Genomic DNA, 144,179 nt, shown 5'->3' on the forward strand with positions numbered 1-144,179 from the left:
ACTAAAAATTGATCACAGACCTAATTGTAACAGCTAAAACCATAAAGCATTCAGAAAAATATTAGAAAATCCTTAAGACCTTGTATTAGGCAAGGGGTTTTTCAATATGACACCAATGGCACGATTCACAAAAGCGAAAAAAAAAAAATTGATGAATTGACCCATCAAAACTTAAGACTTTTGTGCTTCAAAAACAACATAAAGCCAAAAGGCAAATCACAGACTAGGAAAAGTATTTCTAAATTACATATCTGTAAAGGACTTGTACTCAGAATAGATAAAGAACTTTCTAACTCAACTAGACAACCTAATTTAAAAAAAAAAAAAGTCGGCAAAAGAGTTGAAAAGACGTGTCACACAGAAGATAAGCACAAGAAAAATGTTCAACGTCATTATCCATTAACCTATAGGGGCCCTATAGGACAGAGCAGAACTGCCCCATAGGGTTTCCAAGGGGAGCCTGGTGGATTGGAACTGCCAGCCTTTCGGTTCGCAGCCGTAGCTCTTAACTATTGAAACCACAGTCCATGTCACACCCACTAAAATGGTTACGATAACGACAGACAAAGCGAGTGTTGGTGAGGATGTGGAGCGTCGGAACCACCCTCTGCTGGTGGAAATGGAAAGTCGTGCAGCCACTTTGGGAAATAGGTTAGCAGTTTCCTAAAAAGTGAAACATAAATTTACCATACGACCCAGCAAGTCCATCCTATTTTATGTCCATCCTTTAGGGTTACCATGAGTTGGAATCGACTGGACGGCAATGGTATAATATATTGTGACATATAGTCTAGCTTTTCTGGAAATCCAAGTCTAAATTACAGTTCTGCTTGGCGGGGTGGGGTGGGGTGGGGGCGGGGGGGGGGAGGGCAGAGATTAGATGCCCAAGCTAAAATAAAATGAAATTAGCTTTTTCTCTTTTTTTAATCAGATTTAATGATAATGTTATAATTATTAAACCTTTCATTAATTTTTTCTTGCTAACTGACTTGCAGTTTCCTGCAGATTTGGACCATATTTAACAAAGTATGGCAGTCCATTTTTAGAAGGGAATTTGAATGTAGAGGCATAGGACTTCACCTCTTATTCCTAAAAAATACTAAAAATGAGCAACAAGATGAATAGCTACAAGAAAAATGAAAACATGTCCCCACAAATATGTATAAGGATGTTTAGAGAAGCATTATGAATAATAGCAAAAAATTGGAAACGACCCATATGTCCATCAACTGGTGAATGACTAAAGAAAATGTATATCCGTGCAATAGAATATTATACAGCAATGAAAAGGGATAGACTACTAATACATGTTGTGAACTGGCTGAATCTCAAAAAAACATCTTGCTAAGTGGAAGAAGTCAGATGGCAAAAGACTACATTATTTTAAAACTTCATTTATGTGAAATACCTGGAACAGGCAGTACTACAGAGAGAAAGTAGGTAAATCATCTGATACTGGGGGGCGGGAACAAGAATTGACTGCAAGTAGGCAGGAGGGATATTTTTGGATTGATAGAAATGTTCTTAAATTAGATTGTGGTGATGGTTGCAGAACTCTGTAAATTTACTAAAAATCATTGAATTGTATACTTAAAACAATCAAATGTTCTGGTGTGTTAATGATTTCACAATAAAACTGTTAGAAGTTGTGGAGAAAACTTTAAAAACTGAGAACTAAAAAATTGAGTTATCTTTAAAGTGATGGATAGTAGTAGAGTTTTTTGGTTGAGAGAATGGGCTCTGGTATGTGATTTTGTCCATTGTTAACTATGTGACTTGTGGAAGTTACCTAACCTCTCCATGATTTATTTTCTTCCTCTGTAAAATAGGAATAATAACAGCATCTACCTAGTTGTAATGTTAAAAAAATTAAATGAGCTAAATAGCACTTAGCACAGCATTTAGCACGTTAGGAGCTTAATAAATGCCAACTCTTATTACTATGCTAATGATGATGTGGGGGAATTGACCGTAATTTAACTATTTTTTTTTTTTTGGCTGAAGATCTTGACCTTGAATGCATGTATTTGTTCCCACCATTCGGTGTTGAGTTGTGTAGCTCTTTTGTTGAAAGGGTCTGGAATAGTATGGTTTTCTAGTTCCTTATCTGACTTCTCATTTTACTCTATCTCCCTCTTGGCCATAGTGCCTTTATTAGTTCTCATCTGACTTTTCAAAGTGCTGTCTCTAGCAGCTTCCTGTTCCGCCTGGTCTGTTCCTTTGCAGCTTCCCGTGGTGCTGTTTAACAATCTTGTTACAACTGCCTGGAAAAAGAGGGCCCAAAATGGCTAAAAGAGGGTCTGAGGTCTTCCCCTGCAAAATAAAGTGCATGAGTTTGCAATATACTTATTTTGGGACAACTTTTTTAGACACTGGCACACTTATTTTTCTGGCTTCGGATAAGGTAATTTTGGATGAAATAAACTGAGAGTTAATCCTCAGCTAAGAAAGAGAAGGTATTTGTTCAACTTTGGGGAGGGGGAGGTACACAGAGAGGGTGAAAGTTAAATTTCTTATTTGTAGAAGTTGGGAGAATGCCAGTCATACAAACTTGAAGAGGCTGAATTTAAGACTATTTACAAATAAAAAGCCACTTTATTACTTTTCAATAACACTAACCATGTGAGCTAGCTGTTAACCAAGTGTTCTCATGAAGAGGTCCTGCTGGGACTTCTTTTAATTTGGTAATTAGCAGCGTCATTTACATACAAATAAAGAATGTGCTGAAGTCTTTAAAAACAGCCTCCCACCCCAATTAAGGTCAACACTAGGGAAAAAAAAGAAAATCTTGTTAAACTCATGAATTTGTTGAGCAAATATTTCCTTAGAACACTCCGGAAAGGTAACCTTGCTAAAAAAAAAAAAAAAAAAACCTTGCTACCAGCCCCAAAAGAGTGATAATCACAGAGTGAGAATTAGAAAGCTTTGAATCGATTAATCTAAACACGGCATCAAAAATGGTAGTCTTTTTCGTACTCATTGTCATCTGAAATTTTCCAGTGGCTCCAAAACATCCCAGTTCCAGCTGTTAAATGAAAGCTAGGTTAAAACAAGAGGTCAAAGAAATCTACCCTGATTCCTTCATTTTCCAGATAAAGAACTAAGGACATGGTTGTCCTGACCTCTCACAAGGTCACACCTCTTGTGGTCAGCCTCCCTGGACTGGGACTTGTCTTTCTGACTCCCAATTCCATTTTCTGTCCAATTAATGGTGATGAGTTTTATTTCTGTTCTGCCATGACCTGTTTCTGTTCTCAGCTCCATGGGTCAGAAATTCCTTCAAAGAGCGAACTTTCTGCCCTTGGTTTAGCTTTTACCAAAGTCAGTATTAGTCTTAGTCACCTTCGTCAATCACCTTTTATAGAGGATTTATAGAGGGTCTGCGTTTATAGAGGAAGCTGCATTTATAGAGGGTCCCAACAGGATGCAGAATGAGACAGTCCTGCTTATGTAATATGAGCTGAGTGGCAAATCAAAGTCCCTTTTGCTCTTAATTAGCAAATGGCATCACCTTCCCACCTGCCAACCTGTAATTCTTAGTATTATAGCCATGTCCTTAGGTCAAATCTTGCTAGTTGCAGCTGCCTGTAAGACCCAAGTAGGTAAAAATAGGTCAAGATGGCACCTGCCTGGTCTTTTGGGGCAGCCACTATTCAGCTCCAGCAAATTGTTACCAGCATTGCCAGATCTTTCCATTTTTTTTAAAGGAAAAGGTAAATCCAGGTTTTTATATAAAACCACCCAATTTGTGTATGCTGGAAGATAATTAAGGATTTTTGAGACACTGGGTAGTCCAAGCAAGTTATGAATATAGCCCATGAGCTTTCATTTTGTGACTTCTACTTTAGGTTCATTAATTACTTTATTCCAAATATATAGATTGAGATCCTGTTGTATGTCCAGCATCGTGCTACATTTATTCTATAGCCAATGCAAACTCCCCAAAAAACCAAACCAGTGTCGTTGATTCCGACTCATAGCGACCCTATAGCCAACGCAAAGCCAGTGAAAAATAATGATTACCCTCAGTTTAATGAACTTCCACTCATCTCTCTGCTCTCCAGAGCTGAGTTTACTAGAACTCACTACTACCCTCTCCTCTTTTCTTCCAGCCTCACATAAGTTCATCCCTGTCCCAGACACAGGAGTATATTTTGTATCTGATTAGATAAAAATGAAACATTTCTGTCTGTAATTTGGGTGAGCTACAGCCACCATGAGTTGGAGTTGACTCCGGGGCAACTGGTTTTGCCTCAACACAACTCACCTCTGGTCCTGTTGACCCTGTGCCCTGTAGTCTTGGTTATCTAGTGCTGCTATAACAGAAATACGGCAAGTAGATAGATTTACCAAAGAGAAATTTATTTTCTCACAGTTTAGGAGGCTAGAGGTCCAAATTCAAGGCGCCAGCTCCAGGGAAAGGCTTTCCCTCTATGTCAGCTCTGGGGGAAGGTCCTTGTCATCAGTCTTCCTCTATGTCGAAGCTTCTCAGCGCAGGGACCCTGGGTCCAAAGAATGTGCTCTGCTCCCAGCACTTTCTTGGTGGCACGAGGTTCCTTTTCCTCTGCTTGCTTCTCTCTCCTTTTATCTCTTGTAAGATAAAAGATGATGCAGGCCTATACCCCAGGGAAACCCCCCTTACATCAGATTAGGGTTGTGATCTGAGTAAGGGTGTTTCGTTCTACTCTAATCTGCTTTAATATAACCTAATCTTGCCTCACTAACCACAGCAGATATTTTTTTTTTTTTCAATCTTGCCTTACTAACCACAAGCAAATGTTAGGCTTTATAACACATAGGAAAATTACATCAGATCGCAAAATGGAGGATAACCACATCATACTGGGAATCATGGCCTAGCCACGTTGACACATGTTTTGGGGGGACATTAGTCCATCTATTACATTCTACCTTTTGGCCCCCCAAAATTCTTGTCCTTGTCACATGTAAAACACATTTATTCAATCATATCATCCCAAAAGTTTTAAGTCAACTCTAAGTCCAAATTCCATCCTGGGGCAAAATTCCTCTTCATCTGTAAAATCTAGAATACAAGTTATCTGCTTCCAAAGTACAATGGTGGAATAGACACAAGCTAGATATTTTCATTACAAATGGGAGAAGTTAGAGGGAAAGAAGGGATAACAAGGGACCAAGCATATCAGCAGAACACGTTACGTTAGCTCTCAAGGCTTGAAAATAATTCTGTTTTCCAAGACCATTTAGGCAGTTGCTCAGCTCTCCAGACTCTGGGTGTTGGCCATACTTCCCAGACACTGTGTGGAGGTCCCTTGGCCCTGAGCTTCAGCACTACCTTCCAGGCCCACTGGGACAGCTACTCTGCTCCCTCAAACTTGGGCGACCCCATTCTCTTTGAGCAGTGACCCTACCCCACAGCCCCAGCAGGCCCCATTCTTCTGCCCCTTTGGCATGGAATCCTCACCCCCTCAACTTTGTGCAACAGGTCCGGCCCCATCCGACTGGCACTCATGAAAGGCAGCCCCACACTCCAGAACTGAGTTGGTAAAGATCTGACTCTTTGAAACCTAGGAGGCCATGGCCGCACCCTTGGAGACCTAGCAGCCATGGTTTCACCATATGAGACCATGGCCCTACTCTTTGAGACTGAGGCAGCTCTTCTTCCTATGCTCTTTGTCTCTTTAGCTTCTGATTCCTGGTTCTTTGACCTCTTGGCCCTTCAGACCTCTTGGGCTGGCCTGGCCTCTGCCCTGCTCAGGCAAGTGTTACAAAGCTCTTTAGCTCTAATGATAAGTGCCCAGAGGCACCCCACTCTGCCAGTAAACCTCAGCTGAAAGGCACTGGGCTCTCTTGCTGCATGGGCAGGCAAGCCTAGCTCCTCCAGCAAGTGCACAGAGGCACCCCACTCTGCCAGGAAGCATCCTGCCTAAAAGCTCTTAGCTTTCTTATTCCATGAGTCAGCTCCTGCTCCATCTCACACCAGTCTCCTGGTTCTGCTGCTGCCATTTCTCTGCTGTTGCTTCTTGCAGTCTGAGCTCTTTACAAAGTTACAGCTCTCCTCACTTCCTTCAGAGCCCTCACCTGAATTGTCTTTGATGTCCATAATTCCACCAACAGTCTCTTCAGTGCAGTGTAGGCTTTTACTATTGGGTACTTTAAAACTCTTCCAGCATTTACCTATTACTCAATTCTAAAACCACTTCCATATTGTAGGTATCTGTTAGAGAAGCACCCCACTCCCAGTACCAAATTCTGTCTTAGTTATCTAGTGCTGCTATAACAGGAATACCACAAGTGGATGGCTTTAACAAAGAGACCTGTGTTTACCAATGAGCTTCCTGCCTTACTCACCAGATCAACCTTGGCTCCTCCCTCTTCCTTATCTCAATACCTAGTCAGTGAGGAAGTTTCCTCAGCTCTTCCTTTTAAATCTCAGGAGCCCCTCATTTCCTCTCTACCCCCTCCAGGATGGTGTAGTCCAGACCTCACCTCTGCCCCAAACTACGCTAGTGGTTTTGTTTTTAGTTGTGTCTCCGCCCTCAGTTTATCTCCTGTATATCACCACTCTGATCTCTCAAAGATACGCCATTGCTGTTAGTTGCCATCCAGTCACTTCCAACTCATGACGACCGTGTATGTGCAGAGTAAAAGTGTTCTATAGGATTTTCAAGGCTATGACCTTTTGGTAGCAGATTACCAAAACATGTCTTCAGATGCACCTCTGGGTGGATTCAAAGTGCCAGCCTTTCAGCTAGTAGTCAAGTGTTTAACCATTTATCCCACCCGGGGACCAGATAAACTACCACATCTATTTTTAAAAGGAATTTAGAGTGGGCTGTTGGGATTTATGAGTTTTATGTGAAGTAACCTTGCCTTTTCCAGATGTTGAAATGTATTAAAATGTCTGGAACTAGACCAGGAAGTAAAAATAGCAGGAATACAATTAATTTGTATAGAATAATCATGACAATTAGTGACCCAATGCAGCAATTCTTAGACGAAGCAACAATTCTAAGAAACAACACATTTCAGATGTCCTGATTCTGCTGTTGAGTGAGTTAAGCACTCATACATTTGCTGACTTGCAGATTCTCAGATTTGTTGCAGTCCTCTGTTGCCTCTCAACGTTACTGCCTTTTTTTTTCAAACTGATTTTGGCAGATAGCCCTGCCCTGTGGTGTTTATCCTGGGGTCAGGAGATGGTTGAATCCCTGGTCCTGCACACCGTGATCCTTTGAGCCAAGGCAAGTTAATGTCTCTAAGATAACTTTCCTTGTCTGTAAATGAGAAGACCACTACCTATCTCATACGGGGAACCATTTTGTCAAACAAAACACTTTGGCATAAAAGGTGAAAAATATAGACTCTAGGATTAAAATAAATCAACACAGAGTCGGTTCAAATCCTGGCTCTGCCACTGCCAGGTGTTTAAACATGGGTAAGCCTGTGAAATGTAGATAAAAATGGTTAAATGTGATAGTATTAAGTACTTAGCACAATACCTGGCCCAGAGAACTCTGTATTAGGGGAGGTGATGCTGATGATGTGGGTAGTGTTGGGTTCATTTCAGAGAACAGATAATAATGAAAGCTAAGGTATATCTGGGTCTGGGTAAGGTATCTGGAAACCCTGGTGGCGTAGTGGTTAAGTGCTATGGCTGCTAATCAAAGGGTCGGCAGTTCAGATCTGCCAGGCGCTCCTTGGAAACTCTATGGGGCAGTTCTACTCTGTCCTATAGGGTCGCTATGAGTCGGAATCGACTCGACGGCACTGGGTTTTTGGGTTATTTTTTTTAGCACTTATACTTTTCCCAGTATTGTGCTGAACACGTATTAAACCATTAAACTTCACAGTAGTAATATGCCGTAGGTATTTATACCAAAAAAAAAAAAAAAAAAAAAACCCTTTACTGTCAAGTTGATTCCATCTCATAGAGATTCCATAGGACAGGGTAGAACTGCCCCATGGGCTTTCCAAGGAGCAACTGGTGGGTTTGAACCGCCACCTTTTGGGTAGCAGCCAATCTCTTAGCCACTGCGCCACCAGGGCTCCGTAGGTATTTATACCAAAAAAAACCCCACTGCCATTGAGTCAATTCCGACTCATAGCGACCCAATAGGACAGAGTAGAACTGCCCCCTAGAGTTTCCAAGGAGTGCCTGGAAGATTAGAACTGTCGACCTTTTGCTTAGCAGCCGTAGCACTTAACCAGTACGTCACCAGGGTTTCCAGAGAGGTGTATATTAGCCCCATTTCACAGATGAAGAAACTGGGTTAATAGAAGTTAGGTAACTTGTCCAGATGTTACTCGAATAAGGTTCTTGCCTCTCACTGGTCAAGAATGAGCAGATAAGGCACGTCGTTCTCCACCCGAGCAAAGCTTTATTGAAGAGGCTTGCAAGCGGAGACAAGGAGGGCCCAGAGCAACGCTTACCCTCATCTGACAAAACAAAAGATGGGCCTGAGTTTTTAAAAGTTCTTGGGCGGGAAAGGATTCACGTTTATTCATAGGCACAGGTGGGGATATGTTAGATGGCACCTGTTCTGGAGGCCTCTGGGATTTGTAGCAGGACTTATTATGGGGTGTCGCGCCTGCGCAGTCTCTCGCTCCCCAGGCTCGATTCCCTAGCTGGGGCTGTAGCCCCTCACTGCCCCTGGTGGAAGGTCACAGGTGGATGTTCTGCACATGTACCTTGGGCTGATTTTCTCCAGCTGCTTCTGAAAGGCAACTTTAAAGAAGTTTGTGGGCTACTTTTAGATACCCTGCCCCATTGTTCTGGGGAATGGCTTTGTTTCTGCGCCCTGGCCCATTCCTTGTTACTTTGTTTGCAGGTTTGGGGGCCCCTCTGTTCCTTGTCTTAGTAAGTCCCTAGGTTCCACACCCAACCCCCTATTACCTCCCAGGTAGTATAGCCTATGTCTTTTACTTGCTTCTGCTCTAACCACACCAGTCTCTTCGCTGTTTCTCAAACAGGCACCCTCTGATCTCAGGGCCTTTGTTCCCTGCCTTACAAGGTCCCACACAGCTTGGGAGAGCTGAGATATACAACCAAGGAGTTGTCTGGCCTCCAAACCCAGTTTCTGAATCTGCAGGTTGTGCTGCCTCATGGATGGTGAAAAGAAGAGACATGTAGAAGGTGGGTTGGTACAGAGGATGATAAAGGGCAAGGAGGACTGTGGTAGGCAATTAAGAAATCTGAGCCTGAAATACAGAACCCTGCATTTCAGAATGCAAGACTATGTGCCCATGGCTTTAGCTGGCTTCTCCCGGCTCTGCTGGGTATCTGCTCCTGAAATGGGGGTGGGGTGTGACTCAGGGCGGTAGACCCTTAGGCCAACCTAGCCAGGGATAATCAGATTCTGGGACCATTGGAGACAGCTCATTTTATCAGAAAAATTGTTGAGTGATACAAATTAAAAAATTAACTGACAAAGAGACTACATTATTTCTTTGTTCTTGGATTCTTTGTTTATATCCCACCGACTTCCAAAATGATGACTTGGGGCAGGTTACAACAAAAGATACAAACAATGCAAATGTTCAGACAAGGGTAAAAGGTCATGGGCCTGGATATTTGAGCTGTTCATTTAGCACATTATTTTCCCAGCTGGGAAACCTCCTGAACAAGTGAACCGAGATCAGAAGGGCGCTTCATAAATATATAGGTTAATTCTAGCAACGTATTTGAAGTGCTTGGATAGCAAACCTCTCCGTATTTCACTATAATGGCCCAGCTTAATTTGCCACCTTTTTTTTCCCCCCTCCTTTTAAAGCATTGCTGAGACTTTAAGATACTCATTGTGAATTAATTTGGGATTCGGTATAATAACATTAATCATGCTAAAAGAATTCATTTGACAGTAATGTAGTATAATTAGTGATGTACTAAATCCATTGAGATCTACCAATAATTATAGAATCGTTATTTTAAAACCTTATATAGGCATGCCTTTTCTCTTTTTTCTCTTTCTATTTTGAGTCTGTAGCATGTAGAGGCAAAGTCTCAGCTTTGACAGTTGGCTTTTTGAGATATTGGACCAAGGTATCAAGAATAAACCCATTAGATAGACTTAACACTAACCGTAGAGGACTTTCGCTTAGGGCAAGGTGTAAGGATTGCCTTAAAGAAGGCTATTCAATCCTGAAGATAGCTGGCGAAGTTATGTGGAATTATTGGCAGGGCTTAAGAAAATAAACAAGATGGAACAGATCTAGAGTGTAGTAGTTTCTGCAGCTTAAAGACTGGTAAGGAGCCCTGGTGGTACAGTGGTTCAGTAGTCAGCTGCTAACAGGAAGGTCTGCAGTTTGAACCTACCAGCTGCTCTGTTGAATACGGAGGTGGCAGTCTGCTTCCATAGAGATTACAGGCTTAGAAACCCTATGGGGCAGTTCTACTCTGTCCTATAGAGTTACCATGAGTAGGAATCGACTCGATGGCCACAGATTAAAGACTGATAGAGAACGAGGGAGTACCTAGAAATTCCTATTTCTAGATTACAGTAACTGTTTAGTCTTTCTTGAAAGTACTAACATCAATTTGGGCAGAAGGAAGTGGGGCAGACGGTTTCTGTAGTTGTAGATTTTTAGAAATTTCAACAAAAAACGAAATTTTAGCAATTAATGGGTCCAGTTGTGTCATTTTACATAATAACGACTGAGCCCCACTGAGGTTGACTGACTTGTCCAAGTGCAAAATCTGGTGACTGGCCAGGTCTAGACTCCAGGTGTATGTATTCCAGTCAGCGTAGTCTTTTAGTCATTTGCACGTGCTTTCTGTCTCTCTTTTTAGGAGTTTAGAATCAGGACTTCTCAACATGGATTCCTAGAGACAATTAAGCCCCAATGTCCAAAGGCATCCCTTCCTTCTAGAATCGTAGTAACAAGGTACCATCTTTTAGAAAATAGTCACTGATTAATTTCTACATTCTGTGGCTCAGATGACGAACCACGTTGCCATGTAGAGAAAGGATTGTTTAAATCAACACAAGAGTTGTTTTGATTTTATGATGATTTATTATTCACAGTTAACTGTCTATTCATCTCTTTCACCTAAAATTAGGAAAACACATGGTGCTCACTGTAGCGTAAAGCACACAGTAGGTGATCTGAGAAACCTTCCTTACAAAGTGAGTTTATTGTTGGAAAACTCACAAGCCTTTGACATTTATAGAAAATAATAGTCTTCAGCATATTTTAAAAATCTCCTCTTTTGCAGACTTACCAGATACATAAGCCAGAAGGATAAGTTAGTGATGGCCTTGAGGTGTTTGAGCCTGAATGAGAAAGCGAGGGTGCCAAGAAGCAATAGGGGGACTAAGAGCTATTTCTGTAGGAAGAATAAGGAGTTTGGTTTGGATATATCAGGACTGAGATGACAACAGGATAGGCATATGTAAATGTATAATAAGTCTTAGAAACCAAAGCCCCTGGGTGCTATATTCTAGGCTGCTGTAAGAACAAATTATACTCTTCAAATAGTTGGATTGTTAGATCAGGATAAATTACCCAAATTAGCCTTAATATGATACTCCCATCACTGCCCTGTTCTGAGACCAAATTTATTAGGCTTCGTTTGCTTGGCTTAAGCAGTTAGATGGGAAGGCCAATCTGAATGTTTCCTTGCCGTAACTTAGCTGAACTTCCAGACGGCCATTGAGGGTTGGTTCCATTAATTCACAGAGTACACACAAGACTCTTAAAGATGGAGAAGAATGGACTCCTGTCATCCTCCCCTCGTTACTGTCCCAGCAGGGTAACTTGATCTCATAATGTTGTTACTCTCCCCTCCTCCATCCTCAGATTATTCTTTTCTTGCAGAACCATTCTTTGTTCCTATGGTACCAAATCAAATACTTCATCTAGTGTCTGTGATATTTAATTCGACTCTTGGATTTGCACACACACACAAAAACTAAAACCAGGAAATTTCCCTGGAGGAGTTTGATTTATCATTAAATTTATCTTTGTATAAGAATAACTTAATGATTCCGAATTTCTCAATTCTGAGTCCCTGAGTGAGTATTCCATTGTTGCTAAAAGGATAATTAAAACAAACGAACAAAACAGTAGTCACATGTAGTGGACCTATATACGAGGCGATCCTGCAAACTGCATGGTTTCTATACAACAATGGAGTGCAGTTATCATGATCCTTGTCTTTGATTAGGAATGTATTAGAGTTGAAAGCTCTGTGACTTTTGCTTATATATCAGGTCTCAAACACTTGGGTGTCTACATTAGTTCTGATAAGAACTAAAGATGTATGACCAGAGCCCCGATATGTGTAAAGGAACCTAAGGCTTTCCAAGTTTCTGTAGGCAGGACCCATTCACACCCTGAACACACACTAAGAAATACCGTTAACCACAGTTGCTCTGTACATTATGATATAGATTCAGCAATCTATATTATTTTTCTTAGCACACTGATCTTGTTATTTTTAAAACATGTATTCTTTATGCTGATTCTTAGTATACATTCAAGTTAGTGGGTGTGAGAAGCTGCTAGAAATTTTGTATATTTTCAATACTTGGTAATGCCAGCTGGCAGAGAATGCGATGAAATTTATTGTGCTCTGCAGTAAAAATGACAAACGTATACCAAAGGATTACTTTGTTTCCAGCAACGTAGGTGTATTCCCAAACCAGGTCCTCATCTGAGTACAAAGTGATTGTTTTATTGCTGGATCAAGTACAGAAAGGAGAGACTCGGGGGTACAAATATTTTTAAGCAAGAGCATTGTAAGTCACAGTTAATCGTCATTGAGAATAGAAAACTAATTTGCATAAAACAAAACATCTCATAGGGAAGTTTGAAGTCTAGGTGGGTTTATGCCATCGGGAGTCAGTGGATAGCAGTCAATGTCAATTGTTATTTCTGTTGCTTATAAACCGATAGCCACTGAGTCAGTTCTAACTCATGGTATGACCCCATGTGTGTCAAAATACAACTGTGCTCCATAGGGTTTTCAATGGCTAGTTTTACCAGAAGTAGATTGGCAGGCCTTTCTTCTCAGGTACCTTTGGGTGGACTAAAACTCCAAACTTTCAGGTAGCAGCTGAATGTGTTAACCATTTTTACCACCCAGGGACTCTTGCACTGCTTTTCCAGTGCCATAAATAAAGGGACTAATTAACCCCTTCTAGAAGTACTTCTCATGGATTAGATTTAAAAGAGAAAATGCTTTAAGCTTTCATACCCAGTGCTGTCGCGTCGACTCTTACATAGCCTGTACCAAAATATAATTTATTAAATAGCTACACCTTAAGAACTTCCAGTGTATTATCAAATATAAAGATAAAAAAATCTCAGCACAACAAATCTTTCATTCTTAATGGTTTTGTACTGTAAAGTCCTTTAAATTGAAAAAGAGTCTTTCACCCGAGAAATTGTTCCTTTTCTTCCTATAGTCTTAACCATTTTGGATTTGGACAATCTCTGGCAATTCTTATTTTGTGGTTGTGGTTTGCCAGCTCTAAGTTTTTTTCAGCAAAAAGTGTCCTTGTCTCCTTATGCTTTTCAAGGTCTTCTGGACAGTGGAGTAAGATCTACATGTCCTTCCACCGACAGATTGTTACTGTTAGCAGCCATTTGGGGCTGACTCATGACAACTCCAAACACTGCAGAACCCCGTGCCATCCCTGTGATCGCTTGGAGATAGGACCACTGTGATCCACAGGATTTTCACTGGCTGATTTTCAGAAGTAAATTTCCAGGCCTTTCTAGCTCATCCATTTTCATCTAGAAGCTCAGCTGAAACCTGTTCAGTATCACAGCAACACTCAGGCCTCCACTGACAGGTGGGTGCTGATCGTATATGACGTGCATTGGTTGGGAATCAAACTTGAGTCTACCGCACGGAAGGAGAGAATTCCACAAATAAACCACCACTGCACCCATCCGCTCATAGCGACCCTATAGGACTGGGTGGTGGGCACCCATCCACAGAGCCCTCGTGGGACAGTTGTTTAGAGTGACAGCTGCTAACCAAATGGTCAGTGGTTTGACTCTACCAGCGACTCCTTGGAAACTCTATGGGGCAGTTCTACCCTGTACTATAGGGTCACTATGAGTTGGAATTGATTTGATGGCAATGGGTTTGTTTTGTTTTTTTTTTTTTTTGCACCCATCTAAGGACAAAACTTATGGTTAGTTCACATCCTCAGACCCCAAATCCTCGCTCATATTCTCTCCAATTACAGGAACATTTTCCTTCCTTTTAGAATTCCTTTTATGTTTTGTTTCTGAGATCCGAGATAGTGATTCTCAATATCTAGTATAACCAATCATCTTCATTTTGCATGATTTAATACCTAGAAGTTGGGTTAGTTTTGAGTAACCAACTGTGTACTCAGGTATAGCAAATGTTGAAATAGAAGAGAAAAAGGAAAAACATTTTTTAAAATTAACTGCTTTGATCGAAGGGTACATTCTAAGAATTTTTCTAGACTTTTCCATTAGTTTCACTTCCATGATGGTCTTACTCTAAAACACTGCAAACTATATGGATGCTTTTGAAGCTGTTCTTTCTTTGTAGAAATGATTTTTGACAAATACAGGTTTTTAAAACTTATCAACCTTTTCCTATATCACTAACTTAAAATGTGCTTATTGTATAAATTTTGGAAAATACAGAAAGCCACAATGAAAACAAATTTATTGGAATCTTAGTAGGCAGGAATGATCACTGTTAGTATTTTGGTGTTGTTTTCTCTTAGTTTGTTGTATTGATTGAAATACACAATTTTTTTTTTTTAAAGGAAAGGAGCTTTAGAAAAGATATGATGTAAAAACCAAAAAACCCACTGCCATCAAGTTGATTCTGACTCATAGCGACCCTATAGGACAGAGTAGAACTGCCCCATAGAGTCTCCAGGGAGTGCCTGGTGGATTTGAACTGCTGACCTCTTGGTTAGCAGCCATAGCATTTAACCACTACGCCACCGGGGTTTCCATGGCGTAAAAGCAATGATATAAATATTCCTCCATGTACTTTGTCCTCCCAAATTTACAACACCCTTTGAAAATGAGGTATTTCATTTCATTAGCAAACAAATTTATAAAGAGAAAGTGTTTTCAAATATTTCAACAGGAAGAAGAGTAAGGACGGCGGGTTACTAATGGAACCCCCTAGCAGAGGAACCTGGGTCCTAGCCTTATTTAACATTTTAACTGATGGTTTAGAAGTCAAAGCGCATAGTGCAATCTCTGCATTTGCACATTATATACACTAGCTATTCTTATGGATAAATTATAGTAAGATATCGCCAGGCTCTGAGAATAAGCAGAAAAGTGACCGATGAGCTTCAATAAAAATGCGTTTTGGGGGAAAAATGTCTTGAGCTGCAGTTTATAATAGGATGGCTTTGCAAGTATCATTTATGAATGAGTAAAGAAGAGCAGTTTTATTCTTTTACCCAAAAGTGTGATTGTAGGCAAAGAAGTCAGCAAAACACTGGTCGTTCGTTCATTCCGCAAATGGTTGTCACATAATTAGCAATCACCATGCTCCAGTCTGAGAATGTAGGCGAAAAAATAAACCCTGGTAATTTATGGCTTATTCCTAGCAGCTGAATTGCTAAAATCTTACTCCCCTTTTTCTTCTGATCCCACCTATTAGAGCTGCTCCTTAGCACTTCTTGAGGGAACTGAACTTCCAGTTCAGTCTTTGGTTGGCCATATGGTCCATCTGTGATGACTGGCTAGTGCTGCTACCTTGGCCAACACTTCCTTTTTGGGTTGATTTCATACAATTTTTTTTCTTAATTATGAAGAATGATCTTTATGTATCTCATCCTAGCTATTTTAATATGCTGTTCTCCAGTCATTTATTTTTTTTTACTTGATTATCTTGAAAGATAATTTCTAGCTGGAAAAAATAACTTAGTGCTGTGTATGAAAGTGCGATACATTGCAAGTCTAGATATTTTTAAAAAGAGCGATTGACCACATTTTCTGGAACCTATATATTTTAATTTGGATGGAAAAATAATAGTGATGAGATTTTCTTTTTTCTTGGTCGTATTGTCAAAGAACATACAACACTGAAAATAGTAACAAGTCTATTAAAAAAGAATTACTGACAAGAGGAAGTATGAAATGAAATCATAACACAACAGCTGTCTGAATTTAGGTGGAGTGGGGAGTTCTCTGAAGGCTGTGTGGGAGGGGTTTTATCTTTTTACGATTCTGAATGAAAGGGAAACGTGTAAGAGGTGGGATGTATTTAGCCATGGAAGCTTTACTGCCATAAACTTTGTATCTGTGAGTCCTGCTGGGATTGTGAAATCTGGTTGTTCCTAAGGTCATGAAACTCTCAAGAAAAAAAAAAAAAAACCCTCGAGCCGAAGTAATTTTAATTCACAATCATTAAAGAAAACCAAATGAAAGCTGTTTGACAGGATCAGGAATGCTGCTTTTCTGTAAATGTCATTAGGCCAGGTAATTCCTTGCCTGTCTTGTTGATCGTTATAGCCCTAATTCCTGACACACCATAGGAGTTCAGTTCATACTTGTTCTCAATGGCACTGTGTTGGGTACTTAACAAACACTTAGTAGTGCCTGCAATGTGCCAGACACTGTTTTAGTGCTTTTCAAATATTAACTCTTTAATTTTTATAGCAAACCTATAAGATATGTACCCCCAATAAAAATGAGGAAACTTAAACATTGAGAAGTCATTTGATCAAGGTCACACAACTTGTAAGTAGTGGACCTGGGATTGAAGCCCAGGCAGTCTGGCTCCAGAGTCTGTGCTTTTTCACCACGTTGCTCGACCTTACTGAATTGAATATAATTTGCGGACAGTCACTGATTCATATAATTAACGTCTCCATTTTCCATGCATAATTTTAAAGCATGTACCCAATTATTTCTCTCTCCTGCCTGAAAATCACACCATCCTCCAATTCCATGAGGCAAAACTTGACACTTCTTAGCCTGGCATTTAAGACTGGGCATGGTATTTAGGAGAACTGGACCTTGTGTATTGCCCACCTTATTTCTCGGCACTTCCCATGGCTAGAATGCAAGATAAGTAGATGTAATACCACCAACTCCCTGCACAGACTGTTTTGTTTTCTACATCAAATGATCTGGACTTCCCTCTTTGCCCAATCTATTTTTATTTTAGCAAGGCTCTACTGACTCATCAAGACCAGATAAAATATCCCCTCTTCCTTGAAGTATTTTATTCATATTTATGATGCAGAGTCTAGTACAATGTCTAGCACATGAAACTGTTAGGTACAGTCACAAAAGTGTGTACTGAACGACTCTAGTAGACTTCACACGTGTCTTCTCAATCATCTTTGCCTGCATCATTGTGCACGTCTTCATACGTCTTTATGTGCATCTGTCTCCACAGGCTACGTGGACTACGTCCCCATAGACTACAGTATGAATTGTGCTCCCTGGACTTGAGCAGTGCAAACTTGCATGACAGTACAAGGCAGCCCTGTTGGCAAGTAAAACCGAAGAACCAAACCAAACTCATAGCGTCCAACTCATAGCGACTCTAAAGGACAGAGTAGAACTGCCCTATAGGGTTTCCAAGGAGTGGGTGGTGAATTCAAACTGCTGACCTGAGCTCTTAAGCACTGTGCTACCAGGGCTCCATCATTGCAACATGCAATCTTCCACCGACAGATGGGTGGGAGCTGGATGTGAGGTGCGTTGGCTGGGAATCTAACCCCAGTCTCCTGTGTGGAAGGTGAGAATTGTACAGTGAACCACCAGTGCCCTCATTGCTGGCAAGTAAGAAACCCAAACCAAATCCATTGTCGCTGAGTTGATTCTGACTCATAGTGACCCTATAAGACAAAGCAGAACTGCCTCATAGGGTTTTCAAGGAGCAGCTGGTGGATTCGAACTGCCAACGTATTGGTTAGCAGCCATAGCTCTTAACCACTGTACCACCGGGGCTCTGCTGGCAAGTGTTGTTGTTAGGTGCCATCAAGTTGGTTCTGACTCATAGCGACCCCATGTACGACAGAATGAAATAATGCCTGCTTCTGTGCCATCCTCACAATTGTTATGCTTGAGCTCATTGCTGGAGCCACTGTGTCAGTCCATATTGTTGAGGGTCTTCCTCTTCTTTGCTGACCCTCTACTTTACCAAGCATGATGTCCTTCTCCAGAGACTGATCACTCCTGATAACATGTCCAAAGTAGGTGAGACACAGTCTTGCCATCCTTGCTTCCAAGGAACATTTTGGTTGTGCTTCTACCAAGACAGATTTTTTTGTTCTTTTGGCAGTCCATGACCTGTTCAATATTCTTCACCAACACCACAATTCAAAGACATCGTTTCTTCTTACGTCTTCCTTATTCATTGTCCAGCTTTGGTATGCATATGAAGTGATTGAAAATACCATGGCTTGGGTCAGGCACACCTTAGTCTTCAAGGTGACATCTTTGTTTTCAACATTATAAAGAGGTCTTTTGCAGCTGACTTGCCCAATGCAATGCGTTCTTTGATTTCTTGACTGCTGCTTCCGTCGGTGTTGATTGTGGGTCCAAGTAAAATGAAATCCTTGACAACTTCAGCCTTTCTCCGTTTAGCATGATGTTGCTTATTGGTCCAGTTGTAAGGGTTTTTGTTTTCTTTATGTTGAAGTGTAATCCATACTGAAGGCTGTGATCTTTGATCTTCAGTGAGTGCTTCAAGTCCTCTTCACTTTCAGCGAGCAAGGTTGTGTCATCTGCATAACCCAGACTAATGTATCTTCCTTCAATCTTGATGTCCCCTTCTTCATAGAGTCCAGTTTCTTAGATTATTTCCTCAGCATACAGGTTGAATATGTATGGCAAAAGAATACAACCCTGATTTTAAACCACGCAGCATCTCTTTGGTCTGTTTGAACGACTGCCTCTTGATCCAAGTACAAGTTCCTCATGAGCACAATGAAGTGTGTCGGAATTCCCATTCTTTACAATGTTATCCATAATTTGTTATGATCCACACAGTCAAATGCCTTTGCATAGTCAATAAAACACAGGTAAACATCTTTTTGGTATTCTCTGCTTTCAGCCAAGATCCGTATCCGCTGGCAAGTAGTAGGGGTAAATAAAATTTTGTGGAGCGAGAGTTGGGCACTTATTTGCTGTCACAAGGCCAGAAAGTGTCAAATCTGGCTCTGTCTTGCTGTTAGTTGTTTGGAGGGTGTTGGCTATGCAGTTTCTAGACTTAGGTTTCTAAACATGGATATCCTTCCGGAAAACATTTTTGGCTAGAAAAATTGAGGGGAATTCACCTGAATGTCATGCCAAACCTTTGGATACTTTTAATTCCCTTGTTAAGCAGACTTCTTGGGTCAGCTCGGAAAAAAACCACACACACACACTGATCTTTTTACCTATTTCAGGCACCATATGCTCTGATGAGAAAGAAATGAAGGGCCTCCCATCCAGGATTGTTGTTATCACTTGCATAATCTACAGGACAAGTAGAGAGAAAGAGGAGGCAGGCAGTTAAGTCCTAGCAGTGTCTGCAAACCACAGTCCTAAAACCAGCCTGGGCCGCTCTCCCAGGTTCAACTCCCCAGCACCAAAACCAGGAGCATGGAAAGAACTAGCACTGCTAATAACAGTAGCTTTCCTTTGCATAATGACTTCTTCCTGCCAAAATCATTTCAAGTTGCTAATATATATGCCATCTCACATCATTTTAGTTAATATTACATTCACATTCTATAGAAATGCTAAAGAGCTCATAATGATTGAAATGTGTATTTTTAGTGTGTTCTATCTCACTTTCTGTCTCATATGCATACATTTATATACACATATCTATGTATTGACTCTGTTGTAAGTTTTCAGTGACTTCAAAGTCCTCTGTATGTTTACCCTGGGTTAAGTGGTTTAGATTTATTTAATTCGAGTTTTTTAATAAAAATTAAAAGTAATATGGGGACAGATAACATTGTATCTAAGTTCTTCAGGGAGAACTATTTGCTAATAGACAGGGGTTTTGATCAGTGGCCAGGAAAATCCTGTTTATTAATTAAGCCTGAAATATCCAATGGGAGATTGGATCATAATTAATTGTTACTTTGGTTGAGAAAACTGTGACTGTCAGAATTCATGGAAGTGCTAATCCCTCTTCCATTTTTATTTCTCTCCCTGCTCAGAGAAAGTAATTAACAATGATGGGGGCGGGGGGAGGGGAGAAGCCCCTACAATTTGTTTACCAATAAAATATCCTTAAATGAGTGAACTAGCTGATTCATTTGAGTGGAAGAAATCTATCATCTCCTAGGAAATTTAAGTAAAATGACTCATTTTGTGACATTTCAGTGTGTGACTATAATGTCATCAATAAGAAAAATATTTTCTAGGAATAAGGAAGAAACATAACTGGGTAGGAGAACAACTAAAGATGAGTTCCCTCTATATGAACCTATTTTAAAAAACACAGAGGTAAAATATGCAAGTCCTGCAACATATTCTTTCAAATAACTCTTTTTTCTGTGGCTTTTGATTTGAAGAAAAAGATGAATGCCAACAGTGTTTAACTATAAAGTTTTTTTATAGACCTTTAGAAAAGAAAAATGTTTGAAACATGAAAACATTAGGAAAAAATATTTTACATTGTTTTTCCTAAGCTCATTTGAAATGTTTTCCCTAAATGTAGTTCTTGAATGGGGGCCCTGGTGGCACAGTGGTTAAGAATTTGCCTGCCAGCAACAAGGTCGGCAGTTTGAATCCACCAGCCACTCCTTGGAAACCGTATGGAGCAGTTCTAATCTGTCCTGTAGGGTCACTATGAGCCGGAGTGGATGGCAACTGGTTTGTTTTGGTTAATTTTTGAATATTGATAAAGAATTCTTCAAGAAGCTGGTTCAGATAAAATCATTTCAGACTTGTTAGCTGTGTTCAGTTCTTTAGGAGATCTTGCTCTTTGCAGTCTGGTCCTTGAGCAGAGTTTTCCTTTTTTGAGTCATGATGTCAGCTGACCAGGAAAAGCAGTGTGGTCTGATAGAGCGAGTCAGGACTCTTTACACCTAACACATACACCAACAGCTGAGCTCTTCAAGAGAAGAAATTAATAGGACACTCTGAAAAACAAATATTTTAGAAGGCTAAAGACCACATTCTTTGTAAAATGGCCACTTTAACAATCTTTAAAACCATTTACTTGAGAAATAAAGCAAAATATCAATCAATAGATTTTTCAGGATCACTTTTTTTCTACAATCCCTTTATCTTTATGTTATAGTGTCTGATATAGGGAATAAGAAGGCATCAGATACAGCCTTGACAATGTATTAAAAAACAAATAGTAAAAGTCCATTGTATTGGCATTATAAACCCAAGGACACCTTAAAAAATACATATGCATTTATACTTCTTTGTATTTGCCAATAAGATAATAAACTACATGTATTCACTAATCAGAGAATAGAAACATTCTTATATCCTTGGAGTCTTTAGCGAACGTTTTTGTTGTGTTTTGTTAAGCGGGCTTCCCACAGCTCTTCAATGAAGTTCTCTTTGAAGAACATAATGATAAATAATGGAGCTTTCTCAATTGTTATTTTGCCAAAAGGTATTGTCTGAGTTTTTGTGTTCATCTTGACTTGTGAAATTCAGCTGTGTCCTTGGGTACTGGCTAGCCAGAGGAGAGAAAAGGCAAAGCCATTCCATTGTGGCTCTTTCTAGAGTGAAAAATCAAATGCCATGCTTTTAATACTTGTTAGTCTGATAACTGCTCGCCTTCCATTCCAGCTGAGGGGTGGAAAAGTTACAGGCACGTTTCTGACTGATTCAAAGTAGCCCAGAGATAACCTGGCAGGCCTTTCTGGTAAGAATAGCCCTTTTTGTTGTATTGTTTGGGTGACTTTGAAGATTTAAATTGCCTTTGTCTTACTTGGTTACGTATCTGCTGAGGGATCATATTATATGCTATGAATTTCCTTTATTAAGTTGGATTTGGTCTTGGTCTATAAATCGTATGTGAATAAGCCCCAAGACTGTTGATGGAAACTTCTGTCCTTCTATTGTCTTATGTGTGAAACAAATAATATCACACTGTTCATGCCATAGCTATATTTGGTTTTAGTAAGTGTTTTCATTGCTTTCATAATCAAAATACAAATAATTTTCTTGCCATAAACAGTCATATCAATTTTAATGTACAAGAAGAAAATGCCTGGCTTTATTCCTATATTATTATGTCCAAATATCATTTCATTTCCAAGTGTTTTTATTGAGGAATTTGCTGCATTGGAAAAAGTTTTCGAGTGAACTATCATAAAGCGTAAAATGAATTTAGAGTCTATGAATGACGAATAAGATTTATCAAGCAGCAAAAAGCAAATTGGTACATTTAAAAGTTAATGGTATTTTGGAGTACTGAATTACAGTGGGGATATGACAGAAATATTTTGCAATTCCAAAAAGCACCCTAAAGACTTGAAGTGTTTAACGAACCATATCATGTGGTATTATAATATTGGTTTACGTTCCTTTTAGACTATGATTGCATTAACTTCTGTTTTCCAGAGGTGGGTATTTTTGAAAGGCGGCTGTTTATTAATGTTTTGTCATTTTCTTCATAAAGCTTGGTAATGGGCTGTAGCTGGCTAATTTAATCCATAAGGTACTTCCATACTCTGTTGCAGGTTTTAAACAGAAGTCGAACTGCTTCGTTAAATTTAGGTGTAGAACAAAGGCATTATGTCATTCTGTGTGTATTTATCACACTGAGCTCTAGTTGTTAAAAAAAAAAAAAAAAAAGGTCCATAAGCCATGAGTATATGCTCTCCAAAGCAAACACACACCAACCGTCATGGCTTTAAAACCAACAAACAGTTTAGCTTAATTAGTAAAAAATATCTGCCTTGAGCATTGTAATCTTTTAAGATGTATCTATCTGGGATGGAACTGAGAACAGCAACTTGAAAGATTAGGTAGAAAACTTAGGGGGCAGTGAGTTTATGTTAATAGCAGAGGGACTGTCCCAAGAAGGGTGAGAATGGTTGCACAAATTGAATGTAATCAGTGTCACTGAACTGTACATTTAGACAACTACAAGATAATATAGATATAAACTTAGAAAGATGGATAACTTTCCTATTTAAGCTCTGTTACTTCAGTCCTACTCACCTTCTTGTCTCTTCAGCTCTTGCCCAGACAAGTAGTCTGTTAGGATTTCACAGCAGCTGTGACTTTAATTTTTAAAATCTGCCATTAAAGTTCTGAAACAGTCACACCCCTATTACTATAGGCAGATATTGGCAAACTAGATTTGTGCTGATTTTTCATTATCCCGGGGACTCGAATGCACTGCCATATGTTCGAGGAAGACGACTTAAGATGGGCAATCGGTGGAGTGTGTTTCAAGTAGGCTGGCAGAATGAGGGAATCTTGTCAAGATTCAGAACCTGGATGGTTTGTTTTCACTTTGTTACGTGATTACTCTAATACGGCATAATCCTAACTGGGTTGCAGCAACATGCTGGCTTCTTTTTATTGCAGCCCTGTTGGCAGAGAGCTCTGTCCCATTGTTTGCTGTTTCTCGTCAATTTCAATCTTTTCTTGTTTTAGCCACCGATGAATTGGCACGGAGGGGGTGGATTTTGTTTTGTGATATGTTAGGGAAGTATTTCAATGGAAGGATGAACCTGAGGGATTTGGATACATGCTGGAACTTAACTGAAGAAGGTATAGTTGCTGAAGAGCCAAAATAAACCTTTTTTAAAAAAACCTCTTAGGATCCTAGAATTATATTCTAGAGATTATATTCTAGAGATAGCTCATCTAAATTTGTTTTCATATTGTAAATTGAGTCACCCTGTCCATGTTAGTAGTAAGGAGCCCTGGTGGTACAGTGCTTAAGTACTCGGCTGCTAACCAGAAGGTCGTTGGTTCCAGCCCACCAGCTGCTCTGAGGGAAAGATGCGACAGTCTGCTTTCCTAGATATTAAAAAAAAAACTAGCCTTGGAAACCCCATGGGGCAGTTCTACCCTATCCTACAGGGTCAGAATCAACTCAAGAGCAATGGATGTAAAGGGTGTAAAGAAGCCTGGGTGACACAGTAGTGGTTACAGCTTAGCTGCTAATCAAAAGGTTGGCAGCTTGAATCCAACTGCTCCTTGGAAACCATGTGCGTCAGTTCTACTCTGTCCTGTAGGGTCTCTGTGAGTCGGAATACACTCGACGGCAACGGGTTTGGTTTTGTTGCTGTTTTTAGTATGAGATCCAGCGTGGGCGCAAGTGCTTTCTGGGTGTCATTGTACTTTTGAGATGCGTGATGCTTACTGGGCCACAGGATTATTCCTGGGTTCGATTTGTTTTATAAATGACAAATGAATAAGTTGGGCCAAGAGGTTTTTTGAATTTTAAGTGTTGGGACCTGAGGTTACAAAGTAAAATGAAAATGTCCTAAGATTACAACCTGTAACTGTAACCTTACCATATAACGTATAATCTGTAACCTTCACCGAATACCCAACTTCAGATAAATTTTGTTAAAAAGCCATGAAGTAGTACACAGACTGGAAATCCAGAAAAGCGCTTTTCACATTAGCTTCACCAGGAGTCTTAACGGAGGCAGCTAACAATCAGGCCAAATGACTAATTTGATTTTCTACTTCTCTTTCCTTTCTTAATCAGAATTCTGATAGAGGGATTAATTAGCAATAAAGCAACATGAGGAAAAAGGAAGGAAAATGAGGGCATACATAATCCACAAACTATATATAATCATTCCTGAGTAATCAAGAGTTAACTGTCATTAACATGACATTTGCTTTTAAAGCCAGGCAGAAAATTATGATTTTTGGCACTAGCCTAATCTTTAATTATAGCACAGTACCATTCTTTCTTTGGGTTAGTACAGATAGCTATAAATTATATTAGTCTAGGGCTTTTGTGTCATTTCCTTTCCTTTTCCATGATTTATATAGTCAGAATACTGACCTATAATTAAGTGTACTTGAGAGTGGTCTCTGGTTAATTAAATACTGTGGAGTGTGTGGGGTGTGCTTTGCCAAAATTCCAAAGGAAAAGGCCAGACCTGGGTTAAATATCTGTGAGGAGCCTGGATGAGTCTTCAGAGCTGGTCAGACATGACTGTTGAAGCTGTCATGAACAATAAAAATTAATCTTTGTTGACCGTCGTCTGTAAAAGAATATAAAATTCATCTTTTGTATAATTTAAGAATATCTCTTCAAAAAAGTGACTGACTCGTTTGAGGCATGCCCCAGTTTTGAGCAACTATTAAAAAAGATCTGTTGCTATATGGAAACAAAAATTAAACCCTTGTCTTCCTTCCTCTCATTATCCTGGTCCTTACATCTGTCACCATAACAAAACTCCATGCTGTGCCAGGCACTCACTCAGTCTGATTCAGTACATGTTTAACAAATCACTTGTATGTGTGGTACAGAGTAGCTGGAGAGGGAGTTTCTGTATAGCCAGTGTCTTTACCGAGAGAGCCTGCCCAGGTGCCAGAATCCTTTCTAACTCCAAGGGTAAGTTGAGGCTACGTCCTATTTTACCCCATTTTCTATCCTTACTGCCTTTCCCAGCAACTACTCTCCACTCAAATGCACGTATGTGCCAGATGACACGGGACTTGCTTCCATTCCAAGATCCCAAGGCAAATCCTAGGACCTCAACCAGCTGAAGAGAAAGGAAGGAAGGAAGCAATAGGGTGGAGGACAGGAAAGGCCCTCATTCTTCTCTGGTTGGACTTAGCAAAGGAAACACTAGAACTGTCTAGGGGCTGCATCAAAACATCTTCTCAGGCCATTGCTCATTGCCATTGGATCATCGGTATACAGCAGAGGACACACACTGGTAGCTGGGTGGAGGGAGTTGAGCCCACAGATGTTTTATTTGGCATGCAGGGTGTTTTTCTAAAAAAAAAAATTGAGCCAACATTTAAAAACAAGAGATTTAAATCCCAAATCCAACTTTTGGTTTCTTTTTTAAAAATCAGTAGGTTGACAAAACTGGGTCTGTATACTTCAAAGTAGGCCTGAATAGATTGGAGATGAGAAGGGTGGCCATATCTACTGATGGATCCGTTTGACTCATTAGGTTACTGCCTGCCACCACCGGTATGGATTGGTGTTGGCATCCTCCCCCATTCCCCTGCTCCCCTGCACACCCACACATACATACATACAAGTAGTGACTTGCATGTTAGGGGTGGTTATCAAGAGAGAGATGGAGAAGCTGAGAGAAGATGTAGGTCAACCTTGGTTGGGCCGAGATTAAAATGAGAATAGGGTGGGTAGCAAGGTAGCCTCCCAGGTATTAAGTTAAGCCATATGGGATTTACGTTTTTATAGGTAAAAAATGATCAAATATTGACAATTTTATACCTACAACTCCCCTTTTAAAAATTTCCACTACAGTCCTAGTGTTTTCCTTGCTTAATGAGGTTTGGTAGAAGGCTGTTTCCTTTTCAACCCCTAGGCTTTCAGTGTTTCTTGCCCACCTTTTAGGGAACAGCTTCCCCCTTTGTTCCCCCATAGATATATTTTGATTTTTAGCCTGGTACTGTTCCTCACTATTTAAAAAAATAAGTAAATAAAACAACCAACTATTTACAGGCAGATCCACTGCCTTGTAGTGCTTAGCTTCAATACTCCAAACCCAGAAAAATTAATATATAGAGATGTTGTTGTTAGGTGGTGTTGAGTCAATTTAGACTTTTAGCAGCCCCACGTGACAGAGTAGAACTGCCCCATATGGCGTCCTGATCTTTATAGGGGCAGATTTCCAGGTCTTTCTCCCACAGAGCAGTTGGTAGGTTTGAACCAGGGGCCGTTTACTTAGCAGCCAAGTGCTTAACCATTGCACCACCAGGGCTTCTTAGAGAGAAATAGAGAGATGACAAAAACGGCATTAAATGGTCCACATAAATTCAGAAACTTGTTCCCTTTTATTTTACAATTAAGACCCAGCTCTTCTTTTCTTTTGCCATAGAAAATATTTATTGGATTAGAGAAAAGGCAAGTCATTCTTAGATATTCTAATCAAAAAGTTTCATTGGGGCCAAACTTTGATCAACACTGTTGTTTCCATTTTTCAAGTCCATATGCAGAAGTTTTTAGTTCCAGATTAACTGTCCTGGTTTTGATTTATCATTTTAATTCCTCTGTGAAAACCTTCATAGCTGATAAGTCTGTTCTTTGTAAAACTAACAAAATTTTCTTCCTCGGACCTCTCCTTCTTCCAGTATTGGAAGTTAATTTGTTAGTTCGCTATAGCACATAGCCAACAAATGTCTTTACATAATCATACATGCACACACGTGTTTTAATTATGAAAATATGTACGTACATACACTGAGGAATAAGTTACACAATATAGTCTAACACACAAATGATAATTTTGTGTCATGCTTTTCATTATAAGCAAATTCCGATCATATTAGAGAAATCTTATGAGTTCTCATCAAAACAATGTTCTCACTCATTTAGGCATGCTTTAATTTTAATATGGAAATGAGCTTTGGGGTTGAGTGTGTAGAGTCAAAGTGAGTTCTGAGTGCCTTCACTGTTTCAATGGAAAGAAACATCGTTGTTGGCAATAATCAAAACCCTTCTGCTATAAATGGTTCCGATGGTCTGTGTCTGCAATCAAAGATGTGGCGCACCCTTTCACAGTACAAAAGGAGTTTCATTTGACAGTTTCATACCAAATAGTCTCTTTTATTCAGCCATGTAAATAATAGGAGCACCTCAGGGGGTGGGAATTTCTTCATTGGCTCAGAAAAGTCTCAGGACTAAGCTACAGGTCTGTGATGTTGGCCATGTGGAGAAGAGATTCAACGTGGTGAAAAGGAGTTTTTATTTAAAGATCTAAATTAACTCTATTCCCTCTTGCTTGTTACAACAGGGAAGGGGTTAAGACTGAGATTATTCTAGTTTTGAAAATAATTGTACCAGTGAACTCCCTGGCTAAGCAAAAACTCAGGTTTCCTCTCCATCCAATTCCTTTCCTCGGCTTTTTCCCTTTCTTGGATCTCAATGGAAGTACCCACCGGGCATCCTCCTTTAGCTGGGTCAGATTGAGTTCCTGTCCACGTGTCTTCTCCACATACCCAGCCAATCTAATCTACCACATGCTGGGGGAAAGGCAAGGACCATAGGCTTTCATTGTGCTGCTCGACAGTGTTGGGACATGGGGAAAGCTTGGGCTCTGGAGTTACAATGTTCTGGGCTTGTGGTCTGATTCTATCCCTCACTGACTTTGTGAACTTGGGTAAGTTATGTAATTCCTTAGAACATCGATTATCTTCATCTGGTATGTTCTTTATGAGGCATGTAGGAATTTAGAGAGAAATTGAGCACAAGTACCAAGGCTTGGTTGGAAAGCTGGAGATCCAGGGAGAGAACAAGGTCAGTGAGGAATTGTCAGGGATGGAGCTGCCCAAGGGACTTGTAAGAACAGGGCCAGTACCTGTTGAGTTGATTCTGATTCATGGGGACCCCACGTGTGTCAAAGTAGAACTGTGCTCCAGAGGGTTTTCAATGGCTGATTTTCAGAGGTAGATTGCCAGACCTTTCTTCTGAGGCACCTCTAGGTGGACATGAACCTCCAACCTTAAGATTAGCAGCTGAGTGCATTACCCTAAGAGCAAGGGCAGCCAACATTAAATACTCAGTTGTTCATCATCCCTTCCATTATTATCAACCAGTAGGGGAAAAAAAAAATTGATGATACTTTAGAATGGGGATGAGTTAAAGGAAAGAGAGTTCCACTTTGGAACTGATACCCTGTAGAGAAAAGAACAGACATGGGTCAAGGATATAAGGTGAACAGGGAATGTCATCAGAAACAGAAAACTAAAGTCAGTGATTTCGAAAGGAAATGGAGTCTCCTTCAGCATTCTTAGAGATTTTATTGTACCAACTTAATGTTGTTAACTTTATTATGTCAAGAATATTTTCAAAAAGGACCCTTCTTTCCTAAAACAGAAGATACTTTATACTTTAATGGTAAGAAATAATCATAGAATAAAGATTATGAAAAAACTACTCATCTTTGCTTCATTTTACCATGGACTGTAGAACACTCCAGTCACAGACTTCCAGTTGAGAATCTTGAATCCAGATTCCAACTCTTTCTTCCAAAACTAAAGAAACCAATATATCTGCATGGAGTAACTAAACCAATTTTAGTTGATTGGGAGGCCAAACACTTGGATCTAAACTCCAGGTTTTGAATGTACACTTCTCTTTCTGCCTCATCAGACAGCCTCCTGAGAACAAAGTGCAACTGATCAGGATGCCAAGCTGAGGAACTTTTTCCCCCCATAAAGGAAGAGGTGGGTTCCACAGCATAAGATGATTTGGCCATATTGGCATGAAAGGTTTATTAAATTTTTTTTTGTCTGTCCAATCTCCTTGTTTTATAGATATTTTCATTTTAGTCTAGAAGAGTTAAGTGATTTGTCCAAGGTCGCACGGCTATTTTTTGGCAAAAGTAGAATTGATTTAGGTTTCATTATTCCCAGTTCAACTAGATATTCATCTAAGCAATATTTGAACTCCTATTTTGTGCTAGCAAAGGTGTCACTTTGAAGACAAAGGTGCACCCTGACCCAAGCCATGGTGTTTTTAGTCACCTCATATACATGCAAAAGCTCAGCTGTGAATAAGGAAGACAGAAGAAAAATTGATGCCTTTGAATTATGGTGTTGGGGAAGAATATCGACATACCATAGACTGCCACAAGACCCAACAAATCTGCCTTAGAAGCAATACAACCAGAATGCTCCTTAGAAGCAAGATGATGAGACATGCTTCGGACATGTTATCGGGATGGACCAGTCTCTGGAGAAGGACACCATCCTTGGTAAAATAGAGGGTCAGCCAAAAAAGGAAGACGCTCAATGGGATGGCTTTGATAAAAAAGCCAACATAGTGGTTGCAAAAATGGGCTCAAGCATAACGATTGTGAGGATGGCACAGGACCGGTGTTTTGTTCTGTTGTACATGGGGTCGCTTTGAGTCTGAGGCAGCTCTATAACATCTAACAACTTTGTCCTGGTCATCACAGCTAGGTGCTTTTTGCTGTTAGGTTCCATCGAGTCAATTCCAACTCATAGCAACCCATGTGACCGAGTCACACTGCCCCATAGGGTTTTCTTGTCTGTAATCTTTTTAGAAGCTGGTCACCAGGTCTTTCTCCTGCAGGATCACTGGGTGGGTTCGAACCACCAGCCTTTCAGTAACCTAGCATCTAATCATTGTGCCACCAGGGCTGTTTGGATTAGGTACTAGGGATATAGTAATTAACCAAAAGTTTTGTAGCTTTCTGCATAATTGTTGGAAATGGGAAGATACCATCCAGAAAGTAATAATTTTAGATGTTTCAGACCTTTAAAAATGAAAGGGACCTTAAAACCAAAACCAAGCCCATTGCCGCGAGTGGATTCCAAATCACGGTGACCCTATAGGAAAGAGTAGAACTGCCCCACATGGTTTCCAAGGAGACACTGGTGCTTTCAAACTGCAGATCTTTTGATTAGCAGCTGAACTCCTAACCTCTGCACCACCTAGGGTTTATTTATTCTAATTCCTATTTGAGATGACGAGGCCCTAATCTAAAGAGGTGGTCCAGGATGAATAGACAGAAGTTAGTAATTCTAGTATTAAGAATCAACAAGATTTGATAGCGAAAATTAACCATGAAGGCTGAAAGAAGTCAAAGATACACAGATATACAAAGATATACAGAGCAGCATAGTGGTTAAAATCATGGACTTTTGGGGTTAAGCTCTAGCATAATGGCTAAAATCTTGGACTTTTGGAGTTAAGTTCTAATCCTGCCATTACTACTTGCATGACCTTAGTCAAATTATGCAAACTTCTCTGTGAAATCAAGATCATTTCAATTTTAGGGGCTTTGTGAGTATCAAATGGTATTCTATTTGTTAAATGTGTAGTGTATGGCCTGGCACATAGTAAGCTCTCAGTAGGTATTACTGTCAAGGGCATTAGTGGCATTGATTTAATGAGAAAAAAAGAGAGGTGTTGGCTTAAGGAATTCTTTGTCCATTAATTTAGGATTTGAATTTTGATCTCTTAAGCCTCTAGAACGTGGCTCCATCAATTAACCATTCTTTTTCTTGTATCCTTAGGCTAACTCGAAGTTTAATTATTATTTTTTTTTTTTAAAAAAAGGTTTTAAGAGAACTGGAGTAGATTTGGGCAATAAGAAGTTTTTAGACGCTCAACACTTGGAACAAGGATTCAATGAAAGATGAGTAGGAAGACCGTGTAGAGCAGTCTAAGGAAGGAAGTGGATCTACCGTTTAGATCATGCACTCTTAGTGAATGATGCCAGGGAGTTTATTGATTCCGATACCAAAGTTGAACCACGTAAGGAAGAATTATGTTGGGGTAATCTCAAGTTTGAGCACTACTTTGTAAAATACTTCTAATTTGGGGGGAGGTTGGGTAGTAACCAAAAGCGTCACATAAAACAAAACTTCTATTTCCTTTTATTGCACTTAGTAGAAGGTTATTAAGAATGTAATTCTTTCTGCTTGCTACGTGATTAGCAGCCAAACCTTTTGGGGGTAAATTTCCATTGCTCCGCTCTTGTTATCGTAAATGGAATTTGCATGCCTAATTCTCTTCCTTCCATATTGAATCCCTACCCCTTCAGGTCTAACGGCATGCTAAAAATGATTCCAAATCTCCAATGTTGATTGTGGGCCATATGTTAGCACTAATTATATAAATGAGACTTGGTGGAAATGTGACATGCTAAGCATTCCGGGCTTTCAGGAATTATCTAAATGAATTCTAGCTTGAGTTAGTGCTAGCAAAGGCAGGGAAATAGGAGCACAGGTTTTGAGCAGATGTTAACAGGTCTGCATAGTTCTTCATTGTCTTTATTTGTCTCACTATAAGGACTGCTGATGGAACATTGTGTCAAAAGATTTTAAGGTACCATTTTCTGGAAAATTGCATTTGCACCTACAGATGGATCCGTTTTCTGAATAAGCAGAATGGGGTGACAGAAAATCAAAGGTGAGAATCTACAGGATTGCTGTGCCTTTGAAAGGTTTGGATTCAGTGAGGTTGGTTGTCATGGTTGTTGTGATATGGAGGCTGGGGACTCCTGGAGGGATGTTTAATTTCAGTATCAAACATTCTTAAGTTTTAATTTTCAAATTAAAGAAGGGAAAAGAAGAATGGTTCTAATTCAAAGCAAAAGTGACAACGTCATGACTATTTGGCATTTTCTTTGTACGTATAATACTTCAGGAAAATAGTGCCTTGGTATATATTGAATGGAAACCCTGGTGGTGTAGTGGTTAAGTGCTATGGCTGCTAACCAAAGGGTCGACAGCTCAAACCTGCCAGGTGCTCCTTGGAGACTCTACGGGGCAGTCCTACTCTGTCCTATAGGGTCGCTATGACTCGGAAGCGACTCGACGGCACTGGGTTTGGGTTTTTTTGGTTTATGTATTGAATGAAGTGGCCAGGGAAGCTTTGAGACCCTAAATCATGTCAAGAGGGAACTCCAACTCACCGCCGGTACTTGGAAATCATTAATACTTGTATGTGTCAAGAATTGCCTGTTTCAGAGCCAATAGAAGACTGAACTTACATCTCAGTTTCTCTCACTTAATAGACTTATTGAGGTCGAATTATATTGTTTTAAAAAGTGCTGAGGAATCAGCTGATTGACAGACAATCCCCAATTCAGTAAGCATATTTTGAACATCTCCTCCAGCATGGCACTTACATCCCAGGAGGATGTAAACTCTACCTTGTATTTCTAGGTTCCCAACAGGGTCTTGTGTTTGACACAAAATAAATATTTGCTGAGTGAGTGTTGCTGAAATCATATAAATAGCTAACATTTATTGAGGGCTTACCAGTTTTTTTTTTTTTTTACCAGTTGTCATTGAGTCAGTTCCAACTCATGGCAACCCCGTGTGTGTCAGAGTAGAACTCTGCTCCATAGGGTTTTCAATGGCTGATTTCTCAAATGTAGATCCCTAGGCCTTTCTTCTGAGGCACCTCTATGTGGATTTGAACTGCTAACCTTTTGATTAGTAGCCAAACATTAACTGTTTGTGCTACCTAAGGACTTCACGTACTGAATACTTGACTAGCGGTGTCTCATTTAATCCTTACTGATGCCTTCTTAGATGAGAGCTACTCTTGTTGTTTTGCAGTTAGGAAAACCCAGAATAAGGAAGATTAAGCAACTGGCCTAAAATCGCACAAAAGGAAATCATAGAACTGGAATTTGGACCTAGGAACGTCTGACTGTATTCCTGTCACATGTCCATGTAGGATATGAATTCTGTACTAAGGTGACTGTCCTCAAACCTAGATCTCTGGGTATGTTCTCAAGGTTTGCGAGTTTCCTTGGTGAGTTTTTTTTTTTTTTAAATTGCAGTGATAACCTAAGTAGAATGGGTATGAGGATATTTTTGATCATCAGAATGACCATATTGTGGTGGTGTTTGCTATCATATTAGTGCCAACTAGTATTACTCTAATTGCTCAATATTATTCAGGGAAGGACAGAGGCTGACTAAATATGGAGATAATAATGGGTTCATACCCATGATGTGTGAGTAACGTTAAGGGTTTTGAAATTGTTTAAATAAAGAACCAGAGAAGACACAGTTTCCACAGGGCACACAGCAATGATGATTGACAACCTGTAGAAACTAAGCAAAAAAGACCTCTTTAAAGTGTTGAAAAGCAAAGATGTCACCTTGAGGACTAAGGTGCGCCTGATCCTTTCAATCACCTGATATGCATGTGAAAGCTGGACAATGAATGAGGAATACTGAAGAATTGATGCCTTTGAATTATGTGGTGGCGAGGAATATTAAATATTCCATGGACTGCCAGAACAAACAAATCTGTCTTGGAAGAAGCACAGCCAGAGGGCTCCTTGGAAGCGAGGATGGCAAGACTTCGTCTCGCATACTTTGGACATGTTATCAGGAGGGACCAGTCCTTAGAGAAAGGACATCATGCTTGTTAAGGTAGAGGGTCAGCAAAAAAGAGGAAGAACCTTGACGAGGTAAATTAACACAGTGGCAGCACCACTGGGCTCAAACATAGCAACAATTTTGAGGATGGCGCAGGACTGGGCAGAGTTTCATTCTGTTGTATGTGGGGTTGCTATGAGTCGGAACCCACTCGATGGTACCTAACAGCAACAAAAACAGAAACTCTGCCATTTCATTTGGGCCACATTCACATGGGAACAGTGACATAGTTTTAGTAAATGAATATTTTCCATTTTATTAAAGATAATGTAGTTAATTTTTTTTCTAGTCTTATGGACTTGTTTATTGTTCTTTGTAATCTTTCTTTAGCATTATGACAATAGAGCACTTCAGACATAAGGGGTTTACAATTTCCTGTTTGTGTATATTTATGTAATAATGAACTGAGTTTGTCAAGATTGGGAAGGGAGCCATAAGTTGTTTATTTTCCCTTTCAAAGGAATCAGTATACTCTTTGAAGTGACAGTGCCCACATCAGCCTTTGTAAATCATAGAATCCCCAGGGGTTGAACTGAAACTAGATTAGGATGACACTGTGTGTGTGTGTGTGTGTGTGTGTGTGTGTGTGTGTGCACGCACATGTACATATGTGCTTTAGCATGCCTGCTAATGTCTGATTCACAGTGTTGGTGATGGAGGGCATGTGGATGGCTGAGTAGCATCTCCTAGGACACACCTATTTAGGTATTGATTCGAGTAACAATTTATGAAGCAGCCTTCCTCTCCCATATGATTCTTGCTCTGGGTATCTTGTCTATTCAGTTCCTAATGTACCAAAGAAACATGGCTTCTTTGAACCAGTATATTTCCAGAATCTTATTCTCAGTGATCCTATCTTGCCAGGATTTAAAAGGGTCTTCGTTTGGTACACTTGATCACTAGAATATCTTTATATGCTGGTGTCTAGCCAACAGGCAGCAAACCTGAACGTAGATATGTTTCTTGTTCTCCTCAACACCTTATACAACTCCCTATGGCATTACTTCTCTCTGAAGTCAATGGGGCATCCACAAGGCTTAGGGAGGTGGACGACAAGAACAGTTCATAGTAGTTAATGTTTGGGTTTCAAGCAGACAAGAATTCTTCCTTTAAAGTTTTATCTGCTCCTTATTTTCCTTGGAACTCACAGAACTCTAATGCCTGAAGTATTCCTGAGAACCCCATAATACATTACTTAAGCATGATTCAAATTGAAGTGGTTATGTAATTAGTGGACAAAAACCCATTGAATATGTTTTCCAGAGTTAAGTATTAATTTTACTAAAACTGAGCTAGTTTAGAGTGATAATTATGTAACCAAATCTATTGCCTTTAAAAACTAGGAAGGGATGGGGGAGTTAGGGACAATTAACGCATAGTGAAGAGTGCTACCACTTCTTTGCAGTTTTGCAAATGTGGCTACCCAGCTAGATAGATCTAATACTGGTGTTTCTGCTATAAAGTAATATATGCATCCTTGGAAAAGCCTGGAATTCTGAAAAATGACACATTAATGCCAAGGCTCACGAAAAAAATAGAAGAGACCACTAAAAAGATATGCAACTTTGTAATTTCAAACAAATAGGCCTAAATTAAAAATTACAGTTCAAAATGTCTGCTAAATCCCTCATAAAGAAATACTTCATATATATGGGACATTACATTTGAAAAAAAATTAAAGTAACTTTATAGAAAGGTTGAGGCTGCTGAGTTATGGAGAGAAGACTAAATGGGGAGAAGCCTATCATAAGCCCTTCCAAGACAAGGAATGTGGCCAGACTGAGGCACGAGCAGGAACACAGGTGATTTTTCTATAGAGTTCATTTCTCCACAGCTTTCTAAATTAGTGTGTATCGTGTTCGACTGTTACCATTTACTGCAAAATATTAATATACTGGGAAAACTTATATACAAACCTACATAACTTGTTCGAGCTGACATCATTCTTCTGTTTACCAATTCCGTAGTGTTAACTTCTGTTACAGATACATATTTTGTAGCAAAACAGGATATTGGAACGATAATTCTCCTGATTAAATTTTTTTTTTTTTAACATTTTATTGTTTAGGTGAAAGTTTACAGAACAAATTAGTTTCCCATTCAACAATTAATGCACAGCTTGTTTCCTGACATTGGTTGCAACCCCGTGACTATATTAGCACTCTTTTGCCTTCCTCTCTGGGTTCCCCGTGTCCATTCACCCAGCTTTCCTGCCTGCAGTTTTGCTTTTGGGCAAATGCTGCTCTTTAGGTCTTGTATAGTTGATTGTTCTGAAGTGTACATTCCTCCTTGGTATTACTGTTCGTTTTTTAGCCTTATCTATTGTATGGCTATAATATGATCTCTGGAAATGATTTCAGTTCCAAGTTTGAAGGGTGTCTAAGGGCCATAGTCTCAAAGGTTCCACCAGTCCCTATCAAACCAGTAAGTCTGGTCTTACTTACTAGTTCGAATTCTGTTCTACATTTCTCTACCACCCCATCCATGACCTATTACTGTGGTTCCGGTCAGAGGGATCAGTAGTGGTAGCTGGGCACCATCTAGTTCTTTTGGTCTCAGGCTAGTGGAGACCATGGTTGCTGTGGTCCGTTAGTCCTTTGGACTAATTGTTTCCTTGAGTGTTTTTTTTTTTTCACTCTTGTTCGCTCTGAATGAGAGACCGATTGTATCTTAGATGGCCATTTGTAAGCTTTTAAGACCGCAGTTGCTACTCACCAGGGTAGGATGTAGAAAATTGTCTATATGGATTATGATATGCCAGTTGACCTAGATATTCCCCAAGACTGTGGTCTCTAGCCCTCAAACCCAGTACCTCAGTCCCGGGAGGTATATGGTTATGACTAAGAAGTTTGGATGGCTATGTCCTCTGTACTCACTATTGCATACATGCGTATATTTGCAACATCTACACACATATATACATACGCGTACTTCCATATGCCCTCCCACCCTGTCCAGCTTCTGTGTCTACCTATGTATTCACTCATACATTGTTGTTTATTACAGTTGTTGCAGGATTTTATATGTATTAGTATTTACCATTGTTGCCTTTTAATTTTGCATACGTTTCAGAGTCTTCCTTTACCTTGATTTTGTTGTCTTGACTTCCGCCATATTGTGTGTGTTGTCTCCCTTCACCAAAGTTAGTATATGTCTACTATCTAGTTAGCGGTTTTCCCTCCCTCGCTCCTCCCATCCCGGGTAACCATCAAAGAATATTTCTGTCTGTGTGAAAACCTTCTCTTGACATTTTGTAATAGTGGTCTCATACAACATTTGTCCTTTTGTGATTGACGTATTTCACTCGGCATAATGTCCTCCAGGTTCATCCATGTTGTGAGATGTTTCTTGGATTTGTTGTTATTCTTTAGCATTGTGTAGTATTCCATTGTGTGTATGTACCACAGTTTGTTTATCCATTCATCTGATGGACATTTAGGCTGTTTCCATCTTTTTTCTATTGTAAATAATGCTGTAATGAACATGAGTGTGCATGTGTCTATTCATGTGATGGCTCTTATTTCTCTAGGGTACCTGCCTAGGTGTGGGGTTGCTGGATCATATGGTATTTCAATTTCTAGCTTTTTGAGGAAGTACCATATCATTTTCCATTGTACCATTTTACATTCCCACCAGCAGTGTATGAGAGATCCAGTATCCCCCACTGCCTCTCCAGCATTTTTTTTTTTTGTCAATGCCATTATTACCAGTGTGAGATGGTATCTCATCATAGTTTTGATTTACGTCTCTCTAATGGCTAATGATTTCAAGCATCTCTTCATGTATTTGTTGGCTGCCTGAATGTCTTCTTTTGGTGAAGTGTCTGTTCATGTCATTTGCCCATTTTTTAATTTGGTCATTTGTCTTTTTGTTGTTGAGTTGAAGTTTCCTATAAATTTTAGGGATTAGCTATGCCATATCTGACAAGGGTCTAAAAATTTTTCTCAGGCTATAGGTTCTCTTTTTACTCTTTTTGAAAAGCCTTTTAATGAGCATAAATATTTGATTTTCAGGAGGTCCCAATCATTTGGTTAATCTTATGCTGTTTATACTTTCTTTAGTTAACCTTTGATAGCCTATTTATGCCATAAATTAGGATTCCTAGGTTTGCTCCTATTTTTTCCTTTATAATCTCTATTATTTTAGGTTTTACATTTAGGTCTTTGACTTGTCTTGAGTTAGTTTTTGTATATGGTGTGAAGTATGGATTCTGATTGTTTTCTGCAAATGGACATCCAGTTTTGCCAGCACCATTTGTTAAAGAGATTATCTTCCACATTTAATGGACCTCGACCCTTTGTCAAAGATCAGCTTTTCATAACTGGATGGATTTTCAATTCTGTTCCATTGGTCTGTATATATTGTTGTACCAGTGCTAGGCCGTTTTGACTTCTGCGGTCATCAGGTTCTAAGATATAGTATAAGGCCTCCTACTTTGTTCTTCTTCAATGCTTTGCTTTTCCGAGGCTTCTTTCCTTTCTATATAAAATTGGTGATTAGTTTTTCCATCTCATTAAAGAATGTTGTTGGAATTTGGATCAGGATTACATCATATCCGTAGATGGTTTTGGGTAGTATTGTCATTTTCAAAATGTGAAGTCTTCATATCCATGAGCATGGTATGTTTTTCCACTTATGCAGGTCTCTTTTGGTTTCTTGCAGTAGTGTTTTGTAGTATCCTTTGTATAAATCTTTTACGTCCCTAGTTAAGTTTATTTCCAAGTATTTTATCTTTTTGGAGGACTACTGTAAATAGTATTGTTTTCCTGATTTCCTTTTTGGAGTTCTCTTGGCTTGTGTAGAGGAATCCAACTGATTTTTTTATATTAATCTAGTATCCCACCACTTGGCTAAATCCTTCTATTAGTTCTGGAAACCCTGGTGGCATAGTGGTTAGGAGCTAAGGCTGCTAAACAAAAGGTCCACAGTTTGAATCCACCAGGCACTCCTTAGAAACTCTATGGGGCAGTTCTACTCTTCCCTGTAGCGTCACTATGAGTCGGTAACAACTCAACGGCAATGGGTTTGGTTCTTTGGGGGGGGTCTATTAGTTCTAGTAGCTTCCATGTAGAGTCTCTGGGGTTTTATATGTATAGCATCATGTCATCTGCAAATAGGAATAGTTTTACTTCTTCCTTACAAATTTGGGTACCTTTATTTTCTTATCTTGCCTTATTGCTCTGTCTAGGAGTTCCAGTACAATATTGAATAAAAGTGGTGATAAAGGGTATCCTTCTCTAGTTCCCATTCTCAAGAGGAATGCAGTCAGTCTCTCATCAGTGAGAATAATGTTGACTGCTGGTTTTGTATATATGACCTTAATTATGTTTAGGAATTCCCCTTCTGTTCCTGTTTTGCTGAGAGTTTTTATCAAGAAGGGGTGTTGGACTTTATCAAATGCCTTTACTGCACTGATTGAGATGATCATGTGATTCTTTTCCTTTGTTTTATTTATATAGTGAATTACACTGATTGATTTTCCTAATGTTAAACCATCCTTGCATCCCTGGTATGAATCTCACTTGGTTATGGTGTGTTATTTTTTTGATAATGCTGTTGAAATGTTAACTAAGATTTTGTTGAGAATTTTTGTGTCTATATTCATGCGAATATAGACACAAGAATGGGAATTCCAGAACACTTAATTGTGCTCATGAGGAACCTTTACATAGATCAAGAGGCAGTTGTTCAGACAGAAGAAGGGGATACTGATTGGTTTAAAGTCAAGAAAGATGTGCATCAGGGCTGTGTTCTTTCACCATACCTATTTAATCTGTATGCTGAACAAATAATACGAGAAGCTGAACTATATGAAGAAGAACAGGGCATCAGGATTGGAGGAAGACTCATTAACAGCCTGTGTTATGCAGATGACACAACCTTGCTTGCTGAAAGTGAAGAGGACTTGAAGCACTTACTAATGAAGATCAAAGACCACAGCCTTCAGTATGGACTGCACCTCAACATAAAACAAAAATCCTCACAAGAGGACCCATGAGCAACATCATGATAAACGGAGAAAAGATTGAAGTTGTCAAGGATTTAATTTTACTTGGATCCACAATCAACAGCCATGGAAGCAGCAGTCAAGAAATCAAAAGACTCATTGCACTGGGCAAATCTGCTGCAAAGGACCTCTTTAAAGTGTTGAAGAGCAAAGATGTCACCCTGAAGACTAAGGTGCGCCTGACCCAAGCCATGGTATTTTCAATCGCATCAGATGCATGTGAAAGCTGGGCAATGAATAAGGAAGACCAAAGAAGGGTTGATGCCTTTGAGTTGTGGTGTTGGTAAAGAATATTGAATATACCATGGACTGCCAAAAGAATGAAAAAATCTGTCTTGGAAGAAGTGCGGCCAGAATGCTTCTTAGAGGCAAGGATGGCGAGACTGTGTCTTACATACTTTGGACGTGTTGTCAGGAGGGATCAGTCCCTGGAGAAGGACATCATGCTTGGCAGAGTACAGGGTCAGCAGAAAAGAGGAAGACCCTCAACGAGGTGGATTGACACCGTGGCTGCAACAATGAGCTCAAGCATAACAAGGATGGCGCAGGACCAGGCAGTGTTTTGTTCTGTTGTGCATAGGGTCAGTATGAGTCGGAACCGACTCGACGGCACCTAACAACAACAACAACAATATTGATGAGGGATATTAGTCTATAATTTTTTTTTTTAGTGGTGTCTTTGCCTGGCTTTGTTATCAGGGTTATGCTGGCTTCATAGAATGAATTCCCTTCCTTTTGTATGTTCTGAAATAGTTTGAGTAGGATTGGTATCAGCTCTTCTCTGAATGTTTGGTATAATTATTCAGTGAAGCCGTCTGGGCCAGGGCTTTTTTGTTGCAATTTTTTTTTTTTTTTTTTTTATGATCTCTTTAATTTCTTCTTTTGTAACAGGTATGTTTAAATTTTCTATTTCAGTTTGTGTTAGTTTAGGTAGTTGGAGTGTTTCTAGAAATTTGTCCTTTTTTTCTAGATTTTCAAATTTTTTGGAGTACAGTTTTTCATAGTATTCTGTTTTGAACCTTTTTATCTCAGTTTGTTCTGTTATACTGTTGCCATCTAACTTGTTACTTGCACCTTCTCATTCTTTCCCTTGTCAGTTGGGCCAATGTTTTGTCAAAACTTACTGATTCTCTCAAAGAACCAACTTCTGGTCTTTTTTATTTTTTCTATTGTTTTCCTGTTTTCGATTTCATTTATTTCTGCTCTAATCTTTGTTATTTCCTTTTTTTTCTGGAGACTGTGGGTTTCTTTTGCTACTCTTTTTCTATTTGTTTAAGTTGTAGGGGTAAACTATTGATTTTTTGGCACTTTCTAATTTTAATTTTTCGATGTGTGTATTTATTGCTATGAATTCTCTTCTGAGCACTGCTTTTGCTGTGTTCCACAGGTGTCAATGTATTTTCATTCTCATTTTTTTAAATTTTGTTTTTAATTTCTTCTACTACCCAGTGGTTTTTCAGTGAGGTGTTATTCAGTTTCCATGTATTTGATTTTTTTCCCAATTATTCTTATTTTACAGCATTGTGGTCAAAGAAGATGCTTTGTATCATTTTGATGTTTTTGAATTTATCGAAGCTTGCTTTGTGACCTAAAATATGGTCTATTCTGGAGAAGAGTCCCCATACATTGGAGAGGAATGTGTAGTGTGCTGCTATTGGGTGGAATGTTCTGTATATGTCTGAAATCAAGTTGCTTAATTGTGTTATTTAAGTCTTCTGTGTCTTTATTTAGTTTCTATTTGTTCTGCTGTTCCTCGAAAGTGATATTTTAAAGCTTCTTACTATTATTGTCAACTGTCAGTTTCTCTTTTCAGTGCTGTTACAGTTTATTTTATGTATTTTGGAGCTCTGTTATTGGGTGTATAGATATTTATTATAGTTTTGTCTTCTTGGTGGATTTGTCCCTTTAATCATTAATTACACGATGCCGCTCCTTGTCTCTTACGATAGATTTTGATTTAAAGCCTATTTTATCGGAGATAAATATTGCCAGTCCTGCTCTTCTCTGGCTAATGTTTGCATGATGTATTTTTTTCTTACTGATTTTTAGCTTATTTATGTCTTTGCGTCTAAGATGTGTTTCTTGTCGGCAACATACTGATGGGCCATGTTTTTTGTTTGTTTTTTTTTAATCCGTTCTGCAGTTCTCTTTCTCTTGACTGGTCCATTTAAACCATTTACATTCAGTGTGATTATCGGTAGATATGAGTTTACAGTTGTCATTTTGTTACACTTGTGGAGTTGCTGTTTTCTTAGTTCCACTTAACTTTCTGTGCTAATTTTTTTAATGTACTTTTTTTCCTTTCCTTCATTGTCAATTTTGTGTTTACTGCATCTTTATGATTTTCTTCTCTATTTTGGTGAGTAGTTTTATTAACTTTCTTTGTGGTTACTCTGATCTTTATCTTTATTTTCCTAAGTTTAAAACAGTCTGTTATTTCTTGATATTGCCATGACTTCCTTTCCACATGAAGGCTCTGTATCTGCACCGTTTATTCCCTTTGTGTTTGGAAGTTCTCTTCGCTTACATATTGATGTCTCTGGTTCCCTGTTTTTGGTTCTGTAGCTTTATTTTGCTTTTGAGACTTCTCTAGTTGACTTGGCATCTTATCAAAGCCGTTATGTGACTTGCTTTTAGGCTGTTGTCTGATGTCACTGATTCTCTATCTGAAGGACTCCCTGTAATATTTTCTCGTAGGGATGGTCTGCTTTCTACAAATTCCCCTAATATCTGTTTATCTGAAAATGTCCTAATTTTACCATCATATTTGTGAGACAGTTTTGTTGGTTACGTGATTCTTAGCTGGAAATTCTTTTCTTTGGGAGTTTTATGTAGGTCATCTCATTGCCTTCTTGCCTGCATTGTTTTCTGCCAAGAAATCAGAACTTAGTCTTATTGGAGTCCCTTTGTGGGTGATAATTTCATTTTTTCCAAGCTCTTCTCAGAATTCTCTCTTTACTTTTGGACTTGGGAAGTTTGATTATGATATGTCTTGGGGACTTGCTTTTGGGGTCTATCTTATAGATAGGGGTTCATTGAGCTTCTTGGAAGGAAATCTCGTCTTTCATGATACTGGGAAAGTTTTCTTCCAGCAGATCTTCAAAACTTCTCTATGCCCCCCCTCACTTTTTTTTTTTTTTAATGTACTACTGTTATGAGATTCCAATCAAGCACAGATTATTCCTCTTCATAGTGTCTCACATAACTCTTAGGCTTTCTTCGTGTTTTTCATTCTTTTTCTGATTGTTCCTCAAACAAATCGATATCAAGGGATTTGTCCTCTATTTTGTCAATATTTTCTTCCTTTGTTTCAATTCTACTTCTGTGTCCTGTGATCAAATTATTTATTTCTGATATTTTATTGTTAATCTTCTGTATTTCTACTTGCTGCTTTTGTATGATTCTTAATTGTCTATTGAGTTTGTCATTCTGTTTTTGTGTAGTTTTCCTGAATTCTTCTAGGCTCTTGTCTGTGTTTTCATTGATACCTTTGAGGACCCTATATATAAGCCTTTTGAATTCCTTATTAGGAACTATTACCATCTTTCCCTCAGGAAGGTCTTCTTGGTTGAGCCATCTTCTCTTGTTTTTTTATATGATTTGATTTTGTCTGATGTCTCCAAGGCATTAAGGTGTTTTTTTTATGATTTTTTGTTTTGATATATCAAAGAGGGTACTCTCTCTGGTAGGGGCAGGGTGTGCAGCTGCAGGCCACGGAAGTGCTCTCTTCAGTGGGGGTGGGGCAGGGTGGGCAGCCAGGGGGCACAAAGGTGCTCTCTCTGGTGGGGAAGGGACACGGTGGGTGGCCAGGGGTGTGCAGGCACTCTCTGTAATGGGGGAAGGGTGGGGTGGTCAGCTGGGGGTGCATAGGTACTCTCTCCAGTGGGGGAGAGGCAGGGTGGACAGCCAGGGAAAGGGAGAGAGAAAAATAAAACAGAAAAGAAAACATGAAAAAAATTAAAGGAGGGGGGCTTATCTGTTGCCCCACATTCTCCACCCACCATGCCAGTCAGGTACTGTCACTGGAGAATCACCCTGCCTCTGGGTCTTAATTTCTTCTGTGCTCTGCGTATGTCAGGATCCCTGCAACTCTCATCCTCCTTCCTGTACGAAATTTCCCTCCTTAGCTCCAGTTCGCGTCTTGCTCACCTTGCTTCACTCTGGGTGTGTCTTCACAGTTTCTCTGCCTCCTTTTGGGAGTTCAGTGATAGTGTTTTCCTATGCTTTTCACCTAGGGTCGCTGCTGGCTTTGTCTCCGAATGGCCATGCTGTGCCAGACGCCTGGCAGGGCACCTCCACTCCATATCTCTCCCTGTTTACTGCCGTCATTCAGTTTCTTTTTCCAGTTGGTGTTTGATCTAATTCTATATCCTTTCATTTGATTCTCAGGATTCCAGGGTTGTCATCTGTATCTGTTACACTTTGTTTCTCGGGTCCTTGCCATAAAGGGATGATGTGTTGTGCCTGACCAGGCTGCCATCTAGAATCCTGTTTCCTGATTGAATCTTGGGCATTTTATGTGTGAAGAAGAGTGTTGCTTCACTTTGAGAATTAAAACACATGTATATCATGAAGTCAAGCTAGGAGTGTCTCAGGTTATGAGCTGATATTTTCTCTACTCCATGGAAACATGTCCACTTTTATTTATAGTGCTCTAGCGGATGTATTTTTATGGTTTCAGGGAAGGCACACATACACAGATGACCTTCAGTGCTGTGTGTGTGTGTGTGTGTGTGAGTGTGTGTGTCAATGATTCTCCATCCATTCCAGTAGGGTAGAGCAGCACGATTGGTTTCATTATTGTAATAAAGCAAGGTATCAGCCATAGCATGCAAAGGGGGAGAAAATCAGTAAAGACTCCTTGGGAGACCAGATTCTCAAGTCAAACAGACCTGGGAGCAAGTCTCAGCACTGCCATTTAATGATTCTATGTGGATCTGGCTTGATTGCTTAAAACTCTTATCCTCCTTTTCATAGCTATAAAATACATCTCTGTAAGATTATTATTAGGATTATATGAGACAAGGTTTGTAGTATGTGTTTAATAACATTAACTGCCCCCCCACACCCTTTTTTCTTCAAAAAGTGACTGTGTATAAAGAATATACATGTAAGGTTCCTTAGAGCTTCTCTTTGCTCCATCCAGAATAGCAAGTACCCACTTGATGATGTCTTTGTCATATTCTAAATAAAATAGATAAACCTCTTTCTGATCATGACCCAAGGCACATATTTCAGGCCAGCTGGCCTGGGGAGTTAGGCTTAGATTACTGAAGGCAATCAAAAGGCTCTTTGAGAAGGAAAGACTGGCATCTCAGGGGCTTGAAATCTCAATGTGTGACCACTGGAGTACAACCCAGGCATAAGAAGCAGATCTCTCTGCCCACAGTGACAGAAAGTCCAGACAGAGGGTATACAGAGGGACTTAGAGAAAAAGAAACACACAGATGTGACCAAGATTCTGGGTTCAAATCCTGGCTCCTCCATTTACTAGCTGGGTGACATTGATTCCTGTATCTGAAAGATGTAGAAAGTAAGACCACAAACAGTGTGGCTAAATAGAAACTGAAAAGATATTGTTTGTTTTCTACCCTTTCTATCAGCTCCTTTCTGCTTAGGCTAGGAAAGCCTTTGTGGCTTCTTTTCTAACTTAAAAAAGACTGAAAACGATGTAGGAGGAAAAATATTCTTACGCAGTGATTCAATATTATGTAATGCACCATCCCTGTACCACCTACAATCACCTCTGTACCAGTTTTCCTAGCGAGAAAGCTCTGCCTTAGTTGTCATCTTACATGCAGACCAAGATAAGCCCTAAAGATTTTGGTCTTAGCCAGCTCTGGTTATCGCTTGGCCATGTCACTGGCTACCTACCCACTTGGGAAACCTCACCTTACTACCTCCTTCTTGTGTCTTAGAACCATAGCTTTCCAATATTAAAGCAACAGTTATAATTCCTACTGTAGCACGGGAGTCTGGCTATTCCCTGCGGCAGCCTCAGGCAGCAGAGAGTTAACTTGCTGAGAGGAGACGGCATGATTCCCCTGCAATTGTGTTGCAGATGGCCCCACTGAAGAGAAGAGTCTCACAGAAATCCACTCTTCCTGGTCACAGCTGATGCGACTACCCCAAGAACCTCCTCTGAGATATGGAAAAAATAGAATTTTCTGTCTTTCCCAGAGTAGATGGACATACAAAAAGATGGACCTCCATTTCAACTAGTTGGAAGAAGGTACACATTGAAATTAAAGATCAAATTTTATGAACGGCAAATTGTCAAAGTAGCTAACATAGCAATTTAGAGTTTGTAAAGTGATTTCATGTTTATGTTTTAAGGATCTCGATGAGGACACATGATATATTCAAACCAAAAAAAAAAAAAAAAAAAACCACTGCCATCGAGTCAATTCTGACTTACAGCAACCCAATAAGACAGAGTAAAACTGCCCTATAGGGCTTCCAAAGAGTGCCTGGTGGATTCGAACTCTGACCTTTTGGTTAGGAGCCAAGTCTTAGCCACTGCCCCACCAGGGCTCCACATGTTACATTAGAAAATTAAAAACAAAATGGCACTACTAAGTAGTGAAGTGTATATACTTCTTGAATTCTTTGATTCAATCTAAAGTTTATTTAGCTCTTTGGTTGTAAGCTGTCCTGGGTTTTCCCTCTGTGCACAACGTTATATAAGATTGTCTGAGATAGATTAAAGAACTCTAGGATTCCAAAAGCTAGTTTATAAATTGGATGCTTTCTGAATGAACACAAGATGGATTTGATTTGTTCCTTTAATTTTTCCTATGACATCCAACAACTGGGTAGAAACATTAGCCTAGGTTGGCATCAGGTGTAGGAAACCCCCACAAGACTGACCAGCCATCCATATTTTTATACCTCTGGAAGGCACCCAAGATCAGAGAGAAGAGTGAAGGTGCGGGTTGTAGCAGTTGCAACAGTGTGTAACAAAAATATTGTGCCATTGAAATGCTAATGTGGGTGAACTTCAAGTTGTAAAATTCACATTGTTAGGAGGCAAGCCTAACCACTTGAATCACATCGACTGATTTTTATGGGAGACCTCTTATTTTATTCTTTGGGTATTTCATTTTCATTCTGTGTTTTCTTTGGAATTAATAGAGCCTCTTAAAAACTGTTGTCTATAAATTTTCTCTCCTACATATGTCTCAGAACAGTTTCATTTCTTCATTTAAAACATTACAGCCATTTCAAAAGGCCCTATTTTGTATTTAATTTCACCATCTCATATAAAATACATGTTCTTCACATAATTATGTAAAAATGGGTTTGCAAATGCCCTAGAGATCCATATGATGGGCACATTATAGGATTCTAAGTAATAATAATCTCCTGTTTACGTGAGACCTGATTTTCATGCCAGTTTTTATACTTTAATATATCCAGAACACAGCTTTGCTCAAATATGCTAGTTTATTCTAGTCCATGAAATGCATTTGAAATATCAGATTAGTTTGCCTGGCAGAATATGCAGTTACATCTGATGTTTTAGAGGTGAACATAATGGAGCCAGAGATGGGAAACATTGTCGTCCTGTTTGCTATGAACAGAGCTAAACAAAGCCCAGCAGGATTACTGGAAGACCTAAGGCAGAAGAAGTAGGAGAGAAGGAAGCAGGACAAGAAAAATAAAAATAGGGGGGGGGGGCGGGGAATGTAGGTGAATAGGTAAGAGGAAAAAGAAAAGGGATTATAAAAATGGGAACTTGTAAAATGAGTCCAAAGGACTAATGAGCCACAACTACCACAGCCTCCATGAGACTGAGTCTAGCACAACTAGGTGGTGCCCTGCTACCACTACTGACTACTCTGACAGGGATCACAGTAGAGGGTCCCAGACAGAGCAGGAGAAAAGTGTAGAACAAAATTCAAACTCACAAAAAAAGACCAGATGTACTGGCCTGACAGAGACTGAAGAAACCCAGAGAGTATGGCCCCGGGACACCCTTTTAGCTCAGTACTGAAGTCACTCCTGAGGTTCACTCCTCAGCCAAAGATTAGACAGACCCATAAAACAAAACGTGACTAAAGGGGCATACCCGCCCTGGAGCAAGGATGAGAAGGCAGGAGGGGACAGGAAAGCTGGTAATGGGGAACCCAAGGTCGAGAAGGGGAGAGTATACACATTTTGTGAGGTTGACAACCGATGTCACAAAACAGTATGTGTGTTAACTGTTTAATGAGAAACTAATTTGCTCTATAAATCTTCATAAAGCACAATAAAAAAAAAAGGCTGTGCATACTATAGGCAGTTAAAAAGGAAGCATAGTGTACAGCGGTGTTTCTCAAGGGGTGGTGCCTGGACCAGCAGCATCAGCACCACCTGGAAATTGGTTAGAAATGCAAGTGCTGGGACCCTGCCTCCCAGCTACTGAGTCAGATGCTCTGAGGGTAGGGCCCAGGAATCTGTGTGTCAGCAAGCCTTCCAGGTGAGTCTGGTGTGTGCTCAGGTATGAGAACTGCCAGTTTACTGGGGGATTTAGATAGCGTCAGTGCAGTGTTTTGAGTGCTCATAGATGCTTTGGGCATACATAGGAGGGACACTACACCCTATTTGGGGAATGGGGAGAGTCAGAGACCCAGAAGATGAGTAGGTACAGAGCAGAGCCCAGCTAACAGAGAAATACAAGAGGAGTTGTTTTCTGGGTTCAGATCAGATGTTTTGAAAGCAAGGGCCTTTTCCGTGACTCCTAAGGAAGCAGATGACACGACTGAGTTACGATAGTTGTTAAAGGCATTGTGTGAAAGGAATGGAGAGAAGCTTGTCCAAGAGTGGGATTTATGTGTTCATCCCCACTGCTCAGTGATGGGAGGTCCTATCTCCTGGTGTGTCCTTGTTGCCCAGGCTCAAGTCCACAACGTTAGAACTAGGCCAGAACTTAAGGAGGGGCAGAAAGGAGGTTCCAGGCAGTGGTATCACTGGGGGACGGGATGTAGGCAGTGTGAACTGCACTGGGTAACACCAACATGATTGTCTATAAAATGCCCCTGTAGTTAGTTATAACAACAACAACAACAACAAATTCTTGTAAGCTCAGCTTACATGTATCAATATACCCACAAGGCTAAATCTCTATGCTAATTTACTTTTTGAACCCTCTAATGCTCTGAGGTCAGAGCTGTCATTATTACCCAATTACAGTGATGCTTCAAATCACGTGGTTTTGTCTACACTTGCTACAAACACACGCTATTGTTTTCTAGTTGCTACCGGTGTTTTTATAATTGGCTGATTTTGTCAAATTTTTTGGAGTTTTACCTACAATATTGTGGTAATGAGTATATGTGAACCTATATCAAAAACTTTTGAGAATGGAGTAGCAATGAAAGGAAAAGGAGTGATCTAGGGGAATTAAGTGACTCCTGAAATAACACTGGTACAAAAAACATTACTAAGAATTCTGTATGGTCTGATATGGGAGGAGGTCCATGGGAAGAGGACACCATGAGTTACCACACTGGGTGATACCAACCCTAGTGAGGCCACTGGCTCCAGGCAGAAGACACGGGCTCTGCAGAGGCGGAAAAACACGTGGTCTGGGGAACTGGGTGTGAACAGTGCACCTGGAGCACAGACTGGTCACGGCACCCTGGCTGGGGACAAGGCTGTGTGTGCAATGCTAAGGAGACAGACTGTACCTTAGAGGTTTGCCATCCTGAGAGTGACATGAGCAGGATCTTGTGAGAATTAAATGAGCAAAAGAAGATGCTTGCTCAAGAAGTGTTGTGTGATTAGTGTTGCCAGTGACAAAGGTTTGGATGGTACGATTCATGGGTCACTAACTCCTATTGTAGAAACCCTGGTGGTGCAGTGGTTAAGTGCTATGGCTGCTAACTAAAGGGTTGGCATTTCGAATCTACCAGGTGCTCCTTGGAAACTCTATGGGGCAGTTCTACTCTGTCCTATAGGGGTGCTATGAGTAGGAATTGACTTGACGGCACTGGGTGTGGTTTTGGTTGGTAACTCCTGTTGTGGAGCTGTGGGGCCTACCTCTGATATACTCACTCTCCAACACCCGACTCTGATCTGATCCGAAAGGATTTGTTTAGACATTTGAGGCAGTGAAAAATCATCTATTCAAACTCATCTATTCAGTAGGAAACTGATGCTCATAACCCCCCTCCCTAAGAAGCAGAAGATAGAATGGGAGAGATGCTGCCCCTTAGCTTGTTAGATCTCCTCCTTCATGAGCACAAGAACACTCAGGATAAACCATTTATCCATTAACCTTATAAGTAAAGCAAAGAGGGATTTGAATCACCTTTGTTTTCTCTTGGAATTTGGATTATGGGGAACATGGTCATATGTTCTTGCTGTGTGCAATGCATATACAATTAATCCTGTATTGAGAAGTGATAATCAAAATATTTTAGGAGTCCCCGAGTGGCACACATGGTTGAGTACTCAACTGCTAACCACAAGGTTGTTGATTGGAAACCACTCAGAAGCGCTCTGGAAGAAAGGTTTGGCAATTTGCTTTCAAAAGGCCACAGCCTCCTGGCCTCTAGCACAGTGCCTGGCATAGTAGGTGCTCAATAAGCGTGCAATAGACCAACTAATCGCTACGGAATACTGCTCTGTGTATCTGCATTTTAGAAGTTCTTTTCGTTTCCCTCTCTCCTCCTTTCTCCCTGATGGAATCATTATGAAGACATTAAACCCAGTCCTCAATTTCTCTAAATTGTCTGAGACTCATTGAATTATGTTAAAAGTAACAAAGCCCCCCCGCCCGACACAAACCAATTAATTTTTTTGCATTATAATCTGAATAATTTAGGGATATAATATAGCTCCCAATACACATTAATTATGAAAGGATCTTTATATAGTGTATGCCATTAATGTGAACTTACCGTGGCATTTTCTTTCTTTTTTTCTTTATTTAGTTTCAAAAGAGCTCCATTTAGCCATAGCACCTTCCAGGGAGAGGCTAATAGAAAAGTGAGCTGGGGTTTGGGGGCATATAGACGCGTGCTGATGAAAGGGTTTATGGGCAAGGTTTCATGAAATTTGAATGTGAAGTGGTAGTCTGCATCTCTTTCATTTAAATAAGCTCAAATGAGTAATTCACTCCTTAGAACATTCGATAAAAATCCTTGGAAGTTTGCCAGCAGGCAGGGTGGGAGGGAGAAAAGCATATTCAAAAGGAGATGAGAGAAAAAAAAAAAAAAAAAGCAAATCCGGAAGCAAAAACCTGAAAAAGCAATCTATACCTGATTTGTTTTCTAAAATAAATTATGGTAACATCTGGGTTACAGTGCTTGAAAGGGCCAAGCCCTCACTTTGCCCCCCTAAGCCGTGCAGTTGTCTGGAAATGCTACCTTTTCAAACACCAGTGCATTTAAGAAGGGACCCGAGAACACTTTTCTTTGCATTGTGTTCACCTCAGGCGGCAGATCGCGTGAACTCAAAGCTTGGTTCTGGAGTGTCAAAACACCTCCTTGCTATGGTGATCGTTGCCATAGAGATCACTGGGTGATAGATAGCTAGATGATAGATAGACACTGAGCTGAATAGACTGTAGATAAATGATCTGATATGTCAGGATAGGCCTTTGTGCCTAGGAAATTACAGATTTTTTTTTTCAAAAAACAATTCTTCTGTCAAAATCAAAAATAGAACTCTTTGCTGTACACCTACTCTCTCTGCGTTCCTGTACTCTTCTCCCACTTAGGGTGTATTACGCCCATTCAGTTGATGCTTGACTTCTTGTCCAGATTAACTGTCTTCAAAGGCTTGGATGTACTTAGTAGTGCTAGGGGGCAAGAGGGTAGCCCAGATGACCATTGAGATTCCTGTATTTTATAACTTACTTTGTTTCTATTTTTTCCTTTTTAGTTGTCAGGCATACATTTTTCCCTTTTTATTTTTTACTTATTTCTCTCTTTCTTTATCCTAAGTTTCCCATCCCCCTGGCATTCTTATACCTGTCTCTGTTACTCTAACTTACTGCCTCACTTTTTTCTGTTCCTGTTCTCTTTATTTCCTTAATTCTGATACTCATGACAGAGCCCTGGTAGCACAGTGGTTAAGAACTACAGCATCTAACCAAAAGGTTGGCAGTTTGAATCCACCAGCCGCTCCTTGGAAACCCTGTGGGGCAGCTCTACTCTTTCCTGTAGGGTCGCTATGAGTCAGAATCGACTCAGTGGCAATGGCTTCGCTTTTTAACACTCCTGACAGATTGAGTCTGCTTGATTCTTAAAATGATGATGAACAATTTTAGCAGATACAGGTGTGTGCTTGCATGTATGTATGTGTATACATATGTGTGTGTATGTGAGCATATATGTGTGTATATGTGCATGTGTGTATATACACACACACGTTTTATAAATTGTTAGAGAAGAAACAGAGTCATTGCTGCTGATATAGTAGAATTCTGGGCCCTACACCAAGATGGAGGAAAGTGGAGAAAAGTATTTTTAAGAAAAAGAGGGACGCTCAAGTTTATTCTGAGATTCTGAGGAGGAAAGGGGAAAGATGAAGACAGTGAAGATAATTATAAACCTGCTTAGGTCTCAGTTTTCTCATTTGTTAAGTGTGAATAATAGTATCTACCATAAGACAATTGTCATGTTTAAGTGAGAAAAATTAAAGGAGGGTAATATACACCAAACAGTCAACAAATAGTAACTATGGTTGTTTTTGAAATGTGACTGAACTTTGTGTTAAAAACTCTCATATGAGGGATAGTTAACGTTTACCTATTAAAGGTCGGGGATTCCTGAGGCTGGTTTTAAGCATGTTGTTGAAGGTTGCTGAATTGCAAACTAATTCTCCCTGGCTCTGAGAGCAAACTCTGAATCCTGACTTCAAGCTGTTCACATCTTTTCATTGTAGTCCCCGCCATAATTTGTGAATTGCAACTGTAGCCTGGTAAGGTGACATACAGGTAAAATGAAGAGATTTTCCACATGAAGAAAATACCTGTAACTTGGTCTGAATTCTGATGAAGGCTGATGTATGGGATCTCCTTAACATTGTAGTGACTAGTTATTATTACAGGTCATATAGAAGCTTAGGAAATAGCCTTAAGTCAAGTTCTGCAGGAAATAGACTGTCAGGTGGATATTTACATTCAGGAAGGTTCTGGAGAATACCTTTCGTATCAATACCTGTAAGAGAATAAGCAAGGCTAGATTGGGCAGAAAGAAGAAGTCAATACAGTTGCGAAAGAGGTCTCAGCCAATCCCTCAGCAAGTGTCACGGCTGTGATGGTTCTTTTGAATTGTTCAGAATTGAGGCAAATTGTTTGAGTCTTTGCACTCCAAATCAGTTAGCCGTTAGAAGCTGGCTGCTCATGGAGAACGGGTGTCTTGAACAAGATGTCTGTCTTCTGTTGAGGGAAATTGTCAGAGGAGGCCTCAGCTGACAGCCATCAGCAGCCAACAATCCTGGTAGCAAGGGTAATGAGTTTCCCGTTTCTGAAATGGAATCTAGACAGAGCACCACAGAATCTATTACAGAAGCCCGAGCTATCTTCGGAATAGATCAGAGTAGATTAAAAGATGTTGGCTTGCTATTTTCCAGGCACCAAGACTTCTAGGAGAAAGACTACTAACTTTTGGAATCCAAAGAAAGTCTTGTTTATTCTTCCCTGTTGTTGTTGTTAGGTATTCATAGCGACCCTATCTACAACAGAACAAAACATTGCCCGGCACTGCGCCATGCCCACAATTGTTGTTGTTTGCTTAAAAGGAACCCTGGTAGAGCAATGAGTTAAGCACTTGGCTGCTAACTGAAAGATGGGCAGTTTTAACCCATCCAGTAGCTCCACGGGAGAAAGGATCTAGCAATTCGTTCCCCTAAAGATTACAGCCTAGGAAACCCATGGGGCAATTCTGCTCTGTCACTATTGGGTCATTATGATTTGGAAGGTACTTAGCAGCACAAAACAACAGGCCTAAAACCACAACAAGCCTAAAACCAGACCTGCTTGAAGTTTTAACAAAAATCGTTATTTTATAAATCTCTTTATCCAGAATCTTTTACTAACAATAGTCCCATCTTTCTATGCTGTGCAGAAAGAACAACCCTGACAAATTATCAAAATTCCCCATTTCATTGATTCTAGAGTTTAATGTAATTTGTTCATTTGCTCTCTGGTTTATTTGGTGAGATCTATTCCCCACCCCACCCCCAAATCTTTATAGTTACTGTGCCAGGTTTAATCTGGTTATATGAAAAAGAAAGCTTTTCAAGATATTTGAGATGGAGGTGTTTGTTGTAAGACTGTGTGTGGGCCAGTGGGAAGACAGAGCCCCAAGAACAGGAGCCAATGTGAATGCAGCCTCAGAAGTATGAAGCAGAGGACGGTTCTGGACCCAAGGCAGCTGTGGGAATTTTACTGTATGCCATTAACATGACTTGGTCAGTGACCTGCCAATGGATTGCCTGTTCCTTGGGCCAGGTGCCATCTAAAGTACAACTAGCTGTCAGTGGGAGGGTCCAGTCACTCAGTACAAATGCGATTGCATAGGCCACCCATGAGGGGCAGTGGTAATACAATAGTAGAACCCTTGCCTTCCATGTGGGAGACCTGGGTTCAATTCCCGGCCAGTGCACCTCATTCATGGGCACCGCCCATCTGTGTGTTGGGCTTGCGTGTTGCTATGATGCCGACAGGTTTCATTAGAGCTTCCATGCAAACACTGACTAGGAAGAAAAGCCTGCTGATTTACTTGCAAAAATTAGCTCATGAAAACCCTGTGAATGTACAACAGTCTGATGCATCGTGCACAGGGTCGCCATGAGTCAGGGGCTGACTTGATAGCAGCAAACAATAACAACAACAGGCTGCCTTGTTCTTAACAACCAGCCCACAAAATTTCCTGAAATTTTAACATATAACTCTCCTGAGCCAGGACATACCAGCTCTAGCATACTATTGATCAGGCTCCAGAACCTTCCAGTAGCTTTTGATAGTCGTACTTTTGAACTCAGGTGTTCACAATAAAAATACAAGGTGTACGGTAGGCTTTCTTTCAGTATTGGACTTGTAGGAATACAACAGAATGTGAGGAGCAGTACCTTCTCCAGCAAGTTGGAAGGTTTCTTTAGCCATCAAGGAACACTCAGTGAACTTCAGAGTTAACAGTTTACTCAAAACCCATTCTCATTACATGCCCTCTAATAAAGGAAAGTATAAAACTGCTCTTTCTGTTCTTAATTAGTCATTTGGTTCCCAGACGTCTGCCAAAGCAACCATAAAGGGAATTTAATTAAAGAAAAAAAAGAAGGAGTCATTAAAATTCTCACACTCTGATTTTTAGAAATACATGCTGCTCTCTTTAGGTTTTTCTTTTCATTGGTTGGAAATTTCTTTGTAGTTTCTTCTAGACTGATGGTAGGCAGTTCTGGCTTCTGTTACATGAAGAGAAGTAAACCTCAACAAGGTGACTGTTCTCTGAAAAGCAAAGATACCAAGCATGTGTCTGAGCAGAGTCGATAGAGTCATGGATTTCATAAGATTCTGGGGTTTGCTGATGTTTCTTGATGCCCAGTGGCGTGTGGGATCTTTTAGCCAGTCTTCCAACATGGATGCCACGTAGCCACGTCAGTTTTGAACTTGCACTGGGCTTTGCACTTGAGAGTTTTCATGTACTTCCAGGAGTGATTTAAGTCAAACAGGTAGCTTTTATGAAATAAAAAAAGGAAAAAAAAAGTTGGGGGGGAATAATTAGACAGTGAGATCTTTTCTTTATGCTCCCCTCTATGCTCCTTGTTAGAATCAAGGAATGAGGGACATGAGGCAAGGAGGAGAAAGTACTACTGCCTTCTAAGTCCTTTGTTTATATTTATCTTATTTAATCCCCACCAGGGCTCTATAAAATCAACATTGTTATCTTATTTTTACAGTTGAGGAAATGGGTTTTCAGAGGAGTTGTTATCAGCTGCTGTTGAATCGTCCTGACTTACGGCCACCCCATACACAATGGAATCGGACCATTGTGATCCATAGGGTTTTCACTGGCTGATATTTGGAAGTAGACCACCTGGCCTTTTCTCCTAGTTCTTTGTAGTCTAGAAGCTCCCCTGAAACCTATTCAGTATCACAGCAACACTCAAGCTTCCACTGAGAGGTGGTAGCTGTGCTTGAGGTCCGTTGGCCAGGATTGAACCTGTGTCTCCCCCAAGAAGGCAAGAACTCTACCACTGAACCATCACTCCCCACCTCAGAGAACTTAGGAGAATTATTGAAGGTCTCACAGGTGTAATTGGGTTTAGGACTTGGATCCTGGTGTATTCAAACCCATCAGGCTAATCTTTAATCCTCCTTGTGATTAATCCTCAAGAGATGTACACAAATCACAGCAACAGAAAAAGATAGAACTGAGCATGTAGAGATCTTCTTCTCATTTAATTCATCATCCAAGGTATTTCCCTTCCAGTTCTCCTGACCCTAAACACCTCCTGATAGTTAAAAGGGGATAATGGCTTCCTTAAAAGCTCATCTGTTACCTAAATTGTAGTTTTTAGTGCAGGTGTTTTTGAATGTCAGAAGATTGCCTTCAAAACGTTATGTAAGTGCAACTGATGAAATTGAGGTATTCCAGGCATGTAGCGGTGTTGCAGAATCTGCTAAGGTAAGCTATGCATCGCAATGACTTACAAATGTTCAGATGTGTTCCTGGGAAAAATATTTTGATTTCCAAAAAAACACAGTCTCCCTGAAAAGGTCTTCTCCTGACTCGTCACCAGCTCCATTCTTTTCAATTGACTTGCGGCCCTGCGAGTTCAGATGTTTGCATGTGTACCCACATGCTTTATATGTATTATATGCGTACTTGAACTGAGGGAGCAGAGCAAGGAAGAGGGGGTGTTGTCAGGAGAGTTATGCGAGAGATGGAAACTTGTGGAAGACTTCTGGGTGTTCTAAACTGAAATAGGCGAAGAAAACCAAAATAAAATGCTGTGGATGGAGTGGGCTACTTACTGCCTAACAGTGGAGCTACAGCAGTAGACTCTAAAAGAGTAGACAGTTGCAACTACTGATGGAGAATTAAGCCTATGAATTTTTTTTTACTTTGGTGTGTCATTTAATCTTCCTCTTTGGAGATTAATAGTATAAATGTATTATTAATCTGATTTTATTCTCTTTTTTAATAACATTTGGAATAAATATTATTACCTGTGATTTTAGGCAGAACACCTCTTGATGTAAACATAGAGAATGTTTGGTGGGATTAGAAATATGCAGAATAGGAAAGAGAGATGGTGATGAAATCAGAGGGTTTTGTTTCTAATCTTTTTTTAATTGTAAAAAAAAATAACAAAATTTGCCATTTTAACCAATTTTAAGAATACAACTGAATGGTATTAATTGTGTTCACAATGACGCACAACCATCTTCGCTATTTCGTTCCAAAGTTTCTTCATCGCCCTAAACAGAAATTCGGTATCCATTAAACAATAACTCCTCATTCCTTCTTCTTCCAGCTCATACCAAACCAAAACCAAACCCATTGCCACTGAGTCAGTTCTGACTCATAGCATCCCTATAGGACAGAGTAGAACTTCCCCACAGGATTTCCATAAAGCAGCTGGTGGATTCGAACAGCTGAGCTATTGGTTAGCAGCTGAGCTCTTAACCACTGTGCCACCAGGGCTCCCTTCTATCTCATGGTAACCACTAATCTACTTTTCTGTCTTGATACATTTGCATTTTCTAGCTATTTCCTATAAGTGACATAATACAATATTTGTCTTTTTGTGTCTGGCCTATTTCACTTAGTGTAATGTTTTCATGGTTCATCCATGTCATAGCATGTGTTAGAACTTTCCTTTTATGGCCGAATAATATCCTGTTGTATGGAATATCTGTATACATTGTGTGGATATACCACACTTGTTTATCCATTCGTCTGCTGATGGACATTTGGGTTGTATCCATCTTTTGGCCATTGTGAATAATGCTGCAATGTATGCTGAGGTACAAGTATCTGTTCGAATGCCTGACTTGAAATATTTTGGGTATATACCCAGGAGTGGAACTGCTGAGTCCGATGGTAATTCTATATTTAACTTTTAGAGGAACCTTCGAACCGTTTTCCATGTGGCTATACCATTTTCTATACCATTTTCAGCGGTTCAAATCCACCAGGCATTCCTTGGAAACTCTATGGGGCAGTTCTACTCTGTCCTGTAGGGTCGCTATGAGTCGGAATCGACTCGACGGCACTGGGTATACCATTTTTACATTCTCACCAGCAATGTCTGAGGGTTCCAGTTTCTCCACATCTTTGTAAACATTTATTTTCTGCTTTTTTTGATAATAGCCATCCTAGGTGGGTGTCAGAGTCCCTGGGTGGTGCAAAAGGTATGCACTCAAGTACTAACCTAAAGGTTGGCAGTTCCAGCACCATGGAAGAAGGGCCTGGAGATCTGCTTCCTTAAAGATTACAGCCAAGAAAACTCTATGAAACATTTCTATTCTGTAACACATGAGGTCATCCTGAGTTGGAATACACCCAATGCTAACGGACCTGTGTTTTTTTTCCCCTCAAGTGGGTACAAAGTAGTATCTCATTGTGGTTGTGATTTGCATTTCTCTAATGACTAATAATGCTGAGCATCGTCCTATGCGCTTATTGGCCATTCCTGTATCTTCTTCCGAAAAATGTGTATTCAAGTACTCTGCCCATTTTTTTTTTTTTTTTTTGATTGGGTTGTTTGTCTTTTTGTTGAGTTGTAGGAGTTCTTTATATATTCTGGATATTAAACCCTTATCAGATACGTAATTTCCAAATATCTTCTCCTGTTCTATGGCTTATCTTTTCACTTCCTTGATAAAGCCCTTTGATACACATTTTTAATTATGATAAAGTCTAATTTTTCTGTTTCACTGTTAACTGCTGATGCTTTAGTATCATATTTAAGAATCTATTGCCAAATACAAGGTACTAAAGCTGTGCCCCTATGTTTTCTTCTAAGGGTTTTATGGTTTTAGTTTTTTTATTTAAATCTTTGATCCATTTCTAGTTAATTTTCATATATTGTATGAGGTAAGGGTTCAACTTTATTCTTTTGCATGTGGAAATCTGGTTGTCTCAGCCCCATTTGTTGAAAAGACTATTCTTTCCACATTGAATGGACTTGACATCCTTGTCAAAAATGAATTGGCCGTAGATGTATGGGTTTACTTCAAGGCTCTCAATTTTATTCCATTGGTCTATATGCCTATTATTCTAGTACCATTATTATAGTTTTGTAGTATGTTTTGAAATCAGGGAGTTTATCTACTTTGTTCTCCTTTCAAGATTGTTTTGGCAGTTTGGGGTCCCTTGCAATTCCATGTGGATTTAGGGAACAGCTTTACCATTTCTGTAAAAAAAAAAAAAAAAAAAGGCTGTTGGAAATTTGTTAGGGATTGCATTGAATCTGTAAATTGCTTTGAGTAGTATCGATACCTTGGTTTTTAATCTTGGCAGTAACTAGTGGTGGAGCCTGGGACTGGAATGGAAGCAGAGAGGGGGCGGAATTTAAGCTCTCTTAAATCTTTTTTTTTTTAGTTTTCTTATTTGTCAACTGTAACTAATGATATCTGTCTAGTTAAAACTATTAAATGAGAAAGGACGTAAGAATGCATTATTGAAAACCGTAAAACATTGTGCTATCATTATTAGATACTTTGCTCTTATAATTATTATTTATACATAGGAACCTAGAATTTGATTGCAGGTCTTAATTGAGACACAAAAGAGTTTCTGTTAATTCACTTCAATAAATAAATATTTACTGAACATCTCCTGTGCCAGGCACCCTGCTAGGACAGTTACACAATAGCTCTAATTTCCCCCTCTGTTTCCAGACCAACAACGAATGTTGTGCAAATGTTTTGCAGTGAATAACTGGAAATCATATATTCTCATTCTCACTGAAATCTTCTTAACAGACTAACAGCTTCATCACTCAGCTTTGTGGGTATTAACTGATGATAAAATTGGTAAATCACTCTACAATTGGCCATTTTCTATATCTCAGAGTTTATGAAAGTGGAATTAATTTTTTCTTAGATCAAGTGATCCTCTGCTAATAATGGTAATAACTCTTGATTTCTGTGGGATGAGTCATTTGAGACTTTTCAGGTCGTTCAGAGAGATGAATTCCATGAACCTCGCCACGCTGTGAGAGGGAGGGTGGGGCATGGAGTTCTGATGCTGACTGAGGTGTCTTGGAGGGCTAAACACAAAGGACAGTCTCAAAAAAGACAATTACTGAGCTAACCAGGAAACAGGAGCCCCAAGAGGTCATTTGATCACCAGCAACGTATATGAATAAAAAGAGAATTTGGGTTAATCTGGGTTATCTACTTTTATATGTGTGTGTGTAAAACAGCTATAACAGCCTTTGTTCATGCTCCCTGTAGACTATGGAAACCCCGGTGGTGTAATGGTTAAGAGCTGTGGCTGCTAACCAAAAGGTAGACAGTTTGAATCCACCAGTTGCTCCTTGGAAATCCTATGAGGCAGTTCTATTCTGTCCTATAGGGTTGCTATCAGTCGAAATCGACTTGACGGCAACAGGTTTTGTTTGGTTTATAGACTATCTTTTTAAATGTATATCTGTAGATCAGGATTTCTCAATCTCAGCACTATTGGTATTTTGGGGCCAGATAATTCTTTGTTGTGGGGGCTTATCCTAAGCATTGTAGGATATTTCACAATATTTCTGATCTCCGTGCACTAGATGCTGATAGCAACTCCCAATCAAAAATGTCTCCAGACATTGCTAAATGTCTCCTGGTAACAGAGTCACCCCTGGTTGTAAACCACTGCCTTAGACCTAAGTAAGCTCACCGATATAGAAGAGTACTACAATATGCCAGGCACCCTTCTAAGGCCTTTATATGCGTTATCTCTTTTAATCCTCACAGCTATCTAATAAGGTAGATTCTATATTAACCCCATTTTACAGTTGAAGAACTGATACACAGAGAGTTTAAGTAACTTACTGACACTCAGCTATAGTTTAATCCCTTTCATTCTGGCTGTAAAGTCCTACCATCTTAACCACATGCACTTTTTGTTCTACATAGTTTCTGCCTATCACTTAAACATGCATTTTAACAACTCAACAACTTTCACTTCTAGATGCCTTAAAATTTGTTTTTTGATCTTGTCCCTATTTTTTTTTTTTTTCTCACTAAAGCAGTCATGCCTTGTTCCCCAGGGCATGGTGGATCTCACTGATACTTTGGCTGTTTAAGTTGGGGTAAGTGCTTAGGCAAGCCCCTTTGCAATACCAAGTAAAGAAGTATGTTAATACACACGCCAGTGAATTAAACAGAGGCTCTCACAGGAGCACGACACTGGGGACTCATCTATTTTCGTCCTTGGTCAGCTGCGCTGTATCCAAAGCATTAGGGCCTAATGGCTTCCCCTCCTTGTTGTCACGCTCATGGCTCCTTGATCTAGTTTTCCTTCACGTGCTTGCTTTGGCCTTACTTTAGCCTTCTCTGAGGATGAGATTATTTTCCATTACATTATGGTGATTATTTGCTTAATGGACCAAATTCAGGAAGTAGAATAATTTTCAGGACTAAACCCTCCAAATCTTGAAGAAACGTAGGAGCGCTGGAGAATTCAAGAAACCAGACGAAAGCTCACGAAAGTTTCTTGCTTCAGACAAGAGACATTTCCTGAACATTCAGTGGTGAGGAGCTAGTCAGCATGGGCAGAGTGTCTCATAAGGGTGCCTGTGAGAAAACGTCCAACAAAGATAGGAATGTGGGATAAATGACTCCCTTCTCTTTGGAAAACAACTTATTTCGGTCCAATCAATATTTAATTAGTCTTTAAAAGAAATTTCAGGGGTAAGTCTAACTGCAGTTTCAGAAATAAAACCTTTACCTTCCATTTGAAAAGTCCTTTTTCTGGAGTTCCTAGTGGATCATCTTGAATAAAATCTTAACCAGCAGAGGGCTGCCATAGCTGACAAATGAACCCCGGACAGAACAGAAAAAGAGGGACAGAGAAATTCCTCATATTTTATCGCTGTTTTCTTTCTCCTTTTTGTTTTGTTTTCCTCCTGTTTTGATGACCAATGTCCTTTTAAGCTGAGTTTTTACTACACTATAGAAGTGTTGGTTTTTTTTATTTTTGGTTTAATATGCTGTACAGGGTATAATCAGTCCTCTTTTACTTGAAAGAAGTCATGTCAGAATTGTGGGAATGTTTTCAGCCTATTTGGTTAGATAAAGGTTATACTTAGAACAGTTGCTATTTTATAGAAATTTACAAATCAGATAGATTCAAGGGAATCTGTTCATTGCCATACCCTGTTAAAAGAGAAATATCCTGTTTTTTCTACAAACATTGGGTTAGTTTTGGGATATCTTAGTTTTTGCCTCTAGCAACTGTTCTTGAATCGTCTTTTCAGTACCTGACCTGTTTAAAGAAAAGTTTTTATCAGACCCTTACTTCCCACTCCCCATTTCATATTCCAACCCTTTTTAACATATCAGAAAACTTTAAAGTCTGTAAGCACACACAGATGATAAGAGCACTTGATTATTCTGAGCATGGCAAAAGGCGGATGGCCTGAGGGTATGTTGTTGGCTCACGTGTGCCCTGCCCTGCCCACAAGTTATCTGTCCTGTGTTTTATTTCTTCAGAGGCAGCCACGCTGTTCAACTTGCAGATGACCGTTGGCTAATCTAATGAATTCTTCAGTGCAAACGTGTGAGTTGGAGATGGCTAGAGATGGATCTAGCCAGTTTCTTCGTATTAGGCTTCCTATACACTCTCGTTGAGTTCCTCTAAAGACAGGCCCCTTCCTTCCATGTTCTCCTTCAAGGGAGTTCTCTAATAGTGGGTGCTTTGGGTGTTCTCAGCATCATGGGGAAGCTACTTGTAGACAGGCTTCTTAGCTTATGTCTTATAGGCAACACTCATTTGTAGTGATCTCACTTATGAGCTTTTTAAACCCATTACTACTTGTACTGACCCTATAGAACAGGGTAGAACTGCCCCATAGGGTTTCCAAGGAGCAGCGGGTGGATTCGAACTGCTGACCTTTTGGTTAGCAGCTGAGCTCTTAATCACTACACCATCAGGGCTCCAAGAGCTGTTTATAGTATTGGAAATACTGGCAACTGAAGATGTGATGGTGAGTCACATTGATCCTAAAGACAGACTGGGGCTGAATTCTAGATTTACAGAGACCATGTCTCATGTAATCGATTATGCTTCTTTCTCTGTTGGCTGCTGGAAATGTCAGCCAAATGGACTAGGTTCACTTCCAGCAAGCAAAGGGGCCCTCATGACATCAATGTGTGTGCAAGCCTCATTTTTTTCCACTGATGTTCTTGTGTTAAATTGTCTGGTATTTTATATCCTTTTGAGTGCCCTGGAGCACATAAAAATAAATATTTTGAAACCCCAACTCCTAGAATAAAATGGTCGTGCCAAAACATAACAAAAAAGTCAAAATATTTGAAACAAGAAATATTTTTATTACAATCATTTTGAGTACGGTAATTATCCTCTGTCAATCTATGGAGAAAGTAGTAAGTAAAGTTTTATCTTTCAGGTTTGTGAATGAAACAACTTGGGCAGAGTTAAAGAACAGTAGAAAGAATTAGGAAACCAGTGTTTGCATCCTGGTGGGGCAATTAGTCTCCATGACCCAAAAAGCCAGACTCTTGATTTTGAATCCCAGCTCCACCCAAAATTGGATGACCAGGATCAAGTTACTTCTCTGTACCTCAGTTTCCTCACCTGTAAAATACAGAAAAAATTAATATTGTCTTCATAGAGTTAGAAGGATTAAATGAAATAATACACGTAAGATGTTTAGAAGGCGCCTGCTATGTAGTAAACCCTCAGTAAATCTCTTTATTACCATGACAGTTATCTGGTTCTGTCACTGTTACTGGCTTTTGACCCTGGAGTTGTTGCTTAAGCTGAGCCTCAGTTTCCTCACCCCCCCCAAATAAGAAATAAATAAAAATACCCACCTTATAAGATTCACGTGAAGGTTAAGGGAGATAATTGTGAAAGAATTTGTCATTGTGGAGCATTGAAGAAACATCACGTGGTAGTAGTATTCTATTTTTGTGCATGTCTTTTGTGTTAGAAAAATTCAGCTTAATATTTAAAGATGTTTAGGGCTTGGTTGGAGCACTGGTGGCACAGCGGGTAAGTGTCCAGCTGCTAACCAAAATGTCGGCAGTTCGAATCTACCAGTTGCTCCTTGGAAACCCTATGGGGCAGGTCTACTCCGTCCTGTAGGGTGACTATGAGTTGGAATTGACTTGACAGCACCCAACAACAACAGTAGGCCTGGTTAGCATCTTTTAAGCATAGGAGTTGGGTAACTTATCCAGAAGATTAGAAAATCAGCTAATATGACGCCTCGATCTTTGAATACTTTCTTTGTTTCATTGCTGTTAATTTTTTTTTGGAGCTGGCATTTAGCACTTTTAATACTAAACTGTAGAGGCATTCCAAAGCAGAGAATGGACAAAACCAAAAAAACCCAGTGCCGTCGAGTTGATTCCGACTCCTAGCGACCCTATAGGACAGAGTAGAACTGCCCCATAGAGTTTCCAAGGAGCGCCTGGTGGATTTGAACTGCCAACCCTTTGGTTCGAAGCTGTAGCACTTAACCACTAAAAAAAAAAAAAAAAAATTATTATTGGAATTTGGGGAAGTCTGAAGGAGGGAGAGAGGCTGTGTTAGGTCAGCCAGGAATAAGATTGAAGATGACTGGTGCGGGGTGTTGGGGGAGAGTGGTACCTAATCACTTAGGAGAAACAGTTTTGGAAAATGAAAGAAGAGGGGTGAATGTTGGTTTAAGATTTGAGTCCTTCTATTCATATTTGTCTCTTCCTATCTCCTGGGCAACTTCAGCAGGTGGCTTCCATTTCCAAGCAGGCCTTCTCTCTTATTTCCCTGGTGATATTTTATAGTTTCCACACCTCAGTGTGTATTTTTTTAACACACTCCTTGGCCTGATTAAGTACAGGAATGTCAAGGGTCACTTCTGCCATCATCTGTGTCTGACCTTGGTTTACACTCCACTTTTTCTCTGAAGTCCCTAACGAGAAGCAGAACAGAAAAGATATTAGGCAGATGTTTACCAGAACTAGAGGAGTCTAAAGACATGGTTTAACACTTCAAAGAACAACAACAAAATTCAGACTCACTTTTTACCTTTTTGGTTATCAGTGTGAACTGTTAAAGTACTCTCTAAAAAGCCCAAACCAAACCCACTGCTGTCAAGTTGAGTCCAACTCATGGCAACACTATCGGACAGAGTAGAACTGCCCCTAAGGTTGCCAAGGAGTGGCTGGTGAATTTGAACTGCTGACCTTTTGTTTTTTTTTTTTTTCCTAACCTTTTGGTTAGATAACCCTAATATGTTAATATTTCTCAGATGCTTGTTATGTGCATTAATTACTAACTCCTTGTACTCTCCAACTATAATGAACCACACACTCTTCCCTGAATTCATCGCTCACTTTCAAGCTTCTGTAATTTCTCTTCCTGGAATGCTTTTTTCAAGGGAGTCACAAACCAGCTGCCTATATCCAATTTTTTTTTTTTTTAAATTTGAGTTAGTTGCATATATATCAAAAGTATATTATTGACATCCAGATTATCTTGAAAAATCAAGAGACCTGGTGACTTGGGACCTATGTTCCCCCACGGCAATAGCCAGAGCTTCCTGACGGTTATCACCTTTGACAAGGTATAAGCTCTCTACTTGGTCATGGCTGCCACCGCTCCCGTTTGGTTACCTTTCCCTTGGCTGGGTCCATACCCTCAAAGTATCTGTCTTCTTACGTTTGAGTTTATGACCCTGGAATAGAAGCTGGTGGCACAGTGGTTAAGAGATTCACTGCTAACCAAACGGTCAGCAGTTCAAATCCACCAGCTACCTGTTGGAAACCCTATGGGGCAGTTCTACTCTGTCCTATAAGGTTGCTATGAGTAGAAATCAACTCAGCAATTTTTTTTTTTCCATCTCTCAAGGCTTCCTGGGTTTTCCCAATCCTTTGTTTCCCTTACCATGTTGTTACAGTAGCATTTTTTTTCCTATCTTCTTTAAATTGTAGGTAGTTGCTTTGTAAATTTGTCCCCTTAACTCAGATGGCTGGCTTTGAAGGACAGAACCCAGTCCTTTCCCACTTTTTCTCTGATGGTGTCCAATGTAGTGTTTCTCCCAGACACAGGAGTGCTTCAGCATATTTGCCTGGATAGAGAGTGAGCTGGTTGAGTGACAGTGAGAGCCTAGGAATGAGTTATTACCCTATCACTGGCCTTTATGGGCTCCTCTGCAGTCATGTAATTAAGAAGGCATTCACAGTTTGCTTTATAGCACTATCAAAGTTTCCAAAATGAATAAAATAGCTTCATCGTTAATAATTTGGATTCGTCATCTTTGACCCAAAGGCAGCCCACACTGGAGACTGCAAATATTATTTTAAGCAGTTTAATGGGTTACCAGGCCCATAACTAATGTTTTAACAGGTCAAATAAATTAATGGATAAATTGATGTGAACATGTGGTCGAATGATTTTCCCATTGTAATTGTAACTGTAAAAGGCAGACACCCTGAGGGGGAATTAAGCAGTAGCAACAAACACTATTATCATTAGAGTTTCCGGAAGCAAGTATAACAGACAGGATGTTTTCTAATGAAACTGTAAAACAACTATAATAGCTCTTTGGAGGTTTGGTGGGTTTTTGTTGTTGTTTGGTTTGGTTTCTTCCTGGTGTATCCAAAGGCAGAAGCTATGTGTGGAGTGTCAGTTAGTTAAAGCATCTCAATTATAAATAGCCATCTACCAGAGAGGCAATAAGATGGACAGCAAAGAAGATAATTAAACATGTGCTACCTTTTTTTTTTTACCTGGATATGCATTCAATCCAATACCATCTGCCACGTTGTCCAAATCTGACTAGTTGCGTTTATGTGCCTACCACATAAATCAGTTTAAAAGGGTTCCTTGAAGCATTGTCCCCTGTAATGACTGGGTGAAAGATCTTTACTGTTTTTGTTAAGACTATAATTGTCATGTTTCTCGTGACAAATAACATATTTCCTCTTAGGAAAAAAGAATCAGTTAACTATGCCATGTGATAAACCACCTTAGAACTTAGTGGCTTAAAACAACCACCTGATTCTGCTAGACAGTTGTTCTGGACTGAGTTGAGTTTGGCTGAATTTAGCTGGGCTACCTCATGCTTCCGTGGTCAGCTGACAGATCGGCTAGGGGCTGGCTAGCCACCAATGGCCTCACTCACATATTTGGTGTTTGGCTCTCTCCTGGCTGGGGCATCCAGAGTATGGGATACATGCCTCTCATCTACCAGGAGGCTAGCCCAGGCTTGCCCCAGGCAAGCCCCAAAAAAAACACATTTCAACACTCTGCCTCCTAATGGCTGTGGAACCAGTGGCTAAAGCAAGTCACATGACTAAGCCCAAAGTCAGGGCAGGAGTGGGCTGTCCAAGGGCATGGAGGCAGGAAGGCATGAGAGGCTATTACTCTGAGAAGCCCCCATAAGTATTCTCTTAGAGTCATATCAATGAACATTTATTGAATACCTCCTGTATGCTAAGCACTTTCCTGGGTAATTTTACGTATCTTTGCTCATTTTTTTTTATGTCTTCTGTAACCAGTGAATTACCTGCTTAGGACTAGAGATGGAAAAATTGTGATTTGTGTTCTGATTTGTAATTCTGATGTAGTGCAGAAACTCATTCTCATTGATTTACAAAATAATGTATAAATGGCAAATCTTTTGGAGTGATATAAATCTAGGCCTATACATAAAAAAAAATACATACTATACAAATATCAGAATATTTGTGCGTGTTATATTTTTATGCCTATGTCCTTCTTACCTTAAGTTTTCTCATCTGTAAAGAAAATGTAACAAAAGTACCTGTCCCTTAGAACTGTCGTGAAGACTGAAAAGCTTAGCACAGTCTTCAACGCATAGCAAGCACTCTCTAAAAGTTACCGAGAGGGGGACAGTGTGGTACAACCAGGGAACCTGCTGCTGCTGCTGTTGTTAGCGGTAACATCAGTGACAGCATCTTTCCAAGAAGTGAGATTTTGATCATTTTAGAGGCACAAACCCATCCAGCTAGGCCGGCCATTGTTCTTCTATAACTTGTCTACCTTTTGGAGGTTAGAATACATCCATGAATAGCTCTGTGTGAGGTTTCCCTGACCCTTTTATTGATGCACAGCTTCATTTCACCATACTGGAGCTCAGATACTCGTTACGTCTTTCTCAATACATCAGATTGTCAACTCGTTTTCAGAAGAAGGAGAGAGAGAGAAAGTAGGTTGAATTTCAACGACCACTATGTAATTGCCAATGACTGTGAAGAAGCACAGGGTTCTGCTTTAGAGCTTTGGATGTCAGGGGATGTGGAGAAGGTGTTTCTGCAGAAGGTGGCGTGTCCACTCAGAGCATTACATTTCCATTGTTAAATATAGTTTTAGCTACGTGTTTCCTTCCCAGCCAAGCCCTGTGTGTAGCTAAATATCACTATCCTCCACACAAAGCTTAAAGCTGTCAGTAAAATCTTACTTTGAACAGTGCATGATCTACTATGACCTAAGTTGAAAGCAGGGGGTGGGGGGGAGGGCATACCACCTAGACCAGAAGTTCAGTGAATTTTTCTGTAAAGAGCCAGAAACATATTTCAGGTTTTGCCAGGGTATAAGATCTTTGTTGCAACTACTCAACTCTGCTTGTGCTGGCAAAAGCATCCACAGACAAGAGGGAAATGAATGGGTATAGCTGTGTTCTAATAAAACTTTATTCAACAAACAGCAGCAAGCCAGATTTGGTCTGTGGCTGTGGTTTGCCTGCCTGTGACCTAGAATGAATTATAAATCTCTTAAACAACATCAGCGAGATGTTTCTTAAAAAAAACTTCAGATATAGGTAGAGTTCTTTGTGGTGGTAAGAATTGAACTATCCCCGGTGTCTGAGCTTCCTTCTTGTTTAAGATAACCAAACACGAAGACAATTCTGTTTTCTTTATACTGCTTTCATTTTGTGTGTGGTCTCTGTGTGTCCTTTATATTTGGAGATGGATATTGAGAATGCTGTATTTAATTAGACTTTAGAATTTCACAGACCAGTAAATTTTTTGTTGTTGTTGTGCTTTAAGTGAAAGTTTACAATTCAAGTCAGTTTCTCATACAAAAACTTACACACATTGTTATGTGATCCTAGTTGCTCTCCCTACGATGTGATAGCACACTCCTCCTCTCTACCTTGTATTTCCTGTGTCCATTAAACCAGCTCCCGTCCACCTCTGCCTTCTCATCTCACTTCCAGACGGGAGCTGCCCACATAATCTCATGCCAGATGGGTAAGTTTTTTTAAAAAGTATGTGGAACCAACATAGAATTTCCAATTAAAATAAATTCTATTCAAGTCTTTGCACATACACATACACAATTAAACACATATTCACCCTTTGTTACCTTCTCCTACAGCACCAAGAAGGAGGCGTTTCATTTTCCTATCCAGCGAAGAGATTTAAAGCATAGACCTTTGAATTGGATAAATTGTGTCAAGCATTGTCTGTATTCTCCTTATTCTTTGTGAATATTTGGTCATGGACTAATTTTAGTTCATAAAATCATATTTAGGAACTGTTTGAATAAAAGACAGCTGTTCTATCTACCGTGTTTCCAAAGTCATGAGAATAGGATGACTTCTCAGAGCTTTATGGCTTTAATGTCAAAATTGAAAGACTTTTTACTGGATGTCCAAACTGTTTCCTCCAAGAAGCTTGTGCTAACATGAATAAGACTTGGCATTCTCTTAACTAACTTCTAGTTGTTTTCTTTAGGATTCTGACTGAATAGTCTTAAAACTTCTGTGAGCTCTAGGTATTTATTAAGCCATATTGACATACGAGGAAACGGAGGCTTGGAGCATCTAAGTTTGCCTAACTTCATGTAACTAATCACAGTTTAAGCTGGGGTTTGAACCCTCATGTCTGAAGCCATGTGTGTTGCTGCTGCCCCTGTTACCCAGCAGCCCACAGCTGTGATGCAGCTGCTGATACTGTAACTCAGCTCAGAGCCGGCCACTTTCTACTGTCCACCCTGATGGCTAGCTCTTCACTTGGCGCTCTCAGCGTCTTTGATTGGCGCTCTCAGCGTCTTTGATCTAGTGCGCTTCTCTACTCTTATCTGCTTGTGCCCAGTCCAGCGGGCCTGAATATTTTTTCAAAGATGGCAACAATAGTCAAAACCTAATAGCTGAAATCAAATAAACAGCAGGACCGTTGACATTTATTGAGGTATATGATGTACTGGGTACCATGCCAACTGTCTTCAGGCATTATGTCACTTGTTTTTCACAACAAACCCATGAAGTAAAAAAAATGAAGTAGATAACAATAATTATTCTTATTTGGCAGATGAGGAAACTGAGGTTAAGAGGTTAGTCACTTAGTCCTCAGCTGTTGGCTTTCTTTCTTGGGCATATTATTTAGACTGTAGCTCGATGTTATCTGCAAAACAATACAAGAAAAATTAAATCTTGCACATGGTGTTTTGTGTGATAATCATCCTTAGAAGCTTGGGAACTGAGATATAGCCCTCCTAATGGATTTAGGTGACACTGATGCTTTAGTGGAGATATACCAATTCCAGTCATTACTTATGCATCTGTTATTACGGACTATTTCCTGTAAGTGCTGTTTTTTTTTTTTTTATAATTAAAGCTTTCTTTTTTATTGTGCTTTAGGCAAAAGTTTACAGCTCAAGTTAATTTCTCATTCAAAAATTTATATACATATGTTTGGTGACATTGGTTGCAACCCCTACAATGTGACAACATGCTCCCCCTTTCCACCCTAGGTTCCCTTTGCCCATTCATCCAGTTCCTGTCCCTTCCTGCCTTCTCATTTTGGACAGGAGTTGCCCATTTGGTCTTGTATATTTGATTGAACTAAAAAGCTTGTTCCTCACATGTGTTATTTTTGATATATAGGCCTGTCTAATCTTTGTCTGAAAAATGGGCTTCAGGAATTGTTTCAGTTCTGAGTTAGCGGAGTGTCCAGGGACCCATAGGCTTGAGATTCCTCTAATCTCTGTGAGGCCAGTAAGGTTGGTCTTTTTTTTCGTGAATTTGAATTCTGTTCTACATTTTTTCTCCCATTCTGTCTGAGACACACTGTTACAATCCCCGTCAGAGCGGTGTTTGGTGGTAGCCAGGCATTATCTAGTTCATCTGGGCTCAGGCTGATGGAAACTCTGGTTCATGTGGTCCATTAGTCTTTTGGGCTAATGTATTTCCCTTGTATCTTTGGTTTTCTCCATTCTCCTTTGCTCTGGATGGGATGGGACCAATAGATATATCTTGGTTGGCTGGTTGCAGGCTTTTAAGACCCCAGATGCTACTCAACCAAAGTGCGATGTGTAGTACATTTTCTTTATGAAATTAAAGCTTGTTTTTTAAGTGGCAAACCTTAAAAAAGTTAGTGTTCTTCTAGAAGCCTGACTTTCTAAAATGGGTAGTATCTACCTGCCTAGGTGGCTATTGATGGAGGTAACCACTCGAGCAGGGAAATGGCTTCAACTTCCTGGGGAAGTAAGGGTATTAATCTTCTGATGTTTAATCAATTTTTAAATTAGCATAACTTGGATTAGATAAGGGCTGACTATTTGGTGTACAAAATACATAATTTTACCCTATATATATCCAGAGGATCAGAAAAAATTGGTGAGTTCATGTCAAGCATTGAACTCTTCTTAATGTCATCAGTAAATATTAACTTTTAGAAGTCTTGCTTTTGAAAAGAAACCTACTGAGAGGGTAATAGTTTTGTAGAGTAGCTATTTCCATTCATTTATATTTTTGACATTTCTCCTCATTGGTCTTAGCTTTATGGATATCACAATATATGGTGGAAAGAACTGACCTGAGCCAGCATAGGCCTCTGAAAGCCAGGTGAAGAAAGTCTCCCTATTTTACCTACCATCACTCCAATCATCTGTTAAAGAATGGCGTTCTCTTCCAGTAAAGCCAACTACAGAGTTTCAGTGTCCTGGTCTAGGCAGGTTAATGAACATATATTTAAACAAGTGCACAACAACCTCAAGCTCTAATTGTAGAAAGAAATGCATAAATTACAAATGGATATAAACAAATATAAAATTGAAAATTAACCTAATCTCAGCCAATGAAACAGGTAAAAGGAAGACTTCTTCGTAACCATTAAATTTTGAAGAGAAGGAAAGCTTTGAAGAGGTCTTTAGAGATGGATGGAAGCTTTGTTTACATTCCAGTCAGTGTTATCCAGGGGAATTTTCTGCAATGATGGAAATGTTCTATAATGTGTGTGTGTTTAGCTTCTAGAATCACACTGCTCAATATGGTAGCCACAGTTCACACATAGCTATTGAAAAGTCACTTGAAATGTGGCTCATGTGACAGCGACTGAATTTTTAAAATTTTATTTTATTTTAAATAATGAATTGAAATGCATTCCCAAAGTGAATCAACTCAAAGGATGCCCTTGTACCCCCATAGCATACGGATTTTGTTAGAATCCATATTGTGACTATCAGTTAAACTATTGAACTTACACCTTGGCTTCCCTGGTGAGAGGTAGCATGAGTTGGTGGTTCCAATTCCATACCCTTAATGTTAGATGCTTCATAAATGATAGTTGCTATAAAAAAAACCAAAAACCAAACCCATTGCTGTCGAGTCGATTCCGACTCATAGCGACCCTATAGCTATAATTATTTGTAATATTGCTACAATTAATATTTTTATTTAAAGATATTTTTGAGTGCCTACTACATGCTAGGTACTATTTTTAGTGTTTGAAATGCAACAGTGAAGAAACAGAAATCAGACAAACCCCTGACTTCATGGAGTTTATAATCCAGGGGATTATTATTCAATTAAACTATAATTGATTTAACAGAGTTGGAAGCTTACTCTCGCTGCACTGAAATCTGCAAAGAGAATGGATGTGTTTATTTTATACATAATTATGTAACATTAAAAATAATTGAAAAGTTTAATTTTTTTTCTATAATTTGATCTTAAATCTCCCCCACCCCAGATCCTATAGAATAGGGGGAAGGAAAGACTGAAAACTTAATTTGGTTCCATCCAGTAATTTTGTTTGAGCTTAATGCAATAATTTAAACTTCTTTTGTTTGTTTTGTTTTTGTTTTCCCTCTGAGGAGAGGAGGTGACTGTAACTGAGCTTCTTTAGCCAAAATCCTTAGTCTCTCGTGTTTTTGCCCTCCTGCTCCTAACTTGGAAACCCTGGTGGCGTAGTGGTTAAGTGCTATGGCTGCTAACCAAAGGGTCAACAGTTCAAATCCAACAGAGGCTCCTTGGAAACCCTATGGGGCAGCTCTTCTCTGTCCTGTAGTGTCGACTATGAGTTGGAATCGACTCGATGGCAATGGGTTTGTTTTTTTGGCTTTGGCTCCTAACTTCTCTTCGATGGTACATGGGGATCTGGCTCATGCGAGGTTGAGATGATGGGGAGGGGAAGGGAACCATGGCTCTGTGTTCAGCTTTCTGTCCTCAGCAGCAGTGGTTTCTCATGTCTGCCTCGTCACTGCCACATCTGCCACAGCTGGGACTCATGTCCTGGGCTCTCTCAGCTTGGTCAGGGCCCAGGCACTCTTTCTAACAGAACTTGGCTACACCTCTGCCTTCCCTGTTCCACAACCTCCCTGACATCTGGCTATGGCTGGCCCAGGTGGGCTACATTGCAGCTCTCTGCCACAGGGCCACTTTTCCTCTTGGTGGTCACGTCTTCCAGCCTAATCCTTGGCCAGGATCTCAGCTAATTGCTACATCCCCTCTTGGAGCATGTGGTAGCTTCAGACTCCCCTCCAAACGACAGGTAAACCAAGGCTGGCTTAGGAAAGCTGGACTCTAGCTCTCCTTCTGCCTGACCACACTATACTGCCCCATTCACTTTGATATGGTCATTCTCCATGTGGGGCTTGGGTGGTGTAGCCTAGGAGGCCATCTCCTCTCAGAGTCCTAAATGAGAAGCTGGGTTTTTCTTTCCACCTATGTAATACTTCACTTCTGGGCAGAAAAGATGAGAAGAGAGATCAGGGCACAAATGTCAGAACTCTCTTTTCTCCTCTTCGCATAATTCCCTGGAGTGTGGGGAGTGTGTGTCTGTAACTCTCCCTCTCTGCCTACCTCCAAATTTTCTTCTGTCAGTGGCTCTTAATAATAATGACACGATCTCCAGGAAGATTTTATATATATATGGGAGAATTTGGGGGTTACGGTATTACAAGGATTGAAGGTCTCTATGAACATTTAGTCCACTGGTGCCAAACACCCTACAAAACGTGAGACAACCTGTCTAGCAGCATATATGTCCTGTGTCTTTCAAATGACTTTCAAACAACCTACAACAAGCTGGCATAAGAAGCCTGTTTAAAATGAATCTGAGTCTCTGTCGTAACTCCTTTTCACTTATAAACATAGAACATTTCTGTGTAGTTTCGATATATATGGAGTTTTCTGAGAATGTAACAAGCCAACACATAGAGAATTGTATTTATAAATTTGCACACATCACTGGTAGCAATGTCATTCTTGATGTTTAAGTTGCTGATAAAACACATAGGCACTAGTCAGCATTTGTAGCTGTCACCTTCCTGATGACATTGCATACAGGTGTGTGTACCTGTCATCGTTATGTCTTCTAGTGGAATTTTACCTGAGCACTTACATACCCAGATATGTAATTACATCTTTATTATTTACTGTCTTTTTTAAAATCTATTATTCCACTATTAGAGAACTATCAATTTTTTAAAAATTATGTTTAAATTTTTTAAAATGTGTTTTCTGTGAGTTTAATTTTAGGTTATTTTATAAATATTTAAAAAGGGGCTTTAGATAATGTCCTATTTCTCATCTATGACCTCAGCCTCATGGCTAAACCATAATGTGTGGGAAAAAGTGGTCAGCTTATCAAACGTGTGTGTTGGGAGGTGGGGAGGTCTCTACATTAAAACGACCAAATCAAATATGGCCTGAGTCTTACAGTAAGATACCAAAGAACACAATAATTCAAAGCAGCATAAATACAACTACAGAAAAAGATATGTAGAAATAGGCAATGCAATAAAATAAACCAAATTAAAAGAGCAAGCAATTTCCGATAAATCTCTATTTAGTTTTCATTTTTTATGATTCTCATTAATTCTAATTTAGGCTGTGACGAAACTGTTCCACCCCCCCCACCCCGTTGGTATCATTATGGATTAATAAGATTATTTGGGAAAGCAATTTAGCTATATAATCCAGAGTCATTACATGTGTGTTCCTATCGATCAGCTAATTCTTTCCTGAAAATTTAAGCTAAGCCAAGCAAAAAGGAAGAAATAAACCAAACAAATGAAGGACTTTATTGTGAGGGAAAAGTAACCTAAATGGCAAAGAACAGGTGGAAATGTTAACAAATATAAAGTAATAACAACATGCAAACAAACAAAACAATCGCATATACACTATAAAATATGTTTATGACTGTTCGTTCATTTGTTGGTTAACTCAACTTATTTAGCACATACATGTGACAAGCACTGTGTTAGGTGTTGGGAATATTAAAAGGAAAGGGTGGGAAAGGGAAAATAATATGTTCAGGAGGGTGTGTTTTTTGGAACTTAACATAGCATTAACATAACATTTGTAGCTCAGTGAAAATGTCAATTCAGAGAGTAATAACCTATATGCTGCTCCTAATTAAAACTCTGCTGCTAAGCTGAGTGTGTCAATGGGCAAGTCATTTCTCCCATCTGAGGCTCAGCTCTCTCATGGGAGCAGTGGGGACTTTGACTTGTAGATTTCAACCTCATCATCTCATTCAGCAATTCTGCCAGCGTTGAGTGCCTGATTACCTCTGTATCACATCTTAAACTGACCGTCACGTCTAGTTAGTTGTCAGTCCTGTTAGTGTGGAAATGGTGAGGGGTTGTTTTTGAAACATCAGCAGTTAATTATCTCTTCCATTTCATGCCCTTGTACATGTTCACATTCTAGCTTACTGGTTACCTTATGTCACGTGTTGTAATACAGCATAAAAATGTCCCTTCCTCGCCATGACACTTAACGAGGCATTGAGATTACATAGGAGCATCTCGAAACTTCAAGAGCAACAACTGGACTCATCCTGTGTCCATCATTGCTTTGGTATTTTGTCTGTGGTTGTTTTTGACAAGAATATTTCCCAGCTGAACAATACTGTTTTTGTGTTAAGCTAAAGAGAAAATTGATGTGGCTTTTTTTCAACTAACCCTATAGGGGCAAAACCAACCCACCAACCTTTGGTACAGTAAATTAGCTAATGCATAATTTTACAGAAAGCAACTTTACCTTTCAAGTTTTCCTTTTGGGGGGAAAAAAAAAAGGATCCTGATTCAAGAAATCCAAAATACATGCCAGGGGCCTTTAGGCTCGAGCTTCTAAGTTGGCAAAACATATAGAAATAGATGTTTGCTTTTTTGGAAAGGGGGAAATCCAGACCTTTTGTTTCCAAAAATTTTGTTCATTTTTTTTTTTCCTGATTTTATGAGCCATGCCTTTTCCAGAAGAGTTCGACTCTCGTACTTCACACAGTAGCTACAACAGCTGTGTTAATTAGATAGATATGTCACAGTGCTGAGGTCTGTGCCTGCTGCCACATTGGCAGCCAAGAGCCCCCACACGTGGCAGTGTCCTGCTGCTGTCACAGCCGCGGACTAACCAGAAGGACAGGGCGAAGCTGCAAGGAGAGAAATGATAAACTAGGAGCAGAGACTGAGTGCTCATCTGTGTCCATATTAAATATGCCATAAAATATTTATGGGATTAAATATGAACACACTTTTCTCCTCAGCCTTGGAATATTTGAATGTAATTCTAAGAGCAGTGGGTAAGATCACCTAGAGTGGTGACAAGCTGTTTTTAAGTGCTAAACGATAAATTGTTGGATTCTGAACACTAGTATACTGCATTGGCTCAAGAAACAATTATTGAATATCTGTGTGTTCTTGCCCTGTATCAGTGGCCAGAAATACCAAAGTGAGTAAGATTGAACTTGAAAATTATACAAAAAAAGAAAAAAAAAAAAAACTGCCATTGAATCAACTCTGATTCATGGCAACCCCATGTGTTACAGACGAGAACAGCTCCACAGTGTTTTCTTGGCTATGCTCTTAACAGAAGCAGATCACCAGGCCTTCTGCAGTACTGCTGGGTAAATTCAAACCACCAACCTTTAGGTTAGTAGTTGAACGCAGATTCCAATAAATATTTTCATTGTAAAAAAAAAATACATAAAGTACGTGTGCGCTTGTGTAATTATTCAATCTTACTAGCCAAATTTCTGACTTCTGTCTCTTCTACCTGCTCCCAGAGAAAATCTATGTATGGCAGATGTACTTTGGCAATCGTGAACATAAAAATTATTTTACGAATATAAAAAAGTCTTCAATTCTACACTGAATTCTTGCCAGAGTTTTACTTTTACCAAAATGAGTCTTGGCTCTTTGTTGACTTCTTTGGGATTAACGTCCAAATGTATTTTGTGGTTTTAGTTAAAGAAATATTAATAGTAGTTAATGTTGTGTCACTGAAATTTAATTTGTCTTCTCTGGATTCTGCTTGCATAATGCTATTTTTTTGTTCTAATTGATTCATAAAGATCATTAAACGAGAGAATAAAAACAATTTGTAGTTAATTTCTGGGAGATTGCAGCGTGTGTGTTTTACGGCTCAAATAACAGATGTTATTTCAGAGAAGCTAAGCAGTACTATAACTTCACTGGAAATCAGCCTAGTGACTCACATCGCAGCCCTCCTGTTGTCTTCTGATAGCTGTACAGTAAACTCCTGCCCTTTTGAGAACACGGAGGAAAAGCAAGCCAGCGTTACTTCTCTGTGGGGCTCTTTTTGGCTCAGCCCAGGAAACCAAGAGTAGCCTATCAAAACTGCACAGCCTTAAACCACTCAGCATTCAACTGTGGTCATCTTTCCATTTCCAGAAATCTGATACTCATTCAGAAAAATGCAGTTTTGACAACACAAAGACTCTTGCCCAAGAAAATTCTAATTTCATGACCCAGCTATTAGAGCTATAACCCTGATGAGGACGTTACTTGTCTAAATCCTGGGGCAGTGATTGGAATATTCATCTACAGCTCAAAGTTTGGAAGAACTTACTCATTGAGGAACATAAACCTTTGGCAATCTACTATTTCAGTTGTGCTGGAGCCTATATCTCAGAATCACTACTTGTTACTGTCCCTCCCCCTATTTTTTATTAAAATATGTCCAAGTTTAAACTCACCCCGACTAAAGCATACAGAAGGGTCAACAGAATAGAAACCTAACAGGAAAATAGTTCAGTGGTTGTAAAAAAGGAGACCAGCCAAGAAGATCTTAAGAAGGAGAAATGATACATTGAGAAAAACGATGACCCCAAAGGGGTAGATGGAATCTTTATCTTAAATACACTCTGCAAGGAGGGTCAGAGAAGGGAACAGAGTTCCTCAGATCTGAACCTTCTAGTATTTGCTTGTCTTGGGGCAAAGTAAGAAATATATTCCATTTTTAAGACAAGAGACTTATATCTTTCCTGAGGGAATGTACTATACAGCTAACAGCTAGGGTTGGAGAAAAACATGGAGAGATTATTTAGGTCTAAATCCTGGTGGAAAAGGGAAAAGAATTTCCAAATTTGACTTCACAGACTTTTAACTGGGGAAATCGAAAAATAAGGTAGTGGATTTGAGTTTTAGCCACACAGCTCCCTGTCTGAGGCCTCTTCCCCACAAAACAAGTACAGATACAAACGACTTACACACACACACACAGAGAAATAAAAGCAACAAGAAAATAGAGCTCTGGATTTCTCTCCGTTTAACATTAATTTTAAAAACTTTAGCTTCATTTTTTTCCCTAATTATCACCCTGATTTGTAATTAGGACATTCTGGTAATACTTAGAGACCTGGAGAAATTGCTTTCACTTTGAAAGGACCACGTGTTGAGATGCTAGGTATAATAGGCCTATGTGAAACTCGTGACAAAGACGTTTTAAACATGATCTGATCTTGATCACTCGTGGCTACTTGTTTACCATTTGTGATGTCTGATCTTCAAAGCCATTCTTTGAGCTAAATCCACTGCTGTCAAGTCCATTCCCACTCATAGTGACCCTATAGGACAGAGTAGAATGGCCCCATAGAGTTTCCAAGGAGTGCCTGGTGGATTTGAACTGCCAACCTTTTGGTTAGCAGCCATAGCACTTAACCACTATGCCGCTAGGGTTTTCTTCTTTGAGCTAAGAAAGTGTGAATAGACAAGGATATAGAGGCCCTCAACTAGATCTTTCTCTTTCAATCAGGGTCAAACATGCAAAGTTGTGAGTCACATTCATCTTTTGTCGTTATATCAGGCTTTTTAAATTATAAAATATTTCAAATATACTAAAAAATCAAGAAAAATTAAATCTCATGTTTTTACCTACCAGACATATTAAATGTTAATTAAAAATTTCAAATTAAGTGTTCCATAGGTAGTTAAAGATTTGTCCAACCCCATTTCCTTCCTTTGTCTCCCAGGTAGGTAATTACTACTCTCGAGTATATTCCTGGCTCATGCATTCCCATGTTTGTACTTTTACAATATATCTTTGTTTCCTTAAACAATATATAATTTTAGTTCTGCTGTTTAAAAAACTTACATAAATACTATCACACTGGACTATCATCTTACAACTTGATATTTTTATTTGGCATGTACAAGTTACTGTTAGATGTAGATATAATTCATCAGTTTAACTACTACGTAACGTTAGGTGCCGTCGGGTCGGTTCTGACTCGTAGCGACCCTATGCACAACAGCACAAAACACTGCCCGGTCCTGCACCATCCTTACAACCGTTGTTATGCTTGAGCTTATTGTTGTAGCCACTGTGTCAATGCACCTTGTTGAGGGTCTCTTCCTCTTCTCCACTGATTCTGTACTTTGCCAAACATGACCTCCTTCTCCAGGGACTGGTTCCTCCTGACAACATGTCCAAAGTATGTAAGATGCAGTCTCACCATCCTTGCTTCTAAGGAGCATTCTGGCCGCACTTCTTCCAAGACAGATTTGTTCGTTCTTTTGGCAGTCCATGGTATATTCAATATTCTTCACTAACACCACGATTCAAAGGCGTCAGTTCTTCTTCGGTCTTCGTTATTCATTGTCCAGCTTTCACATACATATGATCTGATTGAAAATACCATGGCTTGGGTCAGGTGCACCTTAGTCTTCAAGGGGACATCTTTGCTTTTTAACACTTTAAAGAAGTCCTTTGCAGCAGATTTACCCAGTGCAATGCATCATTTGGTTTCTTGACTACTGCTTCCATGGCTGTTGATTGTGGATCCAAGTAAAATGAAATCCTTGACAACTTCGATCTCCGTTTATCATGATGTTGCTCATGGGTCCAGTTGTGAGGATTTTTGTGTGGTCTTTGGTCTTCATTAGTAAGTGCTTCAAGTCCCCTTACTTTCAGCAATCAAGGTTGTGTCATCTGCATAATGCAGGTTGTTAATGAGTCTTCCTCCAATCCCGATGCCCCGTTCTTCTTCATATAGTTCAGCTTCTCGTATTATTTGCTCAGCATACAGATTGATTGGTATGGTTAAAGAGTACAACGCTGACACACACCTTTCCTGACCTTAAACCAATCAGTATCCCCTTGTTCTGTCTGAACAACTGCCTTTTGATCTATGTAAAGGTTCTTCGTGAGCACAATTAAGTGTTCTGGAATTCCCATTCTTCACAATGTTATCCATAATTTGTTATGATCCACACAGTTGAATGCCTTTGCATAGTCAATAAAACACAGGTAAACATCCTTCTGGTATTCTCTGCTTTTCAGCCAGGATCCATCTGACATCAGCAATGATATCCCCGGTTCCACATCCTCTTCTGAAACCAGCCTGAATTTCTGGTAGTTCCTGGTCAATGTACTGCTGCAGCCATTTTTGAATGATCTTCAGCAAAATTTTGCTTGCATGTGATATTAATGATACTGTTTTATAACTTCCACATTCAGTTGGATCACCTTTCTTGGGAATAGGCATAAATATGGATCTCTTCCAGTCAGTTGGCCAGGAAGCTGTCTTCCATATTTCTTGGCATAGACGAGTGAGCACCTCCAGTGCTGCATCTGTTTGTTGAAACATCTCAATGGATATTCCATCAATTCCTGAAGCCTCGTTTTTTGCCAATGCCTTCAGAGCAGCTTGGACTTCTTCCTTCAGTACCATGCATTCCTGATCATATGCTACCTCTTGAAATGTTTGAACGTCGACTAATTCTTTTTGGTATAACAACTCTGTATTCCTTCCATCTTCTTTTGATGCTTCCTGCGTCGTTCAGTATTTTCCCCATAGAATCCTTTGCTATTGCAACTAGAGGCTTGAATTTTTCTTCAGTTCTTTCAGCTTGAGAAATGCCAAGTGTGTTCTTCCCTTTTGGTTTTTCTATCTCCAGCTCGTTGCACGTGTCATTATAATACTTTACTTTGTCTTCTCAAGCCACCCTTTGAAATCTTCAGTTCTTTTACTTCATCATTTCTTCCTTTTGCTTTAGCTGCTTGATGTTCGACAGCGTTTCAAAATCTCCTCTGATATCCATCTTGGTCTTCTCTTTCTTTCCTGTCTTTTCAGTGACCTCTTGCTTTCTTCATGTGTGATGTCCTTGATGTCATTCCACAACTTGTCTGGTTCTCAGTCACTGTTGTTCAATTCGTCAAATCTATTCTTGAGATGGTCTCTAAATTCAGGTGGGATATACTCAAGGTCATATTTTGGCTCTGGTGGACTTGTTCTGATTTTCTTCAGTTTCAGCTTGAACTTGCATATGAGCAATGGGTGGTCTGTTCCATAGTCAGCCCCTGACCTTGTTCTGACTGATGATATTGAGCTTTTCCATCGTCTCTTTCCACAGATGTAGTCAGTTTGATTCCTGTGTGTTCCATCTGGTGAGGTCCACTATATAAAATAGTGACCTACAATTTATCCATACCCCTATTGATGGCCATTCATATTTTAATTGTCTTGATATTATAATTCTACAGTGCCTTTCCTTGTACTTATCTCTTGTACACATGTTATTGAAGTAATGAAATAAAATTAATGACGCATACAGCATGAGTGCCAGAACTCATCTGAATGGGCTGCTGACCAGCAGAAGTGAACTCTAGCCACCAACAATTGGCACAGCTGTATCAGAGTGTCCCAGTTGAATAATAGCTCTGTGTGATGGGGTTCTTCTCAGGCCAATCCTTGGAAGTAGGACTTATTGGATCACAGGAACACACTCAATTTGTATTTTATTAGAACTTTCTCTCCTGTATTATAGTACTAATGTTCACTACCACCAGCAATGCATGAGAGTTCCCACTTCCCTATATCCTCACCAACACTTGATAACAGTGTTCTGTTTTTACCCATATGGTTTTCATTGGCTTATTTTCAGGAGCAAATTACCAGGCCTTTCTTCCTACTCTTAGTCTGGAAGCTCCAGTGAAGCCTGTCCACTATGGATGACCCTGCTGGTATTTGAAATACCAGTGGCGTAACTTCCAGTTTCATAACAACATGAATACATAGGTCTATTCTGGCCCCTATATTCTCCGTTGGGTCCATTGTCTAGCTCTATGCCAGTACTGTGATGTCTTCGTTATTAATGCTTTTGTAGTCCATCTTGTTGTTGGGTTATTTTAGTCCCCACTTCATCATTGTTGTTGTTAGGTGCCCTCGGGTCAGTTCCAATTCATAACAACCCTGTGTACAACAGAGCGAAACATTGCCTGGTCCCGCGCCATCCTCACAATTGTTGTCATGCTTGAGCCCATTGTTGCAGCCACTGTGTCAATCCATCTCGTTGAGGGTCTTCTTCTTTTTTGATGACCCTCTACTTTACCAGGCATGATGTTCTTCTTCAGGAACTGGTCCCTCCTGATAACATGTCCAAAGTATGGGAGACGTAGTCTTGCCATCCTTGCTTCTAAACGAACTTTCTGGTTGTATTTCTTTCAAGACAGATTTGTTTGTTCTTTTGGTAGTCCGTGGTACATTCAGTATTTTCCACCAATGGCATAATTCAAAGGCATCAGTTCTCCCTATTCATCATCCTCACCATTATTCTTCAAAATTTCTCTCTTATTCTTGACCTTTCTGTATGAATTTAAAATTAATTTGACAAGCATCCAAACAATCCCTGATGGAATTTTGGTTTGGAATTACATTGAATTGTTGAATAATTTGAGGCAAATTGACATCTTTAAATACTGAATCCTGTTATCCATAAACATAACTCCCCTTTTAATTTAGGATTTTTTTTAAATGTCTTTAAGCAGTTTTATAATTTCTTTTATAAAAGTCTTAGACATTTTAGCTAACACCATTTCTAATAGTTTTTGGCTTTTGTAACTATTCAAATAGGGTTGTTTGAAAAATTACATTTTCGAAGTAAGGATGTTTTTGTTTGTATGTTGGTCTGGTAACCAGCAGCTTTGTTGAATTATCTTACTAATTCTCAGTCTTGGGTTATTTTGCAAATTTATTTGAATTTTCTAAGTAGATAATTACACCATCTGCAAATAATGTTTTGATCCTTTCTTTCTAATCCTTGTTCCATTTGTGTATTTTTTTTTGTACTATTGTATTGCAGAAAAGTACAATGTTGAATATAATTAACACCTTTCAGCATCCTTGTAGTTCTCTTGATTTTAAGGAAATTTTGATGTTTACCATTAAGTGTGATCTGTTCTACAGATTTAGGTAATTTTCTACTTCTAATGTGATGAAAACTTTAAATGCATATGTTGTTGTTGTTAGGTGCCGTTGAGTAGGTTCCGACTCATAGTGACCCTATGCATATAGATAATAAATTTTATCAAGATGATTTTCTGCATCTACCAAGTCAATGAAGTTTTCTTTCCTTCTGTTTTTTCTTTAATGTCCTTTAGTGCAGTCTTTGATACTCCATGCTCAGCCCTCTCCCTCTCATCCTTCTTGGGCTCCTCCACTCTGTATCATACCATCCTCACCCCGGGTGCCCTTCTTGGCTCTCACTCCTTACACCAGTTCACCCCTGTGTAGACGCCGTAAGACAACATCAGAGCTCAGACACCTGGTCTGAATGACCTTCTCTCCTTCTTTCACACCCCCATCGCTCTTCCCCCTGCCAGGGGGGCACATGCCTACCTTGTGCTGCCCCTCTTTAGGATTTTATTATTCAGAAGGGGCAGCGGAAGAGGTAGTAAAAGACTTTTGTTTTTTTATAGTGAATATCCTGGCATTTGGAGCTGAACAGTGGACTTGACTGTTTTGTAATATTTAGGATATTTGCATCCATGTTTATAAATAAGATTGATACATGTTTTTTTCCTTTCTTGTCCACCTGTCACCTGGTTTTGATAACAAGGTTATTACAGAATCTTTAAATGAGTTGTGGAGGTTTTTGTTCCAGTCTATCCTCTTGAACAGCTTTCAATAATATATGGGGTCTTACTAAGTAATGGATATATGTTAAGTAACAGAGAGCCTGGTACTCCTGACTCTAAAATGCAATAAAATCTGTGAATTTTTTTTTTTTTTTAGTGGCTGCAGAAACTACTGATCTGATTTATGGTTATAGATCTATTTGAGTTTTCCATTTTCTTTGCAGCCAATTTTTGGTAATTAGGAGGTTTCATCTCTGCGAATATTGGAATCAAGTTATTAATAATATCCACTTAGATAAAATTATTAAGAACTTTATCCCAATATTTGCAAATAGAGATGAGACTTCCTAAATAATTACCAAAAATTTACTGCAGAGATGAAATGGAAGACTCAGCTAGATCTGTAACCATAATTCCCTGGTGGGCCATTGGTTAAGAGCTCGGCTGCTAACCAAAAGGCTGACCGTTTGAAACCCACTGGAAACTTCTTGGAAACCCTATGGGGTAGTTCTACGCTGTCTTATAGGGTTGCTATGAGTTGGAATCTACTTGATGGCGACGGGTTCAGTTTTTGGTGTTTTTTGTTTTTTGGTTTATTATAGCTATAATTCTATTTCCTTTACTTTTCATCCCCAATACTCTTTATTGGTGTCCTTCCATTTTTCCATAAATTTATTCAGAGGTCTATTTCATTGGATTTTTTGAAGAATGATCGGAGTGGGGGTTATCGTTACTTTTCGTTTTGTTATTTTTTAAAGTTCATTAAATACTGCTTACATCTTTATTTCCTTTCATCTGTTTTCTTTGGGTTTATTCTGTTATTTCTTTCCTTTAAACTCCTGAGTTGAGGAATCATCGTATTGATTTTCAGCGATTCTTACTGCTGTTATACACATCTACAGCTGCAGATTGGCTTCTGAATAGCCCACAAATTATGACTTGTAGTATTTTCATTGTTATTCAAGCCTTAAATATTTCAAAATTTCCTGTATGATGGATTCTTTGGTTCATAAATTTTAACTATATTTTAAAATGCTTAAATACGAGCTTTTTTGCTCCCTTGTTGTTATTTCTAGTGGCATCGCATTTCCGACTTAATTGAATTGATTGTTAAATTTATCGGAGCATATGCTGTCTATTCATGGGTATTTGTGGGAACTTGATTTACAGCCTAGCCAGCATAAATTTGGAAAATATTCTGTGTATACGTGTAAAAATGTAATTTTTTTTTTATTGTTTATAATGTTCTGCGTATATACCTTATATCCAACTTTTTGACTGGATTATTAAAATCTTCCTTATTCTCACTTTAAGTCCATTAAGAAATGTATAGAAACTCTAAATTATTTTAATTTTACTGGTGAATTATTCCTTTTATCATCACATAATGATCTTCTATATCTTTAATAATGTATTTTGGCCAACATCAGTATGGTTACCTAAGCGTTCACTTGCTCTACGTTTGGCCTGTTAATTCTAGACGTTTTCCTTCCTTTGAAAACCTGCTTATTCTTTTTTCTTAGTTACTTGCTCTTTCAGTGTGATTTTAAGAGGCTCCTAGATACTACTTTAATCCATCAGGTGCTAATTCTCCCTTCGGTTGCCCTCAGCTGACTTTCCCTTTACCTTCTCTCTCTCTCTCAGGGTGGTTCATTGCCTTTCGAGTTGGAACTTTAGTTTTTTCTTGGAGTTCTTTGTGCCCTGGGGCCCTAGACATTTACATGAAAGGAGTTTTTTTTTAAAAAAAAAACTCATTTTGTTAATGTGGGATCTTATACCACCAAGTTCAAGCCCATGTGCGTGTGGCACAGGTATGGTGTTTGTATTTTTCATGAAAGCCTTTTTGGTTACCACTGAGACCCCCAACTGAAAGGAAGGGTCCTTTGCTGCTTTTACAAGCTGAGGCTTTTATGGTGTTCTTTTTTGTGTTTGAGACAACTACTTGAAGGCACAGGCTTTATGAGAGCACCTGTCTTAATGGGCCTGAGGCCACATGTTCTGTCCTTGCCTTTTACCCTAAGGACATATGTCTAGTCGAAACCCTTTATGTTTCTACAGCCTGCTGGAGATTACCACTTAAGCTTCACATTCCTTCTTTATTTCTGTCTACTAAGTGTCTCCCTTTTTTCCTTCTTAGAAGCTCAGCTAAGTACTGAAGTTATTTTGTGTTATAACCACAATTTTTATGTTCTAAATGACGGGAAATACTAACGTAATACATTATGTTCCTCAAATTTTTGTGACATTTCCTAACATTGTCTCAGAAAATCCAAATGTGTTCATATGTTGCCATAGTGTTTCTAAAAACCTGCCTAGCATCCATTTCATACCATATTTTTTTAAAAGAAATACTTACACACATACTGTGTGCTGGATACCCTGCTAGGAAATTCCACATATTTTGATTCTATTATATTGTAGAGGTCGCCTTTGAAGTCTTAATTGTTACTCTGCAAATGGAAAGACTTGGGTTCAAAGAGGTTAAATGACCTGTACTGGAAGCCAGAGCCATAACTGGCCCAGCTGGAATGGAACCTTGGTCAGCCTAACTCAAGCCAGCTATGCATTTTTCTGTGCGACATTCAACCTCCTTTGGATCCTCCTTTTCTGTCATATTGATAAATAAACAGATTCTAGTTTTATTTAGAATAATATAGTATGTTGAGGGGTTGAAGTATATACTTATATGTTGAATGTTTATCTCATGTTATCAAGTTAGAGATGTGTTATTGTGTAACGTGTAGCATATTGCTAGTCATGTTATAGAAACTTACCATAGGTGGCAGGCGTAAATGTCTCCACAAACCTTTCTGCCCTATAATTTTGTGTAAAGGTGAACTATTACCATGAGATATCAGACTTTCAGTGTGCATGCTAAATTTGAGGAGGATGCCTCAAGTTACCTTTGGGACAGCAATGAAGGCAGGTTCCCATTGCTTCTAGCCTGCATCCCATGGACTTCGTGCGACGGGGCAAGTTGAATTAAAGGAACAAAGCCTACAGATGCATCTTTTTTTTTTTTTTTTCCTTTTTTTACTTATTGTGATAAAATATAAGTACCACAAAATTTGCCATTTAACCATTTTTAAGTGTACAATTTAGTGTCATTAATTATATGCACAACATCGTGCAACCATCACCGCTATCTATTTCTTACATTTTTATAAACCCAAAGAGAATCTCTGAACCCAACAAGCAATAACTCCCTATCCCCTGGAGTCCTCTATTCTGATTTCTATCTCTATGAATTTACCTATTCTAGGTATTTCTGAAAAGTGGAATAGAATAGTTGTCCTTTTGTGTCTGGTTTATTTTACTGAGCGTAAGGTTTTCAAGGTTCACCCATGTTATAGCACGTATCAGGACTTCATTCTTTTTATGGCTGAGTAATATTCCATTGTATGTATATACCACCGGCTACATCCATTTGCATATGTAAGCTTAAACTTGTTTAAAGACAGCAGCTGATGATGATGACATCAAAGGTCGGGCACAGACAGAGAGAAGAGAAGCAGGGGTGTTTCTTGGGCTGCAGTGTTCCCATTCAGGGCCAGCATGAAGGTGGCAAAACGAGGATGCTCTTTATCACTCGGGACTCTATTGGCTGTATGCATGAGCAGTCCAGCTTGTTGTTTGCTGCCTAATCAGTTCTTACTCATGGCAGCCTCATGAGTTGGAGTGGAACCATATTCCATAGGGTTTTCAGTGGCTGATATTTTGGAAGTAGATCACCAATCCTTTCTTCCAAGGTGCCTCTGAGTGGCATCATAGACCTGCAGCCAAGATTTCTTGCAGCCAAGACTTCCAAGGGGGGTAGATTGGGCTTCAGGCATGGTACTATCCTGCTCTCATTTCATATCTTGGTTCTATTGTGTAAATTTGAATTTCAGGAACATTCTTCCTACATGTAGCAAAGATGGTCCTAGACAGCTCTGGAATTAACACTTTTTTATAGCCTTTTATCCCCCCCCAAAAAAAAGAGAGAGAGAGAGGCACCCCTTTCCCTCAAATAGCCACGTTAATCCAAGCAACTATTTTGCCTAGCTCTGCTCAGGTTGGAAACCCTGGTGGCATAGTGGTTAAGTGCTTCGGCTGCTATCCAAAAGGTTGGCAGCTTGAATCCACCAAGTACTCCTTGGAAACTCTATGGGGCAGTTCTACTCTGTCCTATAGGGTTGCTATGAGTCAGAATTGACTTGACGGCAATGGGTTTGCTCAGATCGTGAACTCTCCTGAGATTTGTGACTATGGGGAGGGAGGGGACATTTGGCTAGTGAGGGTCACACTTGCAGTTCTATGGTAACGGAGATCAGACTTCAGTCACTAGAATGAAAGACAGGTGATTTCCAAAATGAAAAAATGTGTTTCCAGAAGAGAGACAGGATGCTGAGCAGTCAAAACACCAGATGTCCACCACAAAACTTCGGCTTCCATATGGGTGTAATGATTTATAGATTCTTGAAGTTTCATAAACATGAGGCATAGGTGTTTTACTTATTTCTAGAGTGCAGATTTTAAGGCTAACTCCACATATCCCAACAGAAATTAATACAACTATTTCATACACCTTAGAAATACTGAAAAAAGAGAGGAAGATCCAAAACTACCTTGGCCGCTACCATGAAATTTTGATATGCCTAAGTAGTTATATGCCACAGTCATTTGGCTCATTTCTCTTATTTGCAGGGCAAAATCTTTTTCACATTAAAAAAAAAAAAATCTAGTTTTGCTCCCCCTTACCCCATAGAAGTCTTATGTTTTCCCTTGACCTCCAAGATTGGTATTTTAAAAATACATTACCCCTGGGTTTTCTTTCTTTTTACTTATTTTTTAAACTGGTGAATGTAATTTATTCTATATGCCTGGTCTGGAAAAAAAAATCCCTTAAGCATGTATGTGTGTTGCATATGTGTAGCCAAAATGTCATCATACATGTGCTTAAACGCTTCTCTTTTAATGAATCCTCAGAAACCTGAGTGTCTAAGAAATGCTGGGAGAATGTACCCTCTAAGAAAAGTTGGGAACGTAATTTCACTTTTAAAGTACCTCAGCAATCCTTCTATTCTTAAGTACAAATTCTAGAGTCTACACGTTTTACACTAGCGTACAAAAATATCAAAAGTGCTACAGATTTTACGTGTATTGATTTGTTCATTGGAAGTGTTTTGAAAGATTAATTTGTGACTTTGTCCAGCAGGGAGAGATTGTCCCAATTAACTGTAATTTTCACATCACAGTTGATACTTGCACAGAGCTACACTTGATTTGCAGTGAGGCCCCATCAAAACACAGGCTTGAACCAGTAAAAAATGGATATTTGCAAACAGTCCCTAAGTTCTCAGTGACCATGCTATTTAATGGTTTCTCTGATATTGAGAAATTCGTGAGAATGGGGAGGAGTGAGTAAGGGGCAAATTTATCATCTTAAGTAGATGAGACAGTTTTTCTACTAATGCTAAAATTAAATAAAGGCAAGTCTTAAACATGTTTTTCACCAAATTACATAGCGCAAAACCAGCTGTGGTTTTTATTTCTTAAAGAGAAGCATTTGCCAAGCCTTAGAAATTTTTAGCAATGGTCCTGCTTCAAAATTGTCAAGACATTGCATCTCTCGTTCTCATTTCAAAGGAACAAATGACTTTCATTTGATAAGAGGTTTTGATATGTCTACAGACCACTCAGTAGAACAGCAATGTGGTTAGTTTTGCTTTTATTCTTCTCAGCTTTCCCCTTCCCTGGGAGAAAAAAAAGGTGGGAACGAGGTGGAAAGAGATCTTACACATTTATGTTGGCAAGTTCCTCAGTGACTAAGGAGAGGTTCCTGCCTCCACCGAGTTAAGCAGAAAGATGAGCTATCAGCCACGTGGCACCGCTTGTTTGTTGTCCTGCCACTGTTCTACTGATAAGATAAAGGCATCAACTCAAAATAGTATGTCTGACTTGAGAAACATTGATAAATATTGCTCCATCTCATCTCTGCTAAACGGAACTGACTTGGACATGTTATTTTATCTCAAATTCTCATTATACCTCTTTCCTATTTTGGAAGCCTGTTCACTGGATCTTATCACTACCATACACGGAATTCACGGTGCAGTGAATTTAGGGAGGCAGGTTTGGTTTGGGAACCTGGGGCTTCTCAAGTTGAAAAGAAAACCTGCCTCACATGTAACAGCGTTCGCTCATCATTTACGAGTTACACTGTCTGTGACAGCTGTCATTCCGGCATCTGAAGACACAGAGGAGAAAGCACCATTCATTCCCACCTTCCAAAGGCCCCCGTCTGCTTTAGGAGACAGTCCATACCTCGCTGTTGCTATGAGTCGGAATTGACTAAGTGGCAATGCGTTTTTTTTGTCTGGTGAAACATAGAACCTTGCAGATACTGTGTCCCTGGCTTAGAGTAGTACCTGGCACAAAGAAGGCACCCCTGAAAGAATGAACAAGTCAACTGATCGTGTAACCATGCATTGGGCATCGTCCAGACCAAAACTTTGTAAAGTTTAATTCACTAGGTCTAAAATGGATCCAAATTTTCCATTTTTATATTAAAAATCAACTTAATTTTTTTCAGATTATAAAGCTCGTCATAGAAAATAAGGTACTTCAATAAGTATAAAGAAACAAAAAGTCACTTAATGTTTCCTCACATTTCATGCCAGTTTTTTCTGTGCTATAAATTTGTATATGTAAATGTAAAGTACATATATACATGTGTGCACATGTATAAAATATATGTATTTATACATATACACGTGTATACAGACTATATATCTATCTACACATGTGCCCGTATGTATGTATATATTTCTATGTATGTATATATGCATACAGTTTGTATCCTGCATTTTTATTTTGGGTCCTAGCTCCATAATTTACCAATTTATCACTGGACAAGTAACATCACCTTTCACTGCCTCGGTTTCATCATGTATAATATGGGTATTATTAAAACACCTGTCTCTTGGTTGTTGAGGAAATCAGTTGGTTAATGCTACATGTATATACTATGATTATACTTAGGATCTCTTCACAGAAGTAATAGATCCTTGAAAACATAAATTCTCTGTGTAATATCTTTGAACAGATGTAACATAATTTAACTGCTCCTCAATTGGTGGACACTCCAATCATTTCTGATTTTTTTTATTATATTTAAAGCTGTGACGACCATCCTTGATCTCCCTCCTCGTAAGCTATGCTCAGCTTTTGCTCTCTCTTTTAGAACCCTCTTGAATTGTTCTTCTAAGAACGAATGACCAGGATAAAAATAAGCATAATATTCAAATGAAATTCATTAGGAATAATTACAGACTCTTTCAGCTGAGAAGGAAAAACCAAACAGACATCAGATATAGTCAGGCCAGCTTGGCAGGAAAAGCTCAGCATGTCAGAGTAGACCTGAGAGCAAATGTATTATTCATATAGCTCTTAAATTACAAAAAGATTTGTATTATTAATAAAAACAATAACTGGTAATGACAAGATGGTCTTCCCTCTTTACTTTTGTCAGGTATATATTAACACTGTTTGATTCTTCTGCCAGTTTTGTGATAATTCACGTATAGTAACAAATATGGTCCAGCTGAATATTTTCTTATTGTGGTATCTGTATAGCAACAATTTGCAGTTGCACCATTTTTACATGTAAAATTCAATGCCATAAGTTATATTCATCATATTGTACAACTATCACCGCTATCCATGTCCCAATTTTTCTATCACCCTTAACAAAAGCTCAGTGCTCCCCAAGCAATGTCTCCCTCTTTCCTCCTCCCTTACACTCCTAGTAAACACCAATAGACTTTGGTCTCTATTCATTTGCCTGTTCTAGATATTTCCTGTAAATGAGATCATACAATATTTGTCTCTTTGTGACTGACTTATTTCCCACAGCATAACATTTTCAAAGTTCACTCATGCTGTAGCTTGTACCAGGACTGTATTTCTCTTTCTGGCTGAGTAATCTTCCACAGTATATATATATACCACATTTTGTCTATCCATTCTTCTTTTGGTGGACTGGTAGGTTGTTTGCACCTCTGGCTATTTACTAATAGTGCTACTACAGTCAACATTGGTGTACATGTATCTGTTTATATTTCTGTTTTCATTTCTTTTGGGCATATGTCTAGGAATGGAATTTCTGGATTGTCTGGCAATTCTATGTGTAACATTTTGAGGAACTGCCAATTGTTTTCCATGGTGGCTGTGTACCATTTTACATTCCCACCAGGAGTGGATAAGGGTTCTGATTTCTCTACATGCTCGCCAACATCTGTTGTTTTCCATTTTTTTAACCATGACCATCTTAGTGAGGGTAAAGTGATAGCTCATTGTGTTTTTATTTGCATTTCTTTAATGGCTAATAACATTGAGCATCTTTTCATGTGCTTGTTGGCCATCTGTATTTCTTCTTTGTTGAAATGTCTATTCAAGTCCTTTGCCCATTTTTTAAATTGGGTTGTCTTTTTTGTTGTTGTAGGAGTTCTTTATATATTTTGGGAATTAAACCCTTATCAGATATAAGGTTCCCCTCAGTTTTTTCCCATTCCGTAGGTTGTCTCTTCACTTTCTTGATAAAGTTCTTTGATGAAAAATTGTTTTTAATTTTGATGAAGTTCCATTTCTCTATCTTTTTTTGTTCCTGCTTTTGGCGTAATGTCTAAGAATCCACAGCTACCAGTGACATAAATATTTATTTGGTACCTTTTTAGTTAGGCACTCATAGAAGGAGAAGATGAAGAAAAAAGACCCTGCCTTCCAGAAACTCGGAATTCCTTACAATAAAAATATGATATGTGCCAGAATAAGGGTACTTACTGAACAAACTTTTATGAAACTAGAACTTAGGGAACCAGTCCTTGCCTGGGGGAGATGTGGAAGGATACACAGACAAAAAGACACAGGAATGTTTATTTCCATTTTGATAGATGGAATATTTACGCCCGGGACCCAGATAGTTTGTAGAGCAGTCTGGTTTGGCAGCAGAATTGGACTCCCTTCAGGCCATGTAATAAGCCTGAGAAAGTAGGTTGGCCTCATCGGAGCATGGAGATTGTTGATGACAGCGTAGAATGGGCTTTGTTGTGCTAACAAACAGATCCCAAATCTCAGCGGCTAAGCCCAGAAAAAGTTTACTTCTTTCTCACACAAAGAGCAATACAGCTTCTTCCATGTGGAGCTTCAGGGATTTAAGCTTTCTCCATCTTATGATGCCACCATTTCAACACTTCACTGCAGCCAGGGAAGAGAGCACATGAAGGTTGCATGGAATGTTTTTAGAGGCCAGACCCAGGATGCCTGCATCATTTATGACCACATCTCATTTGCTAGAATCCAGTCATTTGGCCCAAACCTAACAGCAAGCACCCCTAGGAAACAGATTCTTTCTGTGTGAACAAGAAGAGAAAAATAAAATGGGGTTAAGTAAACCCATAGTATTGTTGCCTATCTCCACAGTATGATACTCAGATACCCATGAAACTGTCCAACCTCCACTCAACTCCCAAATATTGAGATGTCAGTGGTAAGACAGCTGGTTAAAGTAGCAGTTTCATGGTTTCTATTTCCTCCGAAAATCAACTATCGAGTCATATTTTTCAGAGTGTTTGTAAAATATGAAATCTAACAATCATTGTGACAGTTTAAACCATGATATGGTGTTTCTGTATAGTTGGCTATTTTAAATTCTAATTCCCCACTCCTGATCCTTTCTGCAGCTTTCCCTACTTAGCTGATGGAAATTTCATTCTGCTCCTCATGCAGGCCAAAATCTTGGAGTTATCCTTGGTTCCTTTGTTCCTCTCATACCCCGCATCAAATCTATGAGCAAATTCTGTAGTCCCTACTTCCATGATATGTTCAGCATCCTGCCCTATCTCACTTCTACTTCTACCAATTGGGTCCAGTTCACCAGGTCTCCTGGATTACTGAAATAGCTGCCTAATTAATCTCATGCTTCCTTTCTTATCTCCTTTCTTCTAACCTTGTCTCCCCTGTTTCCACCTTTGCTTGTATTAGTTATCTATTTCTATGTAATAAATTACCTCAACACTTAGTGCTTTCCAGCAATAGACATTTATCATCTCACCATTTTTCTGTGGGTTAGAAATTCAGGAGCAACTTAGCTGGTAGGCTTCTGCCTCGGGGTGTCTCATGAGGTCATAGTCAAGCTGTCAGCCAGTGCTGAAGGTCTAACTAACATGGGATGATGGGCTTCCAAGGTGACTCAATTACAAGTTAGCAAGTTAGTGCTAGCTGTAGGCAGAACATTTCTTACTACGTCAGCCTCTCTGTAGGGATCTATAACTGCACGACATGGTGGCAGGCTTCCCCCAGAGCAAGTGATATCAAGAGAAAGCAAGATGGAAGCCAAAATGTCTTTTATGATCTAGCCTTGGAAGCCACACATGATCACACAGGTCAGCCCAGTATAGCTGGGACAACACAAGGCATGAATACCCAGAGATGAGAATCATTTAGGGGTCATTTTAGAAGCTGCTTACTACATCCCCTATGGTCTGTTCTTCACACAGCAGTGTATCATTTCTCTGCTAAAAACTTTGCAGTGGTTTCTCATTTTGGTCTGCATAAAAGTCAAAATTCCAGGAGGCCTGATGTTATTTTAGCCACCCCAGTACTACTACCCTGACCTCATCTCCCATGCTTTCCTTCTTTCTCATATATTACAGCCACACTGGCATCCTGGTTTCTGGAACAGACCAAGGGGAGTCTCTCCTCAGGGTCTTTGTACTCACTGTGATCTTCTACAAGACACCCACAGGGTTCCCTGCCTCGTTTCCTTCAGTCTTTTCTCAAATGTCATATTTCAGAAAGGTCTTCCCTATCCACCTTATGAGGTAGTCTCCCTTCAGTATACTCTCTCCCTTTATCTTCCTTCATTTATATTTACAACACTTGGCAAACACTGGTATTTTATATTTTTATATCTATCTCCTTAAACACAGCCAAACTTTATAAAAACAGACATTTTATCTGTTTTGTTCCTTCTGTATGTTAGTACTTGTAAGTATGGTTGGCATATTGTAGTTTGGATCTTAAGAAATTGACATATAATTCACTTTAGAGCCAAGTTAAGTTGCCTGGGTAGTGCAAATGATCTGCGCTTGACTACTACTAACCTAAGCGTTAGCAGTTTGAACCCACCCAGTGGTGCCACAGAAGAAAGGTGTGGCAATCTGTTTGTGTAAAGATGATAGACAAGAAAACCCTATGGAGCAGTTCTATTCCTAACACATGCAGTCACCATGAGTCAAAATCTACTTGATGAGCATAGCCGAGATAAATAAATAGGTATACAGCAGATGTATCTTGACTTCAAGTTCTTAAATAAGGAGATCCACACATTTTACAATGGAATGACTGAAACTCCAGCTTCTTTAAGGGTGTTGCTGTTCAAACAAACAAAAACACCTGTTTGGCATTCTCTTCTGGTGTCTAGCTTGGGAAGACTGGGCTGTATGTTGCACGAGACTTTGGAAATTACATCTTTGGAGGTAAATTTGATGCTTTGTTTCTGTCTTAAAAAAGTGATGAAACCAACAGTCAAAAAAAGATTCAGCATGTGGTTACTTCGGTTTTAATCAAGGCCTATCGCAAAAGGTCTTATAAATTAATCTTGGGCAATGATGTAAAAAATAATAGGTTTCGAACATGGATTTTCATTCACTCTGTTTCTCTAGTTGTAACCACTGTGACTTGCCCCAGTGGCAGACATTACACCTTGGAATCCTGATTTGAGTGTTGCTTTTTGAAATACTATCATGATATACAGAGACCTGGTGGTATCGCGGCAGTTCGAATCCACCAGGCAGTCCTTGCAAACCCTATAGGGCAGTTCTACTGTGTCCTATAGGGTTGCTATGAGTCAGAATTGACTCAACAGCAATAGTTTTTGTTTTTTTTAATTCATGATATATAAATTCAGTAAATGCTAGTGAACTTTGTTCAACAAAATCAAAATCAAATTCCCTAGATCGTGGAACTTCTTATGTGGAAGAAGAAGGACAGCGATTATATGTTCTCTGATGTAATATTTAGTCATAATCCTATATGATGATTTTTGAATCCTTTTGATTTTCAATGTCTTCTGGAAAACAATGAGTATGAATTTTGCAAAGACTCCTGCAAGGAACTGTGACTTTCAACCATGAGTGAGTTTGATTTATGCTTCAAACTTTTAGCATCCGCCAAGCCCAAAAGATGCAACAGAAAACCCGTGATACTTCAGAAACCTGCAATAAAGCAAAAGAATTTTCTGATTTCTACACTAGGAAGGCAAAGGAAATTGCCACCTTTGCCCTTTGATCTTGCCCAAGTCAGTGTAAGTCACTGAGGAGAACCTAATTAATAAAGAATGCTCTCCTAAATGTGGAAGTCAATGCTAGTTTCTAAAGCACACTGGTATTTTCCTGAAAGCAGTGTGTTTTCTAGAAAAAAAAAGAAAAAATTTAAAAGCTCCGCTGTGTACCGGCTTAGTGGCCCCAAGTGTTCACCATACAGTAAATGCGATTCTCAGAATTCACATTTCCTTTTGGGTTTAGAGCTCTAAGATACTTTATCTTTCTTTCTGATTCTAGCACTTAACCTTCTATGGTGCTCTGCAATCTACGTTGTGCCTTTGTGGTGAAGAACGTTCTAGACTTGGGTTTAGATGGCCATAGATTGATTCCATGCCCTGCCATACACTTACAGTGTCACCTTGAGCAAATTATGGAACCTGAGAGTCCCTTTCTACTTGATACCATGGTGACCATTCTATACCTGATTTACAAAGTTGTCATGGGTGTGTTAAAATAAGAAAATGTGTCTGTAAGGCCTTGGCACAGCTGTCTTGGTATATAAGATGTTCTATATGCTAGTGTCAATTGAATCTCTAAACCTCTCATATAGATGCTTGCATTTGTAGCTCTTATAATCTGTTGTCGTTACTATTAGGTGCCATCCAATTGCTTTTTTGACTTATAGTGACCCCATGTGACAGAGTAGAGCTTCCCCATAGGGTTTTCTAGGCTACAATCTTTATAGGAGCAGCTCACCAATTCTTTCTACCACAGAGCTGCTAGGTGGATTGGAGCCACCAATCTTTCAGTTAGCAACCGAGCACTTAACAGTTGTGACAGAAGGGCTCATGGATAATCTATATACAGATGCATTTGCCTGCAGGTGGAAATATGGCTCAAAGCTGTGTTTTGTTTGAGCAATACAGAGTTTATAAGAAAATATAAGCTTGAATGCCTTGGGGCAGAGCATACACATCTCAGCAGTTTGCAATAGACCGTGTCGCTCCCTGTAATTTTGTAATTTTTGGTTAGGAGCTCACTGGGCCTCCCCTACCCTACCCAATTCCTCCGACCCACAGGTAGCCACTACTCTGACTTACATCACCACAGATCTCTGTTGCCGCCTGTGCTGCAGGAGCTGGGCCTCTCAAGTCCTCGCTGTCTTAGAAGCTCTGAACTCCAGTTCAGTCTTGTGAGAGTGATGAAAGCTCTGCTCATCTTGTCTCCTACTAGTCACCTCCTTCACATCTATTCAGCCTCTCCAAGGGTGCTAAGGTGCCATGCTGGTGCAACGGTTACTGCTGCTAACCGAAAGGTCAGTGGTTCAAACTCACCAGCGGCTCCTTAGAAGAAAAGACCTGGTGATCTACTTCCATAAAGGTTACAGCCTAGAAAACCCTGTGGAGCAGTTCTACTCACTACATGGGGTCATTGTGAGCTGGAGTTGACTCAGTGGCACATGACAACAGCAACAAGGGCATTGCTGAAGCCTTTAAATGTGTTCAGGGGAAAATTGGTATAGAATGTGGGACTTGTCTCAGTGAGCTTCCTTCTTGGCCGCCCAAGTTCTAGCTACCAAGGTACTGCAGTGCCTTGAAACGGGTATATTGCCATAGTCATCATCATTGTCATAACTATTATTATCATTTAATCCAGCTTCTCTAGACCTTGCTGGCAAATGAATGGGTTTGCTCTAAATCAGTCCACTGTTTCCAGAAGAAGCCTTCCCTATCATTTTAACCCTGCCAGATTCACATTTATTGTCAGCCCTGACCCTCAAGGAATTTGATATGGGTACACCTCTCTCCCAGTTTAATGTGACCAACGGTAAATATTTTGGTCATGTGAACAATGGCCTTTCTCATTTATGTGCTTTACAAATTCTTACTTGTCAATTCCACTTACACTAGGAATGACTCATAGCAACCCTATAGGGCAGAGTAGAACTGCCCCATAGGATTTCCAGGGAGCGGCTGGCGGATTCGAACTTGCTGACCTTTTGGTTAGCAGCTGAGCTCTTAACCACTGTACCACCAGGGCTCCAGGAATTTACACTAGGAAGTAATAATATACAGCAGAATCCTGAATGTAGCAAGTGGAGTCCTGTTCACTGGTTTTCATGTCTCAAGATCTGATATTTCTAGGAATCTTGAATTTGCTTCAGAATTAAAAGCAATGAAGTAAAATCTATTTGCCCCAAGAAGCAATGTGATCTGTTGAGAAGTCCTGGTCTAAGGACTTCTTTCCTACAACTGGTTGCGTCCTTGAGCAAATTCCTTGTCTTTCTGCTATCTGACCGACTATAAAATGATTATCTCTAAAACCCTGTGACTGTAAGAGAGAGGCTATATGTGTGGCAGTGAGGAATAGAAACGCTGGCAGAAGTTACTTATCTGCTGGAATCCGTAATTTTGTGACTTAGTTAACGGGACAATTTCCCTTTAAAAATCATATGTTTCATTGTTTCACATTGATAATGTTCTAATAATTAACAGCATCCACGGTCCTAGTTAAAGCTGTCATGACAGTTAAGTTTCTCTCCTTTTTCCCTTCCGTCCTCCTTTCAAATAAAAACGGCCCACTGTTGAACTTTTTACAGGTGTACAACTTACAGGCAGCAATTACAATTGGCCGTGCAACCTTACCCTTAATCAGTGGGATTCTTCCATCACTGTAAACTGAAACTCAGTATTCCAGACGCAATAAACTCCCCTTCTCCCCTCCTGCCCTTGATAAAAATAATAATAATTTTTTTTTTTTAGCCACTATTAAACTTTGGTCTGTATACTTTTGCCTTTTCTTGTCTTTTTATATAAGTGAGATGATAACAATATGTGTCCTTTTGTGATTGACTTATTTCACAAAGCAAAATGCCTCAAGCTCCATCCTTATTGTAGGGTGTATCAAGACTTCATTGCTTTTACTGGCCAAGTAATATTCCATTGTATGTATGTGCCACATTTTGTTTACCCATTCATCCGTTGGTGGACATTTAGGTCATGTACAACTTTTGGCTGTTGTGAATAGCGCTGCAAACACTCAGATAATCTTTGAGCCTTAAGCCAAAAATGTCCTTTGAAGTCTTCTTAAATCAAACAGTAGTTTAGCTTAACTGGTAAAGGATGTCTGCCTTGAGCGTTATGCTCTTTTAAGAATCTATTCATATGGGATCAAACTGGCAACAACAACTCAAAAGATTAGACAGGAATCTTAGGAGGCAGTGAGTTTATGTTAATGGGGGAGGAACAACTCAGGAAAGAAGGATAAGAATGGTTGTACAAGTTGAAGAACGTGATGAATGTCACTGAATTGTTCATATAGAAACTCTTGGATCAGTGTGTGTTTTGCTGTGTATACTCTCAACAAAAACGAAAAAATAAATTATCTTAAAAAATAGCTGTCATCAGCATAAAAACTGAAATCCTGTGGTCTAGTAAGCTACAATGATATTAGACAGCTTTTCTAAGCTCTTTAGACCCCATGCACAATGGAATAAAATGCTGCCTGGTCCTGAGGCATTCCCATCATTGGTTGGGGATTGGATCCTTGTGATGCATAGAGTTTTCATTGGCTAATTCTCAGAAGTAGATTGCCAGGCCTTTCTACCTAGTCCATCTTAGTTCGGAAGCTCTGCTGAAACCTGTTCAGCATCATAGCAACACACAAGCCTCTGCTGACATACAGGTGGTGGCTGCACGTGAGGGCCTCTGGCTGGAATCAAACCCGGGTCTGTAGCAGGGAAGGTGAGAATTCTACCCCTGAACCAGCAGTGCCCCCTCTTTAGGAATTGCCAGTTACCAGTTGCTCTTGATTCCAACTCATGACCATCTCATGTGTTTCAGAGTAAAACTGGCCTTCGCAGGGTTTTCATGGCTGTGACCTTTTGGAAGTGGATTACCAGAATAGTCTTCTGAGGTACCTCTGGGTGGGTTTGAACAGCCAACCTTTCAGCTATTAGCTCAGCACTTAGTCATTTGGGCTGCTCAGGGACTCCTAAGGAATAGGAGTCTCTTCACTGGCAGGGGAAAAAAAAAAAATCTGGAAACTCATTGCTGTCAAGCCCATTCTGACTCACAGTGACCTTACAGAATAGAATAGAACTGCCCCATAGGGTTTCCAAGGCTGTAATCTTTACAGAAGCAGATCGCTATATCTTTTTCCCACGGAGTGGCTGGTGGATTTGAACCACTGACCTTTCGGTTAGCAGCCAAGTGCTTTAACACTGTTCCACCAGGGCTCCTTTCATTGGCAGGAGGGAGCCCCTATTCACTTCCCTTGTCAACACTCTAGAACTGCTTGGTATTGCACAGCTTGAGTGTCCAAGGAATCCTGCCCTAACCCCACCACAGCTGACCTTTCTTCACCAGATCTCTCTTCTGGGATTGTGATTTGGGAAGAACCGTGTTCCAGGAGGCTTAGAAGAAGTCTGGGAAATAAGTTTGTTTCCCTTGTTCTGTCTTGAAAGGGTCAGAGTGGAATGACTGTGGTGTCAGGGTTAGGGGAAACAGTGGAAGGGAGACAAGCAGGAAGGAAGGGATAATTTAACTGAACCCAATTTGAACCTTTAAGCAGTTCAGTTCAGGGACAGTGCTGACGTCAAAGCTGTTTCTTATTTTATAAAAGCCAGGCTGTCTCATTCAAGTAAGACCCTCTTACCTTCAGCCAGTCCCAAATACGGGGTCATGCCCTGTGACTTGATTGTTCTTTATAACCCTAGTTCAGGTAAAGGTTTCCTAGTGTGACTAACTCCTTTCTTTTTCTAAGAAGGTAGGGTCCAATATTTTTTATGTTAAGCACCAACGCACAGAAGAGCTAAAGAAATTCTTCAGGAATATGTCTGGTTAGTTTTACATTCTTACTCCATCAAATTCTATACCTTAAATAAGAGCCTCTTCAGTGATTCTATGCCTTCCTTCCTCAAACATGAGCTCCAATTTCCTTTCTCTGCCCTCTTTAAACTTACACAAGTAATGAGAATAAAAAAGAATTAATTAAATGAGATTCAAATAATTACTATGACAGTGAATTTTTTAACTGTGCATGCACAAGAAAAAACCAAACAAACCGTATCTGTAATTGTAATGTATGATGAACCCACTAAGTGTGTTAGACTTGATAAGTGTGATATTTTTCTTTGCGTGCAGAATTTAATTGAATTATACAGCATGATGTTTCCACCAATTTAAATTTATATCTGCCAGTATGTTTGGTACCTTTGTTTGGGAAGCAACAAATTATTGGCAGTGACTCAAATTCAACTAACATTTATTTGAACATCTTTCTGTCTGGTTCTCCCTGTAGTAGGCATCTTCACATCCGCTATTCAGTTCTCACGGCATCCCTATAATGGGCGTTTATAATGTTCTTCTAGAAGAACAAAGCCATGCTCAGGGAGGTTGTGTGGTTTGTCCAAGGTTGCCCAGCTCTACCAAGCAGTCGAGCTGGAACTTGAACCCATATAAGTTGTCGTAATGGTCCATGCACATGACATTGAAAATGCTCCTTTATGCAGAGGTAGGATGCTAGACACAGTGTTGCAGAAATGGGATGAGGCCATTTATTTAACAAATATTTATTGAGCATTTGGAACCAAGGTCTTCAAAGTCCTGGGGCTGTAGCAATAAACATATCAAAGTCCCTGCCTTCAAGACACTTACATACTAGCAGATTGGGCAGGACCTCAGTGTGATCCAGGACCGCATCTATGGAAAAGTTTGGGTAACCATTAGGGGTGGCCTTCGAAGTGACTTACGACTAAGAATCCTTAAGAAGTTCATTGAGTGCATTATAGCACCCCAACATTTATCTTTGGGGCAGTAATAATCATCGTTTTGTCTATCCATTGAAAAGAAAAAAAGCTTTATGTTGGAAACTATAGACTTCTTGAGTCAGCCTTCATACCTAAGAACTAGCTGGTTTATTTCATTTAACAAACAAAATGAGTAATCAAGTTCACATGAAATCTAGTGGACTTGGGAATTAATAAATTTTTGGTTTTTTGAAAATGACTTGCAAGATAAAACAAAGAGTGTTAGAGTGCTAAATTTGCATGCCGGGCTAAAGCCCTGGCAAACGAGTCTCTTTTTTTCCCCCTCAAATCTATGATGTCCCATATGAGAAATCAAGTTCACATGCTTGCTCTTGTGGCTGAAACCACACATGCTTGCTAAATTGATTAGATGAATCGCTTTCCCAAAGGTGCCCTGTATATTCATGCCGATAGGTCTTTATTCTGCCCAGAGCTGTTCAGAAAGTCCTTTCCCTATTGTTCACCTATCACAATTCTTCAAGACCTATCTCCCCTGACATCCCTGATCCTTCTCTGGTCAGTACTAACCACACCTTCCTTAACGTTCACACAAAATATTGCTTGTGGCTCTCCTTCATATTCATATAATCTCTGGTTAGATTATTGACTTTCTAGCCCTGTCTGTCTCTGCAGACTTCTCTAATTTTCTCAGTATGGCCATTTAGAGGAAGGCTTCGTGTCCTTTCTGTGTTCTCCTCAATGTGTTGCCTGTGTGACACCTGTTCATGATATTGGCTCTGTTCATGTTTCTTGAACTGAATCAAGTTAACCTATATCTGCTCCACCACTATTGGTTGAGTTCTTTATCCAACAAATATCTGTAAGTGCCTACTGTATGCCTGGCAGGAGCCTGTGGTATAGTGGTTAAAGTGCTTGGCTGATAACCAAAAGTTTGATGGTTCAAACCCACCAGCTGCTCGGTGGGAGAAAGATGTGGCGCAGTCTGCTTCCGTAAAGACTTGCAGCCTTGGAAATCCTTTGGGGTACTTCGGAGTCGCTATGCATCAGAACTGACTTGACGACAGTGGGTTTAGGTGCCTGGCACTGTTCTAGGAGCCAAGGATATAGAAGTGAATAAAACAGACAAAAACCCCTACCTTTATGAAACTTTACATTCTAGTGGAGGGAGACTAGCCATAAACAGAATAATAAACGAATTATGTAGTATCAGATGGTAATAGTGCTATGGGGGAAAAAAAGCAGGTCTGTGGAAAGTTGGGGAGAGGTTGTAGTTTTAGATCAAGTGGTCAGAGAAGGCCTCATTGAGAAGCTGACATTTGGAAAACAACCCGTGGGAGGTGAGGGAGTAACACATATGTGACATGTTTTTATTAATGCAAATTAATTTTTTAGCAGTAAAGACAAAGGTCAGCTATAGGTCATAGCTACATTTAGTTAATCTTAGACTAGAGATAACAAAGAATTATCTGGTCCTGCTTCAACTTCCTCCATTTTATAGGTGAGGAAACTGAGGCTCAAAGACATCACGTGCGCAACTTTCTTTACTGAGCCTTGAGTTGCCCAAGGAAATATTAGAAGGCTGCTGAAAATCTAATTGAACATTACGATCCAGGACATTCGTCCATCCAGCCACTTACTCAGAAGCTCAGATACCCGCTCTGGCAATAACTGCTTGAGGCTGGAAATAATGTCAAAGAGACCAGTGTCCTTAGAGGAATCTGTAATCCATGTAGGAGACCAACCCCACACCCAGGAATCAACTGTATCTAAGACAAAACATAAGTAGTTTTATAAATTGAAATTCAGACCAGGATCACTAAGACAAGGAATTAGTTGGAGCCTTCTATCTCTAACTAGACCTGAGAGTAAAGAAGCACCATTTTATTTGGGGATAGAGAAAGTCATTCTAAGCAAATGACATTCGGAGGCTAAGATGCTAATACAGCAGGCAGGACTGACATCCCCCAAGCTAGGCTGGAAATCCCACACTGAGAAATACCGACAAATACTTCCAATTCAACATGTTAATTTAATGCCATTAGGGAAAAGAGTAATTAAGCTTCATTTCATTTCAAACTTGGATAGGGTAAATATCTCCAAGCCTCTGTAAAGGAAAAAAAGAATTAAATTGGGCCAGTTCAACACTGAACAGGAAATCAAAGGGACTTCATAAGTGTCTTGTGATGCATATGTCAAATATTCCAAGCTGATAGTAAGATCCTAAAATATCACTAATATATAGAATACCTACTTTTAAAGTGTTTGGTTTCTTCTTGATAAGAAAGTATTCTGCAAATCTAGTTGATAGGCGCAATCACCTGAGAAGTGCTTAAAGATATTCCTGGTCCCACAGCCAGATGTTTTGATTCAGAAAGTCTTGAGTGGGGCAACAAGATCTATGTTTTTAACAGGCTCCACATGATCTCAGATATCAGCTGGGTTCAGAAGCTGTTCTGTTGGAGGACTTGGCATTTCACAGGACTGCTAGGCTCTCACTTGTAGATGTTGAAACCTTGAAGGATGTAACAACTTCAATCTTAACTGTCTTATCACACACACTAAAGGCCTGAAAAGAAAAATGTCCCATATCATTGCTTCCAAAGGTTGGCATATTTTGACTTTCTCATGAGTGAGCCTCTAAATGTGATTTGAGGTGATTTAGATTCCTCTTCCTTTAGGTAGTAGGAAAACCTCTGTTTTATTTCTAGGAGAAAGGCGATGGACACAAATAAAGAGATCGATGTCGTCTTAGTCATCTAGTGCTGCTATAACAGAAATACTGCAAGTGGATGGCTTCAACAAACAGAAGTTTATTCTCTCACAGTCCAGTAGGCTAGATGTCTGAATTCAGGGCATCAGCTCCAAGGGAAGAATTTCTCTGTCAGCTCTTGAGGAAGGTCCTTGTCATCTGTCTTCCCCCGGACTAGGAGGGACTCTGCGCAGGGACTCCAGGTTCAAAGGACATGCTCTTCTCCTGGCACTACTTACTTGGTGGTATGAAGTCCTTCTGTCTCTCTGCTCACATTTTTTTGTATCTCAAAAGAGATCTACATCCTAATCTTGTAGATTGGGTCTTGCCTCATTAACATAACCACCTCTAATCCCACCTCATTAACGTCAGAGGTAGGATTTACAACATGTAGGAAAATCTATTTTTTTTTTTTTTAGGAAAATCACATCAGATGACAAAATGGTGGACAGTCATGCAATACTGGGAATCATGGCCTAGCCAAGTCTACACACATTTTGGGGGGACACAATTCAATCCAGAACAGGTGTACAAAGCCTGTGCTTCTAAAATGGAATAATTTGATTAGCTTTATTGTGAATAAACAATATGGTGGGCACAACTGGAATCCATTGTATGGATTTACTACATTTTGTTTATCCATTTATAGGAATGACAATAGGAATAGGAATGATAAAAGTGATCATTCCATAGACCACATAAGAGTTTGACTGTTAGGTGTTTCGTAGAGTTTCCGGCACATAGTTAAGACTCTTAATAATAACGGCTGCTATTATTTGTCCAGGAAACTCCTTAATGTCACTTTCAGGTTGAGATCTGGTCAGGCCAGATACATAAAGTAATCGGTGTATATATAGGGTCGCTAAGAGTCAGAATTGACTCGAGGGCAATGGGTTTGGTTTTTGGTTATGGAGGAAGGGTATATGAAAGCGTAAATGGTCTCAGCAAATAGTTTCATCCGGCACAGACTGTCTCTAGTACTATAAAGCCTGATTAGTTCTGCTTTAGTCCTAAGGATTATACTTGAATCCACATTGACCTATGCAGGATATTGTAGATAGTATAGCCTGAGGAAAAGACTAAGTGCTTATTTTAGGTCTGGAGACACTTCTGGGGCTTAAGAACAAATTTGGGATAAAGACAGCTTAGAATCTCAGAACTACGACCTTTAGGTCAACCTAGGAACCACTCTTTGCTTCCTAAAATGGCTCAGATGAAAGATGCATTCAGTCTTATGTGGTTCCTTTAACATAGCCTAGACCGTGTCTGCTGATGTTCCATAGGTCTGTAGCACCCAATCTTTTTTAGTTTTTTTATTTGATTTTTTATTGTACTTTAGGTGAAAGTTCACAGAACAAACTAGTTTCTCATCAAACAGTACACATATTGTTCTATGACATTGGTTAACAACCCCATGACATGTCAGCACTCTCACTTCTTAACCCTGGGTTCCCTATTACCAGCTGTAGCACCCAAATATGGTTGCACTGTATTTGTGCTGAACTGTTGCCCTGACCTCTTTGTTGTTCTACTTTCCAGACTATTCCTGGCCATCTCAGCTTCTGACTTTGTGGTTAGTTTTCCTGTCTCTATCATGGTTCCATCTTTAAGACTACATACTTGGTCTTGCATTTCATGGGACTGGCCCATGACTTGGGCCTTAACCATTACATGCTTTCATCCTGTTGACAATATCAGTCAGTCATTTTAGGTTAAGAGACACTCATACACTTCTAGGCTAGGGCAATCAAGGACAATAGAACTTACAGCTTGAAGATTGTTAGGTGGCGTGGAGTTCGCTCCAATTCATAGCGACTTTATGTCTAACAACGAAATGTTGCCCTCTCCTGTACCATCCCCAGAGTTGTTGGTAACTCTGAGCCCATTGTTGCAGCCACTGTGTCAATCCATTTCATTGAGGGTCTCCCTCTTTTTCGATAACCCTCTACTCTACCAAGTCTTTTTCCAGACTTTTCCAGAGATTGGTCCCTCCTGATGACATATCCAAAGTAAATGTTGCGGACTGAATTGTGTCCCCCCAAAATATGTGTCAGCTTCACTAGTTCATGATTCCCAGTTTTGTGATTTTCCACCATTTCATCACCTGATGTGATTTTTCTGTGTTGTAAATCTTATGTCTATGATGTTGTTGATGTAGGATTAGTGGCAGTTATATTAATGAGACAGGATTAGGTTGTGTCTTAAGCCAATCTTCTTTTGAGATATAAAAGAGAGAAGCAAGCAGAGAGACATGGGGGACCTCATACCACCAAGAAAGTAGTGCCAGGAGCAGAGCATGTCCTTTGGACCCAGGGTGCCTGCCCTGAGAAGCTCCTAGCCTGGGGAAGATGGATGACAAGGACCTTCCCCCAGAGCCGACAGAATCAGAAATCCTTCTCTTGGAGCTGACACCCTGAATTTGGACTTCTGGCCTACTAGAGTGTGAGAGGATAAATTTCTGTCTGTTAGAGCCATCTGCTTGTGGTATTTCTGCTACGGCAGCACTAGATAACTAAGATAGTAATCAAGATGAAGTCTCACCATACTTACTTCTAAGGAACATTCTGGATGTACTTCTTCCAAGACAGTTTTGTTCATTCTTCTGGAAATTGATGGTATATCAATATTATTTGCCAATACCACCATTCAGGTGCATCAATTCTTTGGTCTTTTTTTTTATTGTCCAGCTTTCACATGCATATGGTGCAATTGAAAATACCATGGCTTGGGCCAGGCACACCTTAGTCATCAAAGTGACATATTTGTTTTTTAACACTTTAAAGAAGTCTTTTCCAGCAGATTTTCCCAGCACAATACATCATTTGATATCTTCATTGCTGCTTCCATGAGTGTTGACTGTTGATCCAAGTAAAATGAAATCCTTGACAACTTCAATATTTTCTCTGTCATGATATTGCTTATTGGTCCAATTGTGAGAATTTTTGTTTTCTTCATGTTGGGGTGTAATCTGTACTGAACAGACGGAATCAATTTCCCCTCTTCTCAAAACCAGGGGTGGTCTTTTGACCTGTTTGCGCCAATAGATTGTGGCTAGAGTGGTGTATTCCAGTTCTGGGACTGGACCCTCAGAGACTTGATAGCTTTTACTGTCATTCTTTTTCTACCCTGAACCTCCATGTAAGGAAATTCAGGTTATCCATTTGGAAAGATTGACCACCTGGAGACAGAGGCCCTGGAAGATGAAAGATCATGTGGAGTGAGAGCTTACATGGAGGAGAAAGGGGTTCCCCAGGTGGAAGCCAGTGCCAAGGCCTCACTCTTGCTAGAGAGGTTATTTTTGATTTGCTAACTGAGCCCAGGTGCCAGAATACAATTGGATGAGTGACCCCAGCTGACGTTACATGGAGTAGAGAAAGGTCCATCCCCAGGAGTCCTGCCTGAATTCTTGACCCACAGATTCATGAACAATAATGTGGTTATTGTTTTAAGTCACTAAGTTGTGGGATAATTTTTTACCCAGAAGCGTAGACCTGGAACAATATGGTATTCATTCCTGGAGGTAGAGGGTAAAATAACCCTACTAGAAACACATGGACTGAAAGTAGGGGCTGTATGGCCCCAAGAAGATTAGGCTATCGTCATTGGAGTAATTATGTAGACAGAACCCTCAGACTTCCACTTCTCCATCTACTTTGATTATATTTCCCTTTGTCTGTATTTCTGTTTCTCTTTGCCTTTATGGAGCCTCAAAAGAATAAGACCACACCTACTTCCTTTTTACGTTTCTTTGTAAGTATGCCATACTCAGGAAAAGGCCATTGTTCATCTGCAAACAGATTTGGAGTGCTCATAATCAAGGCCTTTCCATATTTTGTATCATGTCATCCTGAAAAATCTGAAGATGGCTTCATATCCATAGCATCCAGAAGAATTGAAGTTCTGCAGCCAGTAAATATATAATGATAATGACTTCACCTCAAAAATACCTATTAATGCTGACCACAGTAACTTAGATGAAATCAAAAAAGCATAGGAGGAAATGAAAAATTCCTATAGCTTGGGATCCAATAAATTCAAAGAAATTAGCATGCATGTTTTTGTTCCTTCTGAATTTCTTATTATAGTGTATTTCCTGGAGAGGTGTGAGAAATACTTGGTACTTCCAGAAATTGAATCTTTCATGGGGAGAGAATATCTTTATAACTTGTTAAAGCAACTGTGAGATACACTGTACCTTTTTGTCTTCAGAGTAGAAGGGCTAGTTGACACTCTCCCTCATTTATGTGTAAGAGTTTTGTTTTCTATCCTGAACCAGGCATACAGGGAAATTCCTTAACAGAAACTGTTAATAATTACAAACTGATATGCAGAATTCATCTTCTGTAATGTTTAGACATTCCCAACAAAATGAACCTGGTTCCCATAGCCTCCTTCTTGATACAGTCTAAATTTTCTAGAAGCCATTTATTGTTCTATATGCTTTAGTTATTTCAAGGAAGGAGGCTATTCTCTGTTTCTGGTCATAGATAAAATAGATTTAGTGCCTTTAGACTACAGGCACATGGATGTGAACTGCCAGGCATTTCAAGAAGTCAATGGACCAGCATATGGAGTGAGAACAAATGGCCGATTGTAACAACCAGAGCCTTTGGGTGACTTTTATTTCAAAATATTGACTAGCCCAAAGCGTTTTGTCTCCCCATAAGTAAATCAAGCCATATCGTGTTCACACATCTCTACATAGCCCAGCTGATCTCAGTGGATTATTTTCTTTGATTTTTCTTGAACTCTCCTTGCAGACTAAGCATTAAAAAAAAAAATTGGAAAGTATTAATTTCTTCTATGGTCTCCTTATAAGGTCTTCAGATTTTTGGGAGGAAAATAGGTGTGTAGTATTTGTTGGCTGAATGAGTAAACCAAGAAGTCTTTGGAATTGAGGAAGGGGAGATCCCAGTCTAGGAGAGACAGGAGTTAACTGACTGTAATTTATAATAATTTTTGGAAGTGCTAGAATTTTTTTTAGAATTGTTGGGCAATATATAGCATACAACTGTATGTACAATCTCGAATATGAAAGAGTGAGGCAAGAAGTTCAGAGAAAAACTATTGGCTGAGTAGTGTTAGAACAGGGTTTCTCACCCTCAATGTAATATTTTGGGGTATATAATTCTTTGTTGTGGGGAGCTGTCCCGTGGATTGTAAGATGTTTAGCAGCATCCCCAACCTCTACCCACTAAATAGCATTAGCGTCACCGCCCCCACAACTCCCCCCCTCAAAAAAATGTCAACATTGACAAATGTCTGCTGGCGTGGGTTGGGGGTGAGAGAAATTACCCGATTTCAGAACCACTGGGGTGAAATATTTACAGATCACACTTGTAGTTTTCAACTTTGTTTGATTAAACACTCAGGTGTGCCAGAAAATGTAACTTTACCTTTTGGTCTTTCTTAATTTCGATCTTGGTCTTCTTTCCAGTCTTGTTCTGTGAAGGTGGCAGAAATTCAATCATGGTCAATGTACTATTTTTCTCCCAGTATATGCCAATCTTTCAGGGCTCTAGGACCCAAGGATCAGGGCTGGGGATACAGCATCATATGCCTACATTCGTATGCTCTGAGATGTCCATCGTTGCATCTGGACCTCAGCCATTGGTCCACACTGGTCACTGCTAAATCATTTTTCTCCCCTATCCTCAAGTCTCTGAGATCAGGCTCCTCTCAGTCCTACTTCTGTGATATTCTTGAACACAAGGAAGTCATTCATCTGCTCCCACACCATTCTAGGAGGTGGGAAAGTCCATGAGGTAGACTAAATAATGGGAAAGCTGAAATAAAGGTGAATTTTATCTAAGATGTCCAGGAGCTATTTTCATCTTGCTGGAAACTTCTGGTTGAAGATGAACAGACAGCATACTCTGTGATTTTTGGGGGGTCACCATTGGGCTGTGGGTTGTTTGCACTTTGTAATCAAATACTTTTTCTATAGCAAGTGTTTTCAGTAAGTTACTGAATGGTGCCACCTTTAACTATCCCTAGATTGATTGACTGATCAGTCTCTTCTCTCTACCTTTTGAAAGTTTATGTCCTGAATAAACTCTGTTAGGACTCCCTATTCTGTGCCACCCCTACTCTTTTTGATAGAATTTAAAAGTAATTTAGTGTTAATAATAGCTAGCCATACATTAGCATTTTACGTACATTATCTTATTAGATCCCTGAAAACTCAGGATTCTAAGACAGGGCATTCTGACAGCAAACATTCTAAGAGACCGAGGAAGATGTTGCAAGGCTTCTGCCGGCCTACACTGGAAAGTCATACAGCATCACTTCTACCTGTTACTGTGGACAAATGAGTCACTAACTCAAGCCCAGGTTCAGGAGAGACAAGTAGCCTCTGCTCTTGATGGAGGAGTGGTAAGGTCACATGGCCCAGGAGCATGTGGAATGGGCAATACCGTTGCAGTCAATTTTGAAAAATACAATTTGCCGCATCCATGTTTGGATGCTGGCCTTGTCATGTACTGGTTGACTCTTCCTCCCCATTCAGCACCTAAGCCCCCAAGTTTCTAAAATGGGAGTTGAACTCAATTATGACTAATTTCTCTTCTGTCTGTCAATTAAAAAGTTCTGCCTGTTTCCACATAGACCCCACATAACCCAGTTCATGTCTTCCCAAAGTTTAAACAAGTCATTCATCATGTAAAAAAAAAAAGAAAGAGGATGAAAGGAAAGAAAAGTTTTGCCATCTTGATGTATCTGCCATGAATATTAACTCAGATATAAAATTTAAAAGGATTCTAAAGGTCAGGGTCCCCCTGGGGCATTGGCTCACCGGAGCATTTTTTTTTTTTTTTTTTAAAGTTCTAAGAAAGCAGTACACCTAATAACTATCTTGACTTTGGCTATTTGATTGATCCAATACCTTTGTGTTTAAAGATGAATATCTATATGACAGGAGATAAGGTAGAAACAGGAAGAGGGCTTGTAATACTGTCAGCTGTAATCCGTTTCTTTTAAGACAGAATAAAAGGCACTTTTAATAAGTACTTCTAAACTTAGTGCCTGAGAATTAGGGCCAATCATTTCTTTTTTAAATGGAAGATCACAAAGAATACTATCAACCCTTAGCATGTAGGTAGACTGGAAGTTTTAGAAGACCTGTTTTTCAATGCTTAATTGGGTGGATGGTATAATTACTACAAGCACAGATGTGTTGCAGTGGAACAAACATTGCACACAGAGCATAGCAGAGAGAGTCAAATCATAGTTTTTGAAACTATAGGCCCTCAGAGTACATTGGTATAAAAAAGTAGAAAGTATAATTACCCAATGACCCTTTCCCCCGGCCTCTCACAAACTAGAATTTCGGCTGTTGATACAGATATCAGAGGTTGGCATCAAATATGACAGCCAACAGGAAGAAAGACAAGTCCACTTAGAAGGGCTATTTAACAAGAATACCATTTAAAGGTACCATTTCAGTATCTTGACAATATGTCTCGAAGTCTTTATGCTTGCAGGGTGTCTTCTGTATCCCAAATGTTTTCTTTCTTTGAATGCTGTCGCTACTATCAGGCAATTGTTGAAAGACATCTTCCTGTACCTTGAAACCTAGCATATTTGAGCAAATCACATTCATTTATGATGTTAAAGTGGTGATATTTCATGGAGTTGGAAAAGCTATTGTATGTGAGTCAGAAAACTGGGGAAATCTTCAAAGCTTTATGTCTATGACTTAGTCACCTCGGGTAAGTGCCTATCCTGCCCGGGTTGAAGTTTGTTAATATGTAAAACTCCGTACTTCTTTCCAGCTCTTGAGTTCTGCCCTATGATACTGTCTTAGAATAGCAAGCTTTCTTGGTGATTGATGTTACAAGAGACTTTGGCAAGCACTAGCATGGGAACACATTTTAAAACTACTTCATTTCAGCCATTTTTCCCTTTAATATACTAGCTGGAGTTTATACTACAGATCTAAAAAACTCTAAATTTAATACGTTCACCTGTGTGATTGCCCTCAAAGTACAGCATATTTAAACCATGAATAGAAGGAAAAACTGAACTTGTTCAAATATTGAACTAGTTTTAAAGTTAAATGGCTTCAACTGAGAGGTGACTCTTGGGAAATCACCTTTTCATTATAGCCACGGAGCTCCCACATCATACCTCATTTGAACATTTCACTGGAGCATCCATGGAGCCACACTTGGCGGAGAGAATTTTATGTCTGGAATTGTTGAATATCCTTGTTTTCTGGTTTTTTTTTTTTTTTGTTCCTTAATGCTCTGAAAATGTGGAATCAAATTTAGAGCTATGCTTGTGTATAACAGAAATTCAAGAAATAAGAATAAGGCAGAAAACATTGGCAGGGTTGTTAGAGAAGCCTGAAAGAAACAAAGAAACGTAGGCTATGATACAGCACGCGAAGGGCAGAGCAGAGGGAAATGAGCCACACGATTGTGGATGGGGGCCGAGTAGGGACTGGCAGGTGAAATCTAGTTTGTATATGAGGGTACCAGTGATGCCCGGTTCCCTTTGTTTTTTCTTCATAGGTTTATAACCTTCTCAAAGTAATTCTTTGTAGCTCGAGGTTCAGAAAGCCCTAATTTGCATTAAGACATGATGTGCTGTGAATGCGAATATCAGAGCTTTTTATCTGTGCATCTGAGAGAGAAGGATAGACAATAACCAAACCTTGTTTAACTCCCTCAGCAGACAGACAGGTGGGGCGTTCATCTTCATCCCCTTTTGCTGCAAGGGGAGGGCGGAGGTGGCTGAGGCACAGCAGGGTTATTCCCTTGCTTCTCAGGAAGATACCCAGCAAGGTGCCCAAGGACAATGGCAGGGCATTGTAGATATCAGTTGGATCCAGCTCCGGCTGACCCACGTGGAACTGTCTGAGCTTCCATCCACTCCGAGTTTTGTGAGGTCTGCCTCCAGAGGCATTAGGGCAGAACTCAGACTTAAGACTTGTTAGATGTGAGAGACTCGGGTCATGGTAGTCTCTAAAAAGCTGCTTCAGAGGCGCTGTCTGCCCAGCTTTCAGCCCAACACTCACCTTGGGAAGCAGATTACGTTGTTCCTGTGTATGTCTCACTGGTGGCCAGAAAGCAGGTGACCTTTCATATATGACTAAATATAAGCTGGAGCTTTTACCCCAAACAAGCCATCTAGGTAAAACGTACAGATTTATACTTGAGTCTTTATAAAGCATCTCACATGTGGAACAGTCTCACAGTTACTTTATTTTGAACAACCAACAAAGCTTACACTGATACGTCCCCCTGTAATGCTTGTTTTGAATACCTGTAGGGGTCACAGGAAAAGAATTGCTCTTTCAAACAAAGTAAAGAATTTAATCATTGAATACGAAGCCTTTGAAGATCATTTTTGGAAGCAATGCTAATGCTGTGGAGATCACATATAAATACCTATAGGATGAATAGAGTCACAAAACCTAAGGTTTTACAAATGAGTGCTTGGAGCTTGACTTAATATTTTCCAGTGACATTATTTCACATAGGTGAAAAAAACGTGCAGCATCTCAAATGGAAGTAGAATGAAGAACTGGTAAAGTCTAAGATGATGTACGCATGGTTCTCTTGATGGTGAAGACACTGATGTGCAAGACACATGTGAAAAGTTTCAATGTAGTTTGAAATTGAGGGAGGAGTAGTATAGTATATTACTTGTACAACATAATTTTATATCCTGGTATAGCTAAAGTAAGAAATGAAATAGCCTAAATCTATATTTAATCATTTGATTTCCATCCCTACGCTTTCCTATGTTCAAGTCAGTCAAGAATTTTTTTCTGGTATTATGTCATTGGGGAGGTAGAAGATTGCCTTGTATATATTTGGTCACACATGGTCTTGTCATTTGAAAGTCATAGTTAATTGTCTATTTCTCCAATTAGATAAAAAAAAAAAATTCCCCAAATTGAAAGTGAGCAAAGGACCTACCATGCTATGTATGGTCAGTACCCAGTGGTGTCACATTGTAGTTTTAATTGCATTTCTAAAGAGGAGGAGCAGGAAGGGCTCTCCTGAAGAACTGACGCTTGAGCTGAGGCTTGAAATCATGACAGGTAGTTAACTAGGAGAGGAGGAAAGCAAAGAGCATTCCCGAAAGATATAACAGTACTGTATTGGGACCTGGTGGCAGGAGGCAGCATGATGAGGAAGGAGCTGATGAAGGAAGCTGGTGAGGCTGGAGCAAGAAGGAGTGGGCAATAAGTGTGATCTGAGATGAAGTGGCTGCGTTAGGAGTGGTCTGACAGAGCAGAACCTTGGAGGCCCAGCTAAGGAGTTTTGTCTTTATATGCAGGGCAGTGGGAAACCTTCCTAAAACTCTTGCAGAGGAGATGAGGTGATCAGACTTGTGTTTTGACAAGATCACTCCAGCTGCTGTTGAATGGGTGAAGGGAGAGAGATGACTAGGTGGCCACTGCAGTAATTTAGGAAGATGGCCCCAGTTCTTGAGTAAAAAGGCTTCTCTTTGAGTTCTGTGGACTGCCTGGACCTAGAAGTCTATAGCAGGCCTGACTTCAGAACCTGATGTCACCACAACCCTAGGACCTTTTGGGGACAAAACCATACTCCCCAGTAACATGAGAAAACTAAGTATTAACACATCCTTGGCATTGGTCTGATTAATCAAGGAACTTTAAAATTTCCAAGCACTTCAGTAGGAGATTAACGAATTGACTAATGCAGTTAAAATGATAGGCTTCCTTGTCTTCTCTTCATTTACTGATGCTGAGATGCAACTAAGACATTGGCCTGGCCTTTTTGTTGATGAAATGAAAGCGTGGGACCAATAGCTGAGGCTGTGTTTATGCACTGTCACGGAACTCCTAGGATGCAGTGATGCAGCCGAGGTTGGGTTCAACCTAAGGGAAATGTAGGCAGTATGGCTTTCTGACAAAGGAAGTCATCCTTCCTGGATGCCAATCAAACTAGAGTCATTGTAAAAAAAAAAAAAAAAAAATCTGTAGTCTCTGGGTCGCTACTGTTAGGGCCTTGGATGAGTCTATGCTACCGCAGTCAGTCATGAGAGAGTATGAAATGCATAAACGTGGTGTATTGATGTTTGTAGAAGACACGGCTATGAAAGGATAGAATGGATGTTCTTTATGTGAGATTATCTACTGAAACCTCAATAGATCAGAATAGCTGTCTAAGCAGTCATTAAAATGACAGCATAATGATCTGGAGAAATTAATTTAGAGTAAATTACAAAGTAATATATGCAGAAATCTCCCCTGGTGTGGATGCTTTGGGGGATGGGTAGAAGACATACAGCAGTGTAAGTGTGTGTGTTTTGTTATCTTGGCCTGAAGTTTATTTATTAACTGTGTGTTCCGGGGACAGTTTGCTGCCTCTCTCCAGACGTGGGTTTCTGCATCTTCAATATGAAGGGATTGGCCTTAGATAATCTCTAAGGACTATCACACTACTGTCTGAGCCTTCTATTATTAAGCAGCCATAATAACACACCCTTCACTGAACCCTCCATAACAGCCTGATCGCTGAGTTCAAACTGGAAAAATTAGGATGAATATGTAGAAAGTACATAAGAAGATATCTTTCAGATATATATATATATATATATATATATATATAATTTGCAACTCTGGGAAAACCTAGATCTATCTTTCCTAGTTAATTTTTACAATGATTGTGTGATTGGGTGGATATAGCCAAAGTGCAATGATTTAGTTGATATTATTTATTGACTCTTGTTGTTGCTGTTAGTTGCTGTCCAGTCAATTCTGACTCATGGTGACCCCGTTGTGCAGAGTAGAACTGCTCATAGGGTGTTTAAGGCTGTGGCCTTTTGGAAGCAGATTGCCAGGCCTGTTTTCTGAAGCATCTCTGGATGGGGTTGAACTGACAGCCTATTGGCTAGTACCCTTTGCCATCAAGTCGATTCCAACTCCTAGCAACACTATAGGACAGGGTAGAACTGCCTCATAGTGTTTCCAAGGCTGTAAATCTTTAGGGAAGTAGACTGTCACATCTTTCTCCCCCAGAGCAGCTAGTGGGCTCAGACCACCTTTTTTGGTTAGCTGCTGAGAGCTTAACCACTGCTCCACCAGGGCTCCTTTTTTGGCTCTATTTGTGCTACCCATTAGTCAATAAAACTATCAGAGAATACTTGGAAACACTGGAGTGTGAATTGCCCTAACTTTGAGTCTGTGAAGATGCAGTTGTGTTGTGCTTTTTAATCCACATAAACTGATATGATTAGAATAACATTTGAGAGTAATTAGAGATCACACGAACATTAATTAAGCAACGAATTTCATCTTTGAGATCAATTTCTATTTACCCTCTTTGCAGATAAGAAGAGACCTAGGATAAGTTTCTTATCAATAAAGCAACCAAAAATAGTCTCTAAATATTAGAAGAGACCTCGTTAATAGCTAGGTAGCCATTAGACAATGATTTCAGCTGCAGCAAGGTAAGAAATTAAATGAACTCTTGAAATAAACATATAGGCTAGAGAGAGCCACGTGTGCCAAGAAAAGTTTTAAGCATTCGTATGAATAAAGACTTGGTATTCTTTCTTTGATGTTGTCCTTCTGAAATACAGTAATTATGGCATTTTCATCTACAGAGCACTTCCAAGATGAACTTAAAGTGCAATTTAATTGCATTCAGATGATAGCAGATGCTGGTGAGAATTGTCAACAAATCATTTCATTAATAACTTTGATACCAGTTGATTTGGTGCTAGGAGACTTAATTCTCTTCTTTGCGAATATGTCTATATCATGTCAGGTTTAACCTTATCGGGTGTGCTGAGCTCTGGGGAACCTACCTTTCTAGACTTGTTTTGACCCTAGAAGTTTCTTTATCTCTATTTGTATAAATTTGACCAGTCGATGAGATGTGGGGCCTGCCAAGGAAGTAGAAAGTCAGAGCTAGAACCAAGCACACAGGTAGACCTGGGGCCAGGCAGGCATTGCAAGTGAGTAAACTGTTCTGGGAGGAGGAGGGGACAGAGGCACCCTGGAGAGTGGGCTTGATCAGGAGGAAGCAGCTGGGGGTGCGGGGGGTGGGGGGCGGGAGACGTGTGTCCAGTCTCATTTTTCAAGAAATCCCAGAAGTCTCCAAGTTCTTAGGGCAATTGCTCAATTTTTAAATATTGATAACAAATTCAAATTGCAAATAAACACTTTGTGGAACAAATAGAATTGGTCTATGGATCATGTACATCCCATGAGCCTCAGTTTGCAAACCCCATTATGAAAATAAGAAATCTGAAGGAGAATCCTAAGTAAAAACTGCAGGGTCAAATTCCATCCCATGGAACCATAGGAAATTACCGTTTTCATAGGTCAAAAAAAAAGGTCAAATGCCAGCAGTTTCCTGTTTCAGTCTAATAGTTGGCAATTCCAAAATATTGATACTAAAAATCTGCATTGTCAGAACTGATGTGCAAGTTAGATGAGCGAGAAGAAAGGCACAAAGTGAGTTTTAAGTTGTAAGTATCCCTTCTCCTTACATTTGTTAAAAGCTTCAGATCCTCTCCTTAGATATCTGCAATTTTGTATAGAGTTGCAGGATTCGGGAAGGAAGGCTTACAAATTTAGGAGCCAAGAATATTAAATTTAGAATCGATATGCAAGGAGAGCCACATGCAGTGGTATGCTGGGAAATATTTAACAAAAAGCTGTCCAGAGAGAAAAATCCGGATTCGTAGCATCTGCCAATTTCTGTGGTGTAAATACTCCCATCATGGCTAATTTCCAGCTACCGACATGACGTCACTAAACACAAAATTGGGAGGGGATTCATAGTAGCACACTGTTACATAGCATTTTCATGATGCAGATAAAGTAGGTGTAAATACCCTTAAGGGCATAGATTATAATAAAAAAAAAATGTAGTGAAATAATTTTTAAAAAGGTGAACTTTCAGACTTTGTTATCTTTGTAATATAATCTTTGTAATATAAATTTGTTATAAGTTTATAGAATTTATTTTTTAGTAATGGCTGTGTGTAATAACCACCTGGAAAAATTTGACAGTGCAGATACAATCTGGCTCCAACATGCCACGGAGTCCCATAGCCTTAAGTAGAATTCTGGTATTAGGAATGGAGAAATAGGACAACTTACTCTGAAATTATAGGGGGAAAAGCTCCTGGATGTGATGACTGATGAGATATGGGAGAAAATAAACAGGAAGAATCCAAAATGAATGAATGAGAAAAGGACTGGGGGAAAGGTAGCTAGTTTTGGTGGGGGAGGGAATTAGTGGGTCATGATGGAAAAAGCGTTCTGGAGTCAGGGGACCTGAATTCCCATCCTAGTTCTACCCAAACAAGACAGAGCTTCTCTGAGGCCCCCCTGGAATAACTTCAACTCTGAAGCTCTGCAATTTTATAATTTACTATATATTTGCTAAACTCTTTTCATTTTTTTTCTCTCTCTGTAAGCTATTTTAAAAACAAAAATCCATGAATTGAGTTACCTGTCTGTCCTTTATATACACTATGGTCAGTCACCCCAGAAGATACTCTGTGGAAGGAAAAAAACTGAATTCTGTTCTTTCTAGTAGAAAGAGCGTAAGAGAAGTTTATCAAAACACTTTTTTTTTTTTTTGGCTTTATGACCCATGGGGGCAATTACACGTAACCCATTTCAATGTGCATCTGGCTCAGAAGAACAGGTATGTGAAATATACCAGAAATGTGGGCAATCCCAGAGGGACTTCACTTTCAGCTCAGTAGCTAAGCCTCAGTGTATGCTTTCTGATTTGACTACATCCCAGCAGGGTGCTTCATTGCTCTTGTCTCAAAAAGGTCGTTTAAAAGAAAAACGGGACTTTTGGCATACTTAAGACCCTCTGAAAAAAACAGAGGTCTTCATTGGCTCATGGATTTTTCAAACTGTTCTGCAAATATGCCTTCATAATCTTTTCAAAACTATTTTGTAAAAATATACTAACTACAACCAAAATCAGCAGCTTATTATATATACTGGTTACCCTCATGTACTCCATTTTGTGACTTGAATCCTTACCACAGAGTTTCTCTCAAAATGTGATCTCTGGACCAGCAACATCAGCATGACCTAGGAACTTGTTAGAAATGCAGTTTATCAGGCCCTCCTCCAGACCTACTGAGTGAGAGTCTCTGAGGATGGGGCCCAGCAACATGTGTTTTAACAAGCCCTCCAGGTGACTCTGATGCAGGCTAAATGGTGGGAACCCCTGCTGTAGAAAACCAAAGGGAATCAAGCCTTCTCTCATTTTTTTAAATCTCTTTAAATTAAGCCAGTGTTTCTTATAACAGGGTCCCAGGACCATCAGTATCATCATCACTTGGGAATTTGCTAGAAACGCAAATTCCTGAACCACGACCTAGATCTATTCTATCAAAAACACTGCAGGTGGGGCACGGACAAGAGGGAGAGTAATTGCCAAAATGTAATGGGAAGTAATAGACTTGGGTAGCACCATCGGGAATGGGAAGAGAAAAATATTAAGACGGTAAAAAAAAAAGAGAGAGAAATCAGTTTGGGGACAGAGTAGACTTAGTAGGGGAAGAAAGAGGTGAGAAAGAATGAGCCTATGATGTCAAGTGTGGCAGGAGAAAGGGCAACCAAGGGAAAGGAAAGCTGGTTTAAGAGGAAAGCCATGTATGTGGAAGTAAGAGGTGTGGGCTGCCCTGCTTCTTCTAGACCCTTCCATAGCCCCACTCCACCCTGCCCCTTCCCTTTCTCTTCCAGCCCTAGTCCACCTGCCCAGGTAGGTCTGGAGGCAGGTGGAGGGGTAGACACTCCTTTCCCATCACTAGCACTAGAGAGTACAGGCATGTCCTTGTGATGGTCCTAGGGACAGAGATGTCTCCTGTTCTCCAAAGTAAAGGATCAACAGGGCACATACTTGGACAGGTCTTTTGGCAAAATCCCAGCTGCCATGGAGAGTAACTTCACATCAGGGTCATCTGTGATCAGATAGAGCTGGTTTGGGCACTGACAGTCTCCGTACTTACAAACAGGGCATTATACAGAAGAATAAACGATCTTGGAGAAGGCCTGTCCACAATCTCAAAGCTGGAACTAGAATCCAAACTTCTGATCCCCAGGGCTTTCCCACTAACATCCTTCCGCCATATATCAGTGTGGAGGAACCCAAGAGTAAAAGGACTGATAAGCTTCCTCTTTCTAGAAAACAGAAGGCCCTAGTAAAAAAGACAAACTCCAGGGATAAAAAGAAATAAATTAGATGACTCGGCCTTCAGTTTGCCCCAACTCTGATATACATAACCGCTCAAACTAGTGACCTGGGAATAAGTTCCACGCGGAAAGTATTTCCAAGTTCAGTCTGTGGCTAAATGGCCCATGGGAGTCTCTGCCTGGGTCTTCACTGATGAGCCTTCTTAGCTTTTTAAAATGTGTCGCCAGGGGGGAGTTTCTTTTTCTCCGAGGGATTCTGACCCATTTCTCAGCCACTTCACAGACACCCTAAAGCACCATTTAGCACTCCGTGATACCTCGTGTATTAAAGGCAATCCTTTGAGAGATCTGGGCCCATAAACCAGTGAATAAGTCACGTGCATTACAGCAATGCTGCTTTCCATGTCAAGGATGGCCAACGGGGGCCACGTTACTATTTCATCCAAGTGGGAAAAGGAAATTAACGTGGGGACAGAATAGAGGTCAGAAATCCTTTAGTTACATTTAGCTGCCACAGAACACTGGGTTCGAGAAACCATACCAGAGTGGCAATATCCACTTGATAATGTATGAGGCAGGGCCCCTGAATTTGGGGACTCGTGGAATATGATGTCAGGCCAGACAAATCACCGCCTTCAGTTGTAGCGCAGTTAGAAAGCCCTTTATTCCTCTGAGAGGCAGATATCTCATACCATCAAATTGAGCTTTCAGGGCTGAGAATGGAGTCATGCTGGGTGATCAAGTAGATTGTATTGCTGGTCAATACCTTTTCTATTATTATGTTACTGGAAAATAATTATTATCCTCTGCTCGGAGCCTGTGTAAAATTGAGAAAGATTAGGGGAGAGGAAATATGTTGCATTGTTCCACTTGTATTTTATATTCTGCCCCTACCCATGTTAAAACCAGGAATGCTAGCCTGAAGATGACTTTGTATTATTTTTAAAATCATTACCTCTATCTGCCTTTGTTATAGTCATTCAGCTAGGTTGGGAATGTGATTCTGGAATTTATAATCAAAGCAAGTGCATTGAGCATATCAATGTTTAATTCCATATTCTTCTATAGGTTAGGTTTTGGTTAAAAACTTCACGTTCATGACCTTTCAATCACAGCGATGTCAAAGAAATTTAAGATTATTTTTGAGTGAGAAAAAGAGTCTTGAGGTTTAATTTAGAAAGAGTTTGTAATTTTTTTTTTTATCTCATTCCTCATCCTGGCAAATTTGGGGCCTAGAAAAGTTCAGCTTTTTGAAGAGTTGAAGTATTAAAGGAACATTCAGTGTTCTGCCATATAACTTTTGAGGAAGTCCACAGCTGTGGAGCTGGCTTTTTTGTAACATGGTCTGGGGGTCGCATGAATTTATCAACTGTGTCTGTCTGGTTCTTACAACCCTAATTGTAAGTTCCTCAGATGCAAGGGCCCTGGGGTGTTGTAAAAACAGCACAGGAGCAGTGTCTGACCTCCTCCAACCCCACAAGGGGGAAGGAGAACCAAGATCAACAGCACAAGGCTGACTCCCATAAGGTGGATGGAGGCCAGACAAGCGTCTTTTCTCTACCACCTTTACTAATTCTGACACCAACCGTTTCTCCCATAGCACTCTCTACTTTTCTGCTGGGTTCAATAATTCATTGCTATGGCCACACAGAACTCAAAAACAACACTCACAACTATGGGGTTTTTTAGGGACATAACAGGTTACAATTCAGGCTCAGGAACGCTCAAGAATACAGCTCTTCCATCAGGACAGCCTCTTCCCAGTCGTGCTCTCAGACATGCCTCTCCACGGCCCTAGGCCTCTCCCGTGAGGTACTCAGCTTTCTCTCTCCATCTGTGGGGCCGGAAAGCCCACTGCACCATCTCCTGCTGCTGGGTCTCCGCTGCCACTGCTTCTCACCGTCTTCAGGGTTACAGCTTGCTCTCCCTCTCTCCCTCTCCTGCTTCCGGGAGCTTCTCAGCACAGAAATCCCAGGTCCGAAGGACGTGTTATTCACTTCTGGCTGTTCTTTCTTGGTGGTGGTAGGATCTTCCTCTCTGCTCTGGAACTGGCTCTCTTTTAAGGCAAAACCGACCAGTCCCCTTGGTGGCCCCAATGACCCTATCACATAGTCCTGCTCAGTCACCTGGGTAGAAGTCACAAGACCATGGCTAGAAAGACCACGCACAAAAGTAATTAATTGCGCCTCAGATATTTTTTTCAGACTTGCCCTCAGTGCACTTTAAAACTAGAAAAGCAGTTGCCATCAAGTTGACTGACTCATGGTGACCCCATGTGTGTCAGAGTAGAGCTGTGCTCCAGAGGGTTTTCAAATGCTGATTTTTTGGACATAGATCACCAGGCCTTTCTTCCAAGTTACCTTGGGATGGACTCAAACCACCAACCCTTAGGTTAGCAGCCAAGTGTTTTAACCATTCTCACCATCCAGGGATTCCACAGAGCCCTTTAGATACTCAAATGTATGTTTGTTCGCTGAATGAAAGCTACTCTTCCCCCTCTGACAGAAAATCAGTCTCTGAATTTTCTTATTTTATTCTGGAGGCTTTCTACCAGTTCCTTTCTATCGTAGGAATATGTACATGTTGTTTTGATGGGCTAGAGCAAGGTTTCTTAACCTTTGCACTACTGACATTTTGGACATGGTAGTTTTTTTTGTTGTTGTGGAACGTTGGTCTGCGCATCATTGAATACTTAATAGCATCCTTGGCCTCTATTCACTAGGTCCTAGTAGTGCACCAGCTTCCCATTGTGACAACCGGAATGTGTCCAGGTATTACCAAAAATCCCCTGCAGGTCCAAATATCTTCCCTTCCACCCCATCCCATTGAGAACCACAGAGCTTGCACAACGCCATGTAGCACACAGAGCTCAGTTCTCATACTATGAAACTGTTAGGAAACAAATACCAGGCCCCTCACCATATAAGCTTTTCCTACGAATTCCCAAGGGAAGACAACTGGTTGTTTTAATAAGATACTATAAGCACCCCCTCAACACACAAACACATTAAACTATGGACATTTTGCTGCTACCTGGGTAGAGAATTCGAGGTGTAGGGGTAGAGAAAAGATATGATAGCCCAGGGAATGCAGTGAAAACTAAATAGTTTCATTTTTGTTCACCTACACTGTTGACCTCCAACTTTCCCTGACCAACTGGACTCTCTCCCACCTTCCCTCACTATGTAGCTAGCATTTAGGGTAGTGACCAGGGAAGGCGACTGGCCAACGGCCAGGCGTGTATCCATTAGTCACACTTGAAAACATCAGATATTTTGTCTTACCATCTGATGAAATAAGAACAACTGGAAAGGGCAGTTATAGATAATGCCATCTCTTCATATATTTGCCCTAAACTTTCACTTCAGAGCTAAAAGGCTAAAAATAAACAAACAACAACAAAAACCAACTGAGTCTGGCCTGAATAGAATATGAATCAGGAAAAATACAATAAGAAAATAAATTTGGCTTTTCTTAACATTATTGTTATAGCTAATAATTTATCCCTAGGAGATTTTGTCTTGATTAAAGCTATTCATTAGAACGATTTTTTCCCCCTAAACATCCACGCCCATATACTAATCCCTTAATCAAGACAGAGAGTATCTGTTAAGCTAACAAATTATTTTCTTTCCCAAAAAGAACTATTAATAGGGCCATAATTCATAAAAGTACTAATTCTTTTTCTTTTTTTTTTTACTAACACGATCCAATGATGGTAACAATAGTCACCATTGAAATAACATTGTAAAAGACAACTGCAATCAGTGAACAATCTTATTTATCTTAATTAACCCGTAGTCTACATAATGGAGCCTGCCTTTCCCAAATTTCCACTTACCTAGGACAAAAACGATAAAACAAAGACAGTAAAAGCTAATGTCCCTATGGGCTACGAAAATCTGCAGCAGCACATTTTTTTTTTTTTTTTTTTACCCCAAGTCAGTTCCAGTCATTAGTTGAAGTGCTATATAAATGCTAAGTATTCCTTGTTGGTTTATAAAGTTAATCCCATCTCAGGATGAGACTGGCTTATTGATTGATCATGTGGATATGAAGTGAGTTGAATTGAGAACTTCAGGCGCTATTGCATATTCAAAAGCAACGTTCACTTTAAACAACCCTGATCAATCCCGTTATTTCTCCTATCAGATTGGCAGAGGTCAAGAAGTTTGGCGATATACAGCATTGGTCAGAGTATGCGGAAAACACTTAGTATGTTGTTGGTGGGGGTGTCAACTGGTAGAATGTATGTGGAGGGCATTTCAGCAGGGGACAGGGAGGTGCAGGATGTGGGGTAGGAACTAAAACTGAAGCCACCCTTTGTTCTAGCAACTCGACTTTTGAGAATCTACCCCCAGAGCCCATAAGCTGCAGTGACTGCAACAACCAAGAGTGGCTATACATTCAGTAACCAAATAATGAATTTCATGGAGGGTAATGGACGTCCTTCATAATCCTACATATAGCAGTTTGAAACACAGCTTCGAACTGGTTCTTCCCGGTTCAATCATGGCCAAGAAAGTAACACCAGAACCGACCCAAATTTTTAAAATTTGAGTGAACCAGAATAAACAGAACAGGAAAAATTATAGGTTGAAGCCCTGCTAGAAAAATAATCTCCATCTTAGGAAACAAGGGCAGTGTATGTGTTGCATAGCAACTGAGTCTCTTGCCTGTTGGATCTTGCAGAGTCAGAAAAAGTGGTGCCCTGCCCAAAGATGGCAGCTGACTGTGCCACTTGGCATGTGTGTTGCTTTCCTGAGTCCTGCCAATAACTAATCTCATACGCCAGGCTCCTGAAAGGGCTTACTACGCCTCTTGCGAGTCTGGCATTCCAGGCTTTGATTCATAGATTTTCCCATTCCAGTTATAGTTCCAGATCACCTAAATTTTAAAACGTGGGTCTTTTCTGGTTCCTCTCATCAGCCATGACTCAACCCACTGGAACTGTTTCGAAGCTCCGGTTTGAACCTATGAAAATTGCTGTTTGCAAATATTGGAAATTTCATATGGTTCAACCTACATGGTATGGATTAAAGTTGAATGGTGGCTATTTGTGAATTCTTGGGGCAGTGGTAAATCAGTAGTAGAATTCTTGCCTTCCATGCAGGGGACCCATAGGTCTCTTGATGGCACAAACTGTTTATATTTGACTACTAATCTAAAGGTTGGTGGTTTGAACCCACCCAGCAGTGCCACAGAAGAAAGGCCTGGTGATTTTCTTTAAATATTACAGTCAAGGAAACCCTGTGGAATAGTTCTACTCTGTAACACACGGGGGCACCATGAGTCTGAACTGACTGGACAGCAACAGGTATGTGGGAGAGCTGGGTTTGAGTCCCAGGCAACGCACCTAGCACACCACCCATCTCTCAGTGGAGGCTTGCGTGTTGCTAAGATGCTGAACAGGTTTCAGTTTCCAGACTAAGACAGACTAGGAAGAAAGGCCTGGGGATCTGCTTCTGAAAATCGGCCCGTGAAAACCCTATGGATCACAATGGTCCAATCCACAACCAATCATGGGATGATACAGGATCAGGCAGCATTTTGTTCCATTGTAAAAGAGGTCACCCTGAGTTGGGAGCCCACTTGACAGCAGCTATCAGAAACTCTGTGCCAGCCACTGGGAATGTGATGCTGAATGAGGAAGAAACACAGACCCTCATGGAGATTACATTCCAGTGCAAAGAGAAAGGCAAGGAAGGTCTCCAATGATGAAACCCAACAGCCGGCCTTCTGGATCTCAAGCTCAGTGCCCACACAGGCACCCGAGTGTGTTGCCAAAAACATGAATTGTCTTTGGGTGAAGGGCTGCTTGGGAGAGCAGTAGAATTGCTAAGAGGTTGAAAAGGCATCACTACAATTCCATGCAGCCAGCTAACTCCCGAGTGTGTCTGTTTGTGTTCAGGGTGGGGAGTGATGATCTGGCCAGATTCTTGTCCAAGAGCTACATTCTTCTGTCTTACAAAGCTGAGTTTTGTCTTCCAACCTGTGGCAGTTTCAAGGTCATGTATGAGAGGTGTCAGGTGTGCTTGGTGAGGATGGGATTTACAAAAGTTTGTGTGTGTCATGGGTTTTTATTCCTCCCTTTCAAAATTACGGCTGGCTCTAAAAGAGTCAAAAATTCAAACTTGCGTGAACTCTTCAACACCTCTCCAAATTCAACAAAAGTGACATTTATAGCTTCGTTGAAGCGGAGACATGGCATTTGGCTTCAGATTGTTTGGACTGTAGAGTGTCAGTATAAATAGCTTTGATTGACTTTTGTATTGTGCACATCTGGAAGCAATTTATGGCATTCCAGCTAGATTAAAGCGCGCTTTAAAGGAATTTCGCCAGCTCCTTTTTTTTTTTTTTTCCTTCTTTTTTGCTGGCCATGGTGAATAAAGTTTCAAAGAAGGTTTAGCTGCTGTTCTTCTTAGTGTAGACTGTGGTGAAGTCAAATTCAGGGCAAATGTGGGGTGGGGAGAGAGGGGAGGAGGGAGGTTTTGCCAAAAGAGCTAAACACAGAAGTGACTTTTCCTCGGCTGTTTTGTTCACGCTGAAAGAAGAAATAAAACCTCAGACACCAGGAAGCTGCTATCCCTACACAGAAACCATGAACTAAGTTGTTTTTAAAGAGATGATTGGATTGACCTCAAACCAAAAAAAAAAAACCAAACCCAGTGCGATCCAGTCAATCCTGACTCATAGCAACCCCACAGGACAGTGTAGAACTGCCCCATAGTATTTCCAAGGCTGTAATCTTCATGGAAGCAGATCGCAAGATCTTTCTCTGCTAGAACAGTAGGTGGATTTGAACCACCAACTGTTCAGTTAGCAGCCTATTGCTTTAACCACTGCACCACCAGGACTCCTTTTTGGATTGACCTAGGGAAGGTGAAAAGAGCTAAGTACGTGTCACAACCAGAAGGGCTGGGGAGAAGAATGAATGTCAGCTTTCATTTTTTTAAATATATACCGGGGTGTTCATTTCATTTTATTATTTTTTGATTATTGTACTTTAGGTGAAGATTTATAGAGCAAATTAGTTTCTCATTAAGCAATTAATACACATATTGTTTTGTGACATTGGTTGTCAAACCCACAACATGTCAGCACTCCGCGCTTCTGCACCTTGGGTTCCCCATTACCAGCTTTCCCATCACCCCCACCCCCAACCACTTTCTCATCCTTGCCCCTAGGCTGGTGTGCCCATTTAGTCTCGTTTTTATTTTGTGGGTCCGTCTAACCTTTGGCTGAAGGGTGAACCTCAGGAGTGACTTCGGTACTGAGTTAAAATGGTGTCCAGGGTCACAGTGTGCATTTTAGCAAGTATTCGTTGAGCACCTACTGTGGTCTAGGCAAGGGAGAGAAGAGTGCAAGAGAGCGGAGATGAAGACAGAACCCTGCCCTCATGGAGCTTATGCTCTTAAGAAGAAGAAAGACAGGATCGCATAGCTAATTGCCTTACACATCACTTACCATTGGAAGTCAAGTCACATGTAAGCTCAGCCCGTCCTGAGTGCAGTAGACCTGACTTAGTGGGAAGGATCTGAGGAAGCTTCCTGGAAGATAGGAAATTGCACATGAGACTGGGGTAAGAGTAGTACCTAACTTTGAAAAGTGATTCAGAAGAGAGAAAAGGAGTGCTGTTCCAGGCAACGGGAAATTTTCATTTTCAAACCCCTGGAGATGGTAAGGAGCAATGCTGCAAAGTAGATATCATCCCATTTAGGCATGGGGAAAATGAGGCTCAAAGAGGTTATAAGCCTCTCCAATTTCACTCAGCTATCAACTGGAATCTCCACTTTCAGGCATAACCTACCTTAATAGCCATTTCATCCTTTAGTACCGATAGCCTGCATAGCTGAGAGTAAGTGGCATTCTATCTCTGGGCCTCAGTTTCCCCATTTTTGTGGTGAAGACATTTTGTAGTGAAATTGAAAGAGAATCTGTGAGTGGAACGTCCTAGAAGTCTAAGAATCTACGGAAAAATGAAGTTGTTTACAGTATATACACCATAATATATAAGGAACGTGATGGAAACACTGCTGTTGAAGACATTTAAAGAGGAACGTTCTCTGATGGACAAACTGGGAGGAACAGCAAAGTCCTTGGGGAGAAAGAATGCATCCTCGAGTTTCTCTAACTTAGATAAGAAAATGAAATATCTATTATTAAATGTGACTCATATACACAGAGAGACTGACCCCCACACATTGTTAGAGCCGTAACATATAGGTCGTTGCAGCCCTTCTTTTTCATTTTGTTGCTGAAAAAAAGTGATGAAGTGGTGCCAAGAAAGTGGCAAATTGCCCTAAAAATCACATAAAAGTGCAATTTAGCGCACACAGTTCTGCTGAAGAAAACCACCTTTGTTTCATTATTAGCTTCCCAGGGATTTGTTTCCTGGGTTGGCATTTAAGTGTGGAAACTTGTCCTTTTTTTTTCTTAACATAATGAGACAGTTCTTGTGTTTTAAGAACAATAGAAAAAAGCATGAAGAGCGATCGATACATTACTTGAATTTATTAACCACCCGCTGAAGCCTTATGGCCAACCTCTGGGTATGATTTGGAAAGACAAGTAGGCATAAACCTCTGTTGTTTTAGGTAAGGATAGAAAGAAGTCTAATCTCTGAGACCATAGGATGAAATATGTTCTGTTAGAGAGCTGCTTTGCCTCCCCCCCCCCCCCCCCCCCCCGCGCCTAGTTCAGGTTCAGGCTTTGGCCTGTAGACAAAGGAGCCAGCTACTTTGCTTAAAAGGTTTAGAACTAATGGGAGGGTAAACTCAAGTTATTTGTTGACATAATTCCTGGCAGTATTTTCCCAGCTTCTGTTTCAGTTCTCTTTCCACTTGTCTGTACAGGCCTGACAAAAATACATCCAAATAAAGCTGTACTAATGGGACCACGTATCATATTTCATGCACTCTGCATTTGATTAGAGGGATACAAAGGAGACAAAGTGGGAGGGTGGTGGGAAGAAGCAAGAAGCTAAGAATGCTACGTCTCCTTGTCATGGCAGGAAACGGTGGAAGCTGAGACCAAACCTCAATGGAAAATGGGTTATGAATTAAATAAAAGAGTGGTGGGGCAGGGCATTGTAAAGCCACATTATTCTGATGATGAAAAATATGTTTTGTGTAGACCTGGCCAGAAGGAATTTGTGGTTCAAATCATCCATCCATCCATTCATCCCATCCATTCATTTATTTTTCCAACAAATACTTAACTACCTTCAATGTGCCAACCATTATATCAGGTAATGGGGACACAGTAGTGAAGGACTCAGACATGATTTTGGAGCTTCCATTCTGCGAGGATATGGATGGTGAGTAATCATACGGTGGATTTTATTCTTATAATTGTGTTAAGTAATCATTAAAAATTATAGGAAGCTAAGAAATCATGTGGATCTGAGAACTGGTAGGTAACATTTCTCATATGAAATAGTAAATGAAGAACTAAAGAATAAAAAGCTGTTTGCTTCCTTCATTGTGGTTAATTTGGACGTGAAACTTTGGGTTCTTTAGATAATTCTGGGTTCCTGAGCCTGGTCACTATTAGAAGTTCCCTGGCCTTGAGAAGTGTCAAGTTTGGACACTAGAATGTCTTTGGAGAGAGATGCAGAAAATGGAGAATCATTGTAGGCTCTTATTTGGCAGAAAATGAAGCGTAGCCCAATGGCAATTAATTAGACTTCATCCTTAGCTGGTTGAAAGACAAAATGATCTTGTAGCTTGGGATAGAAAGTGAAGGAGAGGCAACTGTGCTCACAAGAGAGTTTTCCTTGGCTCAAAAATGAGAAGGAGATGTTAACTGGACAAAGTCAACTTTGACATTCTCCTGACGTCCTGAAGGTGAGTCCTGCTGGCCAGGCCAGGGACATTTATGGTAAAAGGAGTTGCATGTATATTTTATTTTCTGGCCTGAAAGGGCTGTTGTGGAAGAAGTGAAAAAAGCACTGTGTCAGCAGAGACAGAGTAGAAAGGGACACTCTTTGGGGAGAAATTATACAGTATGGATGTTTCTATAATGATGGAATTGAGACATGATACTCACTTCACTGCTTGGCCTTTTTTTTTAAAAAAAATAGTCGGTGGAATTCCCATTCTCTCGATAGACTGGAATTGGAAATGGGTTAAGGTGAAGCCAATGGAAATAGTGTGTGGTTCATGGGAGGATGGAATCTATTATTATGGTTTCTTTTACATCAAGTCTGACCAAATCAGTTCAACTGACTACTGACATGTTAGAATTTGCAACCAACCTTTGTAAGACCCTTTGAGATTAAAAGCATTTTTCCTTAGCTGTTGTCTCACTTGGTTATCACAGCAGTCCTAGGAGGTGGATAAGATGCCCTGCCTAAGGTCTGGATAGTGCCCCATAAGCCTGGACTGGGATCCAAGAGAGCTCATTGTTAGAATGCGAGCTCCTTGAGGACAGGAATTTGGGACCGTTTTATCACCAGAGCCACAACAGTGCCTGGCATGTGAAAGGACTCGATAGATACTGTTGAATTTCTTGAATGATTGAATTTCTCTCATGGGTTTTTATTGCCCCTTAGAAGTTAAAAAGGGATGGGGTGGTGAGATTAAATGGTCTGTATTGCCATCCAGTATTTAAAAAGAAAATTACGAGGATATTTAAACCTGGGATCGACTTCTGGCTGTTACTAATTTATCTCCAAGGCCTGAGAGATGTCACTTCCCCAGGCTTAAGTGCCCCACCTGTAAAGGAAAAAGGTCCAATTGGTTGAGTCTAAGTCTTTTCCAGCTCTAACACTGTGCGCTCAATTTTTTCACCTGATAAATTTTCTCCGTGAACTTTCATTTGGAAAGTTTGTGAAGCAAGGTCTCTGGAACTGGCTCTCAAATTTATATTTTGTTCTTTGCTCTGTAGCCCAAGTAACTTGTTACACATCCTTAAAGGGAAGGAAAGGACACTAGAAAGCATAGTTGAGAGGGAGAACAGACGAAAAGATAGTATCTCACTCTTTCCCTCCTACAGAATGTGGAAGATCACAATTTATGGACTGCACATAGCTCTCGAGTGAAAGACTTATTTTAAATCCCCGTGACTCCCCTCAACTCTAAATTACTCTTTTAGATTATAGAGCTCTTGGGGACAGAGATTGTGCCTTATGCATCTGTGATCTCCCCGCCCCACCTCCAATCCGTATAAAATAATAACAGGTACATACCTGTTGAGTGACTAAATGCATGAATAAGACAGGGTGGAGTTGGAACTGCTGCAGAAACCCAGGAATTAGCGAATAAAGGTGTTCAGTCAGAGTAACGCAGCATCATCCACAGCTCAGGGGAGTGCAAAATACCGAAAACAAGGCACCGTCCGAAATGCCGATGCAACTGAGTGTTGTAACTGATAAACCAGCTGCACCCAAGGGCTGAGCACTGAAAGCTAATGAGTGAAGCCCCCTGGGTGTAATAGCTTGAGGTGGGAAAAGAGTGTGGAAAAGTCCACCTCTGTGTTCTTGCTGATTAATGCTCACATGGGAATACAGCCAGACCTCCCACTTTTTCCAAAAAAAAACAAAAAAACAAAAAAGCTGGAATCTTGTTTATGTAAAATCTGTGTTAAATGTTGACAACAATTTTTAATATTTTTAAAACAGGGTAGCCAAACAAACCCCCTCAAGCTCTACATGAAAATCTCCTTGTCTATTGACAGATCTCTAACTCAAAAGATACGAAAACTACCGTATTTTGTTATGTTATTGATGTAGTTGAAGACACTAGTGTAGAAAATGTAGAAAAGCATCTGAAACTGTCTCCAGAACGGAGACTAACTACTGTGTCACTCAGATGTTACAGAGAACACTGCCAACGTTTTAACACCAGTAAATTTTGTAGCCCTGTGTTCCTTTGTGCTGCAGAGTGCCTCAGTGCCTGCTCATGACTTACCCTTGACCAGTTGGTCTGGATCCTTTCTTACTGTTAGAAGCTGCCACTCCATGCTTAGACCACAGAAAGCACATTATATTAAAATCAGGACTTCTGATTGGATGGGACAATTTGAGACGGAATTGCCACTTTGGAGAACTCTCATTCATGCCACTTGCCAGACACCGAAAAATATCAGTTTTCTCCCCTCTGATGTCAAGGTAAGGAGCCTTGGTTGCCCAGTGGTTAAAGCATGCTGCTAACCAAAGGTCAGCGGTTTGAACCCACCAGCCACTGCGGGGGAAAAAGCTGCAGCAGTCTGCTTCCTTAAGATTTCTGCCTTGGAAACCCTATGGGGCAGTTCTACTCTGTCCTGTAGGGTCGCTCTGGGTCAAAAGGACTGGTCAGCAGTAGGTTTTGGGGGATGTCAAAGTTTTATTGCCCTCCATAGACACAGCTTCAGATGCCTCTCACCCAATTCCTGTCTTCACAGATGAAAATATTGAAAGCATGAAGGCAGTTTGGTGAGTTGGATGTTGCTTTATTACACAGTGTCCCGGGGTAGTACAAACAGTTAAGGCACTCAGCTGCTAACCGAAAGGTTGGAGGTTCAGATTCACCTCGAGGTGCCTTGGAAGAAAACCCTGGTGATCTTCCAAAAAATCAACCGTTGAAAATCCTAATGAGCGCAGTTCTACTCTGGCCCACATGGGACTACCATGAGTCACAGTCGATCTGATGACTAATACTGTTTGCTGTAATGACACGGAGGTGGGGGAGTAGCCCTCAGAGGCTGAGAGGAATCCCTGTGGTCAGCTTCCGTGGTTCCCCTCCTATGGCCTGATCGTTTTCTTTTCTCCTTTTTTACAGTCTTCATTTGCCAAAACCATGTTTGACAAATACTTATTTTAACATTATTTGAATCCATTTCTTTCTTTAATGTTGAATTCACAAGCTGTACTTCTATGACCTAATTATTTAGCAGTCGCATAAAATGTGTACCTGGCCATCCTTAACAGGCTCATTTATACGTGGGCTACATAAAATTTGAATTCTTTCACCACCAACTCATTTATGAATGGCAGTAAATATACCCGGCAACAGGCCAAGCACACTTCTGAGGCTTGTAACCTAAGAATGGTCCGAGAAGATATAAAATGCAATGTGTTTGTTAAAAAAAAAAAAAAAAACAAAAAACCTTTCAATAGAATTTGGAAGAAGAATCAAAAAAAAAAAAAAAAATTGGGGGTAACGTATTAATAGATTCAAGAACGATGCCTGTCTCCAGAAAGAAAACCCGTTCCTATCACAGAGTTCAGGGAGAAGGAATGAAAAGTGTTACAGATTTTTTCCTTTATAAAGAAAGATAATTTATAGATACACAGAGATGATTTCTGTCAGAAGAGCAAGTAAGACTATAAACGAAGGCAGCCTTGAAAGCGTTTGACTCCTCAGTATGCTCTCTAAGATCCAGAAGAGGTATGTTTGCCCATGACTCAGAAAAGCATCGGAAACCTCAGGACCATGGCAAGAGGTTAGACAGTATGCAATAAAAGGCAATTGTCCCATGAATATTGGTGAGAATTAGTAGCACTCTATTTTGTGGCTTGTTGAGGAAACGTGTGGTTGACGTTCTTCAGAAGAACTTCTCAATGGTTTTAACTGAAACCATGTGCATGCTAGGACATGGAGCATGAGTAATTCTGACCGGGGAACTGATGCTCTGCAGATCTTACAAGCTTCTCCATATCTTTTTTAATTAGAGTTTCAGTACAGTGACATCCTTTCAAGTGAATGAAAATGGGTCAACAGAAGGTAAAAAAGTCCAGGGAATAATTTTGAACAGCAAAGCCCTTTCAGTAAGTTCTGAATAGACTCTTCCCTCTTCTTTGACCAAATGTTTTCTGTTAAATGCTCTCACAGCACACTCTCCATCAGCTTCGAGGACTAGTGACTGTCGCAATTTTAAGTGTATATGTGGTTCTTAGGTTAACATTTTATTTCTCAACTGGGCAAAACATGTGGGCAATTGGCTTCATGTCACCCTTTGTTAGTGCAGACAAGAAGCATATCTGGGTCTGCCTATATTGTGTCCTCAGTGCCCAGTGCTCTACCAATCATACATAGACCCTGCATCAAAGCATGTTAGAACGATGGAAGGAAGGCAGGAATGCAGCCTGTTTTTTATATATTCTAGGGCTCCAAATAACCCCTGATTTCTTCCTTATCAGACTCTGCTATAGTAATCAAAGCCTAGAAGTGGCCTAAGACCCGGTATACATGCCAATATATGTCTGGCTTATAATAAATACTCAAAATTTATTTAGAGAAGTAAATGAGTGGTATTTCTCTTATTCCCTGTAAATAATGTCTGGAAAATACTAGGTAATTAAAAACTGTTTGTAGACTGAATAGTAAATTGAAATGTCTTCCTACTCTACTGAAATATTCCATACTAGGTAGAACTTCCTAACAGCAGTGGACCTGCAAGGAGCCATAGTCAATCAACTATATGAGGCTAGTTCTGGAATCTCTAAACTCTCCCTTCCCCTAGACAGTAGTCCTCTCTGTCTTTATTCATTGCCGCTGTTCTCAGAGTAAGCCCCCTTTGCAGCTGATAGATTATGGGCTGAAGAGGTGTTGCCTGCATTACAGAGTCCTCCAAGCATTTTGGTCCTAATTCGAGGACTAGATTATGAGCAGTAACTTCTGAAAGACAGAGTTCAGAATTCTGTAGTCTAACTTGGTGGCCTCAATCAGTCTGTGAGGAGAGGAAGATGCAAGTGTTTCTAGGTTCCTGGTCTCCAAGCCAGGGTAAGTAAGGAGTAGAGTGCCTCCCTGTGATAGCGACTTTCCCAGCTGTTGAAAGGAGAAAGGAGAATCTTAAACATCTGCCTGGGAAGAGGGAATGAGATGAGATTGACTGTAAGATTCCTGGCTTCCTTCCTCTCTTATCCCTTTCCCCAAATTAACCAAGTTGAGGGTTGTCAATCAGGCAGCCCTTCCAAGAAAGCAAGCAAGGTAACTGTGGGTATCTGAGAGGTTTAGTTAATGGACAGCCTGTTGGCTCCCTTCCTGACATTCAAAGGCAAAGCTGCCTCCCTCCGAGGGAGTGTACTATTTCTGTGTGTTCATTGTTCGGGGCCTCTGTTTGCATTCAGCTGTCAAAATGACATCAGTGTTGCTACTTCTTCCACAATGTGTGATTTGCTTTGTGTATCAGAAGAATCAGACTTGACCGAACAGTTTTTCAGATTTATATTTATCAATTCCTATAAAACGTTTAAAAAATGTGAGCATGCTCTGACTCTCTGGGATACAAAATTCATTGTCATGGACTCCAGTCAATAATTACTTAAGTAAATTACAAGCATATTATTAAGTTCAACTGCACTAGTGAAACTTTGGAAATTCTTCAGGTTCCATATTTTTATTAGCTCTAAAATAAAGTTCAGTGTAGCCTTTTTCTTAAAATGTTTTAATAGACCTGAAGTATAGAAAGGACAGTTCTAAATAGACTTGAATTATAAAGATGACTTAGTGTTTCATTATACATTGGAAAATGACTTGATCAGATTTAATATCGATTAGACCCAGCTGTTCAATAGCTTGGATAAATTTGTGTTTCCCTTTACTAAAGATCTGTCATATAAAGGCCAACATGTTGCCTTTATAAGTCATGTGGTCTGCCCAACTCTTTAGCTTCTAGGGCAGAAAGAGGCTTTCATAAACCTATAAGGTGAAGACATTCCTGGGGTCAAGTGGGAAATTATGGGAAGAAGAAGGGTCAGCCAAAGCAAGGAGAGAAGGTTGTTGTCCCTGTTGGTTTCTGAGCATCCCTTAGAAAATCTCCTGCGGTAGACTGATATGCTCAAAGGTTTGCATATCCCTTTGAAAAATGCAGAAAAGAATTAAAATAGCTTGCTAAGCGTATAGATTGAATAGAGACTGACTGCCTATAGGTCAATCGTAGACCAGTTCTAGAACATATTGGAGACTGGTATTCTGGAAGGATCACTTTCCAAGACAGGGTACACTAAGCTTCCATTGGGGTCTAGAAAATATTGTGATTTCTATTTGAGTTTAGCTTTTTTCAAAAAATTAAGTTTTGCTAATATCTGATATATGGATCAACCATAGAAAATGCAAGTAATTTATAAATAAATATGCATATATTAAGAACGATTGTCCTTTATTTTTTTAACTGATTAAATGTGAGCTCTACCACTGCTGTTCTGGCTCTGGAACACTTATTTCCTAGCACCCAGCAGGGAGAATCTGCCTCATTAACTTATCCTGTGCCCAGAGTCTTAGAGTTTTTCCCTAAATGTATTTCAGGTGTATCATTGGCTTGCTCTTATCACCAAGAGCTAGAGTGCATCATGTGGTGAGTGAGAATACTATTCTAAATTCTCCATTTGCAAAGACTTTTGGAGGAATTTCAACCTTGAGCTTTACAGATTACTTACTGAAAAGAGCCTGGGAGTTATTGCTATCCATTGGGTAATTAGGTAGTTCCAAGGAAAATAATAAAACTATTTTGTGCCTGGGAGATTAGAATGGCACATGGTGACTCATATTAGTCAGCTGAGTAATTATGTAATTACAAAAGAAGGGGAAGAAAACCCTTCAGATTGTTTTTCCTAAGAGGCCCTTTTGGAAGCGTTCCAGCCGTTCAGGTACTTACGTAATTAGGTCGGGGGTGCAATCCATAAGGAAAGGCTGGAGGGATTCATTAAAAAAATGTTTATGTAAAAGAACCCAGTGGAAGAAGAAGAAAATGGAGTTTTTAAAAGATTCTCTGCGGACTCTACACCTACTATGTAGGACCCCATAGCAAACTTTAAGGAACATGGTGTTTTGTTGTAACTTGAGGCCATGTGAATGTGTGGAAAGTACAACGAGAGACTGTCACATATTTTGGAATAAATGCCACTATTTATTAAGCCTGTTATGCTAGGTGCTCTCTTCCAATCACTCAGCATCGTGGGTCTTACTGCATTTCCTCTGTTTTTACCAGGCCTTCAAATTGATTCTTTCCGGTTCAATTGCAGCCAAGAAAGTGACACTGGAACGGAACCAAATTTTTTAAATTTGGGTGAACTGGAATAATAATGGAACTGGAAAAATTACGGGTCAAAGCCCTGCTAGAAACTTAATCTCCCTCTTAGAAAACAAGGGCAGTGTACGTGTTGCATGGCAACCAAATCTCTTGCCTGCTGGATTTTTCGCAGAGTTGGAAACTGCAGTGCCTCTCTCAAAGATGGCAGATAATTGTGCCTCTTTTGAATGTGAGTCTCCTGTTAAGGGGACTTTAATCTCTCCCATTGGGTTATGGTTCCAGGCCATCCAAAGTTTAAAACTTTGGGTCTGTTCCAGTTTTGCTTCGTTGGCCATGACTGAACCAGTTCAAACTTATTTGAAGCCCTGATTTTTATAGATAAATAAACTAAGAGGCTCGAGGAATTTGAACCTAGGTCCTTCGAGCTCCAACATGTGCATTCTTCCTGTGGAACCATGCTGTCTACCAGCATTTCTAGACTGAATGATGCAGGGTTTTCAGCTTGTATAGAGTAGCAGGATAATTACTCCCTTCATCTCTTTGTGTAAATATTGTCTACACAGTAAAAAACACTGGCTTGAAAGATGGTTAACTTGGTGACTTGAGCCATTTAAGGCACTTATTTTGATTTCCTACATGATTGATCTGAATAATTATACCTTGCAGAATGCTTTGTGAATAGAGACTGAGCACCTATATTACCCCCGAATATATATATACACACACACATGTGCGTGTAAGTTGGAAACCTGTCAGAGAAGGAAAACTCAAGTGTTTTCTGCTGAAACAATGGATAGAAAAGTGGTAAGACTGCACCCTGTCAAAGACGAAATGCTTGTGAGATCAGGAAAAACAAGGCAGTCCCATTGTGTTCGAGCTCTCACAGGTTTCACTTTGTGTGTCTGTGTGTGTATATATGTGTGTGTGTATATATATGTACGCACACACATGTGTATATACATACACTCAAATAATTACAACTTTCCCATTTAACACATATGTCAGTAAAGGAAGAATGTTGGTATTTTGTAGGAATGTATTGTTATGATGGTAAAGGGCATATATTTCATTGTACAGGTTTTGCTTAACACACATTTACTCAAGTTGTCAAAAATATGTTTATAATTGAGTACATTTCTGGAACATTCTGTGTTGATTAATCTTTGGATGGCAGAAAACGAGTGAATTCTCTGGCCAAAGACACTTACTTTTTTTTTTTTAATAATTGTGCTTTAGGTGAAAGTTTACAAATCAAGTCAGTCTCTCACACAAAAACCCACATACACCTTGCTACACATTCCCAACTACTCTCTCCCTCCACTCTCTCTTTTTATGTCCTTTTTGCCACCTTCTAACCCCCTCCACCCTCTCATCTCACCTCCAGGCAGGAGATGCCAACATAGTCTTAAGTGTCCACCTGATCTAAGAAGCTCACTCCTCACCAGCATCCCTCTCCAATTCATTGTCCAGTCCAATCCATGTCTGAAGAGTTGGCTTTGGGAATGGCTCCTGTCCTGGGGCAACAGAAGGTCTGGGGGCCATGACCACCAGGGTCCTTCCAGTCTCAGTCAGACCATTAAGTCTGGTCTTATGAGAATTTGGGGTCTGTATCCCACTGCTCTCCTGGTCCCTCAGGGGTTCTCTGTTGTGTTCCCTGTCAGGGCAGTCATTGGTTATAGCCAGGCACCATCTAGTTCTTCTGGTCTCAGGATGATGTAGTCTCTGGTTCATCTGGCTCTTTCTGTCTCTTGGGCTTGTAATCACCTTGTGTCCTTGGTGTTCTTCATTCTCCTTTGATCGAGGTGGGTTGGGACCAATTGATGCATCTTAGATGGCTGCTTGCTAGCGTTTAAGACCCCAGACGCCACTCTTCAAAGTGGGATGCAGAATGTTTTCTTAATAGATTTTATTATGCCAGTTGACTTAGATGTCCCCTCAAACCATGGTCCCCAGCCCCCTGCCCCTGCTACACTGGCCTTTGAAGCATTCAGTTTATTTGGGAAACTTATTTGCTTTTGGTTTAGTCTAATTGTGCTGACCTCCCCTGTATTGTGTGTTGACTTTCCCTTCACCTAAAGTAGTTCTTATCTACTATCTAATTAGTGAATGCCCCTCTCCCACCCTCCCTCCCTCCTGCCTCTCGTAGCCACAAAAGAATGTTTTCTTTTCAGTTTAAACTATTTCTCAAGTTCTTAAAATAGTGGAAGGACACTTACTTTTGATGTCTTTACTCTTCATCTGATTGTTGTGCTTCATCTAGCCAGATTTTTAGGGTTTTAGGAAGGAAGAAGGATAATTCTGTAGAGAAACGAATGAAGGCCACATTTTTTCTCTTTATCCCAGTAATGACACAGACGTCCTATGCACAGAAATACAACCAGGCAGTTTTCAGCTGATTCGGAAAAGTCTTGTGGATTAAGCCAGTTCAAAGTAGCTGGAAATAAGAAGTTGGAGTCTTTAGTTGTGCCCATGAAAGAACTGAGATCCCAAAAACTGGAAGAAAGGAGATAGGTTTAGAAGGGCAGGCTGAGGCTCATCAAGGGATGTTTCCCCCTGCCAATTTGGGACAAATTTGTCATCTTCTGCTAGATTCCAGCATTCCTGCAATCTGCCTCAGAACTGTCGTAGGTCCACCAAATATTGATTTAGGGTTCCAAGAATTTCAGTGGAATGTGAACAATTTCAGCTGACAATTTGTTCTTTCTTATTTCCACCACTCTGACCCATCTTTGTCCGACTGAGATACTTGTCATGAAAAAGTTGAAAGGCTTTCTGGGACAGGCTGTGAGATTTATAAAAGCAAGGGTACATACTTTGAATATTTTAGCCCTGAAGATGTATGTGACTGTATGGCGTGATTCTTATGTAGTGTTAAGAATTAAAGCACATAATTTTAGCCCAGCATCTTCACATCATTTGGACATTTAGATACAAGCTGATGGTGGGATATGTATGATTTTTTTTTGTAACTTTAATGCACATTTTAAGTATTCGAAAAGTGCTACCTAATTTCTTAGATCCGCTTATTGTTTTGATAAGTTTTTTTTTTTTCCTGCTCTGTGAATACAGAGTACGTAAGGTACAATTTCCTCTCTAGTGACCTCAATGTCTAGTAAAGGGAGAGACATATAGAATATAGAGAGATAATTGATTGGGAGTGATATAGTGAGTACTACAATCAAGCACACAAGAGGCAACATCATCTGGGGAGGGAAGGCTTTCGAGAGGAAGGGACATTAACCCTGTGTTTTGAAGGCTGATTGAAAGTTTTACAGGAATTTAAGGGAAGGGCATTTCAGAGAGATGGAAAAGCATAGCCCAAGTTTGTGTACATGTGGCAAGTTTTTAGATTCACATAGTTTCATATGATAACACATAACATGCATGTTGGGATGGCTGTGGACGAATCCAGCCTGGAAAGCTCCACTCCCCACCTGTCCCATACTGTGGCTGTAAAAAGGAACCTAGCACATAGCATGCCCACTACGACAGAACTAGCCTTCTTTGAGCACAGAAGACATTTTTCATTACCTTACAGCTGGAGTCATCATGAAGTGGTCAGTGCTTTACACTATGATTAATTCTAAAGATGAGACCCGTGACCTAGTTTTTTTTTACTTTTTGTTTTTGAGAATTTACGCAGAACATACACCAGTTCAACAATTTCTCTGTGTACAATTTAGTGACGTTGATTACATTCTTCAAGTTGTGCAACCATTCTCACCCTCCTTTTCCAAAATGTTCTTCCTCCATTAACATCTACTCACCGCCCCCAAGTTCTTATCTAATCTTTCCAGTTGTTATTGTCAATTCGATACCACACAGATAGTTCTTAAAAGAGCACAATGCTCAAAATAGCCATTCTTTACTAGTTAAACTAATCTGCCTTTTGATTTAAAGAAGACTTCAGGGAATATTTTTGGTTTAAGGTTTAAAGATTATCTTAGGGTGACAGTTTCAGGGGCTCATCCAGCCTCCATAGCTCCAAAATGTCTGCATTCAATGAGAAGGTTGAAATTCTGTTCTGCACTATCCTCCTTTTGATCAGGATTCTTCTACAGAATCTTTGATCAAAATGTTCAGTAATGGTAGCCATGTACCATCCGGTTCATCTGGTCTCATGGCAAAGAGGCAGTTGTTCACACGTCCCATATCTTCCGTCTGTTCCTGGCTCTTCCTTCTTCCTCTCTTGTTCTAAGGGAATAGAGACCAATTGTTGTACCTTGGATGGCTGCTTGTTTGAGATATTATGCTCAGTAAAATAAGTCAGCCACACAAGGACCAATATTGTCTAACCTCACTTATGTAAAAAGACAAGAGCAGACAAATGTATAGAGACCAAAGTTTATTAGTTTATTAAAATTGTTATTGATTGAGTACGGCTACACAGCCAATTAATGTAATTGCTGCCATTATCGTACACCTGTAGAAAGTTGAATTGTCAAAAGTTGTGGGATAGACATATTTACAACAACAACAACAAAAAGAGCAGCTGCTGAGGCTGCTTATATGTAACCAATTAAACTCATGGTATCTGGTCTCTTGGTTTGGAAGTTTAGGGCCCTGATTTCATGGGCCACCCCAGTTGATTGGTCTGGTATCATGTTTAGTGCTTTTGTTGAACTAGTATTTATTAAATAGAGCTTCATTTCTCAAAAAGCTCATAATCACAGAAAAATAAACTTATTTCCTGTTACACATAATTTGAAATGAATGTCGTGATAGAGGAAAAAATGCTTTTGGTTAGAATTATAGTATTTTCCTTTTTAATTTTAATATCTTTAAATTCTTTTAATTTTATCTAATATTTTACATATTCAGTTTGAGAAGTCAAATAATTATATAAAACTTACAACAAAACACAACAGTTCTGTGCTCCAACATTTTCCAGCACTGGAAAAATTTTTTAATTTTTTTAACATTTTTTAAATTTTTCAGCAATTTTCTTTTGTATTTCTATGTAACTTATTCACACTTTTCTTTTCTCTGATTGCTCAATTTCAGACATCCTTTCCTGATATCCACTTAGAGAAGGTAAAGATGGAACTCTTTCACATCCCATTCCTGTATTCGTTCCACACCCTCGTTTTACAATGTAGTTAGATCAGAATTTTGATTGAATAAATATTCAGTACTCATATGATTATTCAAATATTACTCGCAGATGAAGATGTAATATGCTATGATTACATTTCCTTCTGCCACATTAATCAGCTTGTTTTTTGTTGACCATCCACTCCTCTTCAACTTATCCCACAATTTAATGTTTTACTTCTCTCTGGTTTGCTAATTTATCCATCTGCTTGCCAGCCACTAAAATTTTGTTAACCTTTTCCATCTGCTGTTGTCTCTTTTCCGTTGTCTTTAACCTTGTGGATTTTGTGTCTTTGAGGAGAAGGAAGAGATAAATGGGTGTCTTTGATATGCCATGTTGAACAAAAGCAGAATAGGGCTTTCTACGTGTGGTCACAAAAAAGGAGTAGAACTGTAAGTCAGGGTATGTTAATCATCTCAGGAATAGAGCAGGTGTTAAGATAGAGAAGGGCTTAAACCACTTGTCAGAAATATTAAGAAACACCGATAAAAAGCATGCTGGGAGGAGGAATAGAAATGTAGGATTGTCACTGGGAGCAGTCTATTTGTAAATGTGGAGGAGAGGGAGTGTTAGCAGCAGTAAGACAAGTCTTGACCTGATGCTCTAAGGAAAGAAAAAAGGAAGTGTAGAAATAATTTCAGAGAAG

Source organism: Loxodonta africana, chromosome 27, assembly GCF_030014295.1.
Source record: "Loxodonta africana isolate mLoxAfr1 chromosome 27, mLoxAfr1.hap2, whole genome shotgun sequence".
In the NCBI taxonomy this organism is placed as follows: domain Eukaryota; kingdom Metazoa; phylum Chordata; class Mammalia; order Proboscidea; family Elephantidae; genus Loxodonta; species Loxodonta africana.